General features: G+C 52.4%; 1 protein-coding gene across 1 annotated transcript; it reads right to left on the reverse strand.

The window, feature by feature from the left end:
- Positions 1 to 3,012: 3,012 nt before the first annotated feature.
- Positions 3,013 to 73,971, reverse strand: LOC120918358 (mucin-17-like). The gene is made up of 13 exons (XM_040329910.1): positions 73,808 to 73,971; positions 48,679 to 48,731; positions 30,940 to 31,052; positions 28,041 to 28,115; positions 27,183 to 27,317; positions 27,025 to 27,102; positions 25,619 to 25,770; positions 25,097 to 25,151; positions 17,088 to 17,162; positions 16,734 to 16,860; positions 6,140 to 11,681; positions 5,388 to 6,106; positions 3,013 to 4,581 (listed from the first exon to the last, which is right to left on the reverse strand). Exons 1-12 carry the CDS (start codon positions 73,909 to 73,911, stop codon positions 5,431 to 5,433), a joined length of 7,185 nt encoding a protein of 2,394 aa, XP_040185844.1. The 5' UTR covers positions 73,912 to 73,971; the 3' UTR covers positions 3,013 to 4,581; positions 5,388 to 5,430.
- Positions 73,972 to 144,179: the final 70,208 nt, after the last annotated feature.

Raw genomic sequence — 144,179 nt, forward strand, 5'->3', positions numbered from 1 at the left:
TCCAGCCACTGTATGTGAAGGCTTGAAAACACCATCTGCCCCAGCTTGGGGGGGGGGGTGGACTTTGACATCTTTTCCCCCGTTCCTCTCCTCATCCTGTTTGGTCCTCTGTAGACTAATACAAGGTAACTTTGTGACCAATGGAGACCGGCTGTCTTTCTTTAATCCTGTCTAGCACTGTATGTAAAGGCTTGAAAACGCCATCTGTCCCAGCTTGGGTGGGGTGGACTTTGACATCTTTGCCCCCGTTCCTCTCCTCATCCTGTTTGGTCCTCTGTAGACTAATACAAGGTAACTTTGGGACTAATGGAGAGCGGCTGTCATTCTTTAATCCTGTCTAGCACTGTATGTGAAGACTTGAAAACACCATCTGCCCCAGCTTGGGGGGTGGACAGTGGACCCGGCTTTGGGGGACATCTTTGCCTTGGGTGTCCCAGAACCGGGTCCGATCCAAAAATGCTGTACTTTTACTTTACCATAAGACATCCCACCATCACAACAAAGTCACCACCACCAAGAAGAAGACACGGCGAGCCTTGATACCATTTGTGTGTTTAATAATCTATATTATTATATTATACATTTACTGTGACAGGTTAAAATATACATATATGTGCAACAGAAGGTGGAACCCAACACATCCATAACAACCCTTAGTGTGAACCAGCCACACAGACCCGCCGAGGTGTGAGAAATGACAGAAAATACAATGGTGTGTGATCCATGGACACTAAACACAAGACTCCACATCCATAGGGACTCTATAAACAGGGAATCAGATTTCCTTCATTTGTTTAAATACTTCATACAAATTACGACGCTGGCGAGTCAAGCTTTGCATTCCTGAGTTATTCCTTTCCTTTGATCTCCAGGGGCCACAAGACTCAGCTGTCCTCACTCATCATGGAAAATTGATTTTTCTAGAGATGAATAAGACCTGACGATGTTTACCTATCGCTGAAAATATCCTACCAATATGTTATCAATGACTCCTATTGATGGATAGTGAGATATGGTGATGACCTACTATTTATGTACAGAAGACAACGTTCTCCCCTTCGGGAGCAGAAAGAAACAATAATCTCCTACTCAGAAGGAAGAGACAATGTCCTACTCAGCAGGAAGAGACAATGTCCTCCTACTCAGAAGGAAGAGACAATGTCCTACTCAGAAGGAAGAGACAATGTCCTACTCAGAAGGAAGAGACAATGTCCTACTCAGAAGGAAGAGACAATGTCCTACTCAGAAGGAAGAGACAATGTCCTACTCAGAAGGAAGAGACAATGTTATACTCAGAAGAAGGAAGAGACAATGTTCTCCTACTCAGAAGGAAGAGACAATGTTCTCCTACTCAGAAGGAAGAGACAATGTTCTCCTACTCAGAAGAAGGAAGAGACAATGTCCTACTCAGAAAGAAGAGACAATGTCCTACTCAGAAGGAAGAGACAATGTCCTACTCAGAAGGAAGAGACAATGTTCTCCAACACAAAAGGAAGAGACAATGTCCAATGTCCTACTCAGAAGAAAGAGACAATGTTCTCCCACTCAGAAGGAAGAGACAATGTTCTCCTACTCAGAAGGAAGAGACAATGTTCTACTCAGAAGGAAGAGACAATGTCCTACTCAGAAGGAAGAGACAATGTTCTACTTAGAAGGAAGAGACAATGTTCTACTCAGAAGGAAGAGACAATGTTCTCCAACTCAGAAGGAAGAGACAATGTTCTACTCAGAAGGAAGAGACAATGTCCTACTCAGAAGGAAGAGACAATGTTCTACTTAGAAGGAAGAGACAATGTTCTACTCAGAAGAAGGAAGAGACAATGTTCTCCAACTCAGAAGGAAGAGACAATGTTCTCCAACTCAGAAGGAAGAGACAATGTTCTCCTACTCAGAAGGAAGAGATAATGTCCTACTCAGAAGAAGGAAGAGACAATGTTCTACTCAGAAGGAAGAGACAATGTCCTACTCAGAAGAAGGAAGAGACTATGTTCTCCTACTCAGAAGGAAGAGACAATGTCCTACTCAGAAGAAGGAAGAGACTATGTTCTCCTACTCAGAAGGAAGAGACAATGTTCTCCTACTCAGAAGGAAGAGACAATGTTCTACTCAGAAGGAAGAGACAATGTCCTACTCAGAAGAAGGAAGAGACAATGTTCTCCAACTCAGAAGGAAGAGACAATGTTCTCCAACTCAGAAGGCGGAAGAGATAATGTTCTCCTACTGAGAAGGAAGAGACAATGTTCTCCTACTCAGAAGGAAGAGACAATGTTCTCCAACACAGAAGAAGGAAGAGACAATGTTCTTCTAATCATAAAAAGGAAGAGACAATGTTCTCCTAATCTCTTCCTTCTTCTGTGTTGGAGAACATTGTCTCTTCCTTCTTCTGAGTTGGAGAAAATTGTCTCTTCCTTCTTCTGAGTAGGAGAATTTGTCTCTTCCTTCTGAGTAGGAGAACATTGTCTCTTCCTTCTGAGTTGGAGAACATTGTCTCTTCCTTCTGAGTTGGAGAACATTGTCTCTTCCTTCTGAGTAGTTGAACATTGTCTCTTCCTTCCTCTGAGTGGGAGAACATTGTCTCTTCCTTCTTCTGAGTTGGAGAAAATTGTCTCTTCCTTCTTCTGAGTAGGAGAATTTGTCTCTTCCTTCTGAGTAGGAGAACATTGTCTCTTCCTTCTGAGTTGGAGAACATTGTCTCTTCCTTCTGTGTAGGAGAACATTGTCTCTTCCTTCTGTGTAGGAGAACATTGTCTCTTCCTTCTGTGTAATTGAACATTGTCTCTTCCTTCTGAGTAGGAGAACATTGTCTCTTCCTTCTGAGTGGGAGAACATTGTCTCTTCCTTCTTCTGTGTTGGAGAACATTGTCTCTTCCTTCTTCTGAGTTGGAGAACATTGTCTCTTCCTTCTTCTGAGTAGGAGAACATTGTCTCTTCCTTCTTCTGAGTTGGAGAACATTGTCTCTTCCTTCTTCTGAGTTGGAGAACATTGTCTCTTCCTTCTTCTGAGTAGGAGAACATTGTCTCTTCCTTCTTCTGAGTTGGAGAACATCGTCTTGTTTTGCACTCTCCAGCTTTAGTAAATAAACCTCAATGTTCTCCAATTTAGAAGAAGGAAAAGATCATGGTCTCCCACCCAGGAGTAGAAAGAGACAATGCTCTATTTAGAAGAAGGAAGACACAATGTTCTCCATGACAATGCTCTTCCTCAGAGGAGTAGGACGTGAAAGACTCTTCCAAAGAAGAACAATATCTCCATCTACTGATGGATGAAAAGAAAATTATTAGAGCCCATTACATAGAGTTAAAAAAAAACTTGGTCACAGTCACACTTTCCTTAGCAGGCCATGACTACACATCCCAAAACCCACATAAAATGCTCCCAGCCTGTTCTCTCAGCACTTCTCCACCCTTCCATGGTGATGCATTTACAAACTAAAGTGCTTTGCATCCTTCCTCAAATATCATCTTCTAGTACAACCTTCAGACATTTCAGTAACTCCATCTTTAGTGTTTGCAACCTTTACCGTTTCCTTCTCAGTTAACATGAGCCGACCCTTCTTCTACACCTTCATTTCTCAGTCTACGTCTTTTTATTGCACCCCACACAGACTGTAACCTTCGTCATAACGAAGAGAGCACAAATCTTTCTGCCTTCCTGTGAGCCACGGGAAGCAACCCTGGGAGAGAAATACAGAACTATGTAATTCCTCGACCTTTCTGAGATATAAAGAACTATTTGCTTTCCCGAAAAGACGCACAATGCTTTCCAAACACACCTACCGCTACCCGGCAAAGGTCGTTAAGGGAGCCTCACATATCCAGTATGGTAAATGCTCAATAAGGCACCTATCGTATATCAGTCAAAGATCTTCAGCCCACAACAAATTTCCATTATGCAACCACCGCCATATGTATAGACGCACATCCATAGGGGGGGTGGGAGAGGGAGAAAGAGGGGGAGGGGAGAGAGTCCTGCAAATGCAGGTTCTTCACACCCAATAAATTACCATTTTTGTCTCATTGTCTATCAATGAATGAGTTCCTTGTTGAAGGAAGTAAAACAATATTTTCTCACTGACAGTTGGGAAGGTCTTGGAAGTCCCTCACTGGATTGGTATTTATGTCTCATTGTTGGGATTGTGGAAGAACATCATCTGTGAGTACAAGTAGACCTCCTCTCCTTGGTGGCTGTGATAGAACAAGAACATAGACCCTTCTTATCCATGTTTATGAATATCTGAAGATAATCAAGGATCAGAAAAGGGGGACACGTCCTTTTCTGGTAACGTCAGTGATGGCTGAGCAGGTCTGATGGTAAAGTCCTTGGATTGGACATGACGATGGGAGGTTTCCTCTAACTGATGATGTCATCTCATCACTCAATAAAAAGAAAGAGCAATGTCTTTAGGTTCACACGATGGATTGGCGCCTGCATATAGTATTCTGGACTGTTGAAGACAAGGTCCCTCCATCCCCCCGGTGTCAGTATGATTGAGGAAGTAATTAAGTGTGTCAGTATCTGGAGGATTCTCAGGTCAGTCTTTTCACTGTGGACAGGACAGTCACCTGGCCAGTGTTTGATACCTGAGGAAGAAAAAGAAAGATCTGAGGTCACCATCACTTATAAAGGATACCCATATCACATCAAAGGTATGGCGGGACCGCAAAATCAAAAATTCTAAAACTAGAACCAGCACCTCCAGCATGGGGGATCTAATGCTGAGGGAGGGATCTAGTGTTCCTGGGGTGCTTCTATTATTGCTTTGAGGGTATTTGCTTGCAGGGGGTCTGTTGTTGGGGGATCTATTGTCCTGAGGGGTCTATTGTTGCTGGAGGATATTGTTCACAGGGGAATAATACCTAGAGGGCCGGACAAAGGCAAGCAAAGGGCCATATTCGGCCCCCGGCAGCAGTTTGGAGACCACTGCTCTAAGCAGAGAGCATTTTTTTATATATTTTTTGTATTGTTTTATTGTGTTCAAATAAAGAACTGTTTTATAATACTCAGTATGTCGCCCTATGGTCCATGACTACCAAATCCAAATCTTGCTAGATGTAGAACTAAGAGCACTCCTAGGACAGGTGGACAGCAGGACCCAGAGAAGAGAAAAGGAACAACATCAAAAGTAAAAGGTAGATGCCAAGAAAGAAAGACATCACAAACAACAAAAGGAAACATGAGTTTCGACAGGCGGACACATCGAGAAGACCACACCACCAGCCCAATACCCTTCAACCACATGAAAAAATGGAGGACCTGGCCTCTGCTGACCACCAAGCACTCAGATGGACACATCCTAGTACATGTAGGTACCTGACAAAACCCTTACATATGGCATTACAGTATAGATAAGTGCACCAGGCCAGAAAGTTCCCACATGGTCACTTACCTCTGTGACAGTTGAGGACGTCTTACAACTTGCTACGTGAAGGTCACAGAACAACTTCAGAGGGAAGAGTGTTGTTGTTGTTGGGAATATTATTCTCTGTGGTCTCTGTTGGGATTAATGTTGAGTGTTTTTGGTCAACGAAGGCTGAGCTATCTCTGGAATTCATTAAGTCCGTATTGCACAGAGACAAATCTTTTGGCGTTTGACTCTCTTCCGCCGGCAAGTTACTGATGGGCAAAATGTCATGTACAATGACTTTATCTGTGCTGGGTTCCATTGTAGAAATGGCCTCCGTCTCAGGCCCAGAAGCTTTCTCTGTTTGATAAGGTTCAATCAGACAACCAATGACAGGTGGGCTTCCAGGATGAGGGTCCCCAAACAGGTTTAAACTGGGAGCTGGCAGTGAATCCCAAAGTAAAGGTGCCTCTGGAACTCCTGCCCCATCACATGGGATGTCAGAGCTGCCAACAAGAAGCGAGGAGCACACTGGCAGAGATTCAACTTCTATTAGGTTTCCATTGGGATCAGCTGAAAATTTGACTAAGCTGTCGGTGGGAAAGGAAGCAGAAAGCAGCGAAGAATCCAATGGCAGGACTACATTTAAGGTATCGTTCCGAGATGTAGAAGTGTTGTCACCTAACCATGCGAGAGATGTAGAAGGGTTGTCACCTAACCATGTGAGAGATGTAGAAGGGTTGTCACCTAACCATGTGAGAGATGTAGAAGGGTTGTCACCTAACCATGTGAGAGATGTAGGGTCAGCTGGTGGCACCTGGCTGAGTTCCGATGACCATTCAGAAGAGCCATTGGATGGCAATGAAGTGGGTAAAAATGAAGTTTCGGTTGAGGTTTGGCTATAATTTTCTTCTATATTAGATTCAGCTGATTCGTCTGTGCAAAGGGCCATGCATGCAATAAATGTGTCAGGTATTAGAACCTCTGGATTTTCAAGGCTGCATGCTGCTGGATATTCGGGTGATTGTTCAGGAGGAGGGGAGTTGGAACCAGGAAAACTTACAATCGGTGGAAATTGTGAGGGATATTCATTGATTTCAGGGAGAAGCTCAGGCTGGGTGATGGTAGGAAGTGTAGTAGATTCAGTTATATTCTCAGTTGGCAGAACCTCAGATGGTCCATCATGGGGCTCAGCTTGAACTTCAGCTGGGATCTCAGGAGGAAATTGGGGAAATTCATTTTTACCCTCAGTTGGCAGAACCTCAGATGGTCCATCATGGGGGTCAGCTTGAACTTCAGCTGGGATCTCAGGAGGGAATTGGGGAAATTCGTTTTTACCCACAGTTGGCAGAACCTCAGATGGTCCATCATGGGGGTCAGCTTGAACTTCAGCTGGGATGACAGGAGGAAATTGGGGAAATTCATTTTTACCCACAGTTGGTAGAAGCTCAGTTTGGAGATCCCTGATTTCTCCTAGAAGTTCAGTTAGGCTACAGACAGGAAGGGAGAAGGATGACGGTATATTTTCCTCTGGTTGATGGACATTGGACTCAGAAGAACTCTCAATGGGAAGGGAGACAGGCAAAGATAAAGGCACCAGAACCTCAATTTGGTTAGCTTCATATTCAGACCTGTCAGAAAAAAGTATGGTGGCCTCAGGTGAGGACTGAACTTGTGGAACTTCAGTTACGTCATCTTCTGGTTCAGTTGGAGCTTCCAGTAAGCTATTGGTGGATAGGGAATCTGTAACAGGTAAGGTTTGAAGTGGTGTTACCTCAGTTGGCGTATCGGAGATTTCAGCCTGAGATTCAAGAGAAACAACAATGTCAGATAATAGAATCTCAGGTTGTCCATCGTGTGTGTCAGCTTGAGGTTCTGACACCATGTCAGTGGTAATAAAGGCAGACATGGGTAAAGTCTCAGGTCCAGGAAGCTCACTTTGATTAACCTCACCAAGAGATTGGCATGAAAGAGGTGGTTCACTAATTTGTTCCTTGATGGGTTTTGCTTGAGAGTCTAGAGAGCCATTGAAGAGAATAGAAGCAGGCAGAGGCAAAGATTGACTTGATGGAACTTCAGTTTGGATCTTAGAAGGTTCTTCTTGTAATTCTTTTGAGCTGATATCGGGAATAGTGGCCAATACAGACTTACAATCAGTTAATGTGGTCATCTGATCTTTCTGGTATCCTGTAGAGCTATCAGAATGTAGAATGGTGTATTCAGCTAATTGAGGAACTTCAATTTGATTAATGTTGTCCTTGGCTTGGGGCCTGGCTGAGCTCCCAGTGTAGAGGAAGTCAGCCAATTGTATGGCTGGATCAGCTGAAACCTTACTTTGATTAACATTGTCCTTGGCTTGGGACGTAGGTGCAATGTCCGTGTAGAGGAAGTCAGCCAATTGTACGGCTGGATCAGCTGAAACCTTACTTTGATTAATATTGTCCTTGGCTTGGGACATAGGTGCACTGTCCGTGTAGAGGAAGTCAGCCAATTGCACGTCTGCATTATTGGAAACCTTAGTTTGATCAATACTGGGTTCAGATTTGGGAAGGGTAAAAGACACTGGTGATGAAGTCTGAGGTTGAAGATCCTGATCATTGCTTAGTTTGTGTTCACGTTTTAGTGGATTTTCAGTGGAAAGAGATACGGGTTCATGTATGGCCTCAACCGATGGAACGTCAGATTGGTATTTGGTGTGTTCAGATCCTGGTGACCCTTCAGTGGGGAGAGACACAGGAAATGAATCAAACTGAGCGCCACTAACAAAGTCATTCAATTGAGAATCATTGAAACCGCCCATGGGAAGGTTTTCAGGTATTGTCTCGACCGATGAAAGGTTAGTTTGATTACAGCTGGGTACAGACAGGAAAAAGGAAGAGACATCCATGGAAACAGTTTCAGCCGGAAGACCTTCAGTCTGGTTGCCAATATCATCAGCTTGAGATTCAAGGTGAACGGTAGTACCAAGTGAAGCACTTGCAGGAAAAGTTTCTGTAGGTGGAATTGAAGCTTGTTTTTCTATGGGTTCAGCTTGGTTTCCTAGTAAGCTATTGATGGGAGGATAAGTAGCCATAGGTAAGGTAGGTATTATTGGAAGGCTAGTTTGGAAATCAGCTTGAGACTCGGGTAAGATTGTGGAAAGAGAGGCTGCCTCAGGTAAAGACTCCACTGGAGAAACCTCAGTTTGTTTTTTAATTGGTTCTTCTTGAGATTCAGATACGATGCCTGAAAAAGGGGCCACTGGAGAAACCTCAGTTAGTTTTTCACAGAGTTCTTCTTGAGGTTCAGGTAAGATGGTGCAAAGAGAGGCCACCACAGGTAAGAAGTCTTCTGGAGAAACTTCAGTTTGTTTTTCAATGAGTTCATGTTGAGATTCAGGTATGATGCCAGAAAGTGGGGCCACTACCGGTAAGGATTCCACTGGGGGAACCTCAATTTTTTTTTTACTGAGTTTATCTGGTACGTTGCTGGAAAGAGAGGCCACCACAGGTAAAGGTTCCCCTGGGGAAACCTTGGTTTGTTTTTCACCGAGTTCCTCTTCAGGTTCAGGTAAGATGGTGCAAAGAGAGGCCACCACAGGTAAGGATTCTACTGGAGAAACCCTAAGCTGTTTTTCACTAAGTTCATCTTGAGATTCAGGTATGATGCTGGAAAGAGAGGCCACCACAGGTAAAGATTCCACAGGAGAAACCTCAGTTTGTTCTTCACGAAGTTCCTCTTCAGGTTCAGGTAAGATGGTGCAAAGAGAGGCCACCACAGCTAAAGGTTCCCCTGGAGAAACCTCAGTTTGTTTTCCACCGAGTTCCTCTTCAGGTTCAGGTAAGATGGTGCAAAGAGAGGCCACCACAGCTAAAGATTCCCCTGGAGAAACCTCAGTTTGTTTTTCACCGAGTTCCTCTTCAGGTTCAGGTAAGATGGTGCAAAGAGAGGCCACCACAGGTAAATAATCTACTGGAGAAACTTTAGATTGTTTTTCATTCAGTTCATCTTGAGATTCAGGTAAGATTCTGGAAAGAGAGGCCACCACAGGTAAAGATTCCACAGGAGAAACCTCAGTTTGTTCTTCACGAAGTTCCTCCTGAGGTTCAGGTAAGATGGTGCAAAGAGAGGCCACCACAGGTAAAGATTGCACTGGAGAAACCTCTGTGTGTTTTTCTATTGGCTTGGTTTGAAATTCTGGTGGGTTGTTGATATGAACAGTGATTGATAAAGGTAAGACTTCAGTGAGAGGGACGTCAGCTTCTACCTGAGGTTCAGGTAAGTTGATAACAGATATCGTCTCCACTGAGGGAATCTTAAATGCTATATTAATGGGTTCAGTTAGCGATAAAGGAAAATTTTCTGCTGATGATACTTCAATTTGATTATAAATGGGTTCAGCTTTAGCTTCAGGCAAGTTGTTGGAGGAAACTTTGATCTGGTCTTTGTTGAGTTCCATCTGAGAAGTGGGTAAGCTAGTTTCTCTAGGTAAACTGTCTACTGTTGGAACCTCTGCTTTACACTCCACTGGTTGTACATCAGCTGACCGATCGGTGGCTTTGATCTGAGATTGTGAAAGACGGGAGGCATTATGTTCCTGTGTCTCAATATGATGTAGAGTTTGAGGTTTAGGTTGGTTAGAATTTACAGTTAAAGTCTCTAAGTTTGGAACATTGGTGGACGAAATCCCAGGAAAAGTCCCGGCAGAGATGGAAGCCGACCTGGAATTCAGAGATTTCCCAAAGGCCGGTGCCTTTACTGTAATAGAATCTGTTGTTCTTGCACTAAAAGGTGTATAAGGAGGAGGAGCAACATATTGTAATATAGACCTCAAAGAAGAGGATGAAAATGGAGTTTTGCCTTCTAATCTTATCGGCGAATCAGGCAAAGGAGAAGGCGGGAGACCCTCAACATTGGTCTTCGAGGAAGCATGTGATTCATAGCTGCTTATTGGGTAAAAGTTTGATTTTGTTTCTGGGAGTTTTTCTGCAGTTACAGAAACAGGTGGAGATGGTAATAATCTTTGGTCAAAGGAAGCAGCAGAAGTGGAAGAAGCTTGTGCAGCTAAAACTGGTCCCTGTGGTGCAAAGGTTGGCCCAATAGCTTTTGCACCTAATAGAGAATTGAGTCCTGGCGCCTCAGTGCTAAGTGGTGTGGTGGAAATCTTTTCATCGGTAACTGGTGTGACACTTGCAAATGCAATTTCTGATACAGGACTGGAGATGGAGACCGTAGCCTTTATTGCTGCTGGTGGTCCTTCAGGTGTGTGGTAGCTCCTCGGTGACTTTGGACTGTGCCCTTGGTCCACAAGATCTTCAGATGTGTTCAGATTATCAACGGGCACAAACTCTGCTCTGTATACATCACCAGGTATCTTTGTGTTTGTAGCATCTGGAGTGTCAAAGTTTGTAGACTGTGGAATGTTAAGTGCTGGAGGTCTCGTCTGAGCTTTGATGTCCGTGCCTTGTTGTAGAGGCTCCTCTGGTGTTAGTGTTACATATTCGGCCCTGTAGGGTACATCATACAGATATTGTTGTGGAGATACAGTACTCTGGAGAGGAGATATGGAGCTCTGTGGAGGCGGTATGGAGCTCTGAAGAGGAGAAATGGAGCTCTGTAGAGGAGATATGGAACTCTGAGGAGGATATATGGAGTTCTGTAGAGGAGATATGGAACTCTGAGGAGGCGATATGGAACTCTGAGGAGGCGATATGGAGCTCTGAGGAGGAGGTATGGTGCTCTGAAGAGGAGGTATGGAGCTCCAAGGAGGTGATATGGAGCTCTGTGGAGGCGTAATGGAGCTCTGAAGAGGAGATATGGAGCTCTGTAGAGGAGATATGGAACTCTGAGGAGGATATATGGAGTTCTGTAGAGGAGATATGGACCTCTGAGGAGGTGAAATGGAACTCTGAGGAGGCGATATGGAGCTCTGAGGAGGAGGTATGGGGCTCTGAAGAGGAGGAATGGAGCTCCAAGGAGGTGATATGGAGCCCTGAGGAGGGGGTATGATGCTCAGAGGAGGAGGTATGGGGCTCTTGGGAGAAGATACAGAGCTCTGAGGAGATATGGAGCTCTGGGGAGATATGTTCTCTTTTACGTGTGATGGAGGGCCTCGCTTGGTGGAAATTGGAGGGGGTATAAAGGAAGGTAAAGAGTCCATCTTTGTAGATGTGCCACCTGGCAGTGGGGCCTTGGAGAAGATGAAGGCAGGAGAACATGCTGGAGGTGTGCTAGAAGAAGGGCCACTGAATGAGTCTCTTTTCTGGAAACCAGGAAAATAGGATGGACTTCGGGCCGGAGGTGTCAAAATAGACTCTGTCACGCTGCGCTGGTATCGGAACGTTGTTCTGCCGGAAAAACCTTCAATGAAAAAAAGAAGATTTGTAGTCAAGTTTTCTCATATCATTTGTACTCATCATAATTATGTGAACAATTCTCTGAATGAACCATCCCATTTATCTTAAACATAGGAGTACAAGCTGTCATTTCTATCTGTGAAGATTGTAAACTGAGCCCTTGGTTCACCCAACCCACCAACTAACCCAACCCAACCCACCAACCAACCAACCCAACCCACCAACCAAGTAACCAAACACCAACCCAACCAACCCAACCCAACCAACCAACCAACCCACCAACCAACCCAACCCAACCCACCAACCAACCAACCAACCCAACCCACCAACCAAGTAACCAAACACCAACCCAACCAACCCAACCCAACCAACCAACCAACCCAACCCAACCCACCAACTAACCCAACCCAACCCACCAACCAACCAACCAACCCTACCCAACCAACCCAACCCAACCCACCAACTAACCCAACCCAACTCACCAACCAACCAACCCAACCAACCCACCAACCAACCCACCAACCACCCACCAACCCAACCAACCCACCACCCCACCCAACCAAACCCAACCCAACCAACCCACCAACCAACCCAACCAACCCAACCCACCAACCAACCCAACCAACCCAACCCAACCCAACCAATCAAGTAACCAAACACCAACCCAACAACCAACCCAACCATCCCATCAACCCACCAACTAACGCAACCTAACCAACCAACCCAACCCACCAACCAACCAACCCAACCCATCAACCAACCAACCCAACCCAACCAACCCACCCACCAACCAACCCAACCAACCCAACCCAACCCTCCATTAACTTGTCAGTAAATCCTGTATTTTTCAAGGGACCAATACTCGTACAGCTAATGCTCATTATTGTGCAGCTAATGCTGATTCTCAAGCACATGTTCCAGCATACAGACAAGCCCGGGCCAGTAACAAACACGCACTGACATGCCGGTGCATCAGCACGCACGTCCACGTGCATTGGCCCATGCCTGCATACATCCGATCCCAGGAATGGCACCAAGATGCCTATTTAACCACTTGAGACCCGCGCTATTGACAAAAGACGTTAACAGCGCGGCTCTCAAGTGCCAACTGGACGTCTTTGGACGTCATTTAAAAGCATTACCCGCGCGCGCCTCTGGGGGGCGCGCAGCGGGTAAACACTGTCCCGGCACATCGCTGGGAAGCTGATGCGTGTACCTGGCGGCCGCGATGTCCGCCGGGTACACGCGATCGTCGGTAACACAGCAGATACGTGGAGCTCTGTGTGTAAACACAGAGCTCCACGTGCTGTCAGTGCCTGAGCCTGACCTACATACACTGACCTGCCTGAGCCTGACCTACATACACTGACCTACATACACTGACCTGCCTGAGCCTGACCTACATACACTGACCTGCCTGAGCCTGACCTACATACACTGACCTACATACACTGACCTGCCTGAGCCTGACCTACATACACTGACCTACATACACTGACCTGCCAGAGCCTGACCTACATATACTGACCTACATACACTGACCTGCCTGAGCCTGACCTACATACACTGACCTACATACACTGACCTGCCAGAGCCTGACCTACATATACTGACCTACATACACTGACCTGCCTGAGCCTGACCTACATATACTGACCTACATACACTGACCTACATACACTGACCTGCCTGAGCCTGACCTACATATACTGACCTACATACACTGACCTACATACACTGACCTGCCTGAGCCTGACCTACATATACTGACCTACATACACTGACCTGCCAGAGCCTGACCTACATACACTGACCTACATACACTGACCTGCCAGAGCCTGACCTACATACACTGACCTGCCAGAGCCTGACCTACATACACTGACCTACATACACTGACCTACATACACTGACCTGCCAGAGCCTGACCTACATACACTGACCTGCCAGAGCCTGACCTACATACACTGACCTGCCAGAGCCTGACCTACATACACGGACCTACATACACTGACCTGCCTGAGCCTGACCTACATACACTGACCTACATACACTGACCTACATACACTGACCTGCCAGAGCCTGACCTACATACACTGACCTACATACACTGACCTACATACACTGACCTACATACACTGACCTACATACACTGACCTATATACACTGACCTGCCAGAGCCTGACCTACATACACTGACCTACATACACTGACCTACATACCCTGACCTACATACACTGACCTGCCTGAACCTGACCTACATACACTGACCTGCTAGAGCCTGACCTACATACACTGACCTACCTGAACCTGACCTACATACACTGACCTGCTAGAGCCTGACCTACATACACTGACCTACGTACACTGACCTGCCTGAGCCTGACCTACATACATTGACCTACATACACTGACCTGCCTGAACCTGACCTACATACACTGACCTGCCTGAGCCTGACCTACATACACTGACCTACATACACTGACCTGCCTGAGCCTGACCTACATACACTGACCTACATATACTGACCTACATACACTGACCTGCCAGAGCCTGACCTACATACACTGACCTACATACACTGACCTGCCTGAACCTGACCTACATAAACTGACCTACATACACTGACCTGCCTGAGCCTGACCTACATACACTGACCTGCCTGAGCCTGACCTACATACACTGACCTACGTACACTGACCTGCCTGAGCCTGACCTACATACACTGACCTACATACACTGACCTGCCTGAGCCTGACCTACATACACTGACCTGCCTGAACCTGACCTACATACACTGACCTACATACACTGACCTGCCTGAACCTGACCTACATACACTGACCTGCCTGAGCCTGACCTACATACACTGACCTACGTACACTGACCTGCCTGAGCCTGACCTACATACACTGACCTACATACACTGACCTGCCTGAACCTGACCTACATACACTGACCTGCCTGAACCTGACCTACATACACTGACCTACATACACTGACCTGCCTGAACCTGACCTACGTACACTGACCTGCCTGAGCCTGACCTACATACACTGACCTGCCTGAGCCTGACCTACATACTCTAACCTGCCTGAGCCTGACCTACATACACTGACCTACCTGAGCCTGACCTACATACACTGACCTGCCTGAGCCTGACCTACATACACTGACCTACATACACTGACCTACATACACTGACCTACATACCCTGACCTACCTGAGCCTGACCTACATACACTGACCTGCCTGAGCCTGACCTACATACACTGACCTACATACACTGACCTGCCTGAGCCTGACCTACATACACTGACCTGCCTGAGCCTGACCTACATACACTGACCTGCCTGAGCCTGACCTACATACACTGACCTGCCTGAACCTGACCTACATACACTGACCTACATACACTGACCTGCCTGAGCCTGACCTACATACACTGACCTGCCTGAGCCTGACCTACATACACTGACCTACGTACACTGACCTGCCTGAGCCTGACCTACATACACTGACCTACATACACTGACCTGCCTGAGCCTGACCTACATACACTGACCTGCCTGAACCTGACCTACATACACTGACCTACATACACTGACCTGCCTGAACCTGACCTACATACACTGACCTGCCTGAGCCTGACCTACATACACTGACCTACGTACACTGACCTGCCTGAGCCTGACCTACATACACTGACCTACATACACTGACCTGCCTGAACCTGACCTACATACACTGACCTGCCTGAACCTGACCTACATACACTGACCTACATACACTGACCTGCCTGAACCTGACCTACGTACACTGACCTGCCTGAGCCTGACCTACATACACTGACCTGCCTGAGCCTGACCTACATACTCTAACCTGCCTGAGCCTGACCTACATACACTGACCTACCTGAGCCTGACCTACATACACTGACCTGCCTGAGCCTGACCTACATACACTGACCTACATACACTGACCTACATACACTGACCTACATACCCTGACCTACCTGAGCCTGACCTACATACACTGACCTGCCTGAGCCTGACCTACATACACTGACCTACATACACTGACCTGCCTGAGCCTGACCTACATACACTGACCTGCCTGAGCCTGACCTACATACACTGACCTGCCTGAGCCTGACCTACATACACTGACCTGCCTGAACCTGACCTACATACACTGACCTGCCTGAACCTGACCTACATACACTGACCTGCCAGAGCCTGACCTACATACACTGACCTGCCAGAGCCTGACCTACATACACTGACCTGCCTGAGCCTGACCTACATACACTGACCTGCCTGAGCCTGACCTTCATACACTAACTGACCTACCTCGGCTCAGCCGCGGTGTGCGGCTCCGGTGCGCCCAATGCTGATCATCACAGAGATGCAGCCAGAGGAGGAGAGCCGCCCACCCACCTGCCCAAACGCTGAGTAGGGAGCGGGGCTGTGGCATGGCGGCGGCATTGTAATACACTGACCTGACATACACACTCACTGACCTACCTCAGCTCAGCTATGGTGCGGTGTACAGCGCTGGCGCGCCCAATGCCCATCAACTTAGAGATGCAGCCAGAGGAGGAGCCGAGGAGAGCCGTCGAACAGTGTGCCGAGCAGGGATGTGGCGCGGTGGCGGCATTGTAATTCCCGCCTTCTGGAGCTTGCAGCGCCTATGATGGACATCACACGTCCTGCGGTTCCGGCATTGGGCCAGTGGGACATCCATCATAGGCGTTGCAGGCTTCAGAAGGCGGGACCTGCTATGACACTCGGCGGCGCTCAGCGGCTCTCGGGATCAGAATGGTCCCTGCTCGGCGGCGCTCGGGGCTAACAACTAAATACTGCATTCCTGAGACTCAGGGTTTTTCAGGGACTTATTCGGGGCTCCAGCCCCCCATCCCCCCCCCTAATGACGCCCCTGCTTCTCAGGCTGACTACAGATCTGAAGCTTTGAATGCTAGTTGGAGGGAAAGGAATTCTACCCCCGATGTACCCCAGACACAGCGAAGTGATCCATGAAAAGAGTTGGACTCACTGGACGGAGATCTCCCCGGAGAGCTGGGAGTGGACGGTGGGGAGTTGGAACAGGATACAGATCGCTCATGCTGCCGGAAGATGTCCCGGGGGTGCAGTGACCTTCCAGAAACCAGCGCTGCCGCCTCCTGGAAATGATACAAAGCGAGTTGAAGATCGTTATTACATCAGAGCAACAATTCCTTCACTAAGTCATGCCAGCCGATGGAGAACCCCACCCCCGCCACCCCGGACAACTTGCAGGGTTTCCTAGCATGCACCCAGTGACTACCTAAGATACAGAATAAAGATTTCATCTCCCATTGGCTGGGATGTGAAGAACACTGATGACGGGTAACGTAGAGAACACACTCACCGCCGCCATCTCGATGGACTGACTGCGCCGAAATCTTCCCTTCGTCTCCTCTTCAAACTCCCTCTGCTGCTGGGCCTGAAACATCCGAAGCAGAAGAGCAGAAGAGCACACCATCAGCAGAAGATCCCAGCCTATCAGAACCGTCCATGTCTATCAGAACTCTCAATGTCTATCAGAACTCTCCATGTCTATCAGAACCGTCCATGTCTATCAGAACTCTCCATGTCTATCAGAACTCTCCATGTCTATCAGAACTCTCCATGTCTATCAGAACCATCCATGTCTATCAGAGCTGTCCATGTCTATCAGAACTCTCCATGTCTATCAGAACTCTCCATGTCTATCAGAACCGTCCATGTCTATCAGAACTATCCATGTCTATCAGAACCATCCATGTCTATCAGAGCTGTCCATGTCTATCAGAACTCTCCATGTCTATCAGAGCCGTCCATGTCTATCAGAACCGTCCGTGTCTATCAGAACCATCCATGTCTATCAGAGCTGTCCATGTCTATCAGAACTCTCCATGTCTATCAGAACTCTCCATGTCTATCAGAACTCTCCATGTCTATCAGAACCGTCCATGTCTATCAGAACTCTCCATGTCTATCAGAACCATCCATGTCTATCAGAGCTGTCCATGTCTATCAGAACTCTCCATGTCTATCAGAACTCTCCATGTCTATCAGAACTCTCCATGTCTATCAGAGCCGTCCATGTCTATCAGAACCGTCCGTGTCTATCAGAGCTGTCCATGTCTATCAGAACTCTCCATGTCTATCAGAACTCTCCATGTCTATCAGAACTGTCCATGTCTATCAGAACCATCCATGTCTATCAGAGCTGTCCATGTCTATCAGAACTCTCCATGTCTATCAGAACTCTCCATGTCTATCAGAACTCTCCATGTCTATCAGAACCGTCCATGTCTATCAGAACTATCCATGTCTATCAGAACCATCCATGTCTATCAGAGCTGTCCATGTCTATCAGAACTCTCCATGTCTATCAGAACTCTCCATGTCTATCAGAACTCTCCATGTCTATCAGAGCCGTCCATGTCTATCAGAACCGTCCGTGTCTATCAGAGCTGTCCATGTCTATCAGAACCGTCCGTGTCTATCAGAGCTGTCCATGTCTATCAGAACTCTCCATGTCTATCAGAACTCTCCATGTCTATCAGAACCGTCCATGTCTATCAGAACTCTCCATGTCTATCAGAGCTGTCCATGTCTATCAGAACCATCCATGTCTATCAGAACCGTCAATGTCTATCAGAACCGTCCATGTCTATCAGAACTCTCCATGCCTATCAGAACTCTCCATGTCTATCAGAGCTGTCATGTCTATCAGAACCGTCCATGTCTATCAGAACCGTCCATGTCTATCAGACTGTCATGTCTATCAGAGCTGTCCATGTCTATCAGAACCGTCCATGTCTATCAGAGCTGTCCATGTCTATCAGAACCGTCCATGTCTATCAGAACTCTCCATGTCTATTAGAGCCGACCATGTCTATCAGAACTCTCCATGTCTATCAGAACTCTCCATGTCTATCAGAACCGTCCATGTCTATCAGAACTCTCAATGTCTATCAGAACTCTCCATGTCTATCAGAGCTGTCCATGTCTATCAGAACTCTCCATGTCTATCAGAACTCTCCATGTCTATCAGAACTGTCCGTGTCTATCAGAACTGTCCATGTCTATCATAGCTGTCCATGTCTATCAGAACTGTCCGTGTCTATCAGAACCATCCATGTCTATCAGAGCTGTCCATGTCTATCAGAACTGTCCATGTCTATCAGAACTGTCCATGTCTTTCATAGCTGTCCATGTCTATCAGAATTCTCCATGTCTATCAGAACTCTCCATGTCTATCAGAACCGTCCATGTCTATCAGAACTCTCCATGTCCATCAGAACTGTCCATGTCTATCAGAGCTGTCCATGTCTATCAGGACTATCCATGTCTATCAGAACTCTCCATGTCTATCAGAGCTGTCCATGTCTATCAGAACTCTCCATGTCTATCAAAACAATCCATGTCTATCAGAACTGTCCGTGTCTATCAGAACTGTCCATGTCTATCAGAACTCGCCATGTCTATCAGAACTGTCCATGTCTATCAGAGCTGTCCATGTCTATCAGAACCGTCCATGTCTATCAGAACTCTCCATGTCTATTAGAGCCGACCATGTCTATCAGAACTCTCCATGTCTATCAGAACTCTCCATGTCTATCAGAACTGTCCATGTCTATCAGAACTCTCAATGTCTATCAGAACTCTCCATGTCTATCAGAGCTGTCCATGTCTATCAGAACTCTCCATGTCTATCAGAACTCTCCATGTCTATCAGAACTGTCCGTGTCTATCAGAACTGTCCATGTCTATCATAGCTGTCCATGTCTATCAGCTGGTCCATGTCTATCAGAACTGTCCATGTCTATCAGAACTGTCCATGTCTTTCATAGCTGTCCATGTCTATCAGAATTCTCCATGTCTATCAGAACTCTCCATGTCTATCAGAACCGTCCATGTCTATCAGAGCTGCCCATGTCTATCAGAACCATCCATGTCCATCAGAACTGTCCATGTCTATCAGAGCTGTCCATGTCTATCAGAACTCTCCATGTCCATCAGAACTGTCCATGTCTATCAGAGCTGTCCATGTCTATCAGGACTATCCATGTCTATCAGAACTCTCCATGTCTATCAGAGCTGTCCATGTCTATCAGAACTCTCCATGTCTATCAAAACAATCCATGTCTATCAGAACTGTCCGTGTCTATCAGAACTGTCCATGTCTATCAGAACTCGCCATGTCTATCAGAACCATCCATGTCTATCGGAGCTGTCCATGTCTATCAGAACTGTCCATGTCTATCAGAACTGTCCGTGTCTATCAGAGCTGTCCGTGTCTATCAGAACTGTCCATGTCTATCAGAACTGTCCATGTCTAGCAGAACCGTCCATGTCTATCAGAACTCTCCATGTCTATCAGAGCTGTCCATGTCTATCAGAACTCTCCATGTCTATCAAAACAATCCATGTCTATCAGAACTGTCCGTGTCTATCAGAACTCTCCATGTCTATCAGAACTGTCCATGTCTATCAGAGCTGTCCATGTCTATCAGAGCTGTCCATGTCTATCAGAACTGTCCATGTCTATCAGAACTCTCCATGTCTATCAGAGCTGTCCATGTCTATCAGAACTGTTTAGTCTATCAGAGCTGTCCATGTCTATCAGAACTCTCCGTGTCTATCAGAACTGTCCATGTCTATCAGAACTGTCCGTGTCTATCAGAGCTGTCCGTGTCTATCAGAACTGTCCATGTCTATCAGAACTGTCCATGTCTATCAGAACTGTCCATGTCTATCAGAACTCTCCATGTCTATCAGAAATGTCCATGTCTATCAGACCTGTCCATGTCTATCAGAGCTGTCCATGTCTATCAGAACTCTCCATGTCTATCAGAACTCTCCATGTCTATCAGAACTCTCCATGTCTATCAGAACTCTCCATGTCTATCAGAACCGTCCATGTCTATCAGAACTATCCATGTCTATCATAGCTGTCCATGTCTATCAGAACTATCCATGTCTATCAGAACTCTCCATGTCTATCAGAACTGTCCCTGTCTATCAGAACTCTCCATGTCTATCAGAACTGTCCCTGTCTATCAGAACTCTCCATGTCTATCAGAACTGTCCCTGTCTATCTTAACCATCCATGTCTATCAGAACTCTCCATGTCTATCAGAACCATCCATGTCTATCAGAACCATCCATGTCTATCAGAACTCTCCATGTCTATCAGAACTCTCCATGTCTATCAGAACTCTCCATGTCTATCAGAACCGTCCATGTCTATCAGAGCTGTCCGTGTCTATCAGAACCATCCATGTCTATCAGAACTCTCCATGTCTATCAGAACTGTCCGTGTCTATCAGAACTCTCCATGTCTATCAGAACTCTCCATGTCTATCAGAACCGTCCATGTCTATCAGAACTATCCATGTCTATCAGAACCATCCATGTCTATCAGAGCTGTCCATGTCTATCAGAACTCTCCATGTCTATCAGAACTCTCCATGTCTATCAGAACTCTCCATGTCTATCAGAACTGTCCATGTCTATCAGAACTGCCCATGTCTATCAGAGCTGTCCATGTCTATCAGAACTATCCATGTCTATCAGAACTGTCCATGTCTATCAGAACTGTCCACGTCTATCGGAACTGTCCACATCTATCAGAACTGTCCACGTCTATCGGAACTATCCATGTCTATCAGAACTGTCCATGTCTATCAGAACTTTCCATGGCTATCAGAACTGTCCACGTCTATCAGAACTGTCCGTGTCTATCAGAACTGTCCATGTCTATCAGAACTCTCCATGTCTATCAGAACTCTCCATGTCTATCAGAACTCTCCATGTCTATCAGAACTCTCCATGTCTATCAGAACTGTCCATGTCTATCAGAGCTGTCCATGTCTATCAGAACTGTCCATGTCTATCAGAACTGTCCGCGTCTATCAGACCTGTCCATGTCTATCAGAACTGTCCATGTCTATCAGAACTCTCCATGTCTATCAGAACTCTCCATGTCTATCAGAGCTGTCCATGTCTATCAGAGCTGTCCATGTCTATCAGAACTGTCCACATCTATCAGAACTGTCCACATCTATCAGAACTGTCCGTGTCTATCAGAACTGCCCATGTTGATCAGAACTGTCCATGTCTATCAGAACTGTCTATGTCTATCAGAACTGTCCATGTCTATCAGAGCTGTCCATGTCTATCAGAACTGTCCATGTCTATCAGAGCTGTCCGTGTCTATCAGAACTGTCCGTGTCTATCAGAACTGTCCATGTCTATCAGAACTGTCCATGTCTATCAGAGCTGTCCATGTCCATCAGAGCTGGATTATGTAGTTCAGCTTGGACCCGGCTCCATTAATAACTTGCATCACAGTAGCTGTGGTGGGTCAAGCTTGGTCAGAGGTGTGAGGCCGAGCTGTGGTGGGTCAAGCTTGGTCAGAGTTGTGAGGCTGAGCTGCGGTGGGTCAAGCTTGGTCAGAGGTGTGAGGCTGAGCTGTGGTGGGTCAAGCTTGGTCAGAGGTGTGAGGCTAAGCTGTGGTGGGTCAAGCTTGGTCAGAGGTGTGAGGCTGAGCTGTGGTGGGTCAAGCTTGGTCAGAGGTGTGAGGCTGAGTTGTGGTGGGTCAAGCTTGGTCAGAGGTGTGAGGCTGAGCTGTGGTGGGTCAAGCTTGGTCAGAGGTGTGAGGCTGAGCTGTGGTGGGTCAAGCTTGGTCAGAGGTGTGAGGCTGAGCTGTGGTGGGTCAGGCTTGGTCAGAGGTGTGAGGCTGAGTTGTGGTGGGTCAAGCTTGGTCAGAGGTGTGAGGCTGGGTTGTGGTGGGTCAGGCTTGGTCAGAGGTGTGAGGCTGAGCTGTGGTGGGTCAAGCTTGATCAGAGGTGTGAGGCTGAGCTGTGGTGGGTCAAGCTTGGTCAGAGGTGTGAGGCTGAGCTGTGGTGGGTCTAGCTTGGTCAGAGGTGTGAGGCTGAGCTGTGGTGGGTCTAGCTTGGTCAGAGGTGTGAGGCTAAGCTGTGGTGGGTCAGGCTTGGTTAGAGGTGTGAGGCTGAGCTGTGGTGGGTCTAGCTTGGTCAGAGGTGTGAGGCTGAGCTGTGGTGGGTCAGGCTTGGTCAGAGGTGTGAGGCTGAGCTGTGGTGGGTCAAGCTTGATCAGAGGTGTGAGGCTGAGCTGTGGTGGGTCAAGTTTGGTCAGAGGTGTGAGGCTGAGCTGTGGTGGGTCAAGCTTGGTCAGAGGTGTGAGGCTGAGCTGTGGTGGGTCTAGCTTGGTCAGAGGTGTGAGGCTGAGCTGTGGTGGGTCAGGCTTGGTCAGAGGTGTGAGGCTGAGCTGTGGTGGGTCAAGCTTGGTCAGAGGTGTGAGGCTGAGCTGTGGTGGGTCAGGCTTGGTCAGAGGTGTGAGGCTGAGCTGTGGTGGGTCAAGCTTGGTCAGAGGTGTGAGGCTGAGCTGTGGTGGGTCAAGCTTGGTCAGAGGTATGAGGCTGAGCTGTGGTGGGTCAAGCTTGGTCAGAGGTGTGAGGCTGAGCTGTGGTGGGTCAAGCTTGGTCAGAGGTGTGAGGCTGAGCTGTGGTGGGTCTAGCTTGGTCAGAGGTGTGGGGCTTGGCTGTGGTGGGTCAGGCTTGGTCAGAGGTATGAGGCTTGGCTGTGGTGGGTCAAGCTTGGTCAGAGGTGTGAGGCTGAGTTGTGGTGGGTCAAGCTTGGTCAGAGGTGTGAGGCTGAGCTGTGGTGGGTCAAGCTTGGTCAGAGGTGTGAGGCTTGGCTGTGGTGGGTCAAGCTTGGTCAGAGGTGTGAGGCTGAGCTGTGGTGGGTCAAGCTTGGTCAGAGGTGTGAGGCTGAGCTGTGGTGGGTCAAGCTTGGTCAGAGGTGTGGGGCTTGGTTGTGGTGGGTCAAGCTTGGTCAGAGGTATGAGGCTTGGGCTTGTGGTGGGTCAAGCTTGGTCAGAGGTGTGAGGCTGAGTTGTGGTGGGTCAAGCTTGGTCAGAGGTGTGAGACTGAGCTGTGGTGGGTCAAGCTTGGTCAGAGGTGTGAGGCTTGGCTGTGGTGGGTCAAGCTTGGTCAGAGGTGTGAGGCTGAGCTGTGGTGGGTCAAGCTTGGTCAGAGGTGTGGGGCTTGGTTGTGGTGGGTCAAGCTTGGTCAGAGGTGTGAGGCTGAGCTGTGGTGGGTCAAGCTTGGTCAGAGGTGTGGGGCTTGGTTGTGGTGGGTCAAGCTTGGTCAGAGGTGTGAGGCTGAGCTGTGGTGGGTCAAGCTTGGTCAGAGGTGTGAGGCTTGGCTGTGGTGGGTCAAGCTTGGTCAGAGGTGTGAGGCTGAGCTGTGGTGGGTCAAGCTTGGTCAGAGGTGTGAGGCTTGGCTGTGGTGGGTCAAGCTTGGTCAGAGGTGTGAGGCTGAGCTGTGGTGGGTCAAGCTTGGTCAGAGGTGTGAGGCTTGGCTGTGGTGGGTCAAGCTTGGTCAGAGGTGTGAGGCTGAGCTGTGGTGGGTCAAGCTTGGTCAGAGGTGTGAGGCTGAGCTGTGGTGGGTCAAGCTTGGTCAGAGGTGTGGGGCTTGGTTGTGGTGGGTCAAGCTTGGTCAGAGGTATGAGGCTTGGCTGTGGTGGGTCAAGCTTGGTCAGAGGTGTGAGGCTGAGTTGTGGTGGGTCAAGCTTGGTCAGAGGTGTGAGGCTGAGCTGTGGTGGGTCAGAGGTGTGAGGCTGAGCTGTGGTGGGTCAAGCTTGGTCAGAGGTGTGAGGCTGAGCTGTGGTGGGTCAAGCTTGGTCAGAGGTGTGGGGCTTGGTTGTGGTGGGTCAAGCTTGGTCAGAGGTGTGAGGCTGAGCTGTGGTGGGTCAAGCTTGGTCAGAGGTGTGGGGCTTGGTTGTGGTGGGTCAAGCTTGGTCAGAGGTGTGAGGCCGAGCTGTGGTGGGTCAAGCTTGGTCAGAGGTGTGAGGCTGAGCTGTGGTGGGTCAAGCTTGGTCAGAGGTGTGAGGCTGAGCTGTGGTGGGTCAAGCTTGGTCAGAGGTGTGAGGCTGAGCTGTGGTGGGTCAAGCTTGGTCAGAGGTGTGAGGCTGAGCTGTGGTGGGTCAGGCTTGGTCAGAGGTGTGAGGCTGAGCTGTGGTGGGTCAAGCTTGGTCAGAGGTGTGAGGCTGAGCTGTGGTGGGTCAGGCTTGGTCAGAGGTGTGAGGCTAAGCTGTGGTGGGTCAAGCTTGGTCAGAGGTGTGAGGCTGAGCTGTGGTGGGTCAAGCTTGGTCAGAGGTGTGAGGCTGAGTTGTGGTGGGTCAGGCTTGGTCAGAGGTGTGAGGCTGAGCTGTGGTGGGTCAAGCTTGGTCAGAGGTGTGAGGCTGAGTTGTGGTGGGTCAGGCTTGGTCAGAGGTGTGAGGCTGAGCTGTGGTGGGTCAGGCTTGGTCAGAGGTGTGAGGCTGAGCTGTGGACCCCTATGGACTCCCGGCTGTCACTCACCCATCGAGCCTTCTCCGTCCTCCTCTGCTCGGCCTCCAGTCTCGCCTGCTCCTTCCTGTACAGAGACAGTAATGAGGTTAGTAAATATCCAGAGACAATCCTTCAGTCCTAGAAGATCTGGTACTGCAATGCATCATCCTACACCGAAGACACGGCAGTGATTGGTGTATAGGGGGGGAGGGGTCAAAGAGGTTTTGGTTTAAGGGGATAAAAATAAAATGTCGGTGCGGGAAATGTCACCATCACAAAGAATCTGACAAATATACATCTTCAAGGGGACCAACAGTAAGATATCAGAGGGTGAGGACCAGAGCTCCTGCCAAGAGACCCAGGAGACCAGCGCTAGTCACACTCATTAGCGGCATCCATACAATGAACCCAAGTCATGTGACCAGAGGGGGTGCGCTGCTCCATTCAGTCATGTCTGGTATCAGTACAATGTCCTCACCTCTGCTCCTCCACCGGTCTGAGTCATGGGACCAGATGAGGAGTCATGTCATGGCCTCAGTACAATGTCCTCACCTCTGCTCCCCCACCATCCTCTCCTTCTCCTCGATCCGGCGCTCCCGATCCTCTTCTTCCAGCCGCTCTCTCTCTATTCTCTCTTTCTCCATCGTAATCCGTTCCTCCTGTAACCGCAGACGTTCGTGTTCCTTCCTCCTCTCCTCCTCTCTCTGCAGAGAAAACAGTGAAGTTACTATAGAGCAAGAGGACCAGGATGAGAGCGGGGAGACCAGGATGAGAGTGGGGAGATCAGGATGAGAGCGAGGGGACCAGGATGAGAGCGGGAGGACCAGGATGAGAGCGGGGGGCCAGGATGAGAGTGGGGAGACCAGGATGAGAGCGGGGGGCCAGGATGAGAGGGGGGGCCAGGATGAGAGCGGGGGGGCCAGGATGAGAGTGGGGAGACCAGGATGAGAGTGGGGGGGGACCAGGATAAGAGCGGGAGGACCAGGATGAGAGCAGGGGGACCAGGATGAGAGCGGGGGGACCAGGATGAGAGCGGGAGGACCAGGATGAGAGCGGGGGGACCAGGATGAGAGCGGGGGGACCAGGATGAGAGCGGGGGGACCAAGATGGGAGCGGGGGGACCAGAATGAGAGCAGGGGGACCAGGATGAGAGCGGGAGGACCAAGATGGGAGCGGGGGGACCAGGATGAGAGTGGGAGGACCAGGATGAGAGTGGGGGGACCAGGATGGGAGCGGGGGGACCAGGATGAGAGCGGGGGGACCAGGATGAGAGCGAGGGGACCAGGATGAGAGCGGGAGGACCAGGATGAGAGCGCGGGACCAGGATGAGAGTGGGGGGACCAGGATGAGAGCGGGAGGACCAGGATGAGAGTGGGGGGACAAGGATGAGAGCGAGGGGACCAGGATGAGAGCGGGAGGACCAGGATGAGAGCGCGGGACCAGGATGAGAGCGGGAGGACCAGGATGAGAGCGAGGGGACCAGGATGAGAGTAGGGGGACCAGGATGAGAGCGGGGGGACCAGAATGAGAGCGAGGGGACCAGGATGAGAGCGGGAGGACCAGGATGAGAGCGGGGGGACCAGGATGAGAGCGGGGGGACCAGGATGAGAGCGGGGGACCAGGATGAGAGTAGGGGGACCAGGATGAGAGCGGGGGGACCAGAATGAGAGCTGGAGAACCAGGATGAGAGCGGGAGGACCAGGATGAGATCGGGAGGACCAGGATGAGATCGGGAGGACCAGGATGAGATCGGGAGGACCAGGATGAGATCGGGAGGACCAGGATGAGAGCGGGGGGACCAGAATGAGAGCGGGAGGACCAGGATGAGAGCGGGGCCGGGGGTCCTCATATCTGGCCTCCTGATCTCAGGGATGGTCGGTAATCATCATGGGGCATCATGTGATTCCAGAACTATACACCGGGATGGTCACTACTCTCCGCCGATCCCTGAACCTCACCTCATTCCTCTGCCAGAACGAGTCCCTCATACTGAACTTCATCTCTATGGCCGGGTTGGTTTTTGTGTAATTCGTCCCCTAAAGAAAGAAGAGAAGAAATCAGGATTTGCGGAGGAGATTCATCACCTGATGAGGGATACAATGGGGGGGTCACTCACCACCAAATCGTGAGATCCGGGAAGTCGGGGTCGGTGGAAGGACCGGGTGGGCTGTGGCACTTTGTTGAGGGCCTGGGTCACGGCCTCCGGTGATAGATCCTCTATGCGCTGGGCGCGGAGCATGACGCTGGCCTCCTGGAGGAGACAACACGGGGACACGGGTCACCCTCAAGGAATTGGGGGGGGGGGGGGGAACAATAACAGAATTATCTTTCTCTTTGTTCTTCGTCATGTGTGGTCGTGATCTTTAGGGCTGGAGAAGTCATCGTACTGCTATTCCAGAGCACCACATGAAAGTCCCGCATCTTGCTCGGGCCGCCACCTTAGTAAGGAGAGCCTGTGTCCACTCGGTGGCGGCCTGAGCAAGATGCAAGGCACCCGCTGCAGATAAAATACGTGTTTCAATTGGGGGGCACAGCATAATGTTGGGGGGGTCAGGGCCCCCTCTGGCCCCCCCTCAGTGACGCCACTGATGAAAGAACACATTGCCGGCATCCCTTTAGTCATGCATGCCCCTCCCTGTTGAGTACTTTAGCTATGAAATCTGCTGATCAGTTGGATGCTTACACTGTAATACTGTGATCAGGAGATAGCACCGCTAAAGTCTGCAGCACCCAGTGACCAGCAGGGGGAGCACCAAACCCGATCTTACTATGGAGCCAACAGAAAGACTCAGTGATGATGCAGTTTTTCAGGACGGTTCGGGGACATCGTGCTCCGGGAAATCAGTTTGCTTCAGGAAAACCGCCAGAGAAGGAAAGGTGGCGCCCCCTGCTGGGGTTTGTGAGAGAATGAAGATGATGGAACTTCTCACTTCCTGTCTGTAGTCATCACACACACACACACGCCTCTACCTACCTTGAAGAACCTGCGGATGGCGGGAAGGTGCTGGGTGCTGACCTCTTTCCGTGACGCGTCCACATTTTCACCGACCTGCCATGAAAGAAAGCGGTAAGATTGGGGAGGACGGGGTGTTTCCTAAAACTGCCCCCCGCCTCCCGTGCTATTTGGGGTGACACCCATTCAAAGGACCTTCATTAATCTTCGTAGGCCTGATTCAGAAAGATGAGCGCATCTTTCTTCCGGCGTAACGTATCTCCGATACGTTACGCCGCTTTAACTTTGGGCGCAAGTTCTGTATTCAGAAAGAACTTGCGCCCTTAGTTACGGTGGCGTAACGTATGTGTGGCGGCGTAAGCCTGCCTAATTCAAATGGGGATGTTGGGGGCGTGTTTTATTTAAATTTTACTTGACCCCGCTTTTTTCACGTTTTTTTAACTGCGCATGCGCCGTCCGTAAAATATCCCAGTTTGCATTGCTCCAAATTACGTCGCAAGGATGTATTGGATTCGGCGTGAGCGTAAATGACGTACAGCCGTATTCGCAAACGACTTACGCAAACGACGTAAAAATTTCAAAACTCGGCGCGGGAACGACGGCCATACTTATCATTAGCTACGCCTCCTATAGCAGGGGTAACTATACGGCGAAAAAAAATGAACGTAAACAACGTAAAAAAATGCGCCGGCGGGACGTACGTTTCTGAATTGGCGTATCTAGCTCATTTGCATATTCCTCGCGTAACTATACGGTAGTGCCACCTAGTGGCCAGCGTAAATATGCAGCCTAAGATACGCCTAAGATACGACGGTGTAAAACACTTACACCTGTCGTATCTTAGGGAGGTCTATGCGTAACTGATTCTCTGAAACAGGCGCATAGATACGACCAAGCTCTGTTTTCCTTTCTCTGGGCTCTGCACGTGTTCCCTGAGCTCTGTCCTCCCTTCTCTGGGCTCTGCGGGTCTTCCCTGAGCTCTGTCCTCCCTTCTCTGGGCTCTGCAGGTCTTCCCTGAGCTCTGTCCTCCCTTCTCTGGGCTCTGTAGGTCTTCCCTTAGCTCTGTTCTCCCTTCTCTGGGCTCTGCAGGTCTTCCCTGAGCTCTGTCCTCCCTTCTCTGGGATCTGCAGGTCTTCCCTGAGCTCTGTCCTCCCTTCTCTGGGCTCTGCAGGTCTTCCCTGAGCTCTGTCCTCCCTTCTCTGGGCTCTGCAGGTCTTCCCTGAGCTCTGTCCTCCCTTCTCTGGGCTCTGCAGGTCTTCCCTGAGCTCTGTCCTCCCTTCTCTGGGCTCTGCAGGTCTTCCCTGAGCTCTGTTCTCCCTTCTCTGGGCTCTGCAGGTCTTCCCTGAGCTCTGTCCTCCCTTCTCTGGGCTCTGCAGGTCTTCCCTGAGCTCTGTCCTCCCTTCTCTGGGATCTGCAGGTCTTCCCTGAGCTCTGTTCTCCCTTCTCTGGGCTCTGCAGGTCTTCCCTGAGCTCTGTCCTCCCTTCTCTGGGCTCTGCAGGTCTTCCCTGAGCTCTGTCCTCCCTTCTCTGGGATCTGCAGGTCTTCCCTGAGCTCTGTCCTCCCTTCTCTGGGCTCTGCAGGTCTTCCCTGAGCTCTGTTCTCCCTTCTCTGGGCTCTGCAGGTCTTCCCTGAGCTCTGTCCTCCCTTCTCTTGGCTCTGCAGGTCTTCCCTGAGCTCTGTTCTCCCTTCTCTGGGCTCTGCAGGTCTTCCCTGAGCGCTGTCCTCCCTTCTCTTGGCTCTGCAGGTCTTCCCTGAGCTCTGTCCTCCCTTCTCTGGGATCTGCAGGTCTTCCCTGAGCTCTGTCCTCCCTTCTCTGGGCTCTGCAGGTCTTCCCTGAGCTCTGTCCTCCCTTCTCTGGGCTCTGCAGGTCTTCCCTGAGCTCTGTCCTCCCTTCTCTGGGCTCTGCAGGTCTTCCCTGAGCTCTGTCCTCCCTTCTCTGGGATCTGCAGGTCTTCCCTGAGCTCTGTTCTCCCTTCTCTGGGCTCTGCAGGTCTTCCCTGAGCTCTGTCCTCCCTTCTCTGGGCTCTGCAGGTCTTCCCTGAGCTCTGTCCTCCCTTCTCTGGGATCTGCAGGTCTTCCCTGAGCTCTGTTCTCCCTTCTCTGGGCTCTGCAGGTCTTCCCTGAGCTCTGTCCTCCCTTCTCTGGGCTCTGCAGGTCTTCCCTGAGCTCTGTCCTCCCTTCTCTGGGATCTGCAGGTCTTCCCTGAGCTCTGTCCTCCCTTCTCTGGGCTCTGCAGGTCTTCCCTGAGCTCTGTTCTCCCTTCTCTGGGCTCTGCAGGTCTTCCCTGAGCTCTGTCCTCCCTTCTCTTGGCTCTGCAGGTCTTCCCTGAGCTCTGTTCTCCCTTCTCTGGGCTCTGCAGGTCTTCCCTGAGCGCTGTCCTCCCTTCTCTGGACTCTGTAGCTCTTTCCTGAGCTCCTATTAATACGATTATTACTATTACTACAAATACTACTAGTATGACTACTACTAATACTCTGGGCTAATCTGGCCTACTATTTCTATTACTACTCGTATGACTACTATTATTACTACAACTATTACTACTTATACTGCTCCCACTACTAGTCCTATTACTACTACTACAAATACTATTGTTACTACTAACCTTGCTAGCACTAATTCTACTGCTACCACTGCTATTACTACAACTACCACTAATACTGCTACTACTACCACCAGTAGCACAATTACTTCTACTACAACTACGGCTGCCACTACCATCACTCTACTGCTACTCTAATGTTATGACTACCAGTACAACTACTAATACCACAACCATTACTACAACTACTAATACACAAGCATTACTACAACTACTACAAATACTACAACTGCTGCTCCCACTACTACCTACCACTAATAAGACTACGACTTCCACCGGTGGTACAGGAGGAATTCCCCGGTGTGAGGACATCTTACCCAGTATATGAGGATGAGTCGGGGCCCCTGGGTGTTGGGGTCCGGCACTCGGCAAAGTCCATACAGAACCAGGTTCTTGTTGAATTTTTTGATCAGTTCTTCCAACCCGCCAACTACCAGGAGAGAAAAGAAGACCATTAGTGTGAGAGACCCCCGGCCCACAGATTTACAAAAGACCCTCCGGGTCTTCTCCACTTCCCTCCGCACGCCACAGACCTTCCGCTGGGCTCATTCTCTATACTGCCCCTAGTCTTATTATAGGGTATTACAGATAAACCAACGAAACTTGTATATGTATTAGAAATGACCCGCCCCCGAGGAAGAGGCCATAGGGCCGCGAAATGCGTTGAGTAAAAGGTTTGAAGATCTGAATCTGTGTCGGTAAAATACAAGCGGCTGTCGTGTTCTGAATTTTTATTTTAACATTTTTATTGTGTCTTCATGACGTGGAACCTCCCACAGAGGGTGATAGATCTCCCCTAAGATGGCCCCCCGCCACTGCGCCACCCTCACCGTGTACAGCGCTGCGCAAACTGCTGGTGCCAATTAAATTCTGTATAATGATAATAATAATATTTAAACCCTGTATAATGATAATATATAAATCCTGTATAATGATAATATATAAATCCTGTATAATAATAATAATAATAATAATCAGAGCCCAGAGAGGGGAGGACAGAGCTCAGGGAAGACCTTCAGAGCCCAGAGAAGGGAAAACAGAGCTCAGGGAAGACCTGCAGAGCCCAGAGAAGGGAGGACAGAGCTCAGGGAAGACCTGCAGAGCCCAGAGAAAGGAAAACAGAGCTCAGTGAAGACCTGCAGAGCCCAGAGAGGGGAGGACTTAGCTCAGGGAAGACCTGGAGAGCCCAGAGAAGGGAGAACAGAGCTCAGGGAAGACCTGCAGAGCCCAGAGAGGAGAGAACAGAGCTCAGGGAAGACCTGGAGAGCCCAGAGAAGGGAGAACAGAGCTCAGGGAAGACCTGCAGAGCCCAGAGAAGGGAGGACAGAGCTCAGGGAAGACCTGCAGAGCCCAGAGAAAGGAAAACAGAGCTCAGTGAAGACCTGCAGAGCCCAGAGAGGGGAGGACTTAGCTCAGGGAAGACCTGGAGAGCCCAGAGAAGGGAGAACAGAGCTCAGGGAAGACCTGCAGAGCCCAGAGAGGGGAGGACTTAGCTCAGGGAAGACCTGGAGAGCCCAGAGAAGGGAGAACAGAGCTCAGGGAAGACCTGCAGATCCCAGAGAAGGGAGGACTGAGCTCAGGGAAGAACTTCAGAGCCCAGAGAAGGGAGGAGAGAGCTCAGGGAAGACCTGCAGAGCCCAGAGAAGGGAGGACAGAGCTCAGGGAAGACCTGCAGAGCCCAGAGAAAGGAAAACAGAGCTCAGTGAAGACCTGCAGATCCCAGAGAAGGGAGGACTGAGCTCAGGGAAGAACTTCAGAGCCCAGAGAGGGGAGGACTTAGCTCAGGGAAGACCTGGAGAGCCCAGAGAAGGGAGAACAGAGCTCAGGGTACACTGCAGATCTGTATAATAATAATAATAATAATAATAATAATAATAATAATAATAATAATAATAATAAAAATAATAATATGTAAATTCTGTATAATAATAATAATAATAATAATAATAATAATAATAATAATAATAATAATAAATGACCAACATTGAATTCATGATAAGAAAACCAAATGGTGATCTCCTAATGTAATTGATTGGAAGTAATTGATGTGATGAGATGTAATGACACAAATACACCACTAGGGGTCTCTCCCCCGTCTGATAAAAGAACATTCCTTGTATCATAGAGAGAGAGAAGGAGGAGAATACAAAGTAACGATCCAGGATGGAGATGTAATGACACAAATACACCACTAGGGGTCCCCCCAATCACAGGAGAGGGAGGTCCAGGGTGGAGATGTAAGAAGTGAGGAGATCTCCTCCCGGTTGAGGTCGGAGGAGGAGGAGGGTTGCGTGCGGAACGTTCGGTGGGATCGCAGTGATGTGACCCCCCCCTCCCCCATCTATTTGTCCTGTGTACCGGACACCTGACAGGGGTTATAACCCCCCTCCCCCTTCTCTAGCTAGAGGAAGAAAAGTTTTGCCCTCAGTTGTACTTTAATCATTGGACCCGGAGTCCGGAGAGACCTCACTACACAAAGGAACATTGTTTATAAACATTGATCAGACAGGAGATAGAGAGATACAAAGTAACATTGTTTATAAACATTGATCAGACAGGAGATAGAGAGATACAAAGTAACATTGTTTATAAACATTGATCAGACGGGAGATAGAGATACAAAGTAACATTGTTTATAAACATTGATCAGACAGGAGATAGAGAGATACAAAGTAACATTGTTTATAAACATTGATCAGACAGGAGATAGAGAGATACAAAGTAACATTGTTTATAAACATTGATCAGACGGGAGATAGAGAGATACAACGTAACATTGTTTATAAACATTGATCAGACAGGAGATAGAGAGATACAAAGTAACATTGTTTATAAACATTGATCAGACAGGAGATAGAGAGATACAAAGTAACATTGTTTATAAACATTGATCAGACAGGAGATAGAGAGATACAAAGTAACATTGTTTATAAACATTGATCAGACAGGAGAGAGAGAGATACAAAGTAACATTGTTTATAAACATTGATCAGACGGGAGATAGAGATACAAAGTAACATTGTTTATAAACATTGATCAGACAGGAGATAGAGAGATACAAAGTAACATTGTTTATAAACATTGATCAGACGGGAGATAGAGAGATACAACGTAACATTGTTTATAAACATTGATCAGACAGGAGATAGAGAGATACAAAGTAACATTGTTTATAAACATTGATCAGACGGGAGATAGAGAGATACAAAGTAACATTGTTTATAAACATTGATCAGACAGGAGATGGAGAGATACAAAGTAACATTGTTTATAAACATTGATCAGACGGGAGAGAGATACAAAGTAACATTGTTTATAAACATTGATCAGACGGGAGATAGAGATACAAAGTAACATTGTTTATAAACATTGATCAGACAGGAGATAGAGAGATACAAAGTAACATTGTTTATAAACATTGATCAGACGGGAGATAGAGAGATACAAAGTAACATTGTTTATAAACATTGATCAGACGGGAGATAGAGAGATACAAAGTAACATTGTTTATAAACATTGATCAGACAGGAGAGAGAGATACAAAGTAACATTGTTTATAAACATTGATCAGACAGGAGATAGAGAGATACAAAGTAACATTGTTTATAAACATTGATCAGATGGGAGATAGAGAGATACAAAGTAACATTGTTTATAAACATTGATCAGACAGGAGATAGAGAGATACAAAGTAACATTGTTTATAAACATTGATCAGACGGAGATAGAGAGATACAAAGTAACATTGTTTATAAACATTGATCAGACGGGAGATAGAGAGATACAAAGTAACATTGTTTATAAACATTGATCAGACGGGAGATAGAGAGATACAAAGTAACATTGTTTATAAACATTGATCAGACAGGAGAGAGAGATACAAAGTAACATTGTTTATAAACATTGATCAGACAGGAGATAGAGAGATACAAAGTAACATTGTTTATAAACATTGATCAGACAGGAGATAGAGAGATACAAAGTAACATTGTTTATAAACATTGATCAGACGGGAGAGAGAGAGATACAAAGTAACATTGTTTATAAACATTGATCAGACGGGAGATAGAGATACAAAGTAACATTGTTTATAAACATTGATCAGACAGGAGATAGAGAGATACAAAGTAACATTGTTTATAAACATTGATCAGACGGGAGAGAGAGAGATACAAAGTAACATTGTTTATAAACATTGATCAGACGGGAGAGATAGAGATACAAAGTAACATTGTTTATAAACATTGATCAGACGGGAGAGAGAGAGATACAAAGTAACATTGTTTATAAACATTGATCAGACGGGAGATAGAGAGATACGAAGTAACATTGTTTATAAACATTGATCAGACGGAGATAGAGATACAAAGTAACATTGTTTATAAACATTGATCAGACAGGAGATAGAGAGATACAAAGTAACATTGTTTATAAACATTGATCAGACAGGAGATAGAGATACAAAGTAACATTGTTTATAAACATTGATCAGACGGGAGAGAGAGAGATACAAAGTAACATTGTTTATAAACATTGATCAGACGGGAGAGAGAGAGATACAAAGTAACATTGTTTATAAACATTGATCAGACGGGAGAGAGAGAGATACAAAGTAACATTGTTTATAAACATTGATCAGACGGGAGATAGAGATACAAAGTAACATTGTTTATAAACATTGATCAGACGGGAGATAGAGATACAAAGTAACATTGTTTATAAACATTGATCAGACGGGAGATAGAGAGATACGAAGTAACATTGTTTATAAACATTGATCAGACAGGAGAGAGAGAGATACAAAGTAACATTGTTTATAAACATTGATCAGACGGGAGATAGATACAAAGTAACATTGTTTATAAACATTGATCAGACGGGAGATAGAGAGATACAAAGTAACATTGTTTATAAACATTGATCAGACAGGAGATAGAGAGATACAAAGTAACATTGTTTATAAACATTGATCAGACAGGAGATAGAGATACAAAGTAACATTGTTTATAAACATTGATCAGACGGGAGATAGAGATACAAAGTAACATTGTTTATAAACATTGATCAGACGGGAGAGAGAGAGATACAAAGTAACATTGTTTATAAACATTGATCAGACGGGAGATAGAGATACAAAGTAACATTGTTTATAAACATTGATCAGACGGGAGATAGAGAGATACAAAGTAACATTGTTTATAAACATTGATCAGACGGGAGATAGAGAGATACAAAGTAACATTGTTTATAAACATTGATCAGACGGGAGATAGAGAGATACAACGTAACATTGTTTATAAACATTGATCAGACAGGAGAGAGAGAGATACAAAGTAACATTGTTTATAAACATTGATCAGACGGGAGATAGAGAGATACAAAGTAACATTGTTTATAAACATTGATCAGACAGGAGATAGAGAGATACAAAGTAACATTGTTTATAAACATTGATCAGACGGGAGAGAGAGAGATACAAAGTAACATTGTTTATAAACATTGATCAGACGGGAGAGAGAGAGATACAAAGTAACATTGTTTATAAACATTGATCAGACGGGAGATAGAGATACAAAGTAACATTGTTTATAAACATTGATCAGACGGGAGATAGAGAGATACAAAGTAACATTGTTTATAAACATTGATCAGACAGGAGATAGAGAAATACAAAGTAACATTGTTTATAAACATTGATCAGACAGGAGAGAGAGAGATACAAAGTAACATTGTTTATAAACATTGATCAGACGGGAGATAGAGAGATACAAAGTAACATTGTTTATAAACATTGATCAGACAGGAGATAGAGAGATACAAAGTAACATTGTTTATAAACATTGATCAGACGGGAGATAGAGAGATACAAAGTAACATTGTTTATAAACATTGATCAGACGGGAGATAGAGAGATACAAAGTAACATTGTTTATAAACATTGATCAGACAGGAGATAGAGAGATACAAAGTAACATTGTTTATAAACATTGATCAGACGGGAGAGAGAGAGATACAAAGTAACATTGTTTATAAACATTGATCAGACGGGAGAGAGAGAGATACAAAGTAACATTGTTTATAAACATTGATCAGACGGGAGATAGAGATACAAAGTAACATTGTTTATAAACATTGATCAGACAGGAGAGAGATACAAAGTAACATTGTTTATAAACATTGATCAGACAGGAGAGAGATACAAAGTAACATTGTTTATAAACATTGATCAGACTGGAGATAGAGAAATACAAAGTAACATTGTTTATAAACATTGATCAGACGAGAGATAGAGAGATACAAAGTAACATTGTTTATAAACATTGATCAGACAGGAGAGAGATACAAAGTAACATTGTTTATAAACATTGATCAGACAGGAGAGAGATACAAAGTAACATTGTTTATAAACATTGATCAGACAGGAGAGAGAGAGATACAAAGTAACATTGTTTATAAACATTGATCAGACGGGAGATAGAGAGATACAAAGTAACATTGTTTATAAACATTGATCAGACGGGAGATAGAGAGATACAAAGTAACATTGTTTATAAACATTGATCAGACGGGAGATAGAGATACAAAGTAACATTGTTTATAAACATTGATCAGACAGGAGATAGAGAGATACAAAGTAACATTGTTTATAAACATTGATCAGACGGGAGAGAGAGAGATACAAAGTAACATTGTTTATAAACATTGATCAGACGGGAGATAGAGATACAAAGTAACATTGTTTATAAACATTGATCAGACGGGAGAGAGAGATACAAAGTAACATTGTTTATAAACATTGATCAGACAGGAGAGAGAGATACAAAGTAACATTGTTTATAAACATTGATCAGACGGGAGATAGAGAGATACAAAGTAACATTGTTTATAAACATTGATCAGACGAGAGATAGAGAGATACAAAGTAACATTGTTTATAAACATTGATCAGACGGGAGATAGAGAGATACAAAGTAACATTGTTTATAAACATTGATCAGACTGGAGAGAGAGAGATACAAAGTAACATTGTTTATAAACATTGATCAGACGAGTGATAGAGATACAAAGTAACATTGTTTATAAACATTGATCAGACGGGAGATAGAGAGATACAAAGTAACATTGTTTATAAACATTGATCAGACAGGAGATAGAGAGATACAAAGTAACATTGTTTATAAACATTGATCAGACTGGAGAGAGAGAGATACAAAGTAACATTGTTTATAAACATTGATCAGACGAGTGATAGAGATACAAAGTAACATTGTTTATAAACATTGATCAGACGGGAGATAGAGAGATACAAAGTAACATTGTTTATAAACATTGATCAGACGGGAGATAGAGAGATACAAAGTAACATTGTTTATAAACATTGATCAGACAGGAGATAGAGATACAAAGTAACATTGTTTATAAACATTGATCAGACGAGAGATAGAGAGATACAAAGTAACATTGTTTATAAACATTGATCAGACGGGAGATAGAGAGATACAAAGTAACATTGTTTATAAACGTTGATCAGACGGGAGATAGAGAGATACAAAGTAACATTGTTTATAAACATTGATCAGACGGGAGATAGAGAGATACAAAGTAACATTGTTTATAAACATTGATCAGACAGGAGATAGAGATACAAAGTAACATTGTTTATAAACATTGATCAGACGGGAGAGAGAGAGATACAAAGTAACATTGTTTATAAACATTGATCAGACGGGAGATAGAGATACAAAGTAACATTGTTTATAAACATTGATCAGACGGGAGATAGAGATACAAAGTAACATTGTTTATAAACATTGATCAGACGGGAGATAGAGAGATACAAAGTAACATTGTTTATAAACATTGATCAGACGGGAGATAGAGAGATACAAAGTAACATTGTTTATAAACATTGATCAGACGGGAGATAGAGAGATACAAAGTAACATTGTTTATAAACATTGATTAGACGGGAGATAGAGAGATACAAAGTAACATTGTTTATAAACATTGATCAGACAGGAGATAGAGATACAAAGTAACATTGTTTATAAACATTGATCAGACGGGAGATAGAGAGATACAAAGTAACATTGTTTATAAACATTGATCAGACAGGAGAGAGAGAGATACAAAGTAACATTGTTTATAAACATTGATCAGACGGGAGATAGAGAGATACAAAGTAACATTGTTTATAAACATTGATCAGACGGGAGATAGAGAGATACAAAGTAACATTGTTTATAAACATTGATCAGACGGGAGAGAGAGAGATACAAAGTAACATTGTTTATAAACATTGATCAGACGGGAGATAGAGAGATACAAAGTAACATTGTTTATAAACATTGCTCGGACGTATTTCCTATAATACATGGGATGATATTTGTTGGTCTTTCTCGCGGAGGAAAGGAGGAAGTTGTATCTGAATGTTGGGATCGTTCGGCTCCATGAAGGACACACAGGGGTTAATCCCGCCCCCCCTCCTCCATACGCACAGCCCCGCCCCCTGTGTCCCCGGCCCCGCCCCCTCCAGACATGGAAGGTATCCAGGCCTCAGAGTCCAGCAATAAGTAATCTTCTGACATCCGTCATTAATTATCGATCGTTATATAAGACGCATTCCTCGCTTATCGCCCAACCGGTGACAAGGACACGCCCACACAATACCGAGGCCCCGCCCCCAAACGTGACATTTCACTTCTACATGGAGAATTCCATATTCAGGGTGAGATGTCCCTCCCCTCCCCCCACCTGTCTTATTCCAGACCCGGGAACTCAGCACAGGGATGGTGGGAACCCCTCATAATGGGCACAGCGGGTGTACAGACCCAGGAACTCAGCACAGGGATGGTGGGAACCCCTCATAATGGGCACAGCGGGTGTACAGACCCGGGAACTCAGCACAGGGATTGTGGGAACCCCCTCATAATGGGCACAGGGATGGTGGGAACCCCTCATAATGGGCACAGCGGGTGTACAGACCCGGGAACTCAGCACAGGGATGGTGGGAACCTCTCATAATGGGCACAGCGGGTGTACAGACCCGGGCACTCAGCACAGGGATGGTGAGAACCCCTCATAATGGGCACAGTGGGTGTACAGACCCGGGCACTCAGCACAGGGATGGTGAGAACCCCTCATAATGGGCACAGCGGGTGTACAGACCCGGGCACTCAGCACAGGGATGGTGGGAACCCCTCATAATGGGCACAGCGGGTGTACAGACCCGGGAACTCAGCACAGGGATGGTGGGAACCTCTCATAATGGGCACAGCGGGTGTACAGACCCGGGCACTCAGCACAGGGATGGTGAGAACCCCTCATAATGGGCACAGCGGGTGTACAGACCCGGGCACTCAGCACAGGGATGGTGGGAACCCCTCATAATGGGCACAGCGGGTGTACAGACCCGGGAACTCAGCACAGGGATGGTGGGAACCCCTCATAATGGGGCACAGCGGGTGTACAGACCCGGGAACTCAGCACAGGGATTGTGGGAACCACCTCATAATGGGCACAGGGATGGTGGGAACCCCTCATAATGGGGCACAGCGGGTGTACAGACCCGGGAACTCAGCACAGGGATTGTGGGAACCACCTCATAATGGGCACAGGGATGGTGGGAACCCCTCATAATGGGCACAGCGGGTGTACAGACCCGGGAACTCAGCACAGGGATGGTGGGAACCCCTCATAATGGGGCACAGCGGGTGTACAGACCCGGGAACTCAGCACAGGGATTGTGGGAACCACCTCATAATGGGCACAGGGATGGTGGGAACCCCTCATAATGGGGCACAGCGGGTGTACAGACCCGGGAACTCAGCACAGGGATAGTGGGAACCCCTCATAATGGGGCACAGCGGGTGTACAGACCCGGGCACTCAGCACAGGGATGGTGAGAACCCCTCATAATGGGCACAGCGGGTGTACAGACCCGGGAACTCAGCACAGGGATGGTGGGAACCCCTCATAATGGGGCACAGTGGGTGTACAGACCCGGGAACTCAGCACAGGGATGGTGGGAACCCCTCATAATGGGGCACAGTGGGTGTACAGACCCGGGCACTCAGCACAGGGATGGTGGGAACCCCTCATAATGGGCACAGTGGGTGTACAGACCCGGGAACTCAGCACAGGGATGGTGGGAACCCCTCATAATGGGCACAGCGGGTGTACAGACCCGGGCACTCAGCACAGGGATGGTGAGAACCCCTCATAATGGGCACAGCGGGTGTACAGACCCGGGCACTCAGCACAGGGATGGTGGGAACCCCTCATAATGGGCACAGCGGGTGTACAGACCCGGGAACTCAGCACAGGGATGGTGGGAACCCCTCATAATGGGGCACAGTGGGTGTACAGACCCGGGAACTCAGCACAGGGATGGTGGGAACCCCTCATAATGGGGCACAGCGGGTGTACAGACCCGGGAACTCAGCACAGGGATGGTGGGAACCCCTCATAATGGGCACAGTGGGTGTACAGACCCGGGAACTCAGCACAGGGATGGTGGGAACCCCTCATAATGGGCACAGTGGGTGTACAGACCCGGGAACTCAGCACAGGGATGGTGGGAACCCCTCATAATGGGCACAGCGGGTGTACAGACCCGGGAACTCAGCACAGGGATGGTGGGAACCCCTCATAATGGGGCACAGGGATGGTGGGAACCCCTCATAATGGGGCACAGCGGGTGTACAGACCCGGGAACTCAGCACAGGGATGGTGGGAACCCCTCATAATGGGCACAGTGGGTGTACAGACCCGGGAACTCAGCACAGGGATGGTGGGAACCCCTCATAATGGGCACAGCGGGTGTACAGACCCGGGAACTCAGCACAGGGATGGCGGGAACCCCTCATAATGGGCACAGCGGGTGTACAGACCCGGGAACTCAGCACAGGGATGGTGGGAACCCCTCATAATGGGGCACAGCGGGGGTACAGACCCGGGAACTCAGCACAGGGATGGCGGGAACCCCTCATAATGGGGCACAGCGGGTGTACAGACCCGGGAACTCAGCACAGGGATGGTGGGAACCCCTCAGTAGAGAATCTCGGATTTTCCTGGATTCCGGGATCTGGGTGGGGACCCTCGATAAGGAGACACATAATTCCCGATCTCGGGACTTTCCATTGAGAGTTGTCGGGACACTCCGACATGGCGGTCATTACCACGGTGACCGGTTGTGGAAGGTCGGGGGTTGGGTAGTGTGGGGGAGGGGCTGGGAGGACGATGGATCCCAGCTGTCCCTCTACAGGAAGAGCGGTCAGAATTCTTCTCCTTATTTCCCCGGAGATCTTCATGGATCCGGATTCCCAGGACCGGCAGACCAGGAAATGAGCGGAAGACGTAGAAAGAGAAATATTCTAATCATTCCCAGAGCCGGGGACACCGGTGTGTCCATCACATGTATGGGGGGCCCAGGGATTGGTCCAACCATCTCCCACCATCAACCCAACACATCAACCCCAACATGGCCATCCTCCAACCACACACCGCCATCTCCTCACCCTACACCACCATCTCCCACCATCAACCCAACATGGCCATCCTCCAACCACACACCGCCATCTCCTCACCCTACAACGCCATCTCCTGACCCTACACCGCCATCTCCCGACTCTACACCACCATCTCCCACCATCAACCCAACATGGCCATCCTCCAACCACACACCGCCATCTCCTCACCCTACACCACCATCTCCTCACCCTACACCGCCATCTCCTCACCCTACACCACCATCTCCTCACCCTACACCACCATCTCCTCACCCTACACCACCATCTCCTGACCCTACACCACCATCTCCTCACCCTACACCACCATCTCCTGACCCTACACCACCATCTCCTCACCCTACACCACCATCTCCTCACCCTACACCACCATCTCCTGACCCTACACCACCATCTCCTCACCCTACACCACCATCTCCTGACCCTACACCGCCATCTCCTGACCCTACACCGCCATCTCCTGACCCTACACCGCCATCTCCCGACCCTACACCACCATCTCCTGACCCTACACCGCCATCTCTCGACCCTACACCGCCATCTCCTGACCCTACACCGCCATCTACTCACCCTACACCACCATCTCCTGACCCTACACCGCCATCTCCTGACCCTACACCGCCATCTCCCGACTCTACACCGCCATCTCCTGACCCTACACCGCCATCTCCTGACCCTACACCACCATCTCCTCACCCTACACCACCATCTCCTGACCCTACACCGCCATCTCCCGACCCTACACGCCATCTCCCGACTCTACAACGCCATCTCCTCACCCTACACCGCCATCTCCTGACCCTACACCGCCATCTCCCGACCCTACACCGCCATCTCCTGACCCTACACCGCCATCTCCTGACCCTACACCGCCATCTCCCGACCCTACACCGCCATCTCCTGACCCTACACCACCATCTCCTGACCCTACACCGCCATCTCCCGACCCTACACCGCCATCTCCTGACCCTACACCGCCATCTCCTGACCCTACACCTCCATCTCCTCACCCTACACCTCCATCTCCCGTCTCTACAACGTCATCTCCTCACCCTACACCTCCATCTCCTGACCCTACACTGCCATCTCCCGACTCTACACCGCCATCTCCTCACCCTACACCTCCATCTCCTGACCCTACACCGCCATCTCCTGACCCTACACCGCCATCTCCTCACCCTACACCTCCATCTCCCGTCTCTACAACGTCATCTCCTCACCCTACACCTCCATCTCCTGACCCTACACTGCCATCTCCCGACTCTACACCGCCATCTCCTCACCCTACACCACCATCTCCCGATCCTACACCACCATCTCCCACCATCAACCCAACACATCAACCCCACATGGCCATCCTCCAACCACACACCGCCATCTCCTCACCCTACACCACCATCTCCTCACCCTACACCGCCATCTCCCGACTCTACACCGCCATCTCCTGACCCTACACCGCCATCTCCTGACCCTACACCGCCATCTCCTGACCCTACACCGCCATCTCCTGACTCTACACCGCCATCTCCTGACCCTACACCACCATCTCCTCACCCTACACCGCCATCTCCTCACCCTTCACCACCATCTCCTGACCCTACACCACCATCTCCTCACCCTACACCGCCATCTCCTGACCCTACACCGCCATCTCCCGACTCTACAACGCCATCTCCTGACCCTACACCACCATCTCCCAACCCAACACCGCCATCTCCTGACTCTACACCACCATCTCCTCACCCTACACCACCATCTCCCACCATCAACCCAACACATCAACCCCACATGGCCATCCTCCAACCACACACCGCCATCTCCTCGCCCTACACCGCCATCTCCCGACTCTACAATGCCATCTCCTGACCCTACACCACCATCTCCTCACCCTACACCACCATCTCCTGACTCTACACCACCATCTCCTGACCCTACACCACCATCTCCTGACTCTACACCGCCATCTCCTGACCCTACACTGCTGTGGGGGTGATGTGAGGGGGCAGAGGACATTACAGTGGGGGGGGGGTGATGTGAGGGGGAAGAGGACATTACAGTGAGGGGGGGTGATGTGAGAGGGGCAGAGGACATTACAGTGGGTGGGTGATGTGGGAGGGACAGAGGACATTACAGTGGGGGGTGATATGAGGGGGGCAGAGGACATTATAGTGGGGGGGGGGGTAATGTCAGAGGGGCAGAGGACATTACAGTGGGGGGGTGATATGAGGGGGCAGAGGACATTATAGTGGGGGGGTGATGTGAGAGGGGCAGAGGACATTACAGTGGGGGGGTGATATGAGGGGGCAGAGGACATTATAGTGGGGGGATGATGTGAGGGGGGCAGAGGACATTACAGTGGGGGGGGTGATATGAGGGGGCAGAGGACATTACAGTAGGGGGGTGATATGAGGGGGGCAGAGGACATTACAGTGGGGGGGGTGATGTGAGGGGGGCAGAGGACATTACAGTGGGGGGGTGATATGAGGGGGGCAGAGGACATTACAGTGGGGGGGTGATGTGAGGGGGGCAGAAGACATTACAGTGGGGATGAGGGGGGCAGAGGACATTACAGTGGGGGGGGTGAGGGGGGCATAGGACATTACAGTGGGGGGTGATATGAGGGGGGCAGAGGACATTACAGTGGGGGGTGATGTGAGGGGGGCAGAGGACATTACAGTGGGGGGTGATATGAGGGGGGCAGAGGACATTACAGTGGGGGGGGGGTGAGGGGGGCAGAGGACATTACAGTGGGGGGTGATATGAGGGGGGCAGAGGACATTACAGTGGGGGGGGGTGAGGGGGGCAGAGGACATTACAGTGGGGGGTGATATGAGGGGGGCAGAGGACATTACAGTGGGGGGGGTGAGGGGGCAGAGGACATTACAGTGGGGGGTGATATGAGGGGGGCAGAGGACATTACAGTGGGGGGTGATGTGAGGGGGGCAGAGGACATTACAGTGGGGGGTGATATGAGGGGGGCAGAGGACATTATTACAGTGGGGGTGATGTGATAGGGGCAGAGGACATTACAGTGGGGGGGGGTGATGTGAGGGGGGCAGAGGACATTACAGTGGGGGGGGGGGTGATATGAGGGGGGCAGAGGACATTACAGTGGGGGGTGATATGAGGGGGGCAGAGGACATTATTACAGTGGGGGGTGATATGAGGGGGGCAGAGGACATTACAGTGGGGGGGTGAGGGGGGCAGAGGACATTACAGTGGGGGGGGGGTGATATGAGGGGGGCAGAGGACATTACAGTGGGGGCGGGTGATGTGAGGGGGGCAGAGGACATTACAGTGGGGGGTGATGTGAGGGGGGCAGAGGACATTACAGTGGGGGGGGGTGATATGAGGGGGGCAGAGGACATTACAGTGGGGGGGTGATATGAGGGGGGCAGAGGACATTACAGTGGGGGGGTGATATGAGGGGGGCAGAGGACATTACTCTGTAGACGGTTCGGTTCTCCATGGAGATCTCTGCGTTCCGGAGATGTTTCCTCTGTAGATTGAAGTCTCTGAACGGCACGGAAAGCACAGATCTCTATCTCTTGGTTCCCACAGTGGTGAGGGACTCCTCCACCATCCTCGGCGGCTGGGGGAGGTTGGGTGGGGGCTGTGTTTAGAGAGATGGCCTCTAATTTTAGGCCCCTTTCACGCGGATGGATATAATGGATCTTACCGCAGCTAGAAGGACACAATGCTTTCCTATGGCCCCCTTCACACACTGCGTCCAGGTGCGATTTGGCGCAGCTATCGGCACAGAACCGCAGGAAATCGCAGTGCACGGTGTCAGCTGCGTATGGTATGAATCTTGAGGGGGAACTCCACGCCAAATTTTAAATAAAAAAACGTCATGGGTTCCCTCTCCGGGAGCATACCGGGCCCTTGGGTCTGGTATGGATTTAAAGGGGAACCCCTATGCAGAAAAAACGTTGTGGGGGTCCCCCCCAAAATCCACAGTAGCCCCTTATCCGAGCACGCCGCCCGGCCAGCCATGTCCCTATCATATGGGGAGATATCCTGGCCTGCAAAATAGGATGTCATGAAGGGTGGGGGGTCAGCACTGTGATGTAATGAAGGGTGGGGGTGACCAGGGGACATTCCCTGCCACTCCCACACATGCGGTAGGCAAATTAGGCGGCCACCTTATTTGCCTAATTAGAGAGCCGTCTCTGGTGGGTGGGCTCTTGACTTTTGAAGGTGGGGGGCTCTTGACTTTTGAAGGTGGGGGGGGCTCTTGACTTTTGAAGGTGGGGGGCTCTTGACTTTTGAAGGTCGGGGGGCTCTTGACTTTTGAAGTTGGAGGGCTCTTGACTTTTGATGGTGGGGGGCTCTTGACTTTTGAAGGTGGGAGGGCTTTTGACTTTTGAAGGTGGAGGGCTTTTGACTTTTGAAGGTGGAGGGCTCTTGACTTTTGATGGTGGGGGGCTCTTGACTTTTGAAGTTGGAGGGCTCTTGACTTTTGAAGGTGGGGGGCTCTTGACTTTTGATGACGGGGGCTCTTGACTTTTGATGGTGGGGGCTCTTGACTTTTGATGGTGGGGGGCTCTTGACTTTTGATGGTGGGGGGGGCTCTTGACTTTTAAAGGTGGAGGGGTCTTGACTTTTGATGGTGGAGGGCTCTTGACTTTTGAAGGTGGGGGGCTCTTGACTTTTGAAGGTGGAGGGCTCTTGACTTGATGGTGGGGGGCTCTTGATTTTTGAAGGTGGGGGGGCTCTTGACTTTTGAAGGTGGAGGGCTCTTGACTTTTGAAGGTGGGGGCTCTTGACTTTTGAAGGTGGGGGCTCTTGACATTTGATGGTGGGGGGCTCTTGACTTTTGAAGGTGGGGGGCTCTTGACTTTTGAAGGTGGAGGGCTCTTGACTTTTGATGGTGGAGGGCTCTTGACTTTTGAAGGTGGGGGGCTCTTGACTTTTGAAGGTGGGGGCTCTTGACTTTTGAAGGTGGAGGGCTCTTGACTTTTGAAGGTGGGGAGCTCTTGACTTTTGAAGGTGGGGGGCTCTTGACTTTTGAAGGTGGAGGGCTCTTGACTTTTGAAGGTGGGGGGGCTCTTGACTTTTGAAGGTGGGGGGGGGGCTCTTGACTTTTGAAGGTCGGGCGCTCTTGACATTTGAAGGTGGAGGGCTCTTGACTTTTGAAGGTGGGGGGCTCTTGACTTTTGAAGGTGGGGGGGCTCTTGACTTTTGAAGGTGGGGGGGGGGGGCTCTTGACTTTTGAAGGTCGGGCGCTCTTGACATTTGAAGGTGGAGGGCTCTTGACTTTTGAAGGTGGGGGGCTCTTGACTTTTGAAGGTGGGGGGCTCTTGACTTTATGAAGTTGGAGGGCTCTTGACTTTTGAAGTTGGAGGGCTCTTGACTTTTGAAGGTGGGGGAGCTCTTGACTTTTGAAGGTGGGGGCTCTTGACTTTTCATGGTGGGTGCTCTTGACTTTTGAAGGTGGGGGAGCTCTTGACTTTTGAAGGTGGAGGGCTCTTGACTTTTGAAGGTGGGGGCTCTTGACTTTTGATGGTGGGGGGCTCTTGACTTTTGAAGGTGGGGGGCTCTTGACTTTTGAAGGTGGAGGGCTCTTGACTTTTGAAGGTGGGGGGGCTCTTGACTTTTGAAGGTGGGGGGGCTCTTGACTTTTAAAGGGGGAGGGCTCTTGACTTTTGAAGGTGGGGAAGGGCTCTTGACTTTTGAAGGTGGAGGGCTCTTGACTTTTGAAGGTGGCTGGGCTCTTGACTTTTGATGGTGGAAGGGGCTCTTGACTTTTGAAGGTGGGGGCTCTTGACTTTTGATGGTGGGGGGCTCTTGACTTTTGAAGGTGGGGGGCTCTTGACTTTTGATGGTGGGGGGCACTTGACTTTTGAAGGTGGGGGACTCTTGACTTTTGAAGGTGGGGGGCTCTTGACTTTGGAAGGTGGGGGGCTCTTGACTTTTGATGGTGGGGGCTCTTGACTTTTGAATGTGGGGGGGCTCTTGACATCTGATGTAGGAGGGGGTGGGGTCCTCTGGACATGTAGTCTTGCAGATACAACTGGTCCTGTAAAGGCGACCAGATGGCTGATGAGGTCCACAATGAAATGGAGTTTGACACCCCCGATCTCCCCCTAGACATAACAAGTGCCGGAGGACCCAGGAGTTGGTGGGGGGGACCCAGGAGTTGGTGGGGGGGGACCCAGGAGTTGGTGGGGGGAGACCCAGGAGTTGGTGGGGGGACCCAGGAGTTGGTGGTGTGGGGGACCCAGGAGTTGGTGGGGGGGGGCCAGGAGTTGGTGAGGGGGGACCCAGGAGTTGGTGGGGGGGGGCCAGGAGTTGGTGAGGGGGGACCCAGGAGTTGGTGGGGGGAGACCCAGGAGTTGGTGGGGGGACCCAGGAGTTGGTGGGGGGTGGACCCAGAAGTTGGTGGGGGGATCCTGGGATTGGTGGTATTGTTCGGTTAGACTCTACATGGAGATCTCAGTGACCTCGGTCAGACGATCAGCAGGATTTGGAGACAGACAAGGTAGAAGAGTCACGGGACGGACACACAGGGATCTCCGGACTCACCTCCAGAATCCATCAGCTTCAAACTCCATTTCTTTTCATAGGTGAACACGGCCCTGTGGGGGGGAGGGGAAACACACATCAGAATCGGCAAAACTTCCACAAATCTCCACATTTTGGGTAAAAATGGTTTAATCTTTATGAGTGAATTTCCCCCATCCATAGCCGACCCCCCCCCCCCCACCTATTCAGAGACCTTTTCAGGATCCCCCTGATAATCCTCCCGGGATCAATAATCCTTTATTTTCACCATGTGATTATCATAAGAGAAGATGGAGGGGTCTGTATGTCAGTATCGGGGTCCTGTATGTTGGTATTGGGGTTCTGTATGTTGGTATTGGGGTTCTGTATGTCAGTATCGGGGTTCGGTGTGTTGGTATTGGGGTTCTGTGTGTTGGTATTGGGGTTCTCTGTGAGTCGGGGGAGTCAGAGAAGTCGGAGGAGTCGAAGAAGTAGGAGGGGCCGGAGGAGTCGGAGGGGTCGGAGGAGTCGGAGGGGTCGGAGGATTTGAAGAAGTAGGAGGGGGCCGGAGGAGTCGGAGGGGTCGGAGGAGTCGGAGGAGTCGGAGGAGACGGAGGAGCTGGAGGGGTCGGGGGAGTCGGAGGGGTTGGAGGAGTCGGAGGGGCTGGAGGGGTCGGAGGAGTCGGAGGAGTCGGGGGAGTCGGAGGGGTTGGAGGATGCAGAGGGGCTGGAGGGGTCGGGGGAGTCGGAGGGGTTGGAGGAGTCGGAGGGGCTGGAGGGGTCGGAGGGGTCGGGGGAGTGAGAGGGGTCAGAGGAGTCGGAAGGGTCGGAGGGGTCGGAGGAGTTGGAGGGGTCGGAGGAGTCGGAGGGGTCGGAAGAGTCGGAGGGGTCGGAGGAGTCGGAGGGGTCGGAGGAGTCGGAGGGGTCGGAGGATTTGAAGAAGTAGGAGGGGGCCGGAGGAGTCGGAGGGGTCGGAGGAGTCGGAGGAGTCGGAGGGGTCGGAGGAGACGGAGGAGCTGGAGGGGTCGGGGGAGTCGGAGGGGTTGGAGGAGTCGGAGGGGCTGGAGGGGTCGGAGGAGTCGGAGGAGTCGGGGGAGTCGGAGGGGTTGGAGGATGCAGAGGGGCTGGAGGGGTCGGGGGAGTCGGAGGGGTTGGAGGAGTCGGAGGGGCTGGAGGGGTCGGAGGGGTCGGGGGAGTGAGAGGGGTCAGAGGAGTCGGAAGGGTCGGAGGGGTCGGAGGAGTTGGAGGGGTCGGAGGAGTCGGAGGGGTCGGAGGAGTCGGAGGGGTCGGAGGAGTCGGAGGAGTCGGAGGGGTCGGAGGAGTCGGAGGCGTCGGAGGAGTTGGAGGGGTCAGGGGAGTCGGAGGGGTCGGAGGAGTCGGAGGGGTCGGAGGAGTCGGGGGAGTGAGAGGGGTCAGAGGAGTCGGAAGGGTCGGAGGGGTCGGAGGAGTTGGAGGGGTCGGAGGAGTCGGAGGGGTCGGAAGAGTCGGAGGGGTCGGAGGAGTCGGAGGAGTCGGAGGGGTCGGAGGAGTCGGAGGCGTCGGAGGAGTTGGAGGGGTCAGGGGAGTCGGAGGGGTCGGAGGAGTCGGAGGGGTCGGAGGAGTCGGGGGAGTCGGAGGGGTCGGAGGGGTCGGGGGAGTCGGAGGAGTCGGGGGAGTCAGAGGGGTCGGAGGAGTCGGAGGGGTCGGAGGTGACTCAGGATAATTGTAGAGACAGAGCATCTCAGGAGGGATTATCCGTCTGATCTGTACATTGTTCCTCAGTCTCCTTCCTGTTGCGGTAATTAGCGCAGTAATTTGCTTTGTTCTTGGATCGGAGGGGTCGGAGGGGTCGGAGGAGTCGGAGGAGTCGGGGGAGTTGGAGGGGTTGGAGGAGTCGGGGGAGACGGAGAAGTCTTGTTCTTGGGTTTGGGGGTCGGTGGAGGGGACTCAGGGGACGGTTCCAGTCACATGTGTGGGGCCTGCTGGGGGGGACGCTGGAAGAACTGGGAATACTGGTGTGTATGAGGGGTGCGGAGGCCTCACATATGTCCCACACATGTACTCCATGGGAGGAATGTCTGATAATATATGGACTGACACATTCCTGAGGGGGGGTCCGGGTCCAATACATGAGGAGCCCTCTGAGCACACACAGCACCACCAGATTGTACAATCAAAAAACGGAGGAAAGTCGTCTATGTACCTCCCATTCCAGACTATGGAGGAACGTCCTCTATGTACCGCCCATTCCAGACTATGGAGGAACGTCCTCTATGTACCGCCCATTCCAGACTATAGAGGAACGTTGTCTATGTACCGCCCATTCCAGACTATGGAGGAACGTCCTCTATGTACCGCCCATTCCAGACTATAGAGGAACGTCGTCTATGTACCTCCCATTTCAGACTATAGAGGAACGTCCTCTATGTACCTCCCATTCCAGACTATGGAGGAACGTCCTCTATGTACCGCCCATTCCAGACTATGGAGGAACGTCCTCTATGTACCGCCCATTCCAGACTATGGAGGAACGTCCTCTATGTACCGCCCATTCCAGACTATGGAGGAACGTCCTCTATGTACCGCCCATTCCAGACTATGGAGGAACGTCCTCTATGTACCGCCCATTCCAGACTATGGAGGAACGTCCTCTATGTACCGCCCATTCCAGACTATGGAGGAACGTCATCTATGTACCTCCCATTCCAGACTATGGAGGAACGTCCTCTATGTACCTCCCATTCCAGACTATGGAGGAACGTCCTCTATGTACCGCCCATTCCAGACTATGGAGGAACGTCCTCTATGTTCTCCCATTCCAGACTATGGAGGAACGTCATCTATGTACCTCCCATTCCAGACTATGGAGGAACGTCATCTCTGTACCTCCCATTCCAGACTATGGAGGAACGTCGTCTATGTACCGCCCATTCCAGACTATGGAGGAACGTCCTCTATGCACCGCCCATTCCAGACTATGGAGGAACGTCGTCTATGTACCTCCCATTCCAGACTATGGAGGAACGTCCTCTATGTTCTCCCATTCCAGACTATGGAGGAACGTCATCTATGTACCGCCCATTCCAGACTATGGAGGAACGTCCTCTATGTTCTCCCATTCCAGACTATGGAGGAACGTCATCTATGTACCGCCCATTCCAGACTATGGAGGAACGTCGTCTATGTACCTCCCATTCCAGACTATGGAGGAACGTCCTCTATGTACCGCCCATTCCAGACTATAGAGGAACGTCCTCTATGTACCGCCCATTCCAGAGCCTGGGATACTTATGTACATGGGAGAAGTCTGTGATACTTATGTACATGGGAGGAGTCTGTGATACTTATGTACATGGGAGAAGTCTGTGATACTTATGTACTTGGGAGGAGCCTGTGATACTTAAGTACTTGGGAGGAGTCTGTGATACTTATGTATATGGGAGGAGCCTGTGATACTTATGTATATGGGAGGAGCCTGTGATACTTATGTACATGGGAGGAGTCTGTGATACTTATTTACATGGGAGGAGTCTGTGATACTTATGTACTTGGGAGGAGTCTGTGATACTTATGTACATGGGAGGAGTCTGTGATACTTATGTACTTGGGAGGAGTCTGTGATACTTATGTACTTGGGAGGAGCCTGTGATAATTAAGTACTTGGGAGGAGTCTGTGATACTTATGTATATGGGAGGAGCCTGTGATACTTATGTATATGGGAGGAGCCTGTGATACTTATGTACATGGGAGGAGTCTGTGATACTTATTTACATGGGAGGAGTCTGTGATACTTATGTACTTGGGAGGAGTCTGTGATACTTATGTACATGGGAGGAGTCTGTGATACTTATGTACAGACGCAATTAGTTCTGGGTCTTCTTCTTCGAGTGCGGCACCCATCTTTAGGGTGTCTGCACCACGGCGCCCCCTGGTGCTATGGCCCACCGGGGCGGGGCGTGTGTGCCACGCGGAGTTCCTGGTTCTGGGACCAAGTTGGTCCGGAACAATTGAGCTGTGGCGGGGTGCCCAGTGGTCGACTTGGTTCCCAATCCTGAAGATCCCAAGCGAGGTAGCTGATCGGTGGGGAGTCCGTCTGAGGAGCGCCATTGAGAGGCTGGCGATCCAATAGGGTCTCGACAAACCACCGGGGATCGATGTATCCGGACACCGAGAGGCTGGTCACCTGTCAGTCGGTACCAGAAAGTAACTAGACGGAGATCCAGACATAATTCTACCAAGGAGGGTCATCTCCGTAACTACAATCAGGAGCAGGGCCGGCAACATGGGCACTTGCCTTGCGGCGCCAGGGAACCGGGCGGAAAATTGACCGGGACAGTCGCCCGCCCACCCGATCGTAGAGTGTGTCTGTGTGGGCTGCCGCTGCGGGCGGCATCTGAAGGACGAGTCCCCACGGTCCCCGCAGTGGCGCTGACCTGTGCCGTGGGTCACTCTGTCAGATAGTCTCACTGTCTGTCTCGTCCTTGGCTACGCGGCGGCGGCGCCTACGTCAGTGAGTGACACAAGTGGCCACGCCCCCCGGTTCCCCTGCCCGCTCAGCTCGGCTGCATGATGTGAAGGAGCGAGAGCTGCAGGACGGCGGAGGAGCCACGAGGTAAATGTGCCGCCCAAAACAAACCGGCAGCTCCTCGGGGGCAGGGCATCTATATATATAGAGGATTATTTCCTTTTTTATTTTTAATAAATTTGCAAAGATTTAAAACAAACTTCATTGACGTTGTCATCATGGGGGACGGTTTGTAGAATTTGGGGGGGGAAATAATAAATGTATTCCATTTTGGTATAAGGATGTGATAAAATGTGGAAAAAGTGAAGCGCTGCGAGTACTTTCCGGATTCTCTGTATATAAAGGAGGGGGAGTGGCCTGAGCCCCCCCAGTCCTCTCCACCAAGAAGGCGAGACATTCCCAATGCGGAACACCCCCCTCCATGTGAACCTTTCTATACTGCACTCAGCAGGCAGGGGTGGAACTACAACTCCCAGCAGGTCCTGTGGCTGCCCAGATATAATGGGAATGGAGAATTACAAGAGCCGAAGATCTGGCAGCTCCATGTTGCGGACCGGAGTCTCTCCGGCACCCCGGGGGTTAAACGTGACGGGATATTTCTCCATTGTACTTCACATACCAGAAGACGGAAATATTCCAGGAATGTCCCATTGTCCCCGAGCGACACCGGATACAATGACAATACCACAAAATTACACCCCGCCCCCTTCCTCTATCCAATGCTTTGTGTCATATACACAAGAGCTGACACTCTAATCCCACAATATACCCCTCCCCTTCCTCTAACAAACACTGTGTGTGATATACAAGAGGTGACACTCTAATCCCACAATATACCCCTCCCCCTTCTTCTATCCACCACTGTGTGTGATATACACAAGAGCTGACACTCTAATCCACCATGTGCCACATCTGCTCAGTGCCGAACTCCTGGAGTGCTGAGCCCCTCACTATATAATGAGACTCAGGGGTGAGACCACCATGTGTCACATCCCCCGGAGGGCTGAGCCCCTCACTATATAATGAGAGTCAGGGGTGAGACCTCCATGTGCCGCATCCACCCGGAGTGATGAGCCCCTCACTATATAATGAGAGTCAGGGTTGAGACCTCCATGTGCCGCATCCCCCCGGAGTGCTGAGCCCCTCACTATATAATGAGAGTCAGGGGTGAGACCTCCATGTGCCGCATCCCCTCGGAGTGCTGATCCCCTCACTATATAATGAGAGTCAGGGGCGAGACCTCCATGTGCCGCATCCCCCCGGAGTGCTGAGCCCCTCACTATATAATGAGAGTCAGGGGCGAGACCTCCATGTGCTGCATCCCCCCGGAGTGCTGAGCCCCTCACTATATAATGAGAGTCAGGGGTGAGACCTCCATGTGCCGCACCCCCTCCGGAGTGCTGAGCCCCTCACTATATAATGAGAGTCAGGGGTGAGACCTCCATGTGCCCCCCCCCCGGAGTGCTGAGCCCCTCACTATATAATAAGAGTCAGGGGTGAGACCTCCATGTGCCGCACCCCCTCCGGAGTGCTGAGCCCCTCACTATATAATGGGAGTCAGGGGTGAGACCACCATGTGCGGCATCCCCCCAGAGTGCTGAGCCCCTCACTATATAATGAGAGTCAGGGGTTAGACCTCCATGTGCCGCATCCCTCCGGAATGCTGAGCCCCTCACTATATAATGAGAGTCAGGGGTGAGACCTCCATGTGCCGCATCCCCCCAGAGTGCTGAGCCCCTCACTATATAATGGGAGTAGGGGGTGAGACCTCCATGTGCCGCATCCCCGCGGAGTGCTGAGCCCCTCACTATATAATGAGAGTCAGGGGTGAGACCTCCATGTGCCGCATCCCCCCGGAGTGCTGAGCCCCACACTATATAATGAGAGTCAGGGGTGAGACCACCATGTGCCGCATCCCCCCGGAGTGCTGAGCCCCTCACTATATGATGAGAGTCAGGGGTGAGACCACCATGTGCTGCATCCCCCCGGAGTGCTGAGCCCCTCACTATATAATGAGAGTCAGGGGTGAGACCTCCATGTGCTCCCCCCGGAGTGCTGTGCCCCTCACTATATAATGAGAGTCAGGGGTGAGACCTCCATGTGCCGCATCCCCCCCGGAGTGCTGAGCCCCTCACTATATAATGAGAGTCAGGGGTGAGACCTCCATGTGCCGCATCCCCCCGGAGTGCTGAGACCCTCACTATATAATGAGAGTCAGGGATGAGACCTCCATGTGCCGCATCCCCCCGGAGTGCTGAGCCCCTCACCATATAATGAGAGTCAGGGGTGAGACCTCCATGTGCCGCATCCCCCCGGAGTGCTGAGCCCCTCACTATATAATGAGAGTCAGGGGTGAGACCTCCAAATGCCGCATCCCCCCGGAGTGCTGATCCCCTCACTATATAATGAGAGTAAGGGGTGAGACCTCCATGTGCCGCATCCCCCCAGAGTCCCCTCACTATATAATGAGAGTCAGGGGTGAGACCTCCATGTGCCGCATCCCCCGGAGTGCTGAGCCCCTCACTATATAATGAGAATCAGGGGTGAGACCACCATGTGCTGCATCCCCCCGGAGTGCTGAGCCCCTCACTATATAATGAGAGTCAGGGTTGAGACCTCCATGTGCCACACCCCCCCGGAGTGCTGAGCCCCTCACTATATAATGAGAGTCAGGGGTGATACCTCCATGTGCCGCATCCCCCCGGAGTGCTGAGCCCCTCACTATATAATGAGAGTCAGGGGTGAGACCTCCATGTGCCGCACCCCCCGGAGTGCTGAGCCCCTCACTATATAATGAGAGTCAGGGGTGAGACCTCCATGTGCCGCACCCCCCCGGAGTGCTGAGCCCCTCACTATATAATGAGAGTCAGGGGTGAGACCTCCATGTGCCCCTTCCCCGGAGTGCTGAGCCCCTCACTATATAATGAGAGTCAGGGGTGAGACCTCCATGTGCCCCTTCCCCCCGGAGTGCTAAGCCCCTCACTATATAATGAGAGTCAGGGGTGAGACCTCCATGTGCCGCATCCCCCCGGAGTGCTGAGCCCCTCACTATATAAAGAGAGTCAGGGGTGAGACCTCCATGTGCCGCATCCCCCCGGAGTGCTGAGCCCCTCACTATATAATGAGAGTCAGGGGTGAGACCTCCATGTGCCGCATCCACCCAGAGTGCTGAGCCCCTCACTATATAATGAAAGTCAGGGGTGAGACCTCCATGTGCCGGATCCCCCCCGGAGTGCTGAGCCCCTCACTATATAATGAGAGTCAGGGGTGAGACCTCCATGTGCCGCATCCCCCCGGAGTGCTGAGCCCCTCACTATATAATGAGAGTCAGGGGTGAGACCACCATGTGCCGCATCCCCCCAGAGTGCTGAACCCTCACTATATAATGAAAGTCAGGGGTGAGACCTCCATGTGCTGCATCCCCCGGAGTGCTGAGCCCCTCACTATATAATGAGAGTCAGGGGTGAGACCTCCACGTGCCGCATCCCCCGGAGTGCTGAGCCCCTCACTATATAATGAGAGTCAGGGGTGAGACCTCCATGTGCTGCATCCCCCCGGAGTGCTGAGCCCCTCAATATATAATGAGAGTCAGGGGTGAGACCTCCATGTGCCCCCCGGAGTGCTGAGCCCCTCACTATATAATGAGAGTCAGGGGTGAGACCTCCATGTGCCGGATCCCCCCGGAGTCCTGAGCCCCTCACTATATAATGAGAGTCAGGGGTGAGACCTCCATGTGCCGCATCCCCCCCAGAGTGCTGAGCCCCTCACTATATAATGAGAGTCAGGGGTGAGACCTCCATGTGCCCCCCGGAGTGCTGAGCCCCTCACTATATAATGAGAGTCAGGGGTGAGACCTCCATGTGCCGCATCCCCCCGGAGTGCTGAGCCCCTCACTATATGAGAGTCAGGGGCAAGACCTCCATGTGCCGGATCCCCCCGGAGTGCTGAGCCCCTCACTATATAATGAGAGTCAGGGGTGAGACCCCCATGTGCCGCATCCCCCCGGAGTGCTGAGCCCCTCACTATATAATGAGAGTCAGGGGCGAGACCTCCATGTGCCGCATCCCCCCGGAGTGCTGAGCCCCTCACTATATGAGAGTCAGGGGCGAGACCTCCATGTGCCGGATCCCCCCGGAGTGCTGAGCCCCTCACTATATAATGAGAGTCAGGGGTGAGACCTCCATGTGCCGCATCCCCCCGGAGTGCTGAGCCCCTCACTATATAATGAGAGTCAGGGGCGAGACCTCCATGTGCCGCATCCCCCCGGAGTGCTGAGCCCCTCACTATATAATGAGAGTCAGGGGCGAGACCTCCATGTGCCGCATCCCCCCGGAGTGCTGAGCCCCTCACTATATAATGAGAGTCAGGGGTGAGACCTCCATGTGCTGCATCCCCCCGGAGTGCTGAGCCCCTCACTATATAATGAGAGTCAGGGGTGAGACCTCCATGTGCCGCATCCCCCTGGAGTGCTGAGCCCCTCACTATATAATGAGAGTCAGGGGTGAGACCTCCATGTGCCGCATCCCCCCGGAGTGCTGAGCCCCTCACTATATAATGAGAGTCAGGGGTGAGACCTCCATGTGCTGCATCCCCCCGGAGTGCTGAGCCCCTCACTATATAATGAGAGTCAGGGGTGAGACCTCCATGTGCCGCATCCCCCCGGAGTGCTGAGCCCCTCACTATATAATGAGAGTCAGGGGTGAGACCTCCATGTGCTGCATCCCCCCGGAGTGCTGAGCCCCTCACTATATAATGAGAGTCAGGGGTGAGACCTCCATGTGCCGCATCCCCCCGGAGTGCTGAGCCCCTCACTATATAATGAGAGTCAGGGGTGAGACCTCCATGTGCCGCATCCCCCCGGAGTGCTGAGCCCCTCACTATATAATGAGAGTCAGGGGTGAGACCACCATGTGCCGCATCCCCCGGAGTGCTGAGCCCCTCACTATATGAGAGTCAGGGGTGATACCTCCATGTGCCGCATCCCCCGGAGTGCTGAGCCCCTCACTATATAATGAGAGTCAGGGGTGAGACCTCCATGTGCCGCAACCCCCCGGAGTGCTGAGCCCCTCACTATCTAATGAGAGTCAGGGGTGAGACCTCCATGTGCCGGATCCCCCCGGAGTGCTGAGCCCCTCACTATATAATGAGAGTCAGGGGTGAGACCTCCATGTGCCGCATCCCCCCGGAGTGCTGAGCCCCTCACTATATAATGAGAGTCAGGGGTGAGACCTCCATGTGCCCCATCCCCCCGGAGTGCTGAGCCCCTCACTATATAATGAGAGTCAGGGGTGAGACCTCCATGTGCCCCATCCCCCCGGAGTGCTGAGCCCCTCACTATATAATGAGAGTCAGGGGTGAGACCTCCATGTGCCGGATCCCCCCGGAGTGCTGAGCCCCTCGCTATATAATGAGAGTCAGGGGTGAGACCTCCATGTGCTGCATCCCCCCGGAGTGATGAGCCCCTCACTATATAATGAGAGTCAGGGGTGAGACCTCCATGTGCCGCATCCCCCCGGAGTGCTGAGCCCCTCACTATATAATGAGAGTCAGGGGTGAGACCTCCATGTGCCGCATCCCCCGGAGTGCTGAGCCCCTCACTATATAATGAGAGTCAGGGGTGAGACCTCCATGTGCCCCATCCCCCGGAGTGCTGAGCCCCTCACTATATAATGAGAGTCAGGGGTGAGACCTCCATGTGCCGGGTATTATCATTCCGGAGACGACCTTCTATTTCTGTCCCGACAAATCTGATTGGCCGCCTTCCAGGCCGGGAGATTTATATAAACAGAGATTTATTATTGTCCCGTCCTGAGCCCCTGCATGTGGGAGGAGTCAGGAAAGGCCCTCCCCCTGTACCAACCAGGGATTTACATATGGGAGGAGTCAGGGAAGGTCCTCCCCTCTACACCAACCAGGGATTTACATATGGGAGGAGTCAGGGAAGGTCCTCCCCTCTGCACACACCTGGGGGCTACATATGGGAGGAGTCAGGGAAGCGGTGATCTTCCTTCCCTCCCGGACGTCTCCGGGTGTCACCCTGTCCTTCCCCTCCCCCGTCCTTGAATTGTGACCCACAGAACTTTGTCCTGTGCAGGAATTTCCTCTTCCTCATGGTTGTCACCAGAGAAAGAGAGAGGGAGGGGGAGGGAGCGTCACGGGTCAGAGTCCCCCCTCCCCCCCGACATTACACATTAACCAACCAGACGTGAGAAACCGAGGAAAAGGGAACCATAGAGCCAAGCCACGCCCACTGTCACCGCATGAGCCCAGAACACCGTAACCAGTCCCATGATCACCAGAGAGACCCCGAGAAACACACAATGTCTTCCCGCTCCTGAACCTCGCTCCTGAACCTCGCTCCTGAACCCGGGCCCCTGAACCTCACTCCTGAACCTCGCTCCTGAACCCGGCTCCTGAACCTCGCTCCTGAACCTCACTCCCGAACCTCGCTCCTGAACCCGGCTCCTGAACCTCGCTCCTGAACCTCACTCCTGAACCTCGCTCCTGAACCTGGCTCCTGAACCTCGCTCCTGAACCTCACTCCCGAACCTCGCTCCTGAACCCGGCTCCTGAACCTCGCTCCTGAACCCGGCTCCTGAACCTCGCTCCTGAACCCGGCTCCTGAACCTCGCTCCTGAACCCGGCTCCTGAACCTCGCTCCTGAACCTCGCTCCTGAACCTGGCTCCTGAACCTCGCTCCTGAACCTGGCTCCTGAACCTCGCTCCTGAACCTCACTCCCAAACCTCGCTCCTGAACCCGGCTCCTGAACCTCGCTCCTGAACCCGGCTCCTGAACCTCGCTCCTGAACCTGGCTCCTGAACCTCGCTCCTGAACACGGCTCCTGAACCCGGGCCCCTGAACCTCGTTCCTGAACCTGGCTCCTGAACCTCACTCCTGAACCTCGTTCCTGAACCTGGCTCCTGAACCTCGCTCCTGAACCTGGCTCCTGAACCTGGCTCCTGAACCTGGCTCCTGAACCCCGCTCCTGAACCCGGCTCCTGAACCCGGCTCTTGAACCTCGCTCCTGAACCTCGCTCTTGAACCTGGCTCCTGAACCTCGCTCCTGAACCTGGCTCCTGAACCCGGCTCCTGAACCTCACTCCTGAACCTCGTTCCTGAACCTGGCTCCTGAACCTGGCTCCTGAACCTCGCTCCTGAACCTCGTTCCTGAACCCGGCTCCTGAACCTCACTCCTGAACCTCGTTCCTGAACCTGGCTCCTGAACCTCGCTCCTGAACCCCGCTCCTGAACCTGGCTCCTGAACCTCGCTCCTGAACCTCACTCCCGAACCTCGCTCCCGAACCTCGCTCCTGAACCTGGCTCCTGAACCTGGCTCCTGAACCCGGCTCCTGAACCTCGCTCCTGAACCTCGCTCCTGAACCTGGCTCCTGAACCTCGCTCCTGAACCTCGCCCCTGAACCTCGTTCCTGAACCTGGCTCCTGAACCTCACTCCTGAACCTCGTTCCTGAACCTGGCTCCTGAACCTCGCTCCTGAACCTGGCTCCTGAACCCCGCTCCTGAACCCGGCTCCTGAACCCCGCTCCTGAACCCGGCTCCTGAACCCGGCTCCTGAACCTGGCTCCTGAACCTCGCTCCTGAACCTCGTTCCTGAACTTGGCTCCTGAACCTCGCTCCTGAACCTGGCTCCTGAACCTGGCTCCTGAACCCGGCTCCTGTACCCGGCTCCTGAACCTCGCTCCTGAACCTGGCTCCTGAACCCGGCTCCTGAACGTCGCTCCTGAACCTGGCTCCTGAACCTCGCTCCTGAACCCGGCTCCTGAACCTCGCTTCTGAACCCGGCTCCTGAACCCGGCTCCTGAACCCGGCTCCTGAACCTGGCTCCTGAACCTCGCTCCTGAACCTGGCTCCTGAACCTGGCTCCTGAACCTCACTCCCGAACCTCGCTCCTGAACCCGGCTCCTGAACCTCGCTCCTGAACCCGGCTCCTGAACCTCGCTCCTGAACCCGGCTCCTGAACCTCGCTCCTGAACCCGGCTCCTGAACCTCGCTCCTGAACCTCGCTCCTGAACCTGGCTCCTGAACCTCGCTCCTGAACCTGGCTCCTGAACCTCGCTCCTGAACCTCACTCCCAAACCTCGCTCCTGAACCCGGCTCCTGAACCTCGCTCCTGAACCCGGCTCCTGAACCTCGCTCCTGAACCTGGCTCCTGAACCTCGCTCCTGAACACGGCTCCTGAACCCGGGCCCCTGAACCTCGTTCCTGAACCTGGCTCCTGAACCTCACTCCTGAACCTCGTTCCTGAACCTGGCTCCTGAACCTCGCTCCTGAACCTGGCTCCTGAACCTGGCTCCTGAACCTGGCTCCTGAACCCCGCTCCTGAACCCGGCTCCTGAACCCGGCTCTTGAACCTCGCTCCTGAACCTCGCTCTTGAACCTGGCTCCTGAACCTCGCTCCTGAACCTGGCTCCTGAACCCGGCTCCTGAACCTCACTCCTGAACCTCGTTCCTGAACCTGGCTCCTGAACCTGGCTCCTGAACCTCGCTCCTGAACCTCGTTCCTGAACCCGGCTCCTGAACCTCACTCCTGAACCTCGTTCCTGAACCTGGCTCCTGAACCTCGCTCCTGAACCCCGCTCCTGAACCTGGCTCCTGAACCTCGCTCCTGAACCTCACTCCCGAACCTCGCTCCCGAACCTCGCTCCTGAACCTGGCTCCTGAACCTGGCTCCTGAACCCGGCTCCTGAACCTCGCTCCTGAACCTCGCTCCTGAACCTGGCTCCTGAACCTGGCTCCTGAACCTCGCTCCTGAACCTGGCTCCTGAACCCCGCTCCTGAACCCGGCTCCTGAACCCCGCTCCTGAACCCGGCTCCTGAACCCGGCTCCTGAACCTGGCTCCTGAACCTCGCTCCTGAACCTCGTTCCTGAACTTGGCTCCTGAACCTCGCTCCTGAACCTGGCTCCTGAACCTGGCTCCTGAACCCGGCTCCTGTACCCGGCTCCTGAACCTCGCTCCTGAACCTGGCTCCTGAACCCGGCTCCTGAACGTCGCTCCTGAACCTGGCTCCTGAACCTGGCTCCTGAACCTCGCTTCTGAACCCGGCTCCTGAACCCGGCTCCTGAACCCGGCTCCTGAACCTGGCTCCTGAACCTCGCTCCTGAACCTGGCTCCTGAACCTGGCTCCTGAACCTGGTTACTGAACCCCGCTCCTGTACCCGGCTCCTGAACCCGGCTCCTGAACCTGGCTCCTGAACCCCACTCCTGAACTTCGCTCCTGAACCCGGCTCCTGGACCCGGCTCCTGAACCTGGCTCCTGAACCTTGTTCCTGAACCCGGCTCCTGAACCCGGCTCCTGAACCTCGCTCCTGAACCTGGCTCCTGAACCCGGCTCCTGAACCTGGCTCCTGAACCTGGCTCCTGAACCTCGCTCCTGAATCTGGCTCCTGAACCTGGCTCCTGAACCCGGCTCCTGAACCTGGCTCCTGAACCTGGCTCCTGAACCTCGCTACTGAACCCGGCTCCTGAACCTCGCTCCTGAACCCGGCTCCTGAACCTCACTCCTGAACCTCGTTCCTGAACCTCATTCCTGAACCTCACTCATGAACCTCGTTCCTGAACCTCGTTCCTGAACCTCGCTCCTGAACCTCGTTCCTGAACCCGGGCCCCTGAACCTCGCTCCTGAACCTCATTCCTGAACCTCGCTCCTGAACCTCGTTCCTGAACCCGGCCCCTGAACCTCGCTCCTGAACCTGGCTCCTGAACCTCACTCCTGAACCCGGCCCCTGAACCTCGCTCCTGAACCTGGCTCCTGAACCTCGTTCCTGAACCTCGCTCCTGAACCTCGATCCTGAACCTCGTTCCTGCCTCATGTCTCCACGTTCCTGAACCTCGCTCCTGCCTCATGTCTCCCCGTTCCTGAACCTCGCTCCTGCCTCATGTCTCCCCGTTCCTGAACCTCACTCCTGCCTCATGTCTCCACATTCCTGAACCTCGCTCCTGCCTCATGTCTCCACGTTCCTGAACCTCGCTCCTGCCTCATGTCTCCCCGTTCCTGAACCTCGCTCCTGCCTAATGTCTCCACGTTCCTGAACCTCGCTCCTGCCTCATGTCTCCACGTTCCTGAACCTCACTCCTGCCTCATGTCTCCCCGTTCCTGAACCTCACTCCTGCCTCATGTCTCCACGTTCCTGAACCTCACTCCTGCCTCATGTCTCCACGTTCCTGAACCTCACTCCTGCCTCATGTCTCCCCGTTCCTGAACCTCACTCCTGCCTCATGTCTCCACGTTCCTGAACCTCACTCCTGCCTCATGTCTCCCCGTTCCTGAACCTCTCTCCTGCCTCATGTCTCCACGTTCCTCAACCTCGCTCCTGCCTCATGTCTCCACGTTCCTGAACCTCGCTCCTGCCTAATGTCTCCACATTCCTGAACCTCGCTCCTGCCTCATGTCTCCCCGTTCCTGAACCTCACTCCTGCCTCATGTCTCCACGTTCCTGAACCTCGCTCCTGCCTCATGTCTCCACATTCCTGAACCTCGCTCCTGCCTCATGTCTCCACGTTCCTGAACCTCGCTCCTGCCTCATGTCTCCCCGTTCCTGAACCTCGCTCCTGCCTCATGTCTCCCCGTTACTGAACCTCGCTCCTGCCTCATGTCTCCACGTTACTGAACCTCGCTCCTGCCTCATGCCTCCACGTTCCTGAACCTCACTCCTGCCTCATGTCTCCCCGTTCCTGAACCTCGCTCCTGCCTCATGTCTCCACGTTCCTGAACCTCGCTCCTGCCTCATGTCTCCCCGTTCCTGAACCTCACTCCTGCCTCATGTCTCCACGTTCCTGAACCTCGCTCCTGCCTCATGTCTCCACATTCCTGAACCTCGCTCCTGCCTCATGTCTCCACATTCCTGAACCTCGCTCCTGCCTCATGTCTCCACCTTCCTGAACCTCTCTCCTGCCTCCCCGTTCCTGAACCTCACTCCTGCCTCATGTCTCCCCGTTCCTGAACCTCGCTCCTGCCTCATGTCTCCCCATTCCTGAACCTCACTCCTGCCTCATGTCTCCCTGTTCCTGAACCTCACTCCTGCCTCATGTCTCCACAATCCTGAACCTCGCTCCTGCCTCATGTCTCACCGTTCCTGAACCTCGCTCCTGCCTCATGTCTCCACGTTCCTGAACCTCGCTCCTGCCTCATGTCTCCACGTTCCTGAACCTCGCTCCTGCCTCATGTCTCCACATTCCTGAACCTCGCTCCTGCCTCATGTCTCCCCGTTCCTGAACCTCTCTCCTGCCTCATGTCTCCCTGTTCCTGAACCTCACTCCTGCCTCATGTCTCCACAATCCTGAACCTCGCTCCTGCCTCATGTCTCACCGTTCCTGAACCTCGCTCCTGCCTCATGTCTCCACATTCCTGAACCTCACTCCTGCCTCATGTCTCCCTGTTCCTGAACCTCGCTCCTGCCTCATGTCTCCCCGTTCCTGAACCTCGCTCCTGCCTCATGTCTCCACGTTCCTGAACCTCACTCCTGCCTCATGTCTCCCCGTTCCTGAACCTCGCTCCTGCCTCATGTCTCCACGTTCCTGAACCTCGCTCCTGCCTCATGTCTCCACGTTCCTGAACCTCGCTCCTGCCTCATGTCTCCCCGTTCCTGAACCTCGCTCCTGCCTCATGTCTCCCCATTCCTGAACCTCTCTCCTGCCTCATGTCTCCACATTCCTGAACCTCGCTCCTGCCTCATGTCTCCCCATTCATGAACCTCACTCCTGCCTCATGTCTCCCCGTTCCTGAACCTCGCTCCTGCCTCATGTCTCCCCGTTCCTGAACCTCACTCCTGCCTCATGTCTCCACGTTCCTGAACCTCGCTCCTGCCTCATGTCTCCACGTTCCTGAACCTCGCTCTTGCCTCATGTCTCCCCGTTCCTGAACCTCGCTCCTGCCTCATGTCTCCCCGTTCCTGAACCTCACTCCTGCCATGATCAGAGACTGCAGACATAATACAGGAGATGATCAGAGACTGCAGACATAATACAGGAGATGATCAGAGACTGCAGACATAGTACAGGAGATGGTCAGAGACTGCAGACATAGTACAGGAGATGATCAGAGACTGCAGACATGGTACAGGAGATGGTCAGAGACTGCAGACATAATACAGGAGATGGTCAGAGACTGCAGACATGATACAGGAGATGATCAGAGACTGCAGACATGATACAGGAGATGATCAGAGACTGCAGACATAGTACAGGAGATGGTCAGAGACTGCAGACATAGTACAGGAGATGGTCAGAGACTGCAGACATAATACAGGAGATGGTCAGAGACTGCAGACATAATACAGGAGATGATCAGAGACTGCAGACATGATACAGGAGATGGTCAGAGACTGCAGACATAGTACAGGAGATGATCTGAGACTGCAGACATAGTACAGGAGATGGTCAGAGACTGCAGACATAATACAGGAGATGATCTGAGACTGCAGACATAGAACAGGAGATGATCAGAGACTGCAGACATAGTACAGGAGATGATCAGAGACTGCAGACATAATACAGGAGATGATCAGAGACTGCAGACATAATACAGGAGATGATCTGAGACTGCAGACATAGTACAGGAGATGATCAGAGACTGCAGACATACTACAGGAGATGATCAGAGACTGCAGACATGATACAGGAGATGATCAGAGACTGCAGACATAGTACAGGAGATGATCAGAGACTGCAGACATAGTACAGGAGATGATCAGAGACTGCAGACATGATACAGGAGATGATCTGAGACTGCAGACATACTACAGGAGATGATCAGAGACTGCAGACATAGTACAGGAGATGATCAGAGACTGCAGACATAGTACAGGAGATGATCAGAGACTGCAGACATGATACAGGAGATGATCTGAGACTGCAGACATAATACAGGAGATGATCAGAGACTGCAGACATAGTACAGGAGATGATCAGAGACTGCAGACATAGTACAGGAGATGATCAGAGACTGCAGACATAGTACAGGAGATGATCAGAGACTGCAGACATAATACAGGAGATGGTCAGAGACTGCAGACATGATACAGGAGATGATCAGAGACTGCAGACATAATACAGGAGATGGTCAGAGACTGCAGACATGATACAGGAGATGATCAGAGACTGCAGACATAATACAGGAGATGGTCAGAGACTGCAGACATGATACAGGAGATGATCAGAGACTGCAGACATAGTACAGGAGAGGATCAGAGACTGCAGACATAGTACAGGAGATGATCAGAGACTGCAGACATAATACAGGAGATGATCAGAGACTGCAGACATAGTACAGGAGATGATCAGAGACTGCAGACATGATACAGGAGATGGTCAGAGACTGCAGACATAGTACAGGAGATGGTCAGAGACTGCAGACATAATACAGGAGATGATCAGAGACTGCAGACATAGTACAGGAGATGATCAGAGACTGCAGACATAATACAGGAGATGATCAGAGACTGCAGACATAGTACAGGAGATGGTCAGAGACTGCAGACATGGTACAGGAGATGGTCAGAGACTGCAGACATAGTACAGGAGATGGTCAGAGACTGCAGACATAGTACAGGAGATGGTCAGAGACTGCAGACATAGTACAGGAGATGGTCAGAGACTGCAGACATAGTACAGGAGATGATCAGAGACTGCAGACATGATACAGGAGATGATCAGAGACTGCAGACATAATACAGGAGATGATCAGAGACTGCAGACATAGTACAGGAGATGATCAGAGACTGCAGACATAATACAGGAGATGATCAGAGACTGCAGACATAGTACAGGAGATGGTCAGAGACTGCAGACATGATACAGGAGATGATCAGAGACTGCAGACATGATACAGGAGATGATCAGAGACTGCAGACATAGTACAGGAGATGATCAGAGACTGCAGACATAATACAGGAGATGGTCAGAGACTGCAGACATGATACAGGAGATGATCAGAGACTGCAGACATAATACAGGAGATGATCAGAGACTGCAGACATAGTACAGGAGATGATCAGAGACTGCAGACATAGTACAGGAGATGGTCAGAGACTGCAGACATAGTACAGGAGATGGTCAGAGACTGCAGACATAGTACAGGAGATGGTCAGAGACTGCAGACATAATACAGGAGATGATCAGAGACTGCAGACATAGTACAGGAGATGATCAGAGACTGCAGACATGATACAGGAGATGATCAGAGACTGCAGACATAGTACAGGAGATGATCAGAGACTGCAGACATAGTACAGGAGATGATCAGAGACTGCAGACATAATACAGGAGATGATCAGAGACTGCAGACATAATACAGGAGATGATCAGAGACTGCAGACATAGTACAGGAGATGGTCAGAGACTGCAGACATAGTACAGGAGATGGTCAGAGACTGCAGACATAGTACAGGAGATGGTCAGAGACTGCAGACATAATACAGGAGATGATCAGAGACTGCAGACATAGTACAGGAGATGGTCAGAGACTGCAGACATAATACAGGAGATGATCAGAGACTGCAGACATAGTACAGGAGATGATCAGAGACTGCAGACATGATACAGGAGATGATCAGAGACTGCAGACATAGTACAGGAGATGATCAGAGACTGCAGACATAGTACAGGAGATGATCAGAGACTGCAGACATAATACAGGAGATGATCAGAGACTGCAGACATAGTACAGGAGATGGTCAGAGACTGCAGACATAGTACAGGAGATGGTCAGAGACTGCAGACATAGTACAGGAGATGGTCAGAGACTGCAGACATAGTACAGGAGATGGTCAGAGACTGCAGACATAGTACAGGAGATGGTCAGAGACTGCAGACATGATACAGGAGATGATCAGAGACTGCAGACATAGTACAGGAGATGATCAGAGACTGCAGACATAGTACAGGAGATGATCAGAGACTGCAGACATAGTACAGGAGATGATCAGAGACTGCAGACATAGTACAGGAGATGGTCAGAGACTGCAGACATAGTACAGGAGATGATCAGAGACTGCAGACATAATACAGGAGATGGTCAGAGACTGCAGACATAGTACAGGAGATGGTCAGAGACTGCAGACATAGTACAGGAGATGGTCAGAGACTGCAGACATGATACAGGAGATGGTCAGAGACTGCAGACATAATACAGGAGATGATCAGAGACTGCAGAAATAATACAGGAGATGATCAGAGACTGCAGACATAGTACAGGAGATGGTCAGAGACTGCAGACATAATACAGGAGATGATCAGAGACTGCAGACATAATACAGGAGATGATCAGAGACTGCAGACATAATACAGGAGATGATCAGAGACTGCAGACATAATACAGGAGATGATCAGAGACTGCAGACATAGTACAGGAGATGATCAGAGACTGCAGACATAGTACAGGAGATGATCAGAGACTGCAGACATAGTACAGGAGATGGTCAGAGACTGCAGACATGATACAGGAGATGGTCAGAGACTGCAGACATAGTACAGGAGATGATCAGAGACTGCAGACATAATACAGGAGATGGTCAGAGACTGCAGACATAGTACAGGAGATGGTCAGAGACTGCAGACATGATACAGGAGATGATCAGAGACTGCAGACATAGTACAGGAGATGATCAGAGACTGCAGACATAGTACAGGAGATGGTCAGAGACTGCAGACATAGTACAGGAGATGGTCAGAGACTGCAGACATAGTACAGGAGATGATCAGAGACTGCAGACATAATACAGGAGATGATCAGAGACTGCAGACATAATACAGGAGATGATCAGAGACTGCAGACATAATACAGGAGATGATCAGAGACTGCAGACATAGTACAGGAGATGGTCAGAGACTGCAGACATAGTACAGGAGATGATCAGAGACTGCAGACATAGTACAGGAGATGATCAGAGACTGCAGACATAGTACAGGAGATGGTCAGAGACTGCAGACATAGTACAGGAGATGGTCAGAGACTGCAGACATAGTACAGGAGATGGTCAGAGACTGCAGACATGATACAGGAGAGTGCCAAGCTCTCTCACGGTAGAAGAATTCCCTCGGTGGTATTGATATTGTAGCAGGAGAGTGCTAGAGACACTTATCATGGTGATGGAGAGACGGCTTTGATGTCACATGAGAGTGTTAGAGAGTCACATATGTCCTGCAGCTGACAGACGGGCCACAGAGGAGGAAATCTGAGCTGACAGATAGAAGGGGGCGTGTCCTGTCACACTCTGTGCCCCTCCCCCTCCTGTCCTCCGGGAGGGTGTGTCATCCAGACGGAGGATGAATACGGTGTGGGGGGGGGGGCATTCTCTATCAATGGTATATATTGAGGTGTGGTGGCTCCATCATCCTCATCATCCTCACTCAGACCCCCCCCCCCCCGACACACTATCAGGAGCCCCCTTCACACGGGTCATCTCATATCAGGGACCCCCAGACATGGATCACTTTGCTAAGATACTTCTTGCTGTGGGTCGTCTCATCTGAGGTCCCCCTTTGTACGAGTCGCCCTTTATTACGTATTTACATTAAGTTGGTGGGGTCATCTAATATCAGGTACCCCTTGGTGTGGAACATCTTATATTAGGTATCGCCTACCCCTTAGTGTGGGTCATCTACCCCTTGGTTTGGTCACCTACCTCTTGGTCTGGTCATCTACCTCTTGGTCTGGTCATCTACCCCTTGGTGTGGGTCATCTACCCCTTGGTGTGGGTCATCTACCTCTTGGTCTGGTCATCTACCCCTTGGTGTGGGTCATCTACCTCTTGGTGTGGGTCATCTACCTCTTGGTCTGGTCATCTACCCCTTGGTGTGGGTCATCTACCTCTTGGTCTGGTCATCTACCCCTTGGTCTGGTCATCTACCTCTTGGTGTGGGTCATCTACCCCTTGGTGTGGGTCATCTACCCCTTGGTGTGGGTCATCTACCCCTTGGTGTGGGTCACCTACCCCTTGGTGTGGGTCATCTACCTCTTGGTGTGGGTCATCTACCCCTTGGTGTGGGTCACCTACCCCTTGGTGTGGGTCATCTACCTCTTGGTGTGGGTCATCTACCCCTTGGTGTGGGTCATCTACCTCTTGGTCTGGTCATCTACCCCTTGGTTTGGTCATCTACCTCTTGGTCTGGTCATCTACCTCTTGGTCTGGTCATCTACCTCTTGGTCTGGTCATCTACCCCTTGGTGTGGGTCATCTACCTCTTGGTCTGGTCATCTACCCCTTGGTCTGGTCATCTACCTCTTGGTGTGGGTCATCTACCCCTTGGTGTGGGTCATCTACCCCTTGGTGTGGGTCATCTACCCCTTGGTGTGGGTCACCTACCCCTTGGTGTGGGTCATCTACCTCTTGGTGTGGGTCATCTACCCCTTGGTGTGGGTCACCTACCCCTTGGTGTGGGTCATCTACCTCTTGGTGTGGGTCATCTACCCCTTGGTGTGGGTCATCTACCTCTTGGTCTGGTCATCTACCCCTTGGTTTGGTCATCTACCTCTTGGTCTGGTCATCTACCTCTTGGTCTGGTCATCTACCTCTTGGTCTGGTCATCTACCCCTTGGTGTGGGTCATCTACCTCTTGGTCTGGTCATCTACCCCTTGGTCTGGTCATCTACCTCTTGGTGTGGGTCATCTACCCCTTGGTGTGGGTCATCTACCCCTTGGTGTGGGTCATCTACCCCTTGGTGTGGGTCACCTACCCCTTGGTGTGGGTCATCTACCTCTTGGTGTGGGTCATCTACCCCTTGGTGTGGGTCACCTACCCCTTGGTGTGGGTCATCTACCTCTTGGTGTGGGTCATCTACCCCTTGGTGTGGGTCATCTACCTCTTGGTCTGGTCATCTACCCCTTGGTCTGGTCATCTACCTCTTGGTGTGGGTCATCTACCCCTTGGTGTGGGTCATCTACCCCTTGGTGTGGGTCATCTACCCCTTGGTGTGGGTCACCTACCCCTTGGTGTGGGTCACCTACCCATTGGTCTGGTTATCTACCCCTTGGTGTGGGTCATCTACCCCTTGGTGTGGGTCACCTACCCCTTGGTGTGGGTCACCTACCCCTTGGTGTGGGTCACCTACCCCTTGGTGTGGGCCATCTACCCCTTGGTCTGGTTATCTACCCCTTGGTGTGGGTCACCTACCCCTTGGTGTGGGCCATCTACCCCTTGGTCTGGTTATCTACCTCTTGGTGTGGGTCACCTACCCCTTGGTCTGGTTATCTACCCCTTGGTCTGGTTATCTACCCCTTGGTGTGGGTCACCTACCCCTTGGTGTGGGTCACCTACCCCTTGGTCTGGTTATCTACCCCTTGGTGTGGGCCATCTACCCCTTGGTCTGGTTATCTACCCCTTGGTGTGGTCATCTACCCCTTAGTCTGGTCATCTACCTCTTGGTGTGGGTCATCAACCCCTTGGTCTGGGTCACCAACCCTTGGTGTGGGTCACCTACCCCTTGGTGTGGGTCACCTACCTCTTGGCGTGGGTCATCTAGGTTCCCCTTTACATACAGACACAAGTGTATAAATATCCCGAGTATTTGTATTTTATAAATGGAGCTCCGAAGTGCCTTTGAAGGTGATCAGGTGGATGACCTCATCACTATTATGTCCAATCACAGCCAGGCTTCCTGTGATGTGTATAATAATGAGATGGATATAATAATGTGATTGGATATAATAGTGCTGATGTCATAGGTGATGTCATAGGTGATGTAAGTCACGGGGCAGATGAACTTGAGAAGTCGGTAATCCTGGATATTCGGATTCTTTGTAGATTGTGAGTCTTGGAAGATTTCCGGCCCTCATTCTGGTGCAGATTTCGGGGGGGGGGGGGGGGTGAATAATTTCCTCTGGTGTCACTGTTCAGCTACATATTTGGGTCTTATTTATAGTCATAGTGTCCTCCTCGGCTCCATCGTGTCCTCCTCGGCTCCATTGTGTCCTCCTCGGCTCCATCGTGTTCTCCTCGGCTCCATCGTGTCCTCCTGAGTCTCCTCGGGTCCATAATGTCCTCCTGAGTCTCCTCAGCTCCATCGTGTCCTCCTGAGTCTCCTCGGCTCCATCGTGTCATCCTGAGTCTCCTCGGCTCCACCATGTCCTCCTCGGCTCTATAGTGTCCTCCTCGGCTCTATAGTGTCCTCCTCGGCTCTATAGTGTCCTCCTGAGTCTCCTCGGCTCCATCGTTTCCTCCTCAGCTCCATTGTGTCCTCCTGAGTCTCCTCGGCTCCATCGTGTCCTCCTCAGCTCCATTGTGTCCTCCTGAGTCTCCTCGGCTTCATAGTGTCCTCCTCGGCTCCATCGTGTCCTCCTCAGCTCCATCGTGTCCTCCTGAATCTCCTCAGCTCCATCGTGTCCTCCTGAGTCTCCTCAGCTCCATCGTGTCCTCCTGAGTCTCCTCGGCTCCATTGTGTCCTCCTGAGTCTCCTCTGCTCCATAGTGTCCTCCTGAGTCTCCTCGGCTCCATAGTGTCCTCCTGAGTCTCCTCGGCTCCATAGTGTCCTCCTGAGTCTCCTCGGCTCCATCGTGTCCTCCTGAGTCTCCTCTGCTCCATAGTGTCCTCCTGAGTCTCCTCGGCTCCATCATGTCCTCGGCTCGGGAGTCTTCCATCCTGAACTTCACAAAGTCCCCTCCACCCTCCTTCCTCAGGGGCCCCAGGTCATTGGGTACCCGTGGGCCCTGGAAGAAGAGGTGGGTTGTGGGATTGTCAGGCCTGTCTGAGGTCTACAGGTGGTGGGGGGGGGGGATTCGGGAAGTTTGGTGGGGGACGGGGTAAATACAGGTGGTGGGGGGGGATTGGGGAAGTTTGGTGTGGGACGGGGTAAATACAGGAGGTGGGGGGGATTGGGGAAGTTTGGTGTGGGGGGGGGGGTAAATACAGGTGGTGGGGGGGGGGATTGGGGAAGTTTGGTGTGGGACGGGGTAAATACAGGAGGTGGGGGGGATTGGGGAAGTTTGGTGTGGGGGGGGGGGGTAAATACAGGTGGTGGGGGGGGATTCGGGAAGTTTGGTGTGGGACGGGGTAAATACAGGTGGTGGGGGGGGATTCGGAAAGTTTGGTGTGGGACGGGGTAAATACAGGTGGTGGGGGGGAAGTTTGGTGGGGGACGGGGTAAATACAGGTGGTGGGGGGGGATTGGGGTAGTTTGGTGTGGGACGGGGTAAATACAGGTGGTGGGGGGGAGTTTGGTGTGGGACGGGGTAAATACAGGTGGTGGGGGGGATTCGGGAAGTTTGGTGTGGGACGGGGTAAATACAGGTGGTGATGCCCCCCAGTGATGCCCCATCTTCTCCTCTGACACATCATTAGTATGCAGTGCAGAACTTTCTATCCTCATTCCAGAACCTGAAGCCCCCCTTCCCTTACCCCTGATCCCCCCTTCCCTTACCCCTGATGCCCCCCTTCCCTTACCCCTGATCCCCCCCTTCCCTCACCCCTGATCCCCCCCTTCCCTCACCCCTGATCCCCCCCTTCCCTTACCCTTGATCCCCCCCTTACCCCTGATCCCCCCCTTCCCTTACCCCTGATCCCCCCCTTCCCTCACCCCTGATCCCCCCTTCCCTCACCCCTGATCCCCCCCTTCCCTCACCCCTGATCCCCCCCTTACCCCTGATCCCCCCCTTCCCTTACCCCTGATCCCCCCCAATCTGTGGCGGGCACCCCGTCCCGGGAAGTAGTCTCACCAGTCGGTGGAGATGCGGTCGTTGAGGACGTCCTCCTTGGCGGTGATGAGGGACAGGCCGTAGGTGTCCAGGTTCAGGGCGTTGATGTCGGCGTTGGGTCTCATGTCTGCTGAGAACTTTCCTGTCTCTCCCTCTTCACTCTCCGTCTGGAATGATTTTCCTTTCTTCTCCTCCTCCTCCTCCTCCTCCTCCTCCTCCTGCGCGCCTCTCCCCTCCCCCTCCCTCCTCCACTTCTCTTCCTCAACTTTATGTCACTTCTCTAACTTTCTCTTTTTCAAGGTGCCCCTGCGAGTCTCACCCGGGCGTTCCCTCCGTGACCCGCTTCTCTCTGTGCGCCAACCCCCTCAGGGCCCCACTTTTTCTCGTAGTGCCCGGATATCTTGGTGTGTCGGTTCCCCCGCTGTCCCGTTTCCCTCATTGTGCCCGTTCCTTTAGTTCCTCGGTCTCCTTGTTGTGCCAGTTCTGACGGTGTCTCAGTCCCCCCCCCCCGGTTCCCTCGGTGTGCCAGTTCTGACGGTGTCTCAGTCCCCCCCCCTGGTTCTCTCGGTGTGCCAGTTCCCTCAGGGCCCCAGTCTTCGCATAATGCCAGGGGTTCTTCGTGTGGCAGTTCCCTCAGTGCCCCACTTTTTCTCGTAGTGCCAGGATATCTTGGTGTGTCGTTTCCCCCGCTGTCCCGTTTCCCTTATTCTGCCCGTTGCTTTAGTTCCTCAGTCTCCTTGTTGTGCCAGTTCTGTCGGTGTCTCAGTCTTCGCATAATGCCAGGGGTTCTTCGTGTGACAGTTCCCTCAGTGCCCCGGTTCCCTCAGAGTGACAGTTCCCTTGGTGCCCTGGTTTTCTCGTAATGCCAGTTTTCTTGGTGCGTCAGTTCCCTCACTGTCCCGTTTCCCTCATTGTGCCAGTTCCATTGACATATCAGTTCCCTCAGAGCCCAGGTTCTATTGTTGTGCCAGTTCCCTCAGTGCCCAGGTTCCGTTGTTGTGCCAGTTCCTTTAGTTCCCCAGTTTCCTTGTTGTGCCAGTTCCATCGACATATCAGTTCCCTCAGTGCCCAGGTTCTGTTGCTGTGCCAGTTCCCTCAGTGCCCTGGTTCTGTTGTCCCAGTTCCCTCAGTGCCCTGGTTCTGTTGTGCCAGTTCCCTCAGTGCCCTGGTTCTGTTGTGCCAGTTCCCTCAGTGCCCTGGTTCTGTTGTGCCAGTTCCCTCGGTGCCCTGGTTTCTTCAGTTTGCCAGTTTACTCAGTGCCCAGGTTCTCTTGGCATGCTAGTTCCTTCAGTGCCCCAGTTTTCTCATCATGCCAGTTATTTTGGTGTGTCAGTTTCCTCACTGCCCTGGTTCCCTCATTGTACCAGTTCCTTCAGTTCCCCTGTTGTGCCAGTTCCCTCAGTGCCCCAGTACCCTCAGAGTGCCAGTCCTCTCAGTCCTCTTGTTACTTTGGTGTGCCACTTCAGTCAGTGCCTTAATTCCCCTTAATAGGCCAGTTTCTTTATTGCCCTGATTCCTTCTGTGTGCCAGTCCCCCTGGTGCTCTGGTTTCTTCAGTGCCCAAGTTCCCTTGTTCTGCCAGTTCCCTTGGTGACCAGTTTCATTGGTTCTCCGGTTCCCTTGGTGTCCCAGTTTCCTCAGTGCCCAATTCCCTCAGTGCCAAATTCCCTTAGTGCCCAATTCCCTCAGTGCCCAGTTCCTTCAGTGCCCCAATTCCCTCAGTAACCAATTCCCTCAGTGCCCCAATTCCCTCAGTAACCAATTCCCTCAGTGCCCCAATTCCCTCAGTAACCAATTCCCTCAGTGCCCCAATTCCCTCAGTGCCCAGTTCCCTCAGTCCCCCAATTCCCTCAGTGCTCAATTCCCTCAGTGCCCAGTTCCCTCAGTGCCCCAATTCCCTTAGTGCCACATTCCCTCAGTGCCCCAATTCCCTTAGTGCCAAATTCCCTCAGTGCCCCAATTCCCTCAGTGCCCCAATTCCCTCAGTGCCTAATTCCCTCAGTGCCCAATTCCCTCAGTGCCTAATTCCCTCAGTGCCCAATTCCCTCAGTGCCTAATTCCCTCAGTGCCCCAATTCCCTCAGTGCCTAATTCCCTCAGTGCCCAATTCCCTCAGTGCCTCAATTCCCTCAGTGCCCCAATTCCCTCAGTGCCCAGTTCCCTCAGTGCCTAATTCCCTCAGTGCCTAATTCCCTCAGTGCCCCAATTCCCTCAGTGCCCAGTTCCCTCAGTCCCCCAATTCCCTCAGTGCCCAGTTCCCTCAGTGCCCAGTTCCCTCAGTCCCCCAATTCCCTCAGTGCTCAATTCCCTCAGTGCCCAGTTCCCTCAGTGCCCCAATTCCCTTAGTGCCACATTCCCTCAGTGCCCCAATTCCCTTAGTGCCAAATTCCCTCAGTGCCCCAATTCCCTCAGTGCCCCAATTCCCTCAGTGCCCCAATTCCCTTAGTGCCACATTCCCTCAGTGCCCCAATTCCCTTAGTGCCAAATTCCCTCAGTGCCCCAATTCCCTCAGTGCCCCAATTCCCTCAGTGCCTAATTCCCTCAGTGCCCAATTCCCTCAGTGCCTAATTCCCTCAGTGCCCAATTCCCTCAGTGCCTAATTCCCTCAGTGCCCCAATTCCCTCAGTGCCTAATTCCCTCAGTGCCCAATTCCCTCAGTGCCTCAATTCCCTCAGTGCCCCAATTCCCTCAGTGCCCAGTTCCCTCAGTGCCTAATTCCCTCAGTGCCTAATTCCCTCAGTGCCCCAATTCCCTCAGTGCCCAGTTCCCTCAGTCCCCCAATTCCCTCAGTGCCCAGTTCCCTCAGTCCCCCAATTCCCTCAGTGCCCAGTTCCCTCAGTGCCCAGTTCCCTCAGTTCCCCAATTCCCTCAGTGCCCAGTTCCCTCGGTGTGCCATTTCCACCCGATCCTGACCACCTCTCACCCGTCTGTGTTACATTGTCACCAACATTTGCTGGGATTCCAGCAGCCGGACAGACGGGGGCTCTCCTCCTCCCTCCGGGGGCTCTCCTCTCCTCCCTCCGGGGGCTCTCCTCTCCTCCCTCCGGGGGCTCTCCTGGTTCCTCTATTTGGGAATTGTCACGTCTTTGTGGAATTCACATGTTTGCATTTTTCATGTTTTTACTGAAAACGTTGTCACCTCGCCCTCTGACCCCGAGTGTCACCCCCACACACAATCCCGGCCATCGGACACGCCCACCAACCCAGGAATACCGAGACGTCTAATGGACGGGAATCAGTCCTACAATGTCTGCATAGATCAGTGTTTCTCAACTTCAGTGCTCAAGGTGCCCCAACAGGTCATGTTTTCAGGATTTCCCTCAAATGAAACGGCTGTGTTAATTACTAAGGCAGTGAAACTGATCAAATCACCTGTGCAAAATAATGGAAAGCCTAAAAACATGACCTGTTGGGGCATAGAGGATGATCAGAGGCCCCGGTTCTGATTGGTTACTCAGAGGCCCCGGTTCTGATTGGTTGCTTAGAGACCCCCGGTTCTGATTAGGTGTTCAGAGGCCCCGGTTCTGATTGGTTACTCAGAGGCCCCGGTTCTGATTAGGTGTCCAGAGGCCCCGGTTCTGATTAGGTGTTCAGAGGCCCTGGTTCTGATTGGTTACTCAGAGGCCCCGGTTCTGATTGGTTACTCAGAGGCCCCGGTTCTGATTGGTTACTCAGAGGCCCCGGTTCTGATTGGTTGCTTAGAGACCCCCCCGGTTCTGATTAGGTGTTCAGAGGCCCCGGTTCTGATTGGTTACTCAGAGGCCCCGGTTCTGATTGGTTACTCAGAGGCCCCGGTTCTGATTGGTTGCTTAGAGACCCCCCCGGTTCTGATTAGGTGTTCAGAGGCCCCGGTTCTGATTGGTTACTCAGAGGCCCCGGTTCTGATTGGTTGCTCAGAGGCCCCGCTTCTGATTGGTTGCTCAGAGGCCCCGGTTCTGATGGTTGTTCAGAGGCCCCGGTTCTGATTGGATGCTCAGAAGCCCCGGTTCTGATGAGGTGTTTAGAGGCCCCGATTCTGATTGGTTGCTCAGAGGCCCCCGGTTCTGATTGGTTCTTTAGAGGCTCCCGGTTCTGATTGGTTGCTCAGATGCCCCGGGTCTGATTGGTTGCTCAGATGCCCCCGGTTCTGATTGGTTGCTCAGAGGCCCCGGTTCTGATTGGTTGCTCAGAGGCCCCGGTTCTGATTGGTTGCTTAGAGACCCCGGTTCTGATTAGGTGTTCAGATGCCCCCGGTTCTGATTGGTTACTCAGAGGCCCCGGTTCTGATTGCAACCATATGTTACGGGTTCTCTTTATTCGGAGGATAGTTGGGCGCGGGTTGTCATGCGACGCGTTTCATAGCCGGGTGACACCGGATCTCCCTCATTAATATTACAGAGGAGTCGCCGGGACTTACAGAGTCCCATATGGAGGAGAGACATCCAATCCTCCCCTCCCCCCGGGGGGTCAGTGGAGCGCAGAGACCCCTCCACATCCCCCGCACCTCCTCATTATGCCCGGCATGGAGGAGCGCAGGGTCCAGGCTCTGTCCTTCACATGCAGACAAAGTGTACCTGTCATTGGAAGGGAGCCGGAGGACAAGATACCGGCAGGATTGCCAATATTGACTGATTCATGTTTACTGCAACCTGATTGGTGGGATCCTCCACTGGGCGGGATCTATAGGACAGAAGCAGGCGAGGATCTGAGATCACTTTAATGTTGGGTCACGTGACACACGACTTCTATACAGGCAGGACACGGATAGTATGGGGCTCATGTTCGGGTGGAGCTCATGTTCGGGTGGAGCTCATGTTCTGGTGGAGGTCATGTTCTGGTGGAGCTCATGTTCGGGTGGAGCTCATGTTCGGGTGGGGCTCATGTTCTGGTGGAGCTCATGTTCTGGTGGAGCTCATGTTCGGGTGGGGCTCATGTTCTGGTGGAGCTCATGTTCTGGTGGAGGTCATGTTCGGGTGGAGCTCATGTTCTGGTGGAGCTCATGTTCGGATGGGGCTCATGTTCTGGTGGAGCTCATGTTCTGGTGGAGCTCATGTTCGGGTGGGGCTCATGTTCTGGTGGAGCTCATGTTCTGGTGGAGCTCATGTTCTGGTGGAGCTCATGTTCTGGTGGAGCTCATGTTCGGATGGGGCTCATGTTCTGGTGGAGCTCATGTTCTGGTGGAGCTCATGTTCTGGTGGAGCTCATGTTCGGATGGGGCTCATGTTCTGGTGGGGCTCATGTTCTGGTGGAGCTCATGTTCGGATGGGGCTCATGTTCTGGTGGAGCTCATGTTCTGGTGGAGCTCATGTTCGGGTGGGGCTCATGTTCTGGTGGAGCTCATGTTCTGGTGGAGCTCATGTTCTGGTGGAGCTCATGTTGGGGTGGAGCTCATGTTCTGGTGGAGCTCATGTTCTGGTGGAGCTCATGTTCGGGTGGAGCTCATGTTCTGATGGAGCTCATGTTCGGGTGGAGTTCATGTTCTGGTGGAGCTCGTGTTCGGGTGGAGCTCGTGTTCTGGTGGTGCTCATGTTCTGGTGGAGCTCATGTTCTGGTGGAGCTCATGTTCTGGTGGAGCTCATGTTCGGGTGGGGCTCATGTTCGGGTGGAGCTCATGTTCTGTTGATGTGGGGGGGGACAGTGATGAGCACGGTGTAAGGGGGACAGTGATGAGCACGGTGTAGGGGGGGAGGGGACAATGTAGACGGGTGGCTCTGCCATCTCCCCCCCAGGAACACAAATCACTCTGCAGCCTTATTTGGTATAAATATCCCCCTCCCCCAGACACAAAAATTCCTGACAGTTCCTCACTTAGAGACAAAAACACAAATGCCGGTGCCAACCGTCATCCGTGTCCTGCCCGTGTCATCCGTGTACTTCCCGTGTCCTGCCCATGTCATCCGTGTACTTCCCGTGTCATCCGTGTACTTCCCGTGTCATCCATGTACTACCCGTGTCATCCGTCTACTACCCATGTCATCCATGTACTTCCCGTGTCATCCGTGTCCTGCCCGTGTCATCCGTGTCCTTCCCGTGTCATTTGTGTCCTGCCCGTGTCATCCGTGTCCTGCCCGTGTCATCCGTGTACTGCCCATGTCATCCGTGTACTGCCCGTGTCATCCGTGTACTGCCCGCGTCATCCGTGTACTTCCCTTGTTATCCATGTACTGCCCGTGTCATCTGTGTACTTCCCGTGTCATCCGTGTACTTCCCGTGTCATCCGTGTACTTCCCGTGTCATTTGTGTCCTGCCCGTGTCATCCGTGTCCTGCCCGTGTCATCCGTGTACTTCCCGTGTCATTTGTGTCCTGCCCGTGTCATCCGTGTACTACCCGTGTCATCCGTGTACTTCCCGTGTCATCCGTGTACTTCCCGTGTCATCCGTGTACTTCCCGTGTCATCCGTGTACTGCCCGTTTCATCCGTGTACTTCCTGTGTCATCCGTGTACTGCCCGCGTCATCCGTGTACTGCCCGCGTCATCCGTGTACTTCCCGCGTCATCTGTGTACTTCCCGTGTCATCCGTGTACTGCCCGTGTCATCCGTATACTGCCCGCGTCATCCGTGTACTTCCCGCGCCATCCGTGTACTTCCCGTGTCATCCGTGTACTGCCCGTGTCATCCGTGTACTTCCCTTGTTATCCATGTACTGCCCGTGTCATCTGTGTGCTTCCGGTGTCATCTGTGTACTGCCCGTGTCATCCGTGTACTGCCCGTATCATCAGTGTACTTCCTGTGTCATCCATGTACTGCCCGTGTCATCCGTGTACTGCCCGTGTCATCCGTGTACTGCCCGTGTCATCCGTGTACTGCCCGTGTCGTCTGTGTACTGCCTGTGTCATCAGTGTACTTCCTGTGTCATCCGTATCCTGCCCGTGTCATCAGTGTACTTCCCGTGTCATCCATGTCCTGCCCGTGTCATCTGTGTACTTCCCGTGTCATCCGTGTCCTGCCCGTGTCATCTGTGTACTTCCCGTGTCATCCGTGTACTTCCCGTGTCATCCGTGTACTGCCCGTGTCATCCGTGTACTACCCGTGTCATTGTTGTACTTCCTGTGTCATCCGTGTACTGCCCGTGTCATCCGTGTACTACCCGTGTCATCCGTGTACTACCCGTGTCATCTCATTTGTGTACTGCCCATGTCATCCATGTACTGTATGTGTCATCCATGTACTGTATGTGTCATCCATGTACTGTATGTGTCATCTGTGTACTGCCCGTGTCATCCGTGTACTTCCCGTGTCATCCGTGTACTACCCTTGTGATCCATGTACTGCCTGTGTCATCCGTGTACTAACCGTGTCATCTGTGTACTAACCGTGTCATCCGTGTACTGCTTGTGTCATCTGTGTATTTCCTGTATCATCCGTGTACTACCCCTGTCATCCGTGTACTTCTCGTGTCATCGTGTACTTCCCGTGTCATCCATGTACTACCCGTGTGATCCATGTACTGCCTGTGTCATCCATGTACTTCCCTTGTTATCCATGCACTGCCCGTGTCATCCGTGTACTGCCCGTGTCATCCGTGTACTTCCCGTGTCATCCGTGTACTGCCCGTGTCATCCATGTACTACCCGTGTAATCCATGTACTACCCGTGTCATCCGTGTACTTCCCGTGTCATCCGTCTACTACCCATGTCATCCATGTACTACCCGTGTCATCGGTGTACTTCTCGTGTCATCCATGTACTACCCGTGTCATCCGTGTACTACCCCTGTCATCCGTGTACTGCCCGTGTCATCCGTGTACTAACCGTGTCATCTGTGTACTAACCGTGTCATCCGTGTACTAACCGTGTCATCCGTGTATTTCCTGTATCATCCGTGCACTACCCCTGTCATCCGTGTACTTCCCGTGTCATCCGTGTACTTCCCGTGTCATCCATGTACTACCCCTGTCATCCGTGTACTGCCCGTGTCATCCATGTACTAACCGTGTCATCTGTGTACTAACCGTGTCATCCGTGTACTGCTTGTGTCATCCGTGTATTTCCTGTATCATCCATGTACTACCCCTGTCATCCGTGTACTTCCCGTGTCATCTGTGTACTTCCCGTGTCATCCATGTACTACCCGTGTGATCCATGCACTGCCCGTGTCATCCGTGTACTTCATGTGTCATCCATGTACTGCCCGTGTCATCCGTGTACTTCCCGTGTCATCCGTGTACTGCCCGTGTCATCCATGTACTACCCGTGTAATCCATGTACTACCCCTGTCATCCATGTACTTCCCCTGTCATCCATGTACTTCCCGTGTCATCCGTCTACTACCCATGTCATCCATGTACTACCCGTGTCATCGGTGTACTACCCCTGTCATCAGTGTACTTCCCGTGTCATCCGTGTCCTGCCCGTGTCATCTGTGTACTTCCCGTGTCATCCGTGTACTTCCCGTGTCATCAGTGTACTTCCCATGTCATCCATGTACTGCCCGTATCATCAGTGTACTTCCTGTGTCATCCATGTACTGCCCGTGTCATCCATGTACTGCCCGTGTCGTCTGTGTACTGCCCGTGTCGTCCGTGTACTGCCCGTGTCATCAGTGTACTTCCTGTGTCATCCGTGTCCTGCCCGTGTCATCAGTGTACTTCCCGTGTCATCCGTGTCCTGCCCGTGTCATCTGTGTACTTCCCGTGTCATCTGTGTACTTCCCGTGTCATCCGTGTACTGCCCGTGTCATCCGTGTACTACCCGTGTCATTGTTGTACTTCCTGTGTCATCCGTGTACTGCCCGTGTCATCCGTGTACTACCCGTGTCATCCGTGTACTACCCGTGTCATCTCATTTGTGTACTGCCCATGTCATCCATGTACTGTATGTGTCATCCATGTACTGTATGTGTCATCCATGTACTGTATGTGTCATCTGTGTACTGCCCGTGTCATCCGTGTACTTCCCGTGTCATCCGTGTTCTACCCTTGTGATCCATGTACTGCCTGTGTCATCCGTGTACTAACCGTGTCATCTGTGTACTAACCGTGTCATCCGTGTACTGCTTGTGTCATCCGTGTATTTCCTGTATCATCCGTGTACTACCCCTGTCATCCGTGTACTTCTCGTGTCATCGTGTACTTCCCGTGTGATCCATGTACTGCCTGTGTCATCCATGTACTTCCCTTGTTATCCATGCACTGCCCGTGTCATCCGTGTACTGCCCGTGTCATCCGTGTACTTCCCGTGTCATCCGTGTACTGCCCGTGTCATCCATGTACTACCCGTGTAATCCATGTACTACCCGTGTCATCCGTGTACTTCCCGTGTCATCCGTCTACTACCCATGTCATCCATGTACTACCCGTGTCATCGGTGCACTACCCCTGTCATCCGTGTACTTCCCGTGTCATCCGTGTACTTCCCATGTCATCCATGTACTGCCTGTGTCATCCGTGTACTAACCGTGTCATCTGTGTACTAACCGTGTCATCCGTGTACTGCTTGTGTCATCCGTGTATTTCCTGTATCATCCGTGTACTACCCCTGTCATCCGTGTACTTCCCGTGTCATCCGTGTACTTCCCGTGTCATCCATGTACTACCCCTGTCATCCGTGTACTTCCCGTGTCATCCATGTACTTCCCGTGTCATCCATGTACTACCCGTGTGATCCATGCACTGCCCGTGTCATCCGTGTACTTCATGTGTCATCCATGTACTGCCCGTGTCATCCGTGTACTTCCCGTGTCATCCGTGTACTGCCCGTGTCATCCATGTACTACCCGTGTAATCCATGTACTACCCCTGTCATCCATGTACTTCCCGTGTCATCCGTCTACTACCCATGTCATCCATGTACTACCCGTGTCATCGGTGTACTACCCCTGTCATCAGTGTACTTCCCGTGTCATCTGTGTCCTGCCCGTGTCATCTGTGTACTTCCCGTGTCATCCGTGTCATCTGTGTACTTCCCGTGTCATCCATGTACTTCCCGTGTCATCCGTGTACTGCCCGTGTCATCCGTGTACTACCCGTGTCATTGTTGTACTTCCTGTGTCATCTGTGTACTGCCCGTGTCATCCGTGTACTACCCGTGTGATCCATGTACTGCCTGTGTCATCCATGTACTTCCCTTGTTATCCATGCACTGCCCGTGTCATCCGTGTACTGCCCGTGTCATCCGTGTACTTCCCGTGTCATCCGTGTACTGCCCGTGTCATCCATGTACTACCCGTGTAATCCATGTACTACCCGTGTCATCCGTGTACTTCCCGTGTCATCCGTCTACTACCCATGTCATCCATGTACTACCCGTGTCATCGGTGCACTACCCCTGTCATCCGTGTACTTCCCGTGTCATCCGTGTACTTCCCATGTCATCCATGTACTGCCTGTGTCATCCGTGTACTAACCGTGTCATCTGTGTACTAACCGTGTCATCCGTGTACTGCTTGTGTCATCCGTGTATTTCCTGTATCATCCGTGTACTACCCCTGTCATCCGTGTACTTCCCGTGTCATCCGTGTACTACCCCTGTCATCCGTGTACTGCCCGTGTCATCCGTGTACTAACCGTGTCATCTGTGTACTAACCGTGTCATCCGTGTACTGCTTGTGTCATCCGTGTATTTCCTGTATCATCCATGTACTACCCCTGTCATCCGTGTACTTCCCGTGTCATCCATGTACTTCCCGTGTCATCCATGTACTACCCGTGTGATCCATGCACTGCCCGTGTCATCCGTGTACTTCATGTGTCATCCATGTACTGCCCGTGTCATCCGTGTACTTCCCGTGTCATCCGTGTACTGCCCGTGTCATCCATGTACTACCCGTGTAATCCATGTACTACCCCTGTCATCCATGTACTTCCCGTGTCATCCGTCTACTACCCATGTCATCCATGTACTACCCCTGTCATCAGTGTACTTCCCGTGTCATCCGTGTCCTGCCCGTGTCATCTGTGTACTTCCTGTGTCATCCGTGTCATCTGTGTACTTCCCGTGTCATCCATGTACTTCCCGTGTCATCCGTGTACTGCCCGTGTCATCCGTGTACTACCCGTGTCATCTCATTTGTGTACTGCCCATGTCATCCATGTACTGTATGTGTCATCCATGTACTGTATGTGTCATCTGTGTACTGCCCGTGTCATCCGTGTACTGCCCGTGTCATCCGTGTACTTCCCGTGTCATCCGTGTACTGCCCGTGTCATCCATGTACTACCCGTGTAATCCATGTACTACCCGTGTCATCCGTGTACTTCCCGTGTCATCCGTCTACTACCCATGTCATCCATGTACTACCCGTGTCATCGGTGCACTACCCCTGTCATCCGTGTACTTCCCGTGTCATCCGTGTACTTCCCATGTCATCCATGTACTGCCTGTGTCATCCGTGTACTAACCGTGTCATCTGTGTACTAACCGTGTCATCCGTGTACTGCTTGTGTCATCCGTGTATTTCCTGTATCATCCGTGTACTACCCCTGTCATCCGTGTACTTCCCGTGTCATCCGTGTACTTCCCGTGTCATCCATGTACTACCCCTGTCATCCGTGTACTGCCCGTGTCATCCGTGTACTAACCGTGTCATCTGTGTACTAACCATGTCATCCGTGTACTGCTTGTGTCATCCGTGTATTTCCTGTATCATCCATGTACTACCCCTGTCATCCGTGTACTTCCCGTGTCATCCATGTACTTCCCGTGTCATCCATGTACTACCCGTGTGATCCATGCACTGCCCGTGTCATCCGTGTACTTCATGTGTCATCCATGTACTGCCCGTGTCATCCGTGTACTTCCCGTGTCATCCGTGTACTGCCCGTGTCATCCATGTACTACCCGTGTAATCCATGTACTACCCCTGTCATCCATGTACTTCCCGTGTCATCCGTCTACTACCCATGTCATCCATGTACTACCCGTGTCATCGGTGTACTACCCCTGTCATCAGTGTACTTCCCGTGTCATCCGTGTCCTGCCCGTGTCATCTGTGTACTTCCTGTGTCATCCGTGTCATCTGTGTACTTCCCGTGTCATCCATGTACTTCCCGTGTCATCCGTGTACTGCCCGTGTCATCCGTGTACTACCTGTGTCATTGTTGTACTTCCTGTGTCATCCGTGTACTGCCCGTGTCATCCGTGTACTACCCGTGTCATCCGTGTACTACCCGTGTCATCTCATTTGTGTACTGCCCATGTCATCCATGTACTGTATGTGTCATCCATGTACTGTATGTGTCATCTGTGTACTGCCCGTGTCATCCGTGTACTTCCCGTGTCATCCGTGTACTACCCTTGTGATCCATGTACTGCCTGTGTCATCCGTGTACTAACCGTGTCATCTGTGTACTAACCATGTCATCCGTGTACTGCTTGTGTCATCCGTGTATTTCCTGTATCATCCGTGTACTACCCCTGTCATCCGTGTACTTCTCGTGTCATCCGTGTACTTCCCGTGTCATCCATGTACTTCCCGTGTCATCCGTGTCCTGCCCGTGTCATCTGTGTACTTCCCGTGTCATCCGTGTACTTCCCGTGTCATCCGTGTACTGCCCGTGTCATCCATGTACTACCCGTGTCATTGTTGTACTTCCTGTGTCATCCGTGTACTGCCCGTGTCATCCGTGTACTACCCGTGTCATCCGTGTACTACCCGTGTCATCTCATTTGTGTACTGCCCATGTCATCCATGTACTGTATGTGTCATCCATGTACTGTATGTGTCATCTGTGTACTGCCTGTGTCATCCGTGTACTAACCGTGTCATCTGTGTACTAACCGTGTCATCCGTGTACTGCTTGTGTCATCTGTGTATTTCCTGTATCATCCGTGTACTACCCCTGTCATCCGTGTACTTCTCGTGTCATCCGTGTACTTCCCGTGTCATCCATGTACTACCCGTGTAATCCATGTACTACCCGTGTCATCCGTGTACTTCCCGTGTCATCCGTCTACTACCCATGTCATCCATGTACTACCCGTGTCATCGGTGTACTTCTCGTGTCATCCATGTACTACCCGTGTCATCCGTGTACTACCCCTGTCATCCGTGTACTGCCCATGTCATCCGTGTACTAACCGTGTCATCCGTGTACTTCCCGTGTCATCCATGTACTACCCCTGTCATCCGTGTACTGCCCGTGTCATCCATGTACTAACCGTGTCATCTGTGTACTAACCGTGTCATCCGTGTACTGCTTGTGTCATCCGTGTATTTCCTGTATCATCCATGTACTACCCCTGTCATCCGTGTACTTCCCGTGTCATCCGTGTACTTCCCGTGTCATCCATGTACTACCCGTGTGATCCATGCACTGCCCGTGTCATCTGTGTACTTCATGTGTCATCCATGTACTGCCCGTGTCATCCGTGTACTTCCCGTGTCATCCGTTTACTGCCCGTGTCATCCATGTACTACCCGTGTAATCCATGTACTACCCCTGTCATCCATGTACTTCCCGTGTCATCCGTCTACTACCCATGTCATCCATGTACTACCCGTGTCATCGGTGTACTACCCCTGTCATCAGTGTACTTCCCGTGTCATCCGTGTCCTGCCCGTGTCATCTGTGTACTTCCCGTGTCATCCGTGTCCTGCCCGTGTCATCTGTGTACTTCCCGTGTCATCCATGTACTTCCCGTGTCATCCGTGTACTGCCCGTGTCATCCGTGTACTACCCGTGTCATTGTTGTACTTCCTGTGTCATCCGTGTACTGCCCGTGTCATCCGTGTACTACCCGTGTCATCCGTGTACTACCCGTGTCATCTCATTTGTGTACTGCCCATGTCCATGTACTGTATGTGTCATCCATGTACTGTATGTGTCATCTGTGTACTGCCCGTGTCAGCCGTGTACTTCCCGTGTCATCCGTGTACTACCCTTGTGATCCATGTACTGCCTGTGTCATCCGTGTACTAACCGTGTCATCTGTGTACTAACCGTGTCATCCGTGTACTGCTTGTGTCATCCGTGTATTTCCTGTATCATCCGTGTACTACCCCTGTCATCCGTGTACTTCTCGTGTCATCCGTGTACTTCCCGTGTCATCCATGTACTTCCCGTGTCATCCGTGTCCTGCCCGTGTCATATGTGTACTTCCCGTGTCATCCGTGTACTTCCCGTGTCATCCGTGTACTGCCTGTGTCATCCATGTACTACCCGTGTCATTGTTGTACTTCCTGTGTCATCCGTGTACTGCCCGTGTCATCCGTGTACTACCCGTGTCATCCGTGTACTACCCGTGTCATCTCATTTGTGTACTGCCCATGTCATCCATGTACTGTATGTGTCATCCATGTACTGTATGTGTCATCTGTGTACTGCCTGTGTCATCCGTGTACTAACCGTGTCATCTGTGTACTAACCGTGTCATCCGTGTACTGCTTGTGTCATCCGTGTATTTCCTGTATCATCCGTGTACTACCCCTGTCATCCGTGTACTTCTCGTGTCATCCGTGTACTTCCCGTGTCATCCATGTACTACCCGTGTGATCCATGTACTGCCTGTGTCATCCATGTACTTCCCTTGTTATCCATGCACTGCCCGTGTCATCCATGTACTGCCCGTGTCATCCGTGTACTTCCCGTGTCATCCGTGTACTGCCCGTGTCATCCATGTACTACCCGTGTAATCCATGTACTACCCGTGTCATCCGTGTACTTCCCGTGTCATCCGTCTACTACCCATGTCATCCATGTACTACCCGTGTCATCGGTGTACTTCTCGTGTCATCCATGTACTACCCGTGTCATCCGTGTACTACCCCTGTCATCCGTGTACTGCCCGTGTCATCCGTGTACTAACCGTGTCATCTGTGTACTAACCGTGTCATCCGTGTACTGCTTGTGTCATCCGTGTATTTCCTGTATCATCCGTGTACTACCCCTGTCATCCGTGTACTTCCCGTGTCATCCGTGTACTTCCTGTGTCATCCATGTACTACCCCTGTCATCCGTGTACTGCCCGTGTCATCCGTGTACTAACCGTGTCATCTGTGTACTAACCGTGTCATCCGTGTACTGCTTGTGTCATCCGTGTATTTCCTGTATCATCCGTGTACTACCCCTGTCATCCATGTACTGCCCGTGTCATCCGTGTACTTCCCGTGTCATCCGTGTACTGCCCGTGTTATCCATGTACTACCTGTGTAATCCATGTACTACCCCTGTCATCCATGTACTTCCCGTGTCATCCGTCTACTACCCATGTCATCCATGTACTACCCGTGTCATCGGTGTACTACCCCTGTCATCCGTGTACTGCCCGTGTCATCCATGTACTGCCCGTGTCATCCGTGTACTTCCCGTGTCATCCGTGTACTACCCGTGTGATCCATGCACTGCCCGTGTCATCCGTGTACTTCCCGTGTCATCCGTGTACTGCCCGTGTCATCCGTGTACTGCCCGTGTCATCCGTGTACTACCCGTGTCATTCGTGTACTGCCCGTGTCATCCGTGTACTGCCCGTGTCATCTGTGTACTTCCCGTGTCATCTGTGTACTTCCCGTGTCATCCGTGTACTGCTCGTGTCATTCGTGTATTTCCTGTATCATCCGTGTACTACCCCTGTCATCCGTGAACTGCCCGTGTCATCCATGTACTACCCGTGTCATCCATGTACTGCCTGTGTCATCCATGTACTTCCCTTGTTATCCATGTACTACCCGTGTCATCCGTGTACTTCATGTGTCATCCATGTACTGCCCGTGTCATCCATGTACTGCCCGTGTCATCCGTGTACTTCATGTGTCATCCATGTACTACCCGTGTCATCCATGTACTACCCGTGTCATCCGTGTACTTCCCTTGTCATCCGTGTACTACCCGTGTCATCCGTGTACTTCCCTTGTCATCCGTGTACTACCCGTGTCATCCATGTACTACCCATGTCATCCGTGTACTTCCCTTGTCATCCGTGTACTACCCGTGTCATCCATGTACTACCCGTGTCATTCGTGTACTACCTGTGTCGTCCGTGTACTACCCGTGTCATCTCATTTGTGTACTTCCCGTGTCATCCGTGTACTACCTGTGTCATCCGTGTACTGCCCGTGTCATCCGTGTACTGCCTGTGTCATCCATGTACTTCCCGTGTCATCCGTGTACTACCTGTGTCATCTCATTTGTGTACTGCCTGTGTCATCGGTGTACTGCCCGTGTCATCCGTGTACTGCCCGTGTCATCCGTGTACTGCCCGTGTCATCCATGTACTGCCCGTGTCATCCGTGTACTGCCCGTGTCATCCATGTACTGCCCGTGTCATCCATGTACTGCCCGTGTCATCCATGTACTGTATGTGTCATCCATGTACTTCCCGTGTCATCCGTATACTGCCCATGTCATCCGTGTCCTCCCGTGTCATTCGTGTATTTCCCGTGTCATCCGTATACTGCCCATGTCATCCGTGTACTTCCCGTGTCATCCATGTACTTCCCGTGTCATCCATGTACTACCCGTGTCATCCATGTACTGCCTGTGTCATCCATGTACTTCTCTTGTTATCCATGTACTACCCGTGTCATCCGTGTACTACCCGTGTCATCCGTGTACTGCCCGTGTCATCCGTGTACTTCATGTGTCATCCATGTACTGCCCGTGTCATCCATGTACTACCCGTGTCATCCATGTACTTCCCGTGTCATCCGTGTACTTCCCGTGTCATCCGTGTACTACCCGTGTCATCCATGTACTACCCGTGTCATCCATGTACTACCCGTGTCATCTGTGTACTTCCCGTGTCATTCGTGTACTACCCGTGTCATCTCATTTGTGTACTTCCCGTGTCATCCGTGTACTTCCCGTGTCATCCGTGTACTACTCGTGTCATCCGTGTACTGCCCGTGTCATCTGTGTACTGCCTGTGTCATCCATGTACTTCCCGTGTCATCCGTGTACTACCCGTGTCATGCGTGTACTTCCCGTGTCATCCGTGTACTTCATGTGTCATCTGTGTACTGCCCGTGTCATCCGTGTACTTCCCATGTCATCCGTGTACTGCCCGTGTCATCCATGCACTGCCCGTGTCATCCATGTACTGCCCGTGTCATCCATGTACTGCCCGTGTCATCCATGTACTGTATGTGTTATCCATGTACTTCCCGTGTCATCCGTATACTGCCCGTGTCATCCGTGTACTTCCCGTGTCATCCGTGTACTGCTCGTGTCACCCATGTATTTCCTGTATCATCCGTGTACTACCCCTGTCATCTGTGTACTTCCCGTGTCATCCGTGTACTTCCCGTGTCATCCGTGTACTACCCGTGTCATCCATGTACTGCCTGTGTCATCCATGTACTTCCCTTGTTATCCATGTACTTCATGTTTCATCCATGTACTGCCCGTGTCTTCCGTGTATTTCCTGTGTCATCCATGTACTACCCGTGTCATCCATGTACTGCCCGTGTCTTCCGTGTATTTCCTGTGTCATCCGTGTACTGCCCGTGTCATCCATGTACTGCCCGTGTCATCCATGTACTGCCCGTGTCATCCATGTACTGCCCGTGTCATCCATGAGCTCCACCAAAACATGAGCTCCACCAGAACATGAGCTCCACCAGAACATGAGCTCCACCAGAACATGAGCTCCACCAAAACATGAGCTCCACCAAAACATGAGCTCCACCCAAACATGAGCTCCACCAAAACATGAGCTCCACCAGAACATGAGCTCCACCCAAACATGAGCTCCACCCAAACATGAGCTCCACCCAAACATGAGCTCCACCCAAACATGAGCTCCACCCAAACATGAGCTCCACCCGAACATGAGCTCCACCCGAACATGAGCTCCACCAGAACATGAGCTCCACCAGAACATGAGCTCCACCAGAACATGAGCTCCACCAGAACATGAGCTCCACCCGAACATGAGCTCCACCCGAACATGAGCTCCACCCGAACATGAGCTCAACCAGAACATGAGCTCCACCAGAACATGAGCTCCACCCGAACATGAGCTCCACCAGAACATGAGCTCCATCCCAACATGAGCTCCACCAGAACATGAGCTCCACCAGAACATGAGCTCCACCAGAACATGAGCTCCACCAGAACATGAGCTCCACCCGAACATGAGCTCCACCAGAACATGAGCTCCATCCCAACATGAGCTCCGCCAGAACATGAGCTCCACCCGAACATGAGCTCCACCCGAACATGAGCTCCACCAGAACATGAGCTCCGCCAGAACATGAGCTCCACCCGAACATGAGCTCCACCAGAACATGAGCTCCACCAGAACATGAGCTCCACCAGAACATAAGCTGGTGCAATGTTTGCGGAGTCACGGAAGACTCCTTTGTCCTGCCTGATGAAGGGATCCGGCACAACATGGAAAGAGTTGTGATGATGTGATTTATCACGGCAATAAATGTTCAGGCCTTTCAATGCATCCATGGTGGTCTATCCCTTGAATGGATCCATGGTGGTCTATCCCTTCAATGGGTCCATGGTGGTCTATCCTTTCAATGGAATCATGGTGGTCTACCCTTCAATGGATCCATGGTGGTCTATCCCTTCAATGGATCCATGGTGGTCTATCCCTTCAATGGAATCATGGTGGTCTATCCCTTCAATGGATCCATGGTGGTCTATCCTTTCAATGGAATCATGGTGGTCTATCCTTCAATGGATCCATGGTGGTCTATCCTTTCAATGGAATCATGGTGGTCTATTCTTTCAATGGATCCATGGTGGTCTATCCTTTCAATGGGTCCATGGTGGTCTATCCTTTCAATGGGTCCATGGTGGTCTATCATTCAATGGTTCCATGGTGGTCTATCCCTTCAATGGTTCCATGGTGGTCTATCCCTTCAATGGATCCATGGTGGTCTATCCCTTCAATGGGTCCATGGTGGTCTATCATTCAATGGTTCCATGGTGGTCTATCCCTTCAATGGGTCCATGGTGGTCTATCCCTTCAATGGGTCCATGGTGGTCTATCCCTTCAATGGATCCATGGTGGTCTATCCCTTCAATGGATCCATGGTGGTCTATCCCTTCAATGGATCCATGGTGGTCTATCCCTTCAATGGATCCATGGTGGTCTACCCTTCAATGGATCCATGGTGGTCTACCCTTCAATGGATCCATGGTGGTCTATCCCTTCAATGGATCCATTGTGGTCTATCCCTTCAATGGATCCATGGTGGTCTATCCCTTCAATGGATCCATGGTGGTCTACCCTTCAATGGATCCATGGTGGTCTAACCCTTCAATGGATCCATGGTGGTCTACCCTTCAATGGATCCATGGTGGTCTATCCCTTCAATGGATCCATAGTGGTCTATCCCTTCAATGGATCCATGGTGGTCTATCCCTTCAATGGATCCATGGTGGTCTATCCCTTCAATGGATCCATGGTGGTCTATGCCTTCAATGGTTCCATGGTGGTATATCCCTTCAATGGAACCATGGTGGTCTATCCCTTCAATGGATCCATGGTGGTCTATCCCTCCAATGGTTCCATGGTGGTCTATCCCTTCAATGGATCCATGGTGGTCTATCCCTTCAATGGAACCATGGTGGTCTATCCCTTCAATGGATCCATGGTGGTCTATCCCTTCAATGGATCCATGGTGGTCTATCCTTCAATGGGTCCATGGTGGTCTATGCTTTCAATGGGTCCATGGTGGTCTATCCTTCAATGGATCCATGGTGGTCTATCCCTTCAATGGATCCATGGTGGTCTATCCCTTCAATGGATCCATGGTGGTCTATCCCTTCAATGGATCCATGGTGGTCTATCCCTTCAATGGATCCATGGTGGTCTATCCTTTCAATGGATCCATGGTGGTCTATCCTTTCAATGGATCCATGGTGGTCTATCCCTTCAATGGATCCATGGTGGTCTATCCCTTCAATGGATCCATGGTGGTCTATCCCTTCAATGGAACCATGGTGGTCTATCCCTTCAATGGGTCCATGGTGGTCTATCCCTTCAATGGATCCATGGTGGTCTATCCCTTCAATGGATCCATGGTGGTCTATCCCTTCAATGGATCCATGGTGGTCTATCCCTTCAATGGATCCATGGTGGTCTACCCTTCAATGGATCCATGGTGGTCTACCCTTCAATGGATCCATGGTGGTCTATCCCTTCAATGGATCCATGGTGGTCTATCCCTTCAATGGATCCATGGTGGTCTATCCCTTCAATGGATCCATGGTGGTCTAACCCTTCAATGGATCCATGGTGGTCTACCCTTCAATGGATCCATGGTGGTCTATCCCTTCAATGGATCCATAGTGGTCTATCCCTTCAATGGATCCATGGTGGTCTATCCCTTCAATGGATCCATGGTGGTCTATCCCTTCAATGGATCCATGGTGGTCTATGCCTTCAATGGTTCCATGGTGGTATATCCCTTCAATGGAACCATGGTGGTCTATCCCTTCAATGGATCCATGGTGGTCTATCCCTCCAATGGTTCCATGGTGGTCTATCCCTTCAATGGATCCATGGTGGTCTATCCCTTCAATGGAACCATGGTGGTCTATCCCTTCAATGGATCCATGGTGGTCTATCCCTTCAATGGATCCATGGTGGTCTATCCTTCAATGGGTCCATGGTGGTCTATGCTTTCAATGGGTCCATGGTGGTCTATCCTTCAATGGATCCATGGTGGTCTATCCCTTCAATGGATCCATGGTGGTCTATCCCTTCAATGGATCCATGGTGGTCTATCCCTTCAATGGATCCATGGTGGTCTATCCTTTCAATGGATCCATGGTGGTCTATCCTTTCAATGGATCCATGGTGGTCTATCCCTTCAATGGATCCATGGTGGTCTATCCCTTCAATGGATCCATGGTGGTCTATCCCTTCAATGGAACCATGGTGGTCTATCCCTTCAATGGATCCACGGTGGTCTATCCCTTCAATGGATCCACGGTGGTCTATCCCTTCAATGGATCCATGGTGGTCTATCCCTTCAATGGGTCCATGGTGGTCTATCCTTTCAATGGATCCATGGTGGTCTATCCCTTCAATGGTTCCATGGTGGTCTATCCCTTCAATGGTTCCATGGTGGTCTATCCCTTCAATGGTTCCATGGTGGTCTATCCTTTCAATGGGTCCATGGTGGTCTATCCTTTCAATGGATCCATGGTGGTCTATCCTTTGAATGGGTCCATGGTGGTCTATCCTTCAATGGATCCATGGTGGTCTATCCCTTCAATGGATCCATGGTGGTCTATCCCTCCAATGGATCCATGGTGGTCTATCCCTTCAATGGATCCATGGTGGTCTATCCCTTCAATGAAACCATGGTGGTCTATCCCTTCAATGGATCCATGGTGGTCTATCCCTTCAATGGATCCATGGTGGTCTATCCCTTCAATGGATCCATGGTGGTCTATCCCTTCAATGGATCCATGGTGGTCTATCCTTCAATGGATCCATGGTGGTCTATCCCTTCAATGGATCCATGGTGGTCTATCCCTTCAATGGATCCATGGTGGTCTATCCTTCAATGGGTCCATGGTGGTCTATGCTTTCAATGGGTCCATGGTGGTCTATCCTTCAATGGATCCATGGTGGTCTATCCTTTCAATGGGTCCATGGTGGTCTATCCTTCAATGGTTCCATGGTGGTCTATCCTTTCAATGGATCCATGGTGGTCTATCCCTTCAATGGTTCCATGGTGGTCTATGCTTTCAATGGGTCCATGGTGGTCTATCCTTTCAATGGATCCATGGTGGTCTATCCTTTCAATGGGTCCATGGTGGTCTATCCTTCAATGGATCCATGGTGGTCTATCCCTTCAATGGATCCATGGTGGTCTATCCCTTCAATGGGTCCATGGTGGTCTATCCTTTCAATGGATCCATGGTGGTCTATCCCTTCAATGGATCCATGGTGGTCTATCCCTTCAATGGATCCATGGTGGTCTATCCTTTCAATGGATCCATGGTGGTCTATCCTTTCAATGGATCCATGGTGGTCTATCCCTTCAATGGATCCATGGTGGTCTATCCCTTCAATGGATCCATGGTGGTCTATCCCTTCAATGGAACCATGGTGGTCTATCCCTTCAATGGATCCATGGTGGTCTATCCCTCCAATGGTTCCATGGTGGTCTATCCCTTCAATGGATCCATGGTGGTCTATCCCTTCAATGGAACCATGGTGGTCTATCCCTTCAATGGATCCATGGTGGTCTATCCCTTCAATGGATCCATGGTGGTCTATCCTTCAATGGGTCCATGGTGGTCTATGCTTTCAATGGGTCCATGGTGGTCTATCCTTCAATGGATCCATGGTGGTCTATCCCTTCAATGGATCCATGGTGGTCTATCCCTTCAATGGATCCATGGTGGTCTATCCCTTCAATGGATCCATGGTGGTCTATCCCTTCAATGGATCCATGGTGGTCTATCCTTTCAATGGATCCATGGTGGTCTATCCTTTCAATGGATCCATGGTGGTCTATCCCTTCAATGGATCCATGGTGGTCTATCCCTTCAATGGATCCATGGTGGTCTATCCCTTCAATGGAACCATGGTGGTCTATCCCTTCAATGGATCCACGGTGGTCTATCCCTTCAATGGATCCATGGTGGTCTATCCCTTCAATGGATCCATGGTGGTCTATCCCTTCAATGGGTCCATGGTGGTCTATCCTTTCAATGGATCCATGGTGGTCTATCCCTTCAATGGTTCCATGGTGGTCTATCCCTTCAATGGTTCCATGGTGGTCTATCCTTTCAATGGGTCCATGGTGGTCTATCCTTTCAATGGATCCATGGTGGTCTATCCTTTGAATGGGTCCATGGTGGTCTATCCTTCAATGGATCCATGGTGGTCTATCCCTTCAATGGATCCATGGTGGTCTATCCCTCCAATGGTTCCATGGTGGTCTATCCCTTCAATGGATCCATGGTGGTCTATCCCTTCAATGAAACCATGGTGGTCTATCCCTTCAATGGATCCATGGTGGTCTATCCCTTCAATGGATCCATGGTGGTCTATCCCTTCAATGGATCCATGGTGGTCTATCCTTCAATGGATCCATGGTGGTCTATCCTTCAATGGATCCATGGTGGTCTATCCCTTCAATGGATCCATGGTGGTCTATCCCTTCAATGGATCCATGGTGGTCTATCCTTCAATGGGTCCATGGTGGTCTATGCTTTCAATGGGTCCATGGTGGTCTATCCTTCAATGGATCCATGGTGGTCTATCCTTTCAATGGGTCCATGGTGGTCTATCCTTCAATGGTTCCATGGTGGTCTATCCTTTCAATGGATCCATGGTGGTCTATCCCTTCAATGGTTCCATGGTGGTCTATGCTTTCAATGGGTCCATGGTGGTCTATCCTTTCAATGGATCCATGGTGGTCTATCCTTTCAATGGGTCCATGGTGGTCTATCCTTCAATGGATCCATGGTGGTCTATCCCTTCAATGGATCCATGGTGGTCTATCCCTTCAATGGGTCCATGGTGGTCTATCCTTTCAATGGATCCATGGTGGTCTATCCCTTCAATGGATCCATGGTGGTCTATCCCTTCAATGGATCCATGGTGGTCTATCCTTTCAATGGATCCATGGTGGTCTATCCTTTCAATGGATCCATGGTGGTCTATCCCTTCAATGGATCCATGGTGGTCTATCCCTTCAATGGATCCATGGTGGTCTATCCCTTCAATGGAACCATGGTGGTCTATCCCTTCAATGGATCCACGGTGGTCTATCCCTTCAATGGATCCATGGTGGTCTATCCCTTCAATGGATCCATGGTGGTCTATCCCTTCAATGGGTCCATGGTGGTCTATCCTTTCAATGGATCCATGGTGGTCTATCCCTTCAATGGTTCCATGGTGGTCTATCCCTTCAATGGTTCCATGGTGGTCTATCCTTTCAATGGGTCCATGGTGGTCTATCCTTTCAATGGATCCATGGTGGTCTATCCTTTGAATGGGTCCATGGTGGTCTATCCTTCAATGGATCCATGGTGGTCTATCCCTCCAATGGTTCCATGGTGGTCTATCCCTTCAATGGATCCATGGTGGTCTATCCCTTCAATGAAACCATGGTGGTCTATCCCTTCAATGGATCCATGGTGGTCTATCCCTTCAATGGATCCATGGTGGTCTATCCCTTCAATGGATCCATGGTGGTCTATCCCTTCAATGGATCCATGGTGGTCTATCCTTCAATGGATCCATGGTGGTCTATCCCTTCAATGGATCCATGGTGGTCTATCCCTTCAATGGATCCATGGTGGTCTATCCTTCAATGGGTCCATGGTGGTCTATGCTTTCAATGGGTCCATGGTGGTCTATCCTTCAATGGATCCATGGTGGTCTATCCTTTCAATGGATCCATGGTGGTCTATCCCTTCAATGGGTCCATGGTGGTCTATCCTTTCAATGGATCCATGGTGGTCTATCCCTTCAATGGATCCATGGTGGTCTATCCCTTCAATGGGTCCATGGTGGTCTATCCCTTCAATGGATCCATGGTGGTCTATCCTTCAATGGATCCATGGTGGTCTATCCCTTCAATGGAACCATGGTGGTCTATCCCTTCAATGGGTCCATGGTGGTCTATCCCTTCAATGGATCCATGGTGGTCTATCCTTCAATGGATCCATGGTGGTCTATCCCTTCAATGGAACCATGGTGGTCTATCCCTTCAATGGATTTGTGGTGGAAAAAGTATTCATACCCCTCTATACACAGAGACAGGAAAAAGTATTCATACCCCTCTATAGACAGAGCCTTGGAAAAAGTATTCATACCCCTCTATAGACAGAGCCTTGGAAAAAGTATTCATACCCCTCTATAGACAGAGCCTTGGAAAAAGTATTCATACCCCTCTATAGACAGAGCCTTGGAAAAAGTATTCATACCCCTCTATAGACAGAGCCTGGAAAAAGTATTCATACCCCTCTATAGACAGAGCCTGGAAAAAGTATTCACACCCCTCTATAGATAGAGCCTGGAAAAAGTATTCATACCCCTCTATAGACAGAGCCTGTAAAAAGTATTCATACCCCTCTATAGACAGTGCCTTAGAAAAAGTATTCATACCCCCTGAGAGACCAACACAAAGGCCCAGATTCACGAAGCAGATACGACGGTGTATCTCAGATACACCATCGTATCTCGGATTTTTTCTGGTCCTATCTATGCGCCTGATTCATAGAATCAGATACGCATAGATAGGGCTGAGATCCGACAGTGTCACACTGTGTTACACTGTCGTATCTTTTTTTTGAATTAAAAATGGCGCCGGGGGCGTTCCCGCTGATTTACACTGAATAATATGTAAATCAGCGAGATACGCGAAATTCACGACCGTACGCGGACCCGACGCGGTGTTCTTACGTCGTTTCCGTAGCGCGGTACCCGTCGTATACTTACCCCTGCTAAAAGCAGGGGTAAGTATTGTTAAGTATGGCCGTCGTTCCCGCGTCGATTTTGAAATTTCCTACGTCGTTTGCGTACGCCGATTCACGAACACGCGCGTCGCAAGTCTAGATCACGTCGCAACCACTGACGTCCTATTGACGTCAGTGGGAGCAATGCACGCCGGGAAATTCCCCGGACGACGCATGCGTATTTAAATCGGCGCGGGAGCGCGCCTGATTTAAATATGACACTCCCCTAGCCGCGGAATTTGAATTCCGCTGGGGGATTTAGGATCCGCCGTCGCAAGTTTGGAGGTAAGTGGTTTGTGAATTAGCCACTTGCCTCCTAAACTTGCGGGAGCGGATCTTAATTCACGTAGAACGAGCGGATCTATAGATCCGCTGATCTACGTGAATCTGGGCCAAAGTGTCACATAATTGTGAAGTGGAAGGAAAATGATAAATGATACAAATAAATATGTGAAAAGTGTGGGGGGGATTTGTATGGGGCCCCTTTTACTCTGATACCCCTAACATCTCGGGCGTGGGGTGCTCAACCTGTGGCCCTCCAGCAGTTTTGGAAGCCATGCATGTAACTTGTCAGCCTTGCAATGCCTCATGGGACTTGTTGTTCCGCAACAGCTGGTTGAGACCCCCCATGATCTAGGGGGGGGGCAATTGCCTTCAGAAGTCACCTAATTAGTAAATCAGAGGTTTGTTAGAGAATCTTAGTAAACAAACAGCATCATGAAGGTCAAGGAACACACCGGACAGGTCAGGGATAAAGTTTCTCTCCGCAGTCTCATCAGTCCTCCAAACTACAGAACACCTCCCCCCTATGTTCTGAAGATGGGAAGGGATTCTGTTAAGCGAAAAACAGCTGGGCAGGGCTGTCACCAGTGATTTCCACATCACCCCCCAAGTGTCTACAACAGGAAACGGGGAGCAGGCAGATCAGGGAGGACCATTCCACGTGTCATGTGATTCCTTTACTATCAGCAGAGTGAACTTTGTACAATTTTATGTTTTTGTCTTCATTTTATAGAGAGCCGAGAATGAGGGAACCTCCCACCCCCGCACCCATCTATATGGGCAAAATAAGGTGTGTGACCTCACAGTGCGAGCTGCATGGATCAGAGATTCACCCAATCATACATTGTTTCCATTCACCCAATCATACATTGTTTCCATTCACCCAATCATACATTGTTCTGGGATTCCAGAGAGATATAGAAGTATTCCGAAATCTCGATGTCTTCCAGCAATGTCTCCCCCCGAATATTCCCCACCCCCATCCTACAAGATGACAGCCTGACTCCGCCCACTTCTGCATTTCATTGGCGACTTCATAAAGTACAGAACCAAAATCACATCACCAAAAAAATCCACAGACACACCCGCTGTGCCCATTATGAGGGGTTCCCACCATCTCTGTGCTGAGTTCCTGGGTCTGTACACCCGCTGTGCCCCATTATGAGGGGTTCCCACCATCCCTGTGCTGAGTTCCCGGGTCTGTACACCCGTTGTGCCCATTATGAGGGGTTCCCACCATCTCTGTGCTGAGTTCCCGGGTCTGTACACCCGCTGTGCCCATTATGAGGGGTTAATTTTGTTTATTGAAAAAATCTTACAAACAACAACTTATATCCAATAAAACCATAATAAATAAAACATATTTACAAAACAATTGAATATGACTATACAAAACAGAAACAAACACAAGAACATAATAAACGGTGCAAACCAAATTGCGCACAACATAATCCCTACGGGAGAGCCAGACTAAAGAGCATCACCATGCATGTCACCTTTTATATAAAGTGAGTGGGAACTGCCATTAAGGTGGCTGAGGCTGTTTCCCAGCCTGGCTCCTCCCTCTCCCTGGAGAACCAGCGCGCTTCGTTGCACCCTGGCACTCTTCATCCATAGAGGATGCAGAACTGAACGAGTCCCATTCATAGTCATCCTCAGACAGTACCGTAAATTTATTCGCCAAAGGCAAAACCTCAGGACTTAAGGTAACTGTATCTCCTTTTTTCCCCTTCTTTTTGCCTCTCCTCCTTTTATCCTCCAACCACTCCATATCATCCTTGGACAACCCGGAGTCAGCAGCCTCCCCACACCCTTCACCCCCCTCCCCCCCATACTCCCTTCCCTTATCTACCCCCAGGCCAGCCTCTTCACCATCCTCCCCACTCCTCTGCACCCCACCATCCTTAACAGGAACCCTGCAGCATCGAGGGAGGGGGACTGGCACCGCACCTGATGCACCTCTTGCTGCCTCTGCAATTTTAGAAGACACAGAAGGATTGGACGCATTCTCTGCAACTGACACCTTACTTACAGACTGGGAAGACACTGGCACATTGGGAATTGGCACAGTCTGGGCCACCACGGACACATTGGGAATTGGCACAGTCTGGGGCACCACGGACACATTGGGAATTGGCACAGACTCAGATGGACTCACAGGCCCTCCAGCTGTTGAGCTCCGAGCATCCTCCATGTCCAGGCGGAAGAACTCCCTCATGAGCTCAGGCTTATTGTGCATTGCCTCAGGACACTGGCTATAAGGATGCCCCACCGCATTGCACAGATTGCACCTTATGAGGTTACAATCCTTAGCCAGATGTCCTATACCCTGGCACAGAGAGCACTTCATCACTGGACAGGAGGACGCAAGGTGACTCTTGTCTCCACACTTATTGCACAGCTTTGGTTGGCCCGGATAGAAGATGGTCAGCCTGTCCCTCCCCAGGAAAGCTGAGGATGGCAGATGCTGGACGACATTATCAATGATCTTTAGTTTTAACTGAGCAGACCATCCCCCCGTCCATATTCCCCGGTCATCCAGAATCTTCTTTAGGGGGCCCAGGACGTCTCCATACCTCCTCAGCCATATACATAGATCCCCCGGTGGTATGGACTCATTACGGACCAGAATCGTGACCACTTTAATGAGTGGCTGGCGAGAGACAAGTTTGGGCATGAGCCCCTTCCAGTCCGGCAGGCCCCTACACACGTGTTCATATTTCTCCCAAAATATGTCCAAAGACTCCGGGCGGAGAAAGGACAAATCATACTCATAGGAACCTGCCGGACTGATCAGGGCGAAGATATCTGCGGGCGTGAACCCCATCTGTAGAATCTTATCCACCACCGCCCTCCTGTGTGGGGGGATTCCACCGCCGCCCTCCTATGTGGGGGGATTCCACCACCGCCCTCCTATGTGGGGGGATTCCACCACCGCCCTCCTATGTGGGGGGATTCCACCACCGCCCTCCTATGTGGGGGGATTCCACCACCGCCCTCCTGTGTGGGGGGATTCCACCGCCGCCCTCCTATGTGGGGGGATTCCACCACCGCCCTCCTATGTGGGGGGATTCCACCACCGCCCTCCTATGTGGGGGGATTCCACCACCTTCCCACCTCAGCTGCACAACATTCCTCCTTTTAAACAGGGAGGAAGACAACCCATTCCCATGCTCCTTCCCTGCTTGTTCCCCCTTCCCAGATCCTGCAGCAGCAACACCAGCATAGGATTTCCTTCCACCCCCAGTACTTGCAGTCCTGTCCCTAGACACAGTCACACCTGCCGGCAAAGCGTCTGATTCAGCTGGGATTGTATCAGCAGAGGCAGAACCCACCCCCTCCCCCCGCTCTGTACACACAGCTCCAGTCCTGTCCAATGCAGACTTCTGCTGAGTTGTGGCACCACTGCACCCAGCATCTCCTCCATCATTCGCAGGTACAGCCGCTGTGCCTGGTCCAGGCAAAGTCACTGTATTGTCCATGGACCTCTCCGCAGACTGGCAGTTTTTATCAGGTGTATGCTGTACATTGTCCATGGGCTGACTGCCTGCAGCACTACAACTCTCAGCAAGCTTATTGTCATTAATAAAGTTCCCACCACCATCCTGCACACACACTGTACCTGCTTGCTGGGTTGTCACCTGTGCGATTTTATGGCTGGGATCAGAGCTTCCCTCAGCTGCTGCAGACTCCATGGTGGATCTTGCTCTCTCCACAGGATTGGAAACGGCGTCCATCTTGACATCACCATCCGGGGAAGCCGCATCTGGAGGGGATTCCAACTTGGTTATGAAATCCAGCATGGCAGGACCTTCACCCTCCTGAGATGTGCCACATTGCTGGGGTGTGAAGGGGGCAGAAGGCTCAGCGGATGTCTGAGGTGCCTGCACCTGCATCTCCTCGCTGGCTTCCCCATCCTCCATGCATGAAGCGGCTCCTCTTCTCATGCGATTAAATCGCTCCTCATTCTTATATATTTTTTTAAATATTCCGCTCTTCTCCTTCAGAGAATACAGCAAATCCTTCTGTTTCCTCACAGCTTGTTCCAGGTCCTTCAGCTCAGGCCTCAGAGCCGGTCTTTTCTTACTGTATACTTTAGCACAGATCTGTTTTTTCTTTCTGAACTCGGCCATCAAAACCATCAATTTCTCCTCCTCCTTCTCAATCTGCTTCAACTTACTGACAGTCCTCTGTCTGAAGGCTGACAGGGACTCATCTTTCCTTTGGGTAGGCCCAGAATCTTCCACAGGCCTATCCAGGGGGGCCCCGCCCGGCTCTTCCCCAGGATCCAGCATCCCTCCTGGGGCAGAGAAGCCACTCTAGCCCCTGGTCTCTGGAGCACAGGAGCAAAGGAACCAGCAACCACACCCTTCACTGACAAGGAGTGGAATGGCAGTTTCCCACCATCCCTGTGCTGAGTTCCCGGGTCTGTACACCCGCTGTGCCCATTATGAGGGGTTAATTTTGTTTATTGAAAAAATCTTACAAACAACAACTTATATCCAATAAAACCATAATAAATAAAACATATTTACAAAACAATTGAATATGACTATACAAAACAGAAACAAACACAAGAACATAATAAACGGTGCAAACCAAATTGCGCACAACATAATCCCTACGGGAGAGCCAGACTAAAGAGCATCACCATGCATGTCACCTTTTATATAAAGTGAGTGGGAACTGCCATTAAGGTGGCTGAGGCTGTTTCTCAGCCTGGCTCCTCCCTCTCCCTGGAGAACCAGCGCGCTTCGTTGCACCCTGGCACTCTTCATCCATAGAGGATGCAGAACTGAACGAGTCCCATTCATAGTCATCCTCAGACAGTACCGTAAATTTATTCGCCAAAGGCAAAACCTCAGGACTTAAGGTAACTGTATCTCCTTTTTTCCCCTTCTTTTTGCCTCTCCTCCTTTTATCCTCCAACCACTCCATATCATCCTTGGACAACCCGGAGTCAGCAGCCTCCCCACACCCTTCACCCCCCTCCCCCCCATACTCCCTTCCCTTATCTACCCCCAGGCCAGCCTCTTCACCATCCTCCCCACTCCTCTGCACCCCACCATCCTTAACAGGAACCCTGCAGCATCGAGGGAGGGGGACTGGCACCGCACCTGATGCACCAGCACCTCTTGCTGCCTCTGCAATTTTAGAAGACACAGAAGGATTGGACACATTCTCTGCAACTGACACCTTACTTACAGACTGGGAAGACACTGACACATTGGGAATTGGCACAGTCTGGGGCACCACGGACACATTGGGAATTGGCACAGTCTGGGGCACCACGGACACATTGGGAATTGGCACAGACTCAGATGGACTCACAGGCCCTCCAGCTGTTGAGCTCCGAGCATCCTCCATGTCCAGGCGGAAGAACTCCCTCATGAGCTCAGGCTTATTGTGCATTGCCTCAGGACACTGGCTATAAGGATGCCCCACCGCATTGCACAGATTGCACCTTATGAGGTTACAATCCTTAGCCAGATGTCCTATACCCTGGCACAGAGAGCACTTCATCACTGGACAGGAGGACGCAAGGTGACTCTTGTCTCCACACTTATTGCACAGCTTTGGTTGGCCCGGATAGAAGATGGTCAGCCTGTCCCTCCCCAGGAAAGCTGAGGATGGCAGATGCTGGACGACATTATCAATGATCTTTAGTTTTAACTGAGCAGACCATCCCCCCGTCCATATTCCCCGGTCATCCAGAATCTTCTTTAGGGGGCCCAGGACGTCTCCATACCTCCTCAGCCATATACATAGATCCCCCGGTGGTATGGACTCATTACGGACCAGAATCGTGACCACTTTAATGAGTGGCTGGCGAGAGACAAGTTTGGGCATGAGCCCCTTCCAGTCCGGCAGGCCCCTACACACGTGTTCATATTTCTCCCAAAATATGTCCAAAGACTCCGGGCGGAGAAAGGACAAATCATACTCATAGGAACCTGCCGGACTGATCAGGGCGAAGATATCTGCGGGCGTGAACCCCATCTGTAGAATCTTATCCACCACCGCCCTCCTGTGTGGGGGGATTCCACCGCCGCCCTCCTATGTGGGGGGATTCCACCACCGCCCTCCTATGTGGGGGGATTCCACCACCGCCCTCCTATGTGGGGGGATTCCACCACCGCCCTCCTATGTGGGGGGATTCCACCACCGCCCTCCTGTGTGGGGGGATTCCACCGCCGCCCTCCTATGTGGGGGGATTCCACCACCGCCCTCCTATGTGGGGGGATTCCACCACCGCCCTCCTATGTGGGGGGATTCCACCACCTTCCCACCTCAGCTGCACAACATTCCTCCTTTTAAACAGGGAGGGAGACAAAACATTCCCATGCTCCTTCCCTGCTTGTTCCCCCTTCCCAGATCCTGCAGCAGCAACACCAGCATAGGATTTCCTTCCACCCCCAGTACTTGCAGTCCTGTCCCTAGACACAGTCACACCTGCCGGCAAAGCGTCTGATTCAGCTGGGATTGTATCAGCAGAGGCAGAGGCAGGACCCACCCCCTCCCCCCCCTCTGTACACACAGCTCCAGTCCTGTCCAATGCAGACTTCTGCTGAGTTGTGGCACCACTGCACCCAGCATCTCCTCCATCATTCGCAGGTACAGCCGCTGTGCCTGGTCCAGGCAAAGTCACTGTATTGTCCATGGACCTCTCCGCAGACTGGCAGTTTTTATCAGGTGTATGCTGTACATTGTCCATGGGCTGACTGCCTGCAGCACTACAACTCTCAGCAAGCTTATTGTCATTAATAAAGTTCCCACCACCATCCTGCACACACACTGTACCTGCTTGCTGGGTTGTCACCTGTGCGATTTTATGGCTGGGATCAGAGCTTCCCTCAGCTGCTGCAGACTCCATGGTGGATCTTGCTCTCTCCACAGGATTGGAAACGGCGTCCATCTTGACATCACCATCCGGGGAAGCCGCATCTGGAGGGGATTCCAACTTGGTTATGAAATCCAGCATGGCAGGACCTTCACCCTCCTGAGATGTGCCACATTGCTGGGGTGTGAAGGGGGCAGAAGGCTCAGCGGATGTCTGAGGTGCCTGCACCTGCATCTCCTCGCTGGCTTCCCCATCCTCCATGCATGAAGCGGCTCCTCTTCTCATGCGATTAAATCGCTCCTCATTCTTATATATTTTTTTAAATATTCCGCTCTTCTCCTTCAGAGAATACAGCAAATCCTTCTGTTTCCTCACAGCTTGTTCCAGGTCCTTCAGCTCAGGCCTCAGAGCCGGTCTTTTCTTACTGTATACTTTAGCACAGATCTGTTTTTTCTTTCTGAACTCGGCCATCAAAACCATCAATTTCTCCTCCTCCTTCTCAATCTGCTTCAACTTACTGACAGTCCTCTGTCTGAAGGCTGACAGGGACTCATCTTTCCTTTGGGTAGGCCCAGAATCTTCCACAGGCCTATCCAGGGGGGCCCCGCCCGGCTCTTCCCCAGGATCCAGCATCCCTCCTGGGGCAGAGAAGCCACTCTAGCCCCTGGTCTCTGGAGCACAGGAGCAAAGGAACCAGCAACCACACCCTTCACTGACAAGGAGTGGAATGGCAGTTTCCCACCATCCCTGTGCTGAGTTCCCGGGTCTGTACACCCGCTGTGCCCATTATGAGGGGTTAATTTTGTTTATTGAAAAAATCTTACAAACAACAACTTATATCCAATAAAACCATAATAAATAAAACATATTTACAAAACAATTGAATATGACTATACAAAACAGAAACAAACACAAGAACATAATAAACGGTGCAAACCAAATTGCGCACAACATAATCCCTACGGGAGAGCCAGACTAAAGAGCATCACCATGCATGTCACCTTTTATATAACATGACTGGGAACTGCCATTAAGGTGGCTGAGGCTGTTTCTCAGCCTGGCTCCTCCCTCTCCCTGGAGAACCAGCGCGCTTCGCTGCACCCTGGCACTCTTCATCCATAGAGGATGCAGAACTGAACGAGTCCCATTCATAGTCATCCTCAGACAGTACCGTAAATTTATTCGCCAAAGGCAAAACCTCAGGACTTAAGGTAACTGTACCTCCTTTTTTCCCCTTCTTTTTGCCTCTCCTCCTTTTATCCTCCAACCACTCCATATCATCCTTGGACAACCCGGAGTCAGCAGCCTCCCCACACCCTTCACCCCCCTCCCCCCCATACTCCCTTCCCTTATCTACCCCCAGGCCAGCCTCTTCACCATCCTCCCCACTCCTCTGCACCCCACCATCCTTAACAGGAACCCTGCAGCATCGAGGGAGGGGGACTGGCACCGCACCTGATGCACCAGCACCTCTTGCTGCCTCTGCAATTTTAGAAGACACAGAAGGATTGGACACATTCTCTGCAACTGACACCTTACTTACAGACTGGGAAGACACTGACACATTGGGAATTGGCACAGTCTGGGGCACCACGGACACATTGGGAATTGGCACAGTCTGGGGCACCACGGACACATTGGGAATTGGCACAGACTCAGATGGACTCACAGGCCCTCCAGCTGTTGAGCTCCGAGCATCCTCCATGTCCAGGCGGAAGAACTCCCTCATGAGCTCAGGCTTATTGTGCATTGCCTCAGGACACTGGCTATAAGGATGCCCCACCGCATTGCACAGATTGCACCTTATGAGGTTACAATCCTTAGCCAGATGTCCTATACCCTGGCACAGAGAGCACTTCATCACTGGACAGGAGGACGCAAGGTGACTCTTGTCTCCACACTTATTGCACAGCTTTGGTTGGCCCGGATAGAAGATGGTCAGCCTGTCCCTCCCCAGGAAAGCTGAGGATGGCAGATGCTGGACGACATTATCAATGATCTTTAGTTTTAACTGAGCAGACCATCCCCCCGTCCATATTCCCCGGTCATCCAGAATCTTCTTTAGGGGGCCCAGGACGTCTCCATACCTCCTCAGCCATATACATAGATCCCCCGGTGGTATGGACTCATTACGGACCAGAATCGTGACCACTTTAATGAGTGGCTGGCGAGAGACAAGTTTGGGCATGAGCCCCTTCCAGTCCGGCAGGCCCCTACACACGTGTTCATATTTCTCCCAAAATATGTCCAAAGACTCCGGGCGGAGAAAGGACAAATCATACTCATAGGAACCTGCCGGACTGATCAGGGCGAAGATATCTGCGGGCGTGAACCCCATCTGTAGAATCTTATCCACCACCGCCCTCCTGTGTGGGGGGATTCCACCGCCGCCCTCCTATGTGGGGGGATTCCACCACCGCCCTCCTATGTGGGGGGATTCCACCACCGCCCTCCTATGTGGGGGGATTCCACCACCGCCCTCCTATGTGGGGGGATTCCACCACCGCCCTCCTGTGTGGGGGGATTCCACCGCCGCCCTCCTATGTGGGGGGATTCCACCACCGCCCTCCTATGTGGGGGGATTCCACCACCGCCCTCCTATGTGGGGGGATTCCACCACCTTCCCACCTCAGCTGCACAACATTCCTCCTTTTAAACAGGGAGGGAGACAAAACATTCCCATGCTCCTTCCCTGCTTGTTCCCCCTTCCCAGATCCTGCAGCAGCAACACCAGCATAGGATTTCCTTCCACCCCCAGTACTTGCAGTCCTGTCCCTAGACACAGTCACACCTGCCGGCAAAGCGTCTGATTCAGCTGGGATTGTATCAGCAGAGGCAGAGGCAGGACCCACCCCCTCCCCCCCTCTGTACACACAGCTCCAGTCCTGTCCAATGCAGACTTCTGCTGAGTTGTGGCACCACTGCACCCAGCATCTCCTCCATCATTCGCAGGTACAGCCGCTGTGCCTGGTCCAGGCAAAGTCACTGTATTGTCCATGGACCTCTCCGCAGACTGGCAGTTTTTATCAGGTGTATGCTGTACATTGTCCATGGGCTGACTGCCTGCAGCACTACAACTCTCAGCAAGCTTATTGTCATTAATAAAGTTCCCACCACCATCCTGCACACACACTGTACCTGCTTGCTGGGTTGTCACCTGTGCGATTTTATGGCTGGGATCAGAGCTTCCCTCAGCTGCTGCAGACTCCATGGTGGATCTTGCTCTCTCCACAGGATTGGAAACGGCGTCCATCTTGACATCACCATCCGGGGAAGCCGCATCTGGAGGGGATTCCAACTTGGTTATGAAATCCAGCATGGCAGGACCTTCACCCTCCTGAGATATGCCACATTGCTGGGGTGTGAAGGGGGCAGAAGGCTCAGCGGATGTCTGAGGTGCCTGCACCTGCATCTCCTCGCTGGCTTCCCCATCCTCCATGCATGAAGCGGCTCCTCTTCTCATGCGATTAAATCGCTCCTCATTCTTATATATTTTTTTAAATATTCCGCTCTTCTCCTTCAGAGAATACAGCAAATCCTTCTGTTTCCTCACAGCTTGTTCCAGGTCCTTCAGCTCAGGCCTCAGAGCCGGTCTTTTCTTACTGTATACTTTAGCACAGATCTGTTTTTTCTTTCTGAACTCGGCCATCAAAACCATCAATTTCTCCTCCTCCTTCTCAATCTGCTTCAACTTACTGACAGTCCTCTGTCTGAAGGCTGACAGGGACTCATCTTTCCTTTGGGTAGGCCCAGAATCTTCCACAGGCCTATCCAGGGGGGCCCCGCCCGGCTCTTCCCCAGGATCCAGCATCCCTCCTGGGGCAGAGAAGCCACTCTAGCCCCTGGTCTCTGGAGCACAGGAGCAAAGGAACCAGCAACCACACCCTTCACTGACAAGGAGTGGAATGGCAGTTTCCCACCATCCCTGTGCTGAGTTCCCGGGTCTGTACACCCGCTGTGCCCATTATGAGGGGTTAATTTTGTTTATTGAAAAAATCTTACAAACAACAACTTATATCCAATAAAACCATAATAAATAAAACATATTTACAAAACAATTGAATATGACTATACAAAACAGAAACAAACACAAGAACATAATAAACGGTGCAAACCAAATTGCGCACAACATAATCCCTACGGGAGAGCCAGACTAAAGAGCATCACCATGCATGTCACCTTTTATATAACATGACTGGGAACTGCCATTAAGGTGGCTGAGGCTGTTTCTCAGCCTGGCTCCTCCCTCTCCCTGGAGAACCAGCGCGCTTCGCTGCACCCTGGCACTCTTCATCCATAGAGGATGCAGAACTGAACGAGTCCCATTCATAGTCATCCTCAGACAGTACCGTAAATTTATTCGCCAAAGGCAAAACCTCAGGACTTAAGGTAACTGTACCTCCTTTTTTCCCCTTCTTTTTGCCTCTCCTCCTTTTATCCTCCAACCACTCCATATCATTCTTGGACAACCCGGAGTCAGCAGCCTCCCCACACCCTTCACCCCCCTCCCCCCCATACTCCCTTCCCTTATCTACCCCCAGGCCAGCCTCTTCACCATCCTCCCCACTCCTCTGCACCCCACCATCCTTAACAGGAACCCTGCAGCATCGAGGGAGGGGGACTGGCACCGCACCTGATGCACCAGCACCTCTTGCTGCCTCTGCAATTTTAGAAGACACAGAAGGATTGGACGCATTCTCTGCAACTGACACCTTACTTACAGACTGGGAAGACACTGACACATTGGGAATTGGCACAGTCTGGGGCACCACGGACACATTGAGAATTGGCACAGACTCAGATGGACTCACAGGCCCTCCAGCTGTTGAGCTCCGAGCATCCTCCATGTCCAGGCGGAAGAACTCCCTCATGAGCTCAGGCTTATTGTGCATTGCCTCAGGACACTGACTATAAGGATGTCCCACCGCATTGCACAGATTGCACCTTATGAGGTTACAATCCTTAGCCAGATGTCCTATACCCTGGCACAGAGAGCACTTCATCACTGGACAGGAGGATGCAAGGTGACTCTTGTCTCCACATTTATTGCAGAGCTTTGGTTGGCCCGGATAGAAGATGGTCAGCCTGTCCCTCCCCAGGAAAGCTGAGGACGGCAGATGCTGGACGACATTATCAATGACTTTTAGTTTCAACTGAGCAGACCATCCCCCCGTCCATATTCCCCGATCATCCAGAATCTTCTTTAGAGGGCCCAGGACGTCTCCATACCTCCTCAGCCATATACATAGATCCCCCGGTGGTATGGACTCATTGCGGACCAGAATCGTGACCACTTTAATGAGTGGCTGGCGGGAGACAAGTTTGGGCATGAGCCCCTTCCAGTCCGGCAGGCCCCTACACACGTGTTCATATTTCTCCCAAAAAATGTCCAAAGACTCCGGGCGGAGAAAGGACAAATCATACTCATAGGAACCTGCCGGACTGATCAGGGCGAAGATATCTGCGGGCGTGAACCCCATCTGTAGAATCTTATCCACCACCGCCCTCCTGTGTGGGGGGATTCCACCACCGCCCTCCTATGTGGGGGGATTCCACCGCCGCCCTCCTATGTGGGGGGATTCCACCGCCTTCCCACCTCAGCTGCACAACATTCCTCCTTTTAAACAGGGAGGAAGACAACCCATTCCCATGCTCCTTCCCTGCTTGTTCCCCCTTCCCAGATCCTGCAGCAGCAACACCAGCATAGGATTTCCTTCCACCCCCAGCATTTGCAGTCCTGTCCTTAGACACAGTCACACCTGCCGGCAAAGCGTCTGATTCAGCTGGGATTGTATTAGCAGAGGCAGGACCCACCCCCTCCCCCCGCTCTGTACACACAGCTCCAGTCCTGTCCAATGCAGACTTCTGCAGAGTTGTGGCACTACTGCACCCAGCATCACCTCCATCATTCACAGGTACAGCCGCTGTGCCTGGTCCAGGCAAAGTCACTGTATTGTCCATGGACCTTTCTGCAGACTGGCAGTTTTTATCAGGTGTACGCTGTACATTGTCTATGGGCTGACTGCCTGCAGCACTACAACCCTCAGCAAGCTTATTGTCAATAATAAAGTTCCCACCACCATCCTGCACACACACTGTACCTGCTTGCTGGGTTGTCACCTGTGCGATTTTATGGCTGGGATCAGAGCTTCCCTCAGCTGCTGCAGACTCCATGGTGGATCTTGCTCTCTCCACAGGACTAGAAACGGCGTCCATCTTGACATCACCATCCGGGGAAGCCGCATCTGGAGGGGATTCCAACTTGGTTATGAAATCCAGCATGGCAGGACCTTCACCCTCCTGAGATGTGCCACATTGCTGGGGTGTGAAGGGGGCAGAGGGCTCAGCGGATGTCAGAGGTGCCTGTACCTGCATCTCCTCGCTGGCTTCCCCATCCTCCATGCATGAAGCGGCTCCACTTCTCATGCGATTAAATCGCTCCTCATTCTTATATATTTTTTTAAATATTCCGCTCTTCTCCTTCAGAGAATACAGCAAATCCTTCTGTTTCCTCACAGCTTGTTCCAGGTCCTTCAGCTCAGGCCTCAGAGCTGGTCTTTTCTTACTGTATACTTTAGCACAGATCTGTTTTTTCTTTCTGAACTCGGCCATCAAAACCATCAATTTCTCCTCCTCCTTCTCAATCCGCTTCAACTTACTGACAGTCCTCTGTCTGAAGGCTGACAGGGACTCATCTTTCCTTTGGGTAGGCCCAGAATCTTCCACAGGCCTATCCAGGGGGGCCCCGCCCGGCTCTTCCCCAGGATCCAGCATCTCTCCTGGGGGAAGAGAAGCCACTCTAGCCCCTGGTCTCTGGAGCACAGGAGCAAAGGAACTAGCAACCACACCCTTCACTGACAAGGAGTGGAATGGCAGTTTCCCACCATCCCTGTGCTGAGTTCCCGGGTCTGTACACCCGCTGTGCCCCATTATGAGGGGTTCCCCCATCCCTGTGCTGAGTTCCCGGGTCTGTACACCCGCTGTGCCCATTATGAGGGGTTCCCACCATCCCTGTGCTGAGTTCCCGGGTCTGTACACCCGCTGTGCCCATTATGAGGGGTTCCCACCATCCCTGTGCTGAGTTCCCGGGTCTGTACACCCGCTGTGCCCATTATGAGGGGTTCCCACCATCCCTGTGCTGAGTTCCCGGGTCTGTACACTCTGACATGTTTCAGGCAGATGGTTCTCAGGAAGGAAGAAATGGAAATGAGATGTGTAATGAGCAAGGAGGGGGAGGGAAAGCTGCAGGTTCTGTATAGTGGTGTATATACAGTAGTGGGGGAGGGGCCTGATCTGTGGTGTATACAGTAGTGGGGGAGGGGCGTGATCTGTGGTGTATACAGTAGTGGGGGAGGGGCGTGATCTGTGGTGTATATACAGTAGTGGGGGAGGGGCGTGATCTGTGGTGTATATACAGTAGTGGGGGAGGGGCGTGATCTGTGGTGTATATACAGTAGTGGGGGAGGGGCGTGATCTGTGGTGTATATACAGTAGTGGGGGAGGGGCGTGATCTGTGGTGTATATACAGTAGTGGGGGAGGGGCGTGATCTGTGGTGTATACAGTAGTGGGGGAGGGGCGTGATCTGTGGTGTATATACAGTAGTGGGGGAGGGGCGTGATCTGTGGTATGTACAGTAGTGGGGGAGGGGCGTGATCTGTGGTGTATACAGTAGTGGGGGAGGGGCGTGATCTGTGGTGTATACAGTAGTGGGGGAGGGGCGTGATCTGTGGTGTATACAGTAGTGGGGGAGGGGCGTGATCTCTGGTGTATACAGTAGTGGAGGAGGGGCGTGATCTGTGGTGTATATACAGTAGTGGGGGAGGGGCGTGATCTGTGGTGTATATACAGTAGTGGGGGAGGGGCGTGATCTGTGGTGTATATACAGTAGTGGGGGAGGGGCGTGATCTGTGGTGTATATACAGTAGTGGGGGAGGGGCGTGATCTGTGGTGTATACAGTAGTGGGGGAGGGGCGTGATCTGTGGTGTATACAGTAGTGGGGGAGGGGCGTGATCTGTGGTGTATATACAGTAGTGGGGGAGGGGCGTGATCTGTGGTGTATATACAGTAGTGGGGGAGGGGCGTGATCTGTGGTGTATATACAGTAGTGGGGGAGGGGCGTGATCTGTGGTGTATATACAGTAGTGGGGGAGGGGCGTGATCTGTGGTGTATATACAGTATTGGGGGAGGGGCGTGATCTGTGGTGTATACAGTAGTGGGGGAGGGGCGTGATCTGTGGTGTATATAGAGTAGTGGGGGAGGGGCGTGATCTGTGGTGTATACAGAGTAGTGGGGGAGGGGCGTGAACAGATTTAGGCCTATGTGGGGGGATTTTATTTCTGTTCTTAGCGGAGTTCCTCTTTAAGTATCTGAGATTTGCAGCTGCAGAGTCTGACCTCTGACCCCGACCTGCTTCCTTCACTATGGGGGCCACAGATGTGCTCTATATAAACTTCACACACTGGCCGGCCCCTGATCCCCAGAATGGAATCCTGTGGGGCCCCTTGTGGTGGAGAGTGTCCCTATAGTGGAGTGTGGTGAGGGATCTGCATCCTGTGGGGCCCCTTGTGGTGGAGTGTCCCTATAGTGGAGTGTGGTGAGGGATCTGTATCCTGTGGGGCCCCTTGTGGTGGAGAGTGTCCCTATAGTGGAGTGTGGTGAGGGATCTGCATCCTGTGGGGCCCCTTGTGGTGGAGAGTGTCCCTATAGTGGAGTGTGGTGAGGGATCTGTATCCTGTGGGGTCCCTTGTGGTGGAGAGTGTCCCTATAGTGGAGTGTGGTGAGGGATCTGCATCCTGTGGGGCCCCTTGTGGTGGAGTGTCCCTATAGTGGAGTGTGGTGAGGGATCTGCATCCTGTGGGGCCCCTTGTGGTGGAGTGTCCCTATAGTGGAGTGTGGTGAGGGATCTGTATCCTGTGGGGCCCCTTGTGGTGGAGAGTGTCCCTATAGTGGAGTGTGGTGAGGGATCTGCATCCTGTGGGGTCCCTTGTGGTGGAGAGTGTCCCTATAGTGGAGTGTGGTGAGGGATCTGCATCCTGTGGGGCCCCTTGTGGTGGAGAGTGTCCCTATAGTGGAGTGTGGTGAGGGATCTGCATCCTGTGGGGCCCCTTGTGGTGGAGAGTGTCCCTATAGTGGAGTGTGGTGAGGGATCTGTATCCTGTGGGGCCCCTTGTGGTGGAGAGTGTCCCTATAGTGGAGTGTGGTGAGGGATCTGCATCCTGTGGGGCCCCTTGTGGTGGAGTGTCCCTATAGTGGAGTGTGGTGAGGGATCTGCATCCTGTGGGGCCCCTTGTGGTGGAGAGTGTCCCTATAGTGGAGTGTGGTGAGGGATCTGTATCCTGTGGGGCCCCTTGTGGTGGAGTGTCCCTATAGTGGAGTGTGGTGAGGGATCTGTATCCTGTGGGGCCCCTTGTGGTGGAGAGTGTCCCTATAGTGGAGTGTGGTGAGGGATCTGTATCCTGTGGGGCCCCTTGTGGTGGAGAGTGTCCCTATAGTGGAGTGTGGTGAGGGATCTGCATCCTGTGGGGCCCCTTGTGGTGGAGAGTGTCCCTATAGTGGAGTGTGGTGAGGGATCTGTATCCTGTGGGGCCCCTTGTGGTGGAGAGTGTCCCTATAGTGGAGTGTGGTGAGGGATCTGCATCCTGTGGGGCCCCTTGTGGTGGAGTGTCCCTATAGTGGAGTGTGGTGAGGGATCTGCATCCTGTGGGGCCCCTTGTAGTGGAGTGTCCCTATAGTGGAGTGTGGTGAGGGATCTGTATCCTGTGGGGCCCCTTGTGGTGGAGAGTGTCCCTATAGTGGAGTGTGGTGAGGGATCTGCATCCTGTGGGGCCCCTTGTGGTGGAGAGTGGTCCCTATAGTGGAGTGTGGTGAGGGATCTGCATCCTGTGGGGCCCCTTGTGGTGGAGAGTGTCCCTATAGTGGAGTGTGGTGAGGGATCTGTATCCTGTGGGGCCCCTTGTGGTGGAGTGTCCCTATAGTGGAGTGTGGTGAGGGATCTGCATCCTGTGGGGCCCCTTGTGGTGGAGAGTGTCCCTATAGTGGAGTGTGGTGAGGGATCTGTATCCTGTGGGGCCCCTTGTGGTGGAGAGTGTCCCTATAGTGGAGTGTGGTGAGGGATCTGTATCCTGTGGGGCCCCTTGTGGTGGAGAGTGTCCCTATAGTGGAGTGTGGTGAGGGATCTGTATCCTGTGGGGCCCCTTGTGGTGGAGTGTGTCCCTATAGTGGAGTGTGGTGAGGGATCTGTATCCTGTGGGGCCCCTTGTGGTGGAGAGTGTCCCTATAGTGGAGTGTGGTGAGGGATCTGTATCCTGTGGGGCCCCTTGTGGTGGAGAGTGTCCCTATAGTGGAGTGTGGTGAGGGATCTGTATCCTGTGGGGCCCCTTGTGGTGGAGAGTGTCCCTATAGTGGAGTGTGGTGAGGGATCTGTATCCTGTGGGGCCCCTTGTGGTGGAGAGTGTCCCTATAGTGGAGTGTGGTGAGGGATCTGCATCCTGTGGGGCCCCTTGTGGTGGAGAGTGTCCCTATAGTGGAGTGTGGTGAGGGATCTGTATCCTGTGGGGCCCCTTGTGGTGGAGAGTGTCCCTATAGTGGAGTGTGGTGAGGGATCTGCATCCTGTGGGGCCCCTTGTAGTGGAGTGTCCCTATAGTGGAGTGTGGTGAGGGATCTGTATCCTGTGGGGCCCCTTGTGGTGGAGAGTGTCCCTATAGTGGAGTGTGGTGAGGGATCTGTATCCTGTGGGGCCCCTTGTGGTGGAGTGTCCCTATAGTGGAGTGTGGTGAGGGATCTGCATCCTGTGGGGCCCCTTGTGGTGGAGAGTGTCCCTATAGTGGAGTGTGGTGAGGGATCTGCATCCTGTGGGGCCCCTTGTGGTGGAGTGTCCCTATAGTGGAGTGTGGTGAGGGATCTGCATCCTGTGGGGCCCCTTGTGGTGGAGTGTCCCTATAGTGGAGTGTGGTGAGGGATCTGTATCCTGTGGGGCCCCTTGTGGTGGAGTGTCCCTATAGTGGAGTGTGGTGAGGGATCTGCATCCTGTGGGGCCCGTTGTGGTGGAGAGTGTCCCTATAGTGGAGTGTGGTGAGGGATCTGCATCCTGTGGGGCCCCTTGTAGTGGAGTGTCCCTATAGTGGAGTGTGGTGAGGGATCTGTATCCTGTGGGGCCCCTTGTGGTGGAGAGTGTCCCTATAGTGGAGTGTGGTGAGGGATCTGTATCCTGTGGGGCCCCTTGTGGTGGAGTGTCCCTATAGTGGAGTGTGGTGAGGGATCTGTATCCTGTGGGGCCCCTTGTGGTGGAGAGTGTCCCTATAGTAGAGTGTGGTGAGGGATCTGCATCCTGTGGGGCCCCTTGTGGTGAAGTGTCCCTATAGTGGAGTGTGGTGAGGGATCTGTATCCTGTGGGGCCCCTTGTGGTGGAGAGTGTCCCTATAGTGGAGTGTGGTGAGGGATCTGTATCCTGTGGGGCCCCTTGTGGTGGAGTGTCCCTATAGTGGAGTGTGGTGAGGGATCTGTATCCTGTGGGGCCCCTTGTGTTGGAGTGTCCCTATAGTGAAGTGTGGTGAGGGATCTGTATCCTGTGGGGCCCCTTGTGGTGGAGAGTGTCCCTATAGTGGAGTGTGGTGAGGGATCTGCACCCTGTGGGGCCCCTTGTGGTGGAGAGTGTCCCTATAGTGGAGTGTGGTGAGGGATCTGCATCCTGTGGGGCCCCTTGTGGTGGAGTGTCCCTATAGTGGAGTGTGGTGAGGGATCTGTATCCTGTGGGGCCCCTTGTGGTGGAGAGTGTCCCTATAGTGGAGTGTGGTGAGGGATCTGCATCCTGTGGGGCCCCTTGTGGTGGAGAGTGTCCCTATAGTGGAGTGTGGTGAGGGATCTGCATCCTGTGGGGCCCCTTGTGGTGGAGAGTGTCCCTATAGTGGAGTGTGGTGAGGGATCTGCATCCTGTGGGGCCCCTTGTGGTGGAGAGTGTCCCTATAGTGGAGTGTGGTGAGGGATCTGTATCCTGTGGGGCCCCTTGTGGTGGAGAGTGTCCCTATAGTGGAGTGTGGTGAGGGATCTGTACCCTGTGGGGCCCCTTGTGTTGGAGTGTCCCTATAGTGGAGTGTGGTGAGGGATCTGTATCCTGTGGGGCCCCTTGTGTTGGAGTGTCCCTATAGTGGAGTGTGGTGAGGGATCTGTATCCTGTTGGGCCCCTTGTGGTGGAGAGTGTACCTATAGTGGAGTGTGGTGAGGGATCTGTATCCTGTGGGGCCCCTTGTGGTGGAGAGTGTCCCTATAGTGGAGTGTGGTGAGGGATCTGCATCCTGTGGGGCCCCTTGTGGTGGAGAGTGTCCCTATAGTGGAGTGTGGTGAGGGATCTGTATCCTGTGGGGCCCCTTGTGGTGGAGAGTGTCCCCATAGTGGAGTGTGGTGAGGGATCTGCATCCTGTGGGGCCCCTTGTGGTGGAGTGTCCCTATAGTGGAGTGTGGTGAGGGATCTGTATCCTGTGGGGCCCCTTGTGGTGGAGTGTCCCTATAGTGGAGTGTGGTGAGGGATCTGCATCCTGTGGGGCCCCTTGTGGTGGAGTGTGTCCCTATAGTGGAGTGTGGTGAGGGATCTGTATCCTGTGGGGCCCCTTGTGGTGGAGTGTCCCTATAGTGGAGTGTGGTGAGGGATCTGTATCCTGTGGGGCCCCTTGTGGTGGAGAGTGTCCCTATAGTGGAGTGTGGTGAGGGATCTGCATCCTGTGGGGCCCCTTGTGGTGGAGAGTGTCCCTATAGTGGAGTGTGGTGAGGGATCTGTATCCTGTGGGGCCCCTTGTGGTGGAGTGTCCCTATAGTGGAGTGTGGTGAGGGATCTGTATCCTGTGGGGCCCCTTGTGGTGGAGTGTCCCTATAGTGGAGTGTGGTGAGGGATCTGCATCCTGTGGGGCCCCTTGTGGTGGAGAGTGTCCCTATAGTGCAGTGTGGTGAGGGATCTGTATCCTGTGGGGCCCCTTGTGGTGGAGAGTGTCCCTATAGTGGAGTGTGGTGAGGATCTGTATCCTGTGGGGCCCCTTGTGGTGGAGAGTGTCCCTATAGTGGAGTGTGGGGAGGGATCTGTATCCTGTTGGGCCCCTTGTGGTGGAGAGTGTCCCTATAGTGGAGTGTGGTGAGGATCTGTATCCTGTGGGGCCCCTTGTGGTGGAGAGTGTCCCTATAGTGGAGTGTGGTGAGGGATCTGCATCCTGTGGGGTCCCTTGTGGTGGAGAGTGTCCCTATAGTGGAGTGTGGTGAGGGATCTGTATCCTGTGGGGCCCCTTGTGGTGGAGAGTGTCCCTATAGTGGAGTGTGGTGAGGGATCTGTATCCTGTGGGGCCCCTTGTGGTGGAGAGTGTCCCTATAGTGGAGTGTGGTGAGGGATCTGCATCCTGTGGGGCCCCTTGTGGTGGAGAGTGTCCCTATAGTGGAGTGTGGTGAGGGATCTGCATCTGTGGGGCCCCTTGTGGTGGAGAGTGTCCCTATAGTGGAGTGTGGTGAGGGATCTGCATCCTGTGGGGCCCCTTGTGGTGGAGAGTGTCCCTATAGTGGAGTGTGGTGAGGGATCTGTATCCTGTGGGGCCCCTTGTGGTGGAGAGTGTCCCTATAGTGGAGTGTGGTGAGGGATCTGTACCCTGTGGGGCCCCTTGTGTTGGAGTGTCCCTATAGTGGAGTGTGGTGAGGGATCTGTATCCTGTGGGGCCCCTTGTGTTGGAGTGTCCCTATAGTGGAGTGTGGTGAGGGATCTGTATCCTGTGGGGCCCCTTGTGGTGGAGAGTGTCCCTATAGGGAGTGTGGTGAGGGATCTGCATCCTGTGGGGCCCCTTGTGGTGGAGAGTGTCCCTATAGTGGAGTGTGGTGAGGGATCTGTATCCTGTGGGGCCCCTTGTGGTGGAGAGTGTCCCCATAGTGGAGTGTGGTGAGGGATCTGTATCCTGTGGGGCCCCTTGTGGTGGAGTGTCCCTATAGTGGAGTGTGGTGAGGGATCTGTATCCTGTGGGGCCCCTTGTGGTGGAGAGTGTCCCTATAGTGGAGTGCGGTGAGGGATCTGTATCCTGTGGGGCCCCTTGTGGTGGAGTGTCCCTATAGTGGAGTGTGGTGAGGGATCTGTATCCTGTGGGGCCCCTTGTGGTGGAGAGTGTCCCTATAGTGGAGTGTGGTGAGGGATCTGCATCCTGTGGGGCCCCTTGTGGTGGAGTGTCCCTATAGTGGAGTGTGGTGAGGGATCTGCATCCTGTGGGGCCCCTTGTGGTGGAGAGTGTCCCTATAGTGGAGTGCGGTGAGGGATCTGTATCCTGTGGGGCCCCTTGTGGTGGAGTGTCCCTATAGTGGAGTGTGGTGAGGGATCTGTATCCTGTGGGGCCCCTTGTGGTGGAGAGTGTCCCTATAGTGGAGTGTGGTGAGGGATCTGCATCCTGTGGGGCCCCTTGTGGTGGAGTGTCCCTATAGTGGAGTGTGGTGAGGGATCTGCATCCTGTGGGGCCCCTTGTGGTGGAGAGTGTCCCTATAGTGGAGTGTGGTGAGGGATCTGCATCCTGTGGGGCCCCTTGTGGTGGAGAGTGTCCCTATAGTGGAGTGTGGTGAGGGATCTGTATCCTGTGGGGCCCCTTGTGGTGGAGTGTCCCTATAGTAGAGTGTGGTGAGGGATCTGTATCCTGTGGGGCCCCTTGTGGTGGAGTGTCCCTATAGTGGAGTGTGGTGAGGGATCTGCATCCTGTGGGGCCCCTTGTGGTGGAGAGTGTCCCTATAGTGGAGTGTGGTGAGGGATCTGTATCCTGTGGGGCCCCTTGTGGTGGAGAGTGTCCCTATAGTGGAGTGTGGTGAGGATCTGTATCCTGTGGGGCCCCTTGTGGTGGAGAGTGTCCCTATAGTGGAGTGTGGTGAGGGATCTGTATCCTGTTGGGCCCCTTGTGGTGGAGAGTGTCCCTATAGTGGAGTGTGGTGAGGATCTGTATCCTGTGGGGCCCCTTGTGGTGGAGAGTGTCCCTATAGTGGAGTGTGGTGAGGGATCTGTATCCTGTTGGGCCCCTTGTGGTGGAGAGTGTCCCTATAGTGGAGTGTGGTGAGGGATCTGTATCCTGTGGAGCCCCTTGTGGTGGAGTGTCCCTATAGTGGAGTGTGGTGAGGGATCTGCATCCTGTGGGGCCCCTTGTGGTGGAGTGTGTCCCTATAGTGGAGTGTGGTGAGGGATCTGCATCCTGTGGGGCCCCTTGTGGTGGAGAGTGTCCCTATAGTGCAGTGTGGTGAGGGATCTGTATCCTGTGGGGCCCCTTGTGGTGGAGAGTGTCCCTATAGTGGAGTGTGGTGAGGGATCTGCATCCTGTGGGGCCCCTTGTGGTGGAGAGTGTCCCTATAGTGGAGTGTGGTGAGGGATCTGCATCCTGTGGGGCCCGTTGTGGTGGAGAGTGTCCCTATAGTGGAGTGTGGTGAGGGATCTGTATCCTGTGGGGCCCCTTGTGGTGGAGAGTGTCCCTATAGTGGAGTGTGGTGAGGGATCTGTACCCTGTGGGGCCCCTTGTGGTGGAGAGTGTCCCTATAGTGGAGTGTGGTGAGGGATCTGTATCCTGTGGGGCCCCTTGTGGTGGAGAGTGTCCCTATAGTGGAGTGTGGTGAGGGATCTGTATCCTGTGGGGCCCCTTGTGGTGGAGAGTGTCCCTATAGTGGAGTGTGGTGAGGGATCTGTATCCTGTGGGGCCCCTTGTGGTGGAGTGTCCCTATAGTGGAGTGTGGTGAGGGATCTGTATCCTGTTGGGCCCCTTGTGGTGGAGTGTCCCTATAGTGGAGTGTGGTGAGGGATCTGTATCCTGTGGGGCCCCTTGTGGTGGAGTGTCCCTATAGTGGAGTGTGGTGAGGGATCTGTATCCTGTGGGGCCCCTTGTGGTGGAGAGTGTCCCTATAGTGGAGTGTGGTGAGGGATCTGTATCCTGTGGGGCCCCTTGTGGTGGAGTGTCCCTATAGTGGAGTGTGGTGAGGGATCTGCATCCTGTGGGGCCCCTTGTGGTGGAGAGTGTCCCTATAGTGGAGTGTGGTGAGGGATCTGTACCCTGTGGGGCCCCTTGTGGTGGAGAGTGTCCCTATAGTGGAGTGTGGTGAGGGATCTGTATCCTGTGGGGCCCCTTGTAGTGGAGTGTCCCTATAGTGGAGTGTGGTGAGGGATCTGCATCCTGTGGGGCCCCTTGTGGTGGAGAGTGTCCCTATAGTGGAGTGTGGTGAGGGATCTGTATCCTGTGGGGCCCCTTGTGGTGGAGTGTGTCCCTATAGTGGAGTGTGGTGAGGGATCTGTATCCTGTGGGGCCCCTTGTGGTGGAGTGTCCCTATAGTGGAGTGTGGTGAGGGATCTGCATCCTGTGGGGCCCCTTGTGGTGGAGTGTGTCCCTATAGTGGAGTGTGGTGAGGGATCTGTATCCTGTGGGGCCCCTTGTGGTGGAGTGTCCCTATAGTGGAGTGTGGTGAGGGATCTGTATCCTGTGGGGCCCCTTGTGGTGGAGTGTGTCCCTATAGTGGAGTGTGGTGAGGGATCTGTATCCTGTGGGGCCCCTTGTGGTGGAGTGTCCCTATAGTGGAGTGTGGTGAGGGATCTGCATCCTGTGGGGCCCCTTGTGGTGGAGTGTGTCCCTATAGTGGAGTGTGGTGAGGGATCTGTATCCTGTGGGGCCCCTTGTGGTGGAGTGTCCCTATAGTGGAGTGTGGTGAGGATCTGTATCCTGTGGGGCCCCTTGTGGTGGAGAGTGTCCCTATAGTGGAGTGTGGTGAGGGATCTGCATCCTGTGGGGCCCCTTGTGGTGGAGAGTGTCCCTATAGTGGAGTGTGGTGAGGGATCTGTATCCTGTGGGGCCCCTTGTGGTGGAGAGTGTCCCCATAGTGGAGTGTGGTGAGGGATCTGTATCCTGTGGGGCCCCTTGTGGTGGAGTGTCCCTATAGTGGAGTGTGGTGAGGGATCTGTATCCTGTGGGGCCCCTTGTGGTGGAGAGTGTCCCTATAGTGGAGTGCGGTGAGGGATCTGTATCCTGTGGGGCCCCTTGTGGTGGAGTGTCCCTATAGTGGAGTGTGGTGAGGGATCTGTATCCTGTGGGGCCCCTTGTGGTGGAGAGTGTCCCTATAGTGGAGTGTGGTGAGGGATCTGCATCCTGTGGGGCCCCTTGTGGTGGAGTGTCCCTATAGTGGAGTGTGGTGAGGGATCTGCATCCTGTGGGGCCCCTTGTGGTGGAGAGTGTCCCTATAGTGGAGTGCGGTGAGGGATCTGTATCCTGTGGGGCCCCTTGTGGTGGAGTGTCCCTATAGTGGAGTGTGGTGAGGGATCTGTATCCTGTGGGGCCCCTTGTGGTGGAGAGTGTCCCTATAGTGGAGTGTGGTGAGGGATCTGCATCCTGTGGGGCCCCTTGTGGTGGAGTGTCCCTATAGTGGAGTGTGGTGAGGGATCTGCATCCTGTGGGGCCCCTTGTGGTGGAGAGTGTCCCTATAGTGGAGTGTGGTGAGGGATCTGCATCCTGTGGGGCCCCTTGTGGTGGAGAGTGTCCCTATAGTGGAGTGTGGTGAGGGATCTGTATCCTGTGGGGCCCCTTGTGGTGGAGTGTCCCTATAGTGGAGTGTGGTGAGGGATCTGTATCCTGTGGGGCCCCTTGTGGTGGAGTGTCCCTATAGTGGAGTGTGGTGAGGGATCTGCATCCTGTGGGGCCCCTTGTGGTGGAGAGTGTCCCTATAGTGGAGTGTGGTGAGGGATCTGTATCCTGTGGGGCCCCTTGTGGTGGAGAGTGTCCCTATAGTGGAGTGTGGTGAGGATCTGTATCCTGTGGGGCCCCTTGTGGTGGAGAGTGTCCCTATAGTGGAGTGTGGTGAGGGATCTGTATCCTGTGGGGCCCCTTGTGGTGGAGAGTGTCCCTATAGTGGAGTGTGGTGAGGATCTGTATCCTGTGGGGCCCCTTGTGGTGGAGAGTGTCCCTATAGTGGAGTGTGGTGAGGGATCTGTATCCTGTTGGGCCCCTTGTGGTGGAGAGTGTCCCTATAGTGGAGTGTGGTGAGGGATCTGTATCCTGTGGGGCCCCTTGTGGTGGAGAGTGTCCCTATAGTGGAGTGTGGTGAGGGATCTGTATCCTGTTGGGCCCCTTGTGGTGGAGAGTGTCCCTATAGTGGAGTGTGGTGAGGATCTGTATCCTGTGGGGCCCCTTGTGGTGGAGAGTGTCCCCATAGTGGAGTGTGGTGAGGGATCTGTATCCTGTGGGGTCCCTTGTGGTGGAGAGTGTCCCTATAGTGGAGTGTGGTGAGGGATCTGTATCCTGTGGGGCCCCTTGTGGTGGAGAGTGTCCCTATAGTGGAGTGTGGTGAGGGATCTGCATCCTGTGGGGCCCCTTGTGGTGGAGAGTGTCCCTATAGTGCAGTGTGGTGAGGGATCTGTATCCTGTGGGGCCCCTTGTGGTGGAGAGTGTCCCTATAGTGGAGTGTGGTGAGGGATCTGCATCCTGTGGGGCCCCTTGTGGTGGAGAGTGTCCCTATAGTGGAGTGTGGTGAGGGATCTGCATCCTGTGGGGCCCGTTGTGGTGGAGAGTGTCCCTATAGTGGAGTGTGGTGAGGGATCTGTATCCTGTGGGGCCCCTTGTGGTGGAGTGTCCCTATAGTGGAGTGTGGTGAGGGATCTGCATCCTGTGGGGCCCCTTGTGGTGGAGTGTCCCTATAGTGGAGTGTGGTGAGGGATCTGTATCCTGTGGGGCCCCTTGTGGTGGAGAGTGTCCCTATAGTGGAGTGTGGTGAGGGATCTGTATCCTGTGGGGCCCCTTGTAGTGGAGAGTGTCCCTATAGTGGAGTGTGGTGAGGGATCTGTATCCTGTGGGGCCCCTTGTGGTGGAGAGTGTCCCTATAGTGGAGTGTGGTGAGGGATCTGTATCCTGTGGGGCCCCTTGTGGTGGAGAGTGTCCCTATAGTGGAGTGTGGTGAGGGATCTGTATCCTGTGGGGCCCCTTGTAGTGGAGAGTGTCCCTATAGTGGAGTGTGGTGAGGGATCTGCATCCTGTGGGGCCCCTTGTGGTGGAGAGTGTCCCTATAGTGGAGTGTGGTGAGGGATCTGTATCCTGTGGGGGCCCCTTGTGGTGGAGTGTCCCTATAGTGGAGTGTGGTGAGGGATCTGCATCCTGTGGGGCCCCTTGTGGTGGAGTGTCCCTATAGTGGAGTGTGGTGAGGGATCTGCATCCTGTGGGGCCCCTTGTGGTGGAGAGTGTCCCTATAGTGGAGTGTGGTGAGGGATCTGTACCCTGTGGGGCCCCTTGTGGTGGAGAGTGTCCCTATAGTGGAGTGTGGTGAGGGATCTGTATCCTGTGGGGCCCCTTGTAGTGGAGTGTCCCTATAGTGGAGTGTGGTGAGGGATCTGCATCCTGTGGGGCCCCTTGTGGTGGAGAGTGTCCCTATAGTGGAGTGTGGTGAGGGATCTGTATCCTGTGGGGCCCCTTGTGGTGGAGTGTCCCTATAGTGGAGTGTGGTGAGGGATCTGTATCCTGTGGGGCCCCTTGTGGTGGAGAGTGTCCCTATAGTGAAGTGTGGTGAGGGATCTGCATTCTGTGGGGCCCCTTGTGGTGGAGTGTCCCTATAGTGGAGTGTGGTGAGGGATCTGTATCCTGTGGGGCCCCTTGTGGTGGAGAGTCCCTATAGTGGAGTGTGGTGAGGGATCTGCATCCTGTGGGGCCCCTTGTGGTGGAGAGTCCCTATAGTGGAGTGTGGTGAGGGATCTGTATCCTGTGGGGCCCCTTGTAGTGGAGTGTCCCTATAGTGGAGTGTGGTGAGGGATCTGCATCCTGTGGGGCCCCTTGTGGTGGAGAGTGTCCCTATAGTGGAGTGTGGTGAGGGATCTGTACCCTGTGGGGCCCCTTGTGGTGGAGAGTGTCCCTATAGTGGAGTGTGGTGAGGGATCTGTATCCTGTGGGGCCCCTTGTGGTGGAGAGTGTCCCTATAGTGGAGTGTGGTGAGGGATCTGTATCCTGTGGGGCCCCTTGTGTTGGAGTGTCCCTATAGTGGAGTGTGGTGAGGGATCTGTATCCTGTTGGGCCCCTTGTGGTGGAGTGTCCCTATAGTGGAGTGTGGTGAGGGATCTGTATCCTGTGGGGGCCCCTTGTGGTGGAGTGTCCCTATAGTGGAGTGTGGTGAGGGATCTGTATCCTGTGGGGCCCCTTGTGGTGGAGTGTCCCTATAGTGGAGTGTGGTGAGGGATCTGCATCCTGTGGGGCCCCTTGTGGTGGAGTGTCCCTATAGTGGAGTGTGGTGAGGATCTGTATCCTGTGGGGCCCCTTGTGGTGGAGTGGTTCCTATAGTGGAGTGTGGTGAGGGATCTGCATCCTGTGGGGCCCCTTGTGGTGGAGAGTGTCCCTATAGTGGAGTGTGGTGAGGGATCTGTATCCTGTGGGGCCCCTTGTGGTGGAGAGTGTCCCTATAGTGGAGTGTGGTGAGGGATCTGTACCCTGTGGGGCCCCTTGTGGTGGAGAGTGTCCCTATAGTGGAGTGTGGTGAGGGATCTGTATCCTGTGGGGCCCCTTGTAGTGGAGTGTCCCTATAGTGGAGTGTGGTGAGGGATCTGCATCCTGTGGGGTCCCTTGTGGTGGAGAGTCCCTATAGTGGAGTGTGGTGAGGGATCTGTATCCTGTGGGGCCCCTTGTGGTGGAGTGTCCCTATAGTGGAGTGTGGTGAGGGATCTGTATCCTGTGGGGCCCCTTGTGGTGGAGAGTGTCCCTATAGTGGAGTGTGGTGAGGGATCTGCATCCTGTGGGGCCCCTTGTAGTGGAGTGTCCCTATAGTGGAGTGTGGTGAGGGATCTGTATCCTGTGGGGCCCCTTGTGGTGGAGTGTCCCTATAGTGGAGTGTGGTGAGGGATCTGTATCCTGTGGGGCCCCTTGTGGTGGAGTGTCCCTATAGTGGAGTGTGGTGAGGGATCTGTATCCTGTGGGGCCCCTTGTGGTGGAGAGTGTCCCTATAGTGGAGTGTGGTGAGGGATCTGTATCCTGTGGGGTCCCTTGTGGTGGAGAGTGTCCCTATAGTGGAGTGTGGTGAGGGATCTGTATCCTGTGGGGCCCCTTGTGGTGGAGTGTGTCCCTATAGTGGAGTGTGGTGAGGGATCTGTATCCTGTGGGGCCCCTTGTGGTGGAGTGTCCCTATAGTGGAGTGTGGTGAGGGATCTGCATCCTGTGGGGCCCCTTGTGGTGGAGTGTGTCCCTATAGTGGAGTGTGGTGAGGGATCTGCATCCTGTGGGGGCCCCTTGTGGTGGAGTGTCCCTATAGTGGAGTGTGGTGAGGGATCTGTATCCTGTGGGGCCCGTTGTGGTGGAGAGTGTCCCTATAGTGGAGTGTGGTGAGGGATCTGTATCCTGTGGGGCCCCTTGTGGTGGAGTGTCCCTATAGTGGAGTGTGGTGAGGGATCTGTATCCTGTGGGGCCCCTTGTGGTGGAGTGTGTCCCTATAGTGGAGTGTGGTGAGGGATCTGTATCCTGTGGGGCCCCTTGTGGTGGAGTGTGTCCCTATAGTGGAGTGTGGTGAGGGATCTGTATCCTGTGGGGCCCCTTGTGGTGGAGAGTGTCCCTATAGTGGAGTGTGGTGAGGGATCTGTATCCTGTGGGGCCCCTTGTGGTGGAGAGTGTCCCTATAGTGGAGTGTGGTGAGGGATCTGTATCCTGTGGGGCCCCTTGTGGTGGAGAGTGTCCCTATAGTGGAGTGTGGTGAGGGATCTGCACCCTGTGGGGCCCCTTGTGGTGGAGAGTGTCCCTATAGTGGAGTGTGGTGAGGGATCTGCATCCTGTGGGGCCCCTTGTGGTGGAGTGTCCCTATAGTGGAGTGTGGTGAGGGATCTGCATCCTGTGGGGCCCCTTGTGGTGGAGAGTGTCCCTATATTGGAGTGTGGTGAGGGATCTGTATCCTGTGGGGCCCCTTGTGGTGGAGTGTCTCTATAGTGGAGTGTGGTGAGGGATCTGTATCCTGTGGGGCCCCTTGTGGTGGAGTGTCCCTATAGTGGAGTGTGGTGAGGGATCTGCATCCTGTGGGGCCCGTTGTGGTGGAGAGTGTCCCTATAGTGGAGTGTGGTGAGGGATCTGTATCCTGTGGGGCCCCTTGTGGTGGAGTGTGTCCCTATAGTGGAGTGTGGTGAGGGATCTGCATCCTGTTGGGCCCCTTGTGGTGGAGAGTGTCCCTATAGTGGAGTGTGGTGAGGATCTGTATCCTGTGGGGCCCCTTGTGGTGGAGAGTGTCCCTATAGTGGAGTGTGGTGAGGGATCTGTACCCTGTGGGGCCCCTTGTGGTGGAGAGTGTCCCTATAGTGGAGTGTGGTGAGGGATCTGTATCCTGTGGGGCCCCTTGTGGTGGAGTGTGTCCCTATAGTGGAGTGTGGTGAGGGATCTGCATCCTGTGGGGCCCCTTGTGGTGGAGAGTGTCCCTATAGTGGAGTGTGGTGAGGGATCTGTATCCTGTGGGGCCCCTTGTGGTGGAGAGTGTCCCTATAGTGGAGTGTGGTGAGGGATCTGCATCCTGTGGGGCCCCTTGTGGTGGAGAGTGTCCCTATAGTGGAGTGTGGTGAGGGATCTGCATCCTGTGGGGCCCCTTGTGGTGGAGAGTGTCCCTATAGTGGAGTGTGGTGAGGGATCTGCATCCTGTGGGGCCCCTTGTGGTGGAGAGTGTCCCTATAGTGGAGTGCGGTGAGGGATCTGTATCCTGTGGGGCCCCTTGTGGTGAAGTGTCCCTATAGTGGAGTGTGGTGAGGGATCTGCATCCTGTGGGGCCCCTTGTGGTGGAGTGTCCCTATAGTGGAGTGTGGTGAGGGATCTGCATCCTGTGGGGCCCCTTGTGGTGGAGAGTGTCCCTATAGTGGAGTGTGGTGAGGGATCTGTATCCTGTGGGGCCCCTTGTGGTGGAGTGTCCCTATAGTGGAGTGTGGTGAGGGATCTGTATCCTGTGGGGCCCCTTGTGGTGGAGAGTGTCCCTATAGTGGAGTGTGGTGAGGGATCTGTATCTTGTGGGGCCCCTTGTGGTGGAGTGGTCCCTATAGTGAAGTGCGGTGAGGGATCTGTATCCTGTGGGGCCCCTTGTGGTGGAGTGTCCCTATAGTGGAGTGTGGTGAGGGATCTGTATCCTGTGGGGCCCCTTGTGGTGAAGTGTCCCTATAGTGGAGTGTGGTGAGGGATCTGTATCCTGTGGGGCCCCTTGTGGTGGAGAGTGTCCCTATAGTGGTGTGTGGTGAGGGATCTGTATCCTGTGGGGCCCCTTATGGTGGAGTGTCCCTATAGTGGAGTGTGGTGAGGGATCTGTACCCTGTGGGGCCCCTTGAGGTGGAGAGTGTCCCTATAGTGGAGTGTGGTGAGGGATCTGCATCCTGTGGGGCCCCTTGTGGTGGAGAGTGTCCCTATAGTGGAGTGTGGTGAGGGATCTGTATCCTGTGGGGCCCCTTGTGGTGGAGAGTGTCCCTATAGTGGAGTGTGGTGAGGGATCTGCATCCTGTGGGGCCCCTTGTGGTGGAGAGTGTCCCTATAGTGAAGTGTGGTGAGGGATCTGTATCCTGTGGGGCCCCTTGTGGTGGAGTGTCCCTATAGTGGAGTGTGGTGAGGGATCTGCATCCTGTGGGGCCCCTTGTGGTGGAGAGTGTCCCTATAGTGGAGTGTGGTGAGGGATCTGCATCCTGTGGGGCCCCTTGTGGTGGAGTGTCCCTATAGTGGAGTGTGGTGAGGGATCTGTACCCTGTGGGGCTCCTTGTGGTGGAGAGTGTCCCTATAGTGGAGTGTGGTGAGGGATCTGCATCCTGTGGGGCCCCTTGTGGTGAAGTGTCCCTATAGTGGAGTGTGGTGAGGGATCTGTATCCTGTGGGGCCCCTTGTGGTGGAGTGTGTCACTATAGTGGAGTGTGGTGAGGGATCTGTATCCTGTGGGGCCCCTTGTGGTGGAGAGTGTCCCTATAGTGGAGTGTGGTGAGGGATCTGTATCCTGTGGGGCCCCTTGTGGTGGAGTGTCCCTATAGTGGAGTGTGGTGAGGGATCTGTATCCTGTGGGGCCCCTTGTGGTGGAGTGTCCCTATAGTGGAGTGTGGTGAGGATCTGTATCCTGTGGGGCCCCTTGTGGTGGAGAGTGTCCCTATAGTGGAGTGTGGTGAGGGATCTGTATCCTGTGGGGCCCCTTGTGGTGGAGAGTGTCCCTATAGTGGAGTGTGGTGAGGGATCTGCATCCTGTGGGGCCCCTTGTGGTGGAGAGTGTCCCTATAGTGAAGTGTGGTGAGGGATCTGTATCCTGTGGGGCCCCTTGTGGTGGAGTGTCCCTATAGTGGAGTGTGGTGAGGGATCTGCATCCTGTGGGGCCCCTTGTGGTGGAGAGTGGCCCCATACTGGAGAGTGGTGAGGGATCTGCATCCTGTGGGGCCCCTTGTGGTGGAGAGTGTCCCTATAGTGGAGTGTGGTGAGGGATCTGCATCCTGTGGGGCCCCTTGTGGTGGAGTGTCCCTATAGTGGAGTGTGGTGAGGGATCTGTATCCTGTGGGGCCCCTTGTGGTGGAGAGTGTCCCTATAGTGGAGTGTGGTGAGGGATCTGCATCCTGTGGGGCCCCTTGTGGTGGAGAGTGTCCCTATAGTGGAGTGTGGTGAGGGATCTGTATCCTGTGGGGCCCCTTGTGGTGGAGAGTGTCCCTATAGTGGAGTGTGGTGAGGGATCTGTATCCTGTGGGGCCCCTTGTGGTGGAGAGTGTCCCTATAGCGGAGTCTGGTGAGGGATCTGCATCCTGTGGGGCCCCTTGTGGTGGAGAGTGTCCCTATAGTGGAGTGTGGTGAGGGATCTGCATCCTGTGGGGCCCCTTGTGGTGGAGTGTGTCCCTATAGTGGAGTGTGGTGAGGGATCTGCATCCTGTGGGGCCCCTTGTGGTGGAGTGTCCCTATAGTGGAGTGTGGTGATGGATCTGTATCCTGTGGGGCCCCTTGTGGTGGAGAGTGTCCCTATAGTGGAGTGTGGTGAGGGATCTGTATCCTGTGGGGCCCCTTGTGGTGGAGTGTCCCTATAGTGGAGTGTGGTGAGGGATCTGCATCCTGTGGGGCCCCTTGTGGTGGAGAGTGTCCCTATAGTGGAGTGTGGTGAGGGATCTGCATCCTGTGGGGCCCCTTGTGGTGGAGTGTCCCTATAGTGGAGTGTGGTGAGGGATCTGCATCCTGTGGGGCCCCTTGTGGTGGAGAGTGTCCCTATAGTGGAGTGTGGTGAGGGGTCTGCATCCTGTTGGGCCCCTTGTGGTGGAGAGTGTCCCTATAGTGGAGTGTGGTGAGGGATCTGTATCCTGTGGGGGCCCCTTGTGGTGGAGAGTGTCCCTATAGTGGAGTGTGGTGAGGGATCTGTATCCTGTGGGGCCCCTTGTGGTGGAGTGTCCCTATAGTGGAGTGTGGTGAGGGATCTGCATCCTGTGGGGCCCCTTGTGGTGGAGTGTCCCTATAGTGGTGTGTGGTGAGGGATCTGCATCCTGTGGGGCCCCTTGTGGTGGAGAGTGTCCCTATAGTGGAGTGTGGTGAGGGATCTGCATCCTGTGGGGCCCCTTGTGGTGAAGTGTCCCTATAGTGGAGTGTGGTGAGGGATCTGTATCCTGTGGGGCCCCTTGTGGTGGAGAGTGTCCCTATAGTGGAGTGTGGTGAGGGATCTGCATCCTGTGGGGCCCCTTGTGGTGGAGAGTGTCCCTATAGTGGAGTGTGGTGAGGGATCTGTATCCTGTGGGGCCCCTTGTAGTGGAGTGTCCCTATAGTGGAGTGTGGTGAGGGATCTGTATCCTGTGGGGCCCCTTGTGGTGGAGAGTGTCCCTATAGTGGAGTGTGGTGAGGGATCTGTATCCTGTGGGGCCCCTTGTGGTGGAGTGTCCCTATAGTGGAGTGTGGTGAGGGATCTGTATCCTGTGGGGCCCCTTGTGGTGGAGTGTCCCTATAGTGGAGTGTGGTGAGGGATCTGCATCCTGTGGGGCCCCTTGTGGTGGAGTGTCCCTATAGTGGAGTGTGGTGAGGGATCTGCATCCTGTGGGGCCCCTTGTGGTGGAGAGTGTCCCTATAGTGGAGTGTGGTGAGGGATCTGTATCCTGTGGGGCCCCTTGTGGTGGAGAGTGTCCCTATAGTGGAGTGTGGTGAGGGATCTGTATCCTGTGGGGCCCCTTGTGGTGGAGTGTCCCTATAGTGGAGTGTGGTGAGGGATCTGTATCCTGTGGGGCCCCTTGTGGTGGAGAGTGTCCCTATAGTGGAGTGTGGTGAGGGATCTGCATCCTGTGGGGCCCCTTGTGGTGGAGAGTGTCCCTATAGTGGAGTGTGGTGAGGGATCTGTATCCTGTGGGGCCCCTTGTGGTGGAGTGTCCCTATAGTGGAGTGTGGTGAGGGATCTGTATCCTGTGGGGCCCCTTGTGGTGGAGAGTGTCCCTATAGTGGAGTGTGGTGAGGGATCTGCATCCTGTGGGGCCCCTTGTGGTGGAGAGTGTCCCTATAGTGGAGTGTGGTGAGGGATCTGTATCCTGTGGGGCCCCTTGTAGTGGAGTGTCCCTATAGTGGAGTGTGGTGAGGGATCTGTATCCTGTGGGGCCCCTTGTGGTGGAGTGTCCCTATAGTGGAGTGTGGTGAGGGATCTGTATCCTGTGGGGCCCCTTGTGGTGGAGAGTGTCCCTATAGTGGAGTGTGGTGAGGGATCTGCATCCTGTGGGGCCCCTTGTGGTGGAGAGTGTCCCTATAGTGGAGTGTGGTGAGGGATCTGTATCCTGTGGGGCCCCTTGTGGTGGAGTGTCCCTATAGTGGAGTGTGGTGAGGGATCTGTATCCTGTGGGGCCCCTTGTGGTGGAGAGTGTCCCTATAGTGGAGTGTGGTGAGGGATCTGTATCCTGTGGGGCCCCTTGTGGTGGAGAGTGTCCCTATAGTGGAGTGTGGTGAGGGATCTGTATCCTGTGGGGTCCCTTGTGGTGGAGAGTGTCCCTATAGTGGAGTGTGGTGAGGGATCTGCATCCTGTGGGGCCCCTTGTGGTGGAGAGTGTCCCTATAGTGGAGTGTGGTGAGGGATCTGTATCCTGTGGGGCCCCTTGTGGTGGAGAGTGTCCCTATAGTGGAGTGTGGTGAGGGATCTGTATCCTGTGGGGCCCCTTGTGGTGGAGTGTCCCCATAGTGGAGTGTGGTGAGGGATCTGTATCCTGTGGGGTCCCTTGTGGTGGAGAGTGTCCCTATAGTGGAGTGTGGTGAGGGATCTGTATCCTGTGGGGCCCCTTGTGGTGGAGTGTCCCTATAGTGGAGTGTGGTGAGGGATCTGTATCCTGTGGGGCCCCTTGTGGTGAAGTGTCCCTATAGTGGAGTGTGGTGAGGGATCTGTATCCTGTGGGGCCCCTTGTGGTGGAGTGTCCCTATAGTGGAGTGTGGTGAGGGATCTGTATCCTGTGGGGCCCCTTGTGGTGGAGAGTGTCCCTATAGTGGAGTGTGGTGAGGGATCTGTATCCTGTGGGGCCCCTTGTGGTGGAGAGTGTCCCTATAGTGGAGTGTGGTGAGGGATCTGCATCCTGTGGGGCCCCTTGTGGTGGAGAGTGTCCCTATAGTGGAGTGTGGTGAGGGATCTGCATCCTGTGGGGTCCCTTGTGGTGAAGTGTCCCTATAGTGGAGTGTGGTGAGGGATCTGTATCCTGTGGGGCCCCTTGTGGTGGAGTGTCCCTATAGTGGAGTGTGGTGAGGGATCTGTATCCTGTGGGACCCCTTGTGGTGGAGTGTCCCTATAGTGGAGTTTGGTGAGGGATCTGTATCCTGTGGGGCCCCTTGTGGTGGAGAGTGTCCCTATAGTGGAGTGTGGTGAGGGATCTGTATCCTGTGGGGCCCCTTGTGGTGGAGAGTGTCCCTATAGTGGAGTTTGGTGAGGGATCTGTATCCTGTGGGGCCCCTTGTGGTGGAGTGTCCCTATAGTGGAGTGTGGTGAGGGATCTGTATCCTGTGGGACCCCTTGTGGTGGAGTGTCCCTATAGTGGAGTGTGGTGAGGGATCTGTATCCTGTGGGGCCCCTTGTGGTGGAGTGTCCCTATAGTGGAGTGTGGTGAGGGATCTGTATCCTGTGGGACCCCTTGTGGTGGAGTGTCCCTATAGTGGAGTTTGGTGAGGGATCTGTATCCTGTGGGGCCCCTTGTGGTGGAGAGTGTCCCTATAGTGGAGTGTGGTGAGGGATCTGTATCCTGTGGGGCCCCTTGTGGTGGAGAGTGTCCCTATAGTGGAGTTTGGTGAGGGATCTGTATCCTGTGGGGCCCCTTGTGGTGGAGTGTCCCTATAGTGGAGTGTGGTGAGGGATCTGTATCCTGTGGGACCCCTTGTGGTGGAGTGTCCCTATAGTGGAGTGTGGTGAGGGATCTGTATCCTGTGGGGCCCCTTGTGGTGGAGAGTGTCCCTATAGTGGAGTTTGGTGAGGGATCTGTATCCTGTGGGGCCCCTTGTGGTGGAGTGTCCCTATAGTGGAGTGTGGTGAGGGATCTGCATCCTGTGGGGCCCCTTGTGGTGGAGTGTCCCTATAGTGGAGTGTGGTGAGGGATCTGTATCCTGTGGGGCCCCTTGTGGTGGAAATCGGCCCTGCTGGGGGGTGGAATAAGGTCTGGTGTCTTTGCTATACATTTCCCACAGGTGGCGCCATCCACAGACCACGTCACCAGAGTCTCCCAGTATAGGGGAGCAATCCAGGCCGTAGACTTATATGGTCCGTGTCTGCAGTACATGGGTAATGGCTCCAGTGCCGTGTCTTCGTGGAGACTTTTATGGTCGATGGACTCTTCCCGAGATCGTGTCACTGGAGTCTCCTAGGTGGTCCAGGTGTTCCGCATATGGGTCTTAGATTTGCCACCCTGGCATTGTGGGGACTTTTATGGGCTCTTCCCAATGTGGGGCCACACACAGAACATGACATCTCGGTCTTTGCTTATAGAGGACGCACATGGGTAATGTTCCAGGATCGTGTCCTCAGGGGGACATATTTGGTCAGTGGACTCTTCCCCTCGGTATGTTCCAGGATCGTGTCTTCAGGGGGACATATTTGGTCAGTGGACTCTTCCCCTCGGTATGTTCCAGGATCGTGTCTTCAGGGGGACATATTTGGTCAGTGGACTCTTCCCCTCGGTATGTTCCAGGATCGTGTCTTCAGGGGGACATATTTGGTCAGTGGACTCTTCCCCTCGGTATGTTCCAGGATCGTGTCTTCAGGGGGACATATTTGGTCAGTGGACTCTTCCCCTCGGGATGTTCCAGGATCGTGTCTTCAGGGAGACATACTGTATTTGGTCAGTGGACTTTTCCCCTCAGGATGTGCCAGGATCGTGTCCTCAGGGGGACATATTTGGTCAGTGGACTCTTCCCCTCGAGATGTTCCAGGATCGTGTCCTCAGGGGGACATATTTGGTCAGTGGACTCTTCCCCTTGGGATGTGCCAGGATCGTGTCCTCAGGGGGACATATTTGGTCAGTGGACTCTTCCCCTCGGTATGTTTCAGGATCGTGTCCTCAGGGGGACATATTTGGTCAGTGGACTCTTCCCCTCGGTATGTTCCAGGATCGTGTCCTCAGGGGGACATATTTGGTCAGTGGACTCTTCCCCTTGGGATGTGCCAGGATCGTGTCCTCAGGGGGACATATTTGGTCAGTGGAGTCTTCCCCTCGATATGTTCCAGGATCGTGTCTTCAGGGGGACATATTTGGTCAGTGGACTCTTCCCCTCGGTATGTTCCAGGATCGTGTCCTCAGGGGGACATATTTGGTCAGTGGACTCTTCCCCTCGGTATGTGCCAGGATCGTGTCCTCAGGGGGACATATTTGGTCAGTGGACTCTTCCCCTCGATATGTTCCAGGATCGTGTCTTCAGGGGGACATATTTGGTCAGTGGACTCTTCCCCTCGGGATGTGTCAGGATCGTGTCCTCAGGGGGACATATTTGGTCAGTGGACTCTTCCCCTCGATATGTTCCAGGATCGTGTCTTCAGGGGGACATATTTGGTCAGTGGACTCTTCCCCTCGGTATGTTCCAGGATCGTGTCCTCAGGGGGACATATTTGGTCAGTGGACTCTTCCCCTCGGTATGTTCCAGGATCGTGTCTTCAGGGGGACATATTTGGTCAGTGGACTCTTCCCCTCGGTATGTTCCAGGATCGTGTCCTCAGGGGGACATATTTGGTCAGTGGACTCTTCCCCTCGGTATGTGCCAGGATCGTGTCCTCAGGGGGACATATTTGGTCAGTGGACTCTTCCCCTCGATATGTTCCAGGATCGTGTCTTCAGGGGGACATATTTGGTCAGTGGACTCTTCCCCTCGATATGTTCCAGGATCGTGTCTTCAGGGGGACATATTTGGTCAGTGGACTCTTCCCCTCGGTATGTTCCAGGATCGTGTCCTCAGGGGGACATATTTGGTCAGTGGACTCTTCCCCTCGGTATGTTCCAGGATCGTGTCCTCAGGGGGACATATTTGGTCAGTGGACTCTTCCCCATGGGATGTGCCAGGATCGTGTCCTCAGGGGGACATATTTGGTCAGTGGAGTCTTCCCCTCGATATGTTCCAGGATCGTGTCTTCAGGGGGACATATTTGGTCAGTGGACTCTTCCCCTCGGTATGTTCCAGGATCGTGTCCTCAGGGGGACATATTTGGTCAGTGGACTCTTCCCCTCGGTATGTGCCAGGATCGTGTCCTCAGGGGGACATATTTGGTCAGTGGACTCTTCCCCTCGATATGTTCCAGGATCGTGTCTTCAGGGGGACATATTTGGTCAGTGGACTCTTCCCCTCGATATGTTCCAGGATCGTGTCTTCAGGGGGACATATTTGGTCAGTGGACTCTTCCCCTCGGTATGTTCCAGGATCGTGTCCTCAGGGGGACATATTTGGTCAGTGGACTCTTCCCCTCGGTATGTTCCAGGATCGTGTCCTCAGGGGGACATATTTGGTCAGTGGACTCTTCCCCTCGGTATGTGTCAGGATCGTGTCCTCAGGGGGACATATTTGGTCAGTGGACTCTTCCCCTCGGGATGTGTCAGGATCGTGTCCTCAGGGGGACATATTTGGTCAGTGGACTCTTCCCCTCGGGATGTGTCAGGATCGTGTCCTCAGGGGGACATATTTGGTCAGTGGACTCTTCCCCTCGGGATGTGTCAGGATCGTGTCCTCAGGGGGACATATTTGGTCAGTGGACTCTTCCCCTTGGGATGTGTCAGGATCGTGTCCTCAGGGGGACATATTTGGTCAGTGGACTCTTCCCCTCGGTATGTTCCAGGATCGTGTCCTCAGGGGGACATATTTGGTCAGTAGACTCTTCCCCTTGGGATGTGCCAGGATCGTGTCCTCAGGGGGACATATTTGGTCAGTGGACTCTTCCCCTCGGGATGTTCCAGGATCGTGTCTTCAGGGGGACATATTTGGTCAGTGGACTCTTCCCCTCAGGATGTTCCAGGATCGTGTCTTCAGGGGGACATATTTAGTCAGTGGACTCTTCCCCTCAAGATGTGTCAGGATCGTGTCCTCAGGGGGACATATTTGGTCAGTGGACTCTTCCCCTTGGGATGTGTCAGGATCGTGTCTTCAGGGGAACATATTTGGTCAGTGGACTCTTCCCCTCGGGATGTGTCAGGATCGTGTCCTCAGGGGGACATATTTGGTCAATGGACTCTTCCCCTCGGGATGTTCCAGGATCGCGTCTTCAGGGGGACATATTTGGTCAGTGGACTCTTCCCCTCGGGATGTGTCAGGATCGTGTCCTCAGGGGGACATATTTGGTCAGTGGACTCTTCCCCTCGGGATGTGCCAGGATCGTGTCCTCAGGGGGACATATTTGGTCAGTGGACTCTTCCCCTCGGGATGTGCCAGGATCGGGTCCTCAGGGGGATATATTTGGTCAGTGGACTCTTCCCCTCGGTATGTTCAAGGATCGTGTCCTCAGGGGGACATATTTGGTCAGTGGACTCTTCCCCTCAGGATGTGCCAGGATCGTGTCCTCAGGGGGACATATTTGGTCAGTGGACTCTTCCCCTCGAGATGTTCCAGGATCGTGTCCTCAGGGGGACATATTTGGTCAGTGGACTCTTCCCCTCGAGATGTGCCAGGATCGTGTCCTCAGGGGGACATATTTGGTCAGTGGACTCTTCCCCTCGGGATGTGTCAGGATCGTGTCCTCAGGGGGACATATTTGGTCAGTGGACTCTTCCCCTTGGGATGTGTCAGGATCGTGTCCTCAGGGGGACATATTTGGTCAGTGGACTCTTCCCCTCGGTATGTTCCAGGATCGTGTCCTCAGGGGGACATATTTGGTCAGTGGACTCTTCCCCTCGGGATGTGTCAGGATCGTGTCCTCAGGGGGACATATTTGGTCAGTGGACTCTTCCCCTCGGGATGTGCCAGGATCGTGTCCTCAGGGGGACATATTTGGTCAGTGGACTCTTCCCCTCGGGATGTGTCAGGATCGTGTCCTCAGGGGGACATATTTGGTCAGTGGACTCTTCCCCTTGGGATGTGCCAGGATCGTGTCCTCAGGGGGACATATTTGGTCAGTGGACTCTTCCCCTCGGGATGTTCCAGGATCGTGTCTTCAGGGGGACATATTTGGTCAGTGGACTCTTCCCCTCGGGATGTTCCAGGATCGTGTCTTCAGGGGGACATATTTAGTCAGTGGACTCTTCCCCTCAAGATGTGTCAGGATCGTGTCCTCAGGGGGACATATCTGGTCAGTGGAATCTTCCCCTTGGGATGTGTCAGGATCGTGTCCTCAGGGGGACATATTTGGTCAGTGGACTCATCCCCTCGGGATGTGTCAGGATCGTGTCCTCAGGGGGACATATTTGGTCAATGGACTCTTCCCCTCGGGATGTTCCAGGATCGCGTCTTCAGGGGGACATATTTGGTCAGTGGACTCTTCCCCTCGAGATGTGCCAGGATCGTGTCCTCAGGGGGACATATTTGGTCAGTGGACTCTTCCCCTCGGGATGTGCCAGGATCGTGTCCTCAGGGGGACATATTTGGTCAGTGGACTCTTCCCCTCGGGATATGCCAGGATCGGGTCCTCAGGGGGACATATTTGGTCAGTGGACTCTTCCCCTCGGTATGTTCAAGGATCGTGTCCTCAGGGGGACATATTTGGTCAGTGGACTCTTCCCCTCAGGATGTGCCAGGATCGTGTCCTCAGGGGGACATATTTGGTCAGTGGACTCTTCCCCTCGAGATGTGCCAGGATCGTGTCCTCAGGGGGACATATTTGGTCAGTGGACTCTTCCCCTCGGGATGTGCCAGGATCGTGTCCTCAGGGGGACATATTTGGTCAGTGGACTCTTCCCCTCGGGATGTGTCAGGATCGTGTCCTCAGGGGGACATATTTGGTCAGTGGACTCTTCCCCTTGGGATGTGCCAGGATCGTGTCCTCAGGGGGACATATTTGGTCAGTGGACTCTTCCCCTCGGGATGTTCCAGGATCGTGTCTTCAGGGGGACATATTTGGTCAGTGGACTCTTCCCCTCGGGATGTTCCAGGATCGTGTCTTCAGGGGGACATATTTAGTCAGTGGACTCTTCCCCTCAAGATGTGTCAGGATCGTGTCCTCAGGGGGACATATTTGGTCAGTGGACTCTTCCCCTTGGGATGTGTCAGGATCGTGTCCTCAGGGGGACATATTTGGTCAGTGGACTCTTCCCCTCGGGATGTGTCAGGATCGTGTCCTCAGGGGGACATATTTGGTCAATGGACTCTTCCCCTCGGGATGTTCCAGGATCGCGTCTTCAGGGGGACATATTTGGTCAGTGGACTCTTCCCCTCGGGATGTGTCAGGATCGTGTCCTCAGGGGGACATATTTGGTCAGTGGACTCTTCCCCTCGGGATGTGCCAGGATCGTGTCCTCAGGGGGACATATTTGGTCAGTGGACTCTTCCCCTCGGGATATGCCAGGATCGGGTCCTCAGGGGGACATATTTGGTCAGTGGACTCTTCCCCTCGGTATGTTCAAGGATCGTGTCCTCAGGGGGACATATTTGGTCAGTGGACTCTTCCCCTCAGGATGTGCCAGGATCGTGTCCTCAGGGGGACATATTTGGTCAGTGGACTCTTCCCCTCGAGATGTGCCAGGATCGTGTCCTCAGGGGGACATATTTGGTCAGTGGACTCTTCCCCTCGGGATGTGCCAGGATCGTGTCCTCAGGGGGACATATTTGGTCAGTGGACTCTTCCCCTCGGGATGCGTCCTGTTGGAGTTATCACTGAGTGACGTAGATTCTACGTACTCGAGAGAGGAGCCGGACTGCAGGAGTTGGGAGTAGGCAGGCCTCCCCCAGAGGCAATCTGCCACTTTTCTCCATGCCCCGGGTGGCAATGGTGGGTGTGTGAGGGGGTCCTCCCACACAGCCCGCCCTACCTGCTCCGCTTTGAAGCCCAACGGGGCAGAGGTACTCCCTATAAGGGAGTGAGAGGATCTAGCCCGCTCAACCAGCCCCGTTAGTCCTTCGCCTCAATTGATGTCCCACCATCATCATTGGAGATGTCCCACCCCCATCATCGGAGATGTCCCACCACCATCATTGGAGATGTCCCACCATCGTCATCGGAGATGTCCCACCACCATCATCCGAGATGTCCCACCACCATCATCAGAGATGTCCTACCATCATCGGAGATGTCCCACCATCGTCATCGGAGATGTCCCACCACCGTCATCGGAGATGTCCCACCACCATCATCGGAGATGTCCCACCCCCATCATCGGAGATGTCCCACCACCATCATTGGAGATGTCCCACCATCGTCATCGGAGATGTCCCACCACCATCATCCGAGATGTCCCACCACCATCATCAGAGATGTCCCACCACCATCATCAGAGATGTCCCACCATCATCGGAGATGTCCCACCATCGTCATCGGAGATGTCCCACCACCGTCATCGGAGATGTCCCACCACCATCATCAGAGATGTCCCAGCATCATCATCGTAGATGTCCCACTACCATCATCAGAGATGTCCCACCACCATCATCCGAGATGTCCCACCACCATCATCAGAGATGTCCCACCATCATCGGAGATGTCCCACCATCGTCATCGGAGATGTCCCACCACCGTCATCGGAGATGTCCCACCACCATCATCAGAGATGTCCCAGCATCATCATCGTAGATGTCCCACTACCATCATCAGAGACGTCCCAGCATCATCATCGTAGATGTCCCACTACCATCATCGGAGATGTCCCACCACTATCATCAGAGATGTCCCACCATCATCGAAGATGTCCCACCATCATCATCGGAGATGTCCCTACATCATCAGAGATGTCCCACCATCATCAGAGATGTCCCACCATCATCATCGGAGATATCGGAGATGTCCCACCATCATCAGAGATGTCCCACCACCATCATCGGAGATGTCCCACCCCCATCATCGGAGATGTCGGAGATGTCCCACCACCATCATCGGAGATGTCCCACCATCGTCATCGGAGATGTCCCACCACCATCATCATCGGAGATGTCCCACCACCATCATCGGAGATGTCCCACCATCGTCATCGGAGATGTCCCACCACCATCATCATCGGAGATGTCCCACCATCATCATCGGAGATGTCCCACAATCATCGGAGATGTCCCACCATCGTCATCGGAGATGTCCCACCACCATCATCATCGGAGATGTCCCACCACCATAATCATCGGAGATGTCCCACCATCATCATTGGAGATGTCCCACCACCATCATCGGAGATGTCCCACCATCATCGGAGATGTCCCACCACCATCATCGGAGATGTCCCATCATCATCGGAATTGTCCCACCATCATCATCGGAGATGTCCCACCATCATCGGAGATGTCCCACCACCATCATCGGAGATGTCCCATCATCATCGGAATTGTCCCACCATCATCATCGGAGATGTCCCACCATCATCATCGGAGATGTCCCACCACCATAATCATCAGAGATGTCCCACCACCATCATCGGAGATGTCCCACCCCCATCATCAGAGATGTCCCACCATCATCGGAGATGTCCCACCATCATCATCAGAGATGTCCCACCATCATCATCGGAGATGTCCCACCACCATCATCAGAGATGTCCCACCATCATCGGAGATGTCCCACCATCATCATCGGAGATGTCCCACCATCGTCATCGGAGATGTCCCACCATCGTCATCAGAGATGTCCCACCATCATCATCGGAGATGTCCCACCATCGTCATCGGAGATGTCCCACCATCGTCATCAGAGATGTCCCACCATCATCATAGGAGATGTCCCACCATCGTCATCAGAGATGTCCCACCATCATCATCGGAGATGTCCCACCATCGTCATCGGAGATGTCCCATCATCATCATCGGAGATGTCCCACCATCGTCATCGGAGATGTCCCACCATCATCATCGGAGATGTCCCACCATCGTCATCGGAGATGTCCCACCATCATCATCGGAGATGTCCCACCACCATCATCGGAGATGTCCCACCACCATCATCGGAGATGTCCCACCATCGTCATTGGAGATGTCCCACTATCATCATCGGAGATGTCCCACCACCGTCATCGGAGATGTCCCACTATCATCATCGGAGATGTCCCACCATCATCATCGGAGATGTTCCACCATCATCATCGGAGATGTCCCACCATCGTCATCGGAGATGTCCCACCACCATCATCGGAGATGTCCCACCACCATCATCGGAGATGTCCCACCATCGTCATTGGAGATGTCCCACCCCACATCATCGGAGATGTCCCACCACCGTCATCGGAGATGTCCCACCACCATCATCGGAGATGTCCCACCATCGTCATTGGAGATGTCCCACTATCATCATCGGAGATGTCCCACCACCGTCATCGGAGATGTCCCACTATCATCATCGGAGATGTCCCACCATCATCATCGGAGATGTTCCACCATCATCATCGGAGATGTCCCACCATCGTCATCGGAGATGTCCCATCACCATCATCGGAGATGTCCCACCACCATCATCGGAGATGTCCCACCATCGTCATTGGAGATGTCCCACCCCCATCATCGGAGATGTCCCACCACCATCGGAGATGTCCCACCACCATCATCGGAGATGTCCCACTACCGTCATCGGAGATGTCCCACTATCATCATCGGAGATGTCCCACCACCGTCATCGGAGATGTCCCACTATCATCATCGGAGATGTCCCACCATCGTCATCGGAGATGTTCCACCATCATCATCGGAGATGTCCCACCATCGTCATCGGAGATGTCCCACCACCATCATCGGAGATGTCCCACCACCATCATCGGAGATGTCCCACCATCGTCATTGGAGATGTCCCACCCCCATCATCGGAGATGTCCCACCACCGTCATCGGAGATGTCCCACTATCATCATCGGAGATGTCCCACCACCGTCATCGGAGATGTCCCACTATCATCATCGGAGATGTCCCACCACCGTCATCGGAGATGTCCCACTATCATCATCGGAGATGTTCCACCATCATCATCGGAGATGTCCCACCATCGTCATCGGAGATGTCCCACTATCATCATCGGAGATGTCCCACTATCATCATCGGAGATGTCCCACCACCGTCATCGGAGATGTCCCACTATCATCATCGGAGATGTCCCACCATCATCATCGGAGATGTTCCACCATCATCATTGGAGATGTCCCACCATCGTCATCGGAGATGTCCCACCACCATCATCGGAGATGTCCCACCACCATCATCGGAGATGTCCCACCATCGTCATTGGAGATGTCCCACCCCCATCATCGGAGATGTCCCACCACCATCATCGGAGATGTCCCATCATCGTCATCGGAGATGTCCCACTATCATCATCGGAGATGTCCCACCACCGTCATCGGAGATGTCCCACTATCATCATCGGAGATGTTCCAGCATCATCATCGGAGATGTCCCACCACCGTCATCGGAGATGTCCCACCATCATCATCGGAGATGTTCCACCATCATCATCGGAGATGTCCCACCACCGTCATCGGAGATGTCCCACTATCATCAT

The sequence above is a fragment of the Rana temporaria genome, chromosome 1 (assembly GCF_905171775.1).
Source record: "Rana temporaria chromosome 1, aRanTem1.1, whole genome shotgun sequence".
NCBI classification, from domain to species: Eukaryota; Metazoa; Chordata; class Amphibia; order Anura; family Ranidae; genus Rana; species Rana temporaria.

What these genes read in the sequence shown, in the direction of transcription:
- LOC120918358 (XM_040329910.1), bottom strand. Translation starts at nt 73,911, where the DNA reads ATGAGACCCAACGCCGACATCAACGCCCTGAACCTGGACACCTACGGC. An exon ending in CGTTCTGGCAGAGGAATGAG is followed by an intron (nt 25,771 to 27,024) that starts GTGAGGTTCAGG and finishes TTTTCTCTGCAG; the next exon opens with AGAGAGGAGGAGAGGAGGAA. An exon ending in GTGCCACCAGCTGACCCTAC is followed by an intron (nt 6,107 to 6,139) that starts ATCTCTCACATG and finishes CAACCCTTCTAC; the next exon opens with ATCTCTCACATGGTTAGGTG.